This window comes from Hippoglossus hippoglossus, chromosome 2 (assembly GCF_009819705.1).
Source record: "Hippoglossus hippoglossus isolate fHipHip1 chromosome 2, fHipHip1.pri, whole genome shotgun sequence".
Taxonomy (NCBI): Eukaryota; Metazoa; Chordata; class Actinopteri; order Pleuronectiformes; family Pleuronectidae; genus Hippoglossus; species Hippoglossus hippoglossus.
Window position 1 is genome coordinate 1,084,606 of NC_047152.1, and position 121,896 is coordinate 1,206,501.

The 121,896-nt window shown below is 42.4% G+C and overlaps 1 protein-coding gene across 3 annotated transcripts; it reads right to left on the reverse strand.

Annotated features, from left to right (window-relative positions):
- Positions 1–58,338: 58,338 nt before the first annotated feature.
- LOC117777648 (E3 ubiquitin-protein ligase Midline-1-like) lies at positions 58,339–115,437 on the reverse strand. Of its 3 annotated transcripts, none has more exons than XM_034612469.1 (10): positions 115,205–115,437; positions 84,426–85,219; positions 71,542–71,637; positions 67,695–67,802; positions 66,094–66,242; positions 65,195–65,322; positions 64,185–64,328; positions 61,135–61,296; positions 60,678–60,885; positions 58,339–60,584 (listed from the first exon to the last, which is right to left on the reverse strand). In XM_034612469.1, the coding sequence occupies exons 2-10, from the start codon at positions 85,149–85,151 to the stop codon at positions 60,236–60,238; spliced, it is 2,070 nt and encodes a 689-aa protein (XP_034468360.1). In that variant the 5' UTR covers positions 85,152–85,219; positions 115,205–115,437; the 3' UTR covers positions 58,339–60,235. The 3 variants fall into 3 exon arrangements, with proteins under 3 accessions (XP_034468360.1, XP_034468350.1, XP_034468369.1); XM_034612459.1 differs by lacking the exon at positions 115,205–115,437 and adding an exon at positions 97,560–97,813; XM_034612478.1 differs by lacking the exon at positions 115,205–115,437 and adding an exon at positions 85,786–85,795.
- Positions 115,438–121,896: the final 6,459 nt, after the last annotated feature.

The following is a 121,896-nucleotide window of genomic DNA, read 5'->3' on the forward strand; positions in this document are numbered from 1 at the left end:
ATGAATTCATGGAGTACAAACGACCCATACACACCTATATATTTATATATAAAGATTATATAAGGATATCCATCAAGACTCAAATTGCATCTCGATTGCAGCCCTTGCAGTGGTTGCTGCTGGCATTAGCTCCCAGCAAACACTTCATGCATCCTCACAGGCATTCAGCAGAGGAATAATAAAAGTCAGCTCCATAATAAATTGGCTCACTGTACCAGAAACACCAGAGTAAGACTAGAAAAAAATGGTGGGGGGGGCGCTGTGGTAAATATCGAAGGAGAGCTTCGATATTTTTGCTTTTATTATCGGCCTAATTCCTTGTGTGAGGATATTGTGTGTGTGGCATAGATGATTCAAAGTTAAGTGATTCCCTCAAATGTGCACAGGTAGCTTGTGAACCCCGTCACCCCCCCGGCCTGATCCACCTCCTCTCTGAGGCCGGCGGAGAAGTCTTTGTGCTTAAGGGAGAGACGGCGCCACCAGTCCAAATACAGATGCTCCTTTTGCACATGTATTGATTTTATTTTTTCTCTTTGATTGGACGTAGTTTTTCAGTCACAGTCGTATTATGTGTAATAAGAGGTAAACAAAAAAAATAGAATCACATCAATTGTCTGGATAAAGGAGGGCCCCGGCATTTAGGTGTGGGCATGCTGCCTCTCCGTGCACATAAAACAAGCTCCTGCAAATACTACACTCCAGTTCAGTGCACATAATACACACAGAGACACACACACACCCACACTCACACCTCATTCAGATGCTCAGCTGCCTGCCTCCACCACAGTGTTGTTGCTGGGGAGTGGCTTGCTGAAATATCACCTTGAGTCTTGCCATTTCCCAACCTCATTTACTTTATTACAGCAAGTGTCTGCAATGAGCGGGGGGGGGGGGGAAACAAATGGGAGAAATAGAAAACTGGAGATAGAAAAAAACACACGCAGACACACACAACACACATTCTTGTGCGGACGCATGCACACACACAGACCTCTATAATCAGTCTTGAGAGGGAGTTGATGGCAACGCCGAGGAGGGAGAGGGGAGATTAATAGAATGAGAAGGGGAGTGTGTGTCTGTTTGTATGAATGAGGGCGGGTGGAGTGTGTGTTGAGGGTGGGGGGGGGGGGTCTTTTAGCATCAGCAGCACGAGCCAGAAGGAAATGACATCGTCTGGGGTTGCCACGGCAGTGGATGCGAGGCTTTCTCCCCACCCTCAGTCTCTCTCGTCCACTCATCCATCACTCCCCTGCTCGCAGGATCTTCCATCCATCTTTTTCTCCCCCCCCTCTCCTCGCTCTCTATCTTTGCCCCTCCCTCATCTCCATGTGTCTCTTTATCTCCTCGCTCCACTCGGTGCCCTCTCCTTCGCCGTCGTCTGGCAGAGCGCTCCATAAACATGCCAGGGACAGTCCTATTCCAAAGTGTCTGCCTGCGTCTGAAAGAGCCGTGATGATTGCATTCTCACACTTCGTTTAAAAAAAAAAAAAGCCAAAAAGAAAGGGGGGAAGAAAAGAGGAGAGTCGCCTTGTATGCGATGTGGCCCTTTTGTGGACTGTTGTTGGGAATCTGAATTGCCTGTCAAGCGAGGGACAAGCAGGGAGTTTGGAGACAAGACACAATGGAGCTGTTCAGACAGGGGAAGAGCAGAAGGCAATTCTCAACAATGCAGCGTAGTCATTATGATGTCCTGAGTCATCGCTTGGCAGCCTGCGTCATATTGCAACAAGCACACACTCACACTCACACACACAGACACACATGCACGCACACACAGGATGTGGCCCACGTAAATTATAGCTTGATGGTGCAAATCAAATGCAAATTGCATACACAAACAGGAGGCAACAGAATGGATGTTAATGATATGACAGTCAAATGTGTTTTGAAATGTCTTTTTGGCAAATACCAATTAAAGGGCGAAAAGAGACCCAATGAGGAGAGCGTTGCGACAAAATATTTTATTTATTGAAATACATATTATTTGCTCTGGTTTGAACTGTTGCTGTTTTGCAGAGGAGGGTCCCCTTTCACGTGCAGATAACAATGACGTGATGATCTCAGGTTGCGACTGGGATTGTGCGGAGTCAAAAAACAAAGGCCTGTTTGAGCTTGTCTAAGTCATAGATATAGAACTGATTTAATTTTGGATATATTTGATGGTGATGTATTCATTTGTATCAAGGTTAATCAATTGATAAACATGAATGGCTTTAGTTTTCTGAATCTAATTTGACCAAAATAAGGTTGTTTTCCTGTTTAACTCCCAAATTATAATATTTTCACATTAGTATTATATTAACACAACTAGGTAATTTTCAGATGTATTCATGATGTGACATTGGCAGGACAAGTCTCTTTACAGCTCTGAATACCAGCCGTCCCCATTCAGTTGTATTAAATTGACAAGCTTAAAAGAATGAGATTAAAAGCTTAACTTGGATGGTTCCGACTCCTTTTCACTTTCCGCCAACTGCCAATCATTTACCCTTGACTTCAGTGAGCTGGCTGCGAGCGTATTGTCTGAAATTTAGGTGATGTAATTAGTTATATTGTCGTTAAAAACTGCGTGTTACTTCTTTTCAAACTTGAAAATGTTGGCCATCTTTTGTCAGGCATAAACTGGTAGTAACTGAATAATTCTCGAAAAAAGGGATGTTTTTAGGGATAATTTCTCAGCAAGTAGCACAGAGCAACATTAGCATTGCTAAGGCTTAGCTTTTAGCTCCGTTTTGGTATCCACCACCTCCTGATGGAAACGTTTAGTCTTTTAGTGCCACTATCTTCGCCATTTGTTCACTAACTGCAATGTTAACCATATGACTTCATCATTTAAGCCGGCGTGCTCTATTCACTACATGAATTTGTATGTGTTGTGATTATATCATTTCAAATGGCAAGTCAGAGACCGGAATCATCTTATTTCAGAAAGAGAAAGATGTTCAGAAGCAGCACCAGAGGAGGGAGGGTCACACACACTCACACTCACAGCTTGAAGCCAGGAGGCACCGCTGACATTTGGGGGATAAAGGTCTTGATGAAACCTTGCTGTTTCGCACACACACTCGCACGGTTCCAGTTGACAAATGTAAAGCGAGAATGGCGCCAATTCCTCTGTAGCCCAACTGCCGACTTGAAAACATTTGCGTTTGACACACCTCCCTGATCAATAGGACGAGCGTGTGCAAATGCTGAACTTTCCCTTCTCCCGTAATGCTCCCCGCTCGGCTCGCAAAGGGAGCCGCGCTCTGCTTCCACCGTGTCGTTTTCGCTCCACATTATCACGATGCAGTCTTGACTCATCTAGGCCAAGTGGCAGAATAACAAGCAGAGAGGGATATTTGGTGGGACTTTAAGAGAACTGAGACTACATCGCTGTATTAGTGCCACTTTCACTCACTCAGATGAAGAAACACTGCCAGTGATTAAGCTGCTGGTGGATATGTGGGTTTGTGTGTCTGGGTGGGTGTGTGCGCCTTGGCTCCATTGGGAGCCTGTAGCAGAGCCTTAAATTATACATATGTTCTCATTCCATTACCAGTGGCAACTACTAAAGGCTTCCCAGCATTTCCATTACCAAAATGAAGGGATGCACACACTCTCTTATGCACTAACACACACACACACACACACACACACACACACACACACACACACTGACGGAGAAGCACGCGCATGCTTAAGCAGGATGGCGTTGAACTTGAGCTGTTACTCATGCAGATACACAGGACTCTGACGATTCTGACAAATGCTCAGGAAACAGTATTCATTCTAATAGACTCCGCAGCTCCATGTGACCAAACAGTTGCCAGTTCAGATCCTCAGACAGGCTGGTGGAATCTGGATGGAGAGAATGATTAATGCTCTGTCCTCCCTCAACAACTGCCACTGAGACGCCATTGAGGAAAGCATTTAATCCTCTTCTCCAGTGGAGCTGCTCAATGGCCAGCGGCAGAGGGCTGCAGATGCACTGGGTGGGCTGTATATATACTATATATACTGTATATGTGTGTGTGAGTAAAGTAAGTGAAATATTCACTTTGAATATCTTAATATGGAAAAATCTGTGACTGGTTGATCTGCTCTGAAGAAGCAACATTTCATATTTTTGTTTAGGCTTCAGAGTGGAGTGCAACATGAATAATTCACCAACATGGCATGATTGCATTTTCCAAAGTCACACATGATGCTAACATCCATCTATTTATACGGAGGAATGGGAGGGTTGTCATCTAAAAGGGTGTGCTCATGCATTTGCGTGCTGTAGCTGCACGCTTAAGCTAATAACACCACTTAACAGCATTAGCAAATTGTATAGCACAGAGGATGTAAGTGGTTATACATATATATATATATATATATATCTTTAATGCTTGAATAGACATGAGCAAGTTGGGTGTAGGTGCTGTGCATAGCTGATTTCTATTTATTATTTTCAGTTTTTTACAGCAAAGATTCCGACAGTTTGACTGTCCTCCAAACCTTGCTCCACCTCCCTCCGTCCCTCTCCACCCAGCTGGATGCCAGATCTTAAAGCTTCCCCCGGTAAACACCCGCACCTCAGTGTGGCTGCCTCTCATCAGCTTTCAGATCCGATCAGAGCGGAAGGGCTCTGAGGAGATGTGGTGTTATCAGACCGCAGAACGGAGAGGCCCGCTCGGCCGGCGCCGCAGTCGGCTATGAGCTGAGACAACATCAGACAAGGATTAAATCAACAAACCAGGGCTGACCCTGGGTGACCAAGCGGGCTACTTACAACTCTGCTGAGAGAGGAGTATTTAACCCATTGGGGGGAGACAGAGAGGGGGACACCTGGGACGGATGAATGCATGAAGGGAGAAACATGCGTGGAAGCAGCTCTTTGAAATGGTTGAGGAAGCAGCCATTTCCAATATATCTGTGACTCATGCGAGGAATATAAATGAATGAATGAGTAATAAGCATGTTCCGGTAGAAAACTGCCCATGAGCCCTTGATATATATATATATATCTGCTCATCTCTTCATTTGTAATTCCAGGACGTCTCGTCCATCCAAGCTGTCAGACTACGTCCTATATAAACATCCCAAAGTACAGCGTAGTCAATGACCTTTGACCTGCTACTGATGAACATGACTCAGAGTCTTAGATATTACAGTAGAAACAGCCTGACCCAGTTTGAAAATACTGCATAATTTGACTCTGATGCTACAGTTGAAAAGTTGTATACTAAGCTGTGTCACGAGCAGCGTCCTGTGCAATACGGGCTTTTTTCAGGTGCAGTAACTCTCTGCTTGTGTCAGCTGCATTAACCTGAGGAGCGTCAAGTGGAATGGAAACGCTTGTAACCTCAGGAGGGAGGTGGATTTTGCAGACTTATGGTCACAGGCAGGGAACTGGGCTCAGGGCCAACATCATTTGCTAATATCAGGAAGCATATTAGAAGGTTAGGATTACAGAAAAGTTGGGACGCATGACCTCATTTCTCCCTTTTTCGTGATATATGGCGACAGCAGTTTGCCAACTCTGCATTCCGGGCCCTTAAAATTGACCAAGACGACTGTGTGATGAACTCACAACTGTTCGACCTTGTCAGTTCGGTGCCTCTTTTAGTGCCAGAGCAGGAGGGAAATCACAGTTGTGGTGTCAGGGTGTTACACAAATGGACTTTGGCTGTCAAGCGATATGTCCACATCAGACATCTTCTACTGGACTGTGGTGTATTGCACTATATGCAGCAGCCACACATTATAAATGCTGTAACAACTCTCTCTTAGATTATATTCTTGGTTTTGTTGCCAAAAAAAGGAGGATTCAGCCACGCCATCACTTCTAATTCGTAGTCATGACAACGGAATAAGAAATGAAGAAACAATATAGACGACAAAGGTGTGTTTCATTTATCAAGCGTGCTGTGCAGATGAAATTTACCTCAGTCTATTTATCATTCTAAAAAAAAACTTTTAACAATACGCTACTGTGTTGGATCAGTTGTTAATTTGTTGTTTTGCATCACAACAAGAGAATTAATTTGTCTCCCAGGTTTTTTTGTGGCCCCTGTCTCCCCTATAACTAAACTCAAACTGTATAATCTACCTGTTATTCAGCAGTTTGTTATTGAACGTAGATGGACGTTGTGTCTCCACTTCCTCCCCCTATTCAGCAGTGAAGCCAAAATAATCTGGATGCAAACGCGGCCATCTTGTGCAGATGACATCATGAGTCATTCTCACCTGTCCAAAAAGTTTATGAAATGCAATTGAGACGCTTCGGCTGAACTTCTGTGGAGCTGTTATGTCGTCCATCTTAAATACAGTTTATTTTATTGGATATGCGGCCTTTTTCTACAATCGCATCCTAAAAATGAAATAAAATCAAATATATTAATGGAAATAAGTTGTTATTTGCAAGTATGGTGCATTATATTATTCACTCCTCAGATCAGAAAGGCTTTAAAAGCTGTGATTCTAACCTCTAAATAATTGCCAATATTACAAAATAAGAGCTGGAATCGCATTTTGTTCAGTGGTGCTTTTCCTGTTGCTCCGGTACCTCCTGAGCTCTCGAGACCTCACAGCAGGTATTGTTTTCATGTGCTGTTCTCAGCACAGGTTTTGCCCCGAGGGCCAAAATCACTCCAGTCAAGTAGAATAAGCAATCCTTCGGTGGGTTCTGGAGATTAGACTGACTTGAACTTGAGACTCACACGCAGCCGCGCAGATAGGACGTGAAAACGGGTTGTTGGTGGGTCTCATTCAAACACTGATGATTCAGCTCAACTTCTTTATCAGATCCTTCTGTGATGGCAATGTGGTTCAGAGCTGCGGGTGGAATGAAAATAGGTTTCTGTAACAGATTGTTTGTAAACAATCTGAGAATGTACTTGGCTCCATGGAGGAGGAGGAGGAGGAGGAGGAGGAGAGCGAGCGAGCGAGAGGGAAACACAGTTAGCAAAACAGAGACGCTGAAAAGGCATGAGGACAACTGTCAACTCAGTGATAATTATAATCTCAGGGAGAAAATCTGAAATCAACAGATGAAAAAAAAAACTGTGGAGATATGGAATCCTACCCAGGGTGAGGTGTTGACGGTATCTCAGCCTGTTATCCTAATCTGTCACAGAGCCTATTCCTCAATTTGAGTTGTCTGGAGAGCAAGAAGAAGAAGAAGAAGAAAAAAAAAATCTCCCCTGCACTCAATCTCATCCAGTGGCAAAGCCATCACTCACACAGTCATATTTGAATTAGATGTCTAGACATACAGTTTGCCAAAGGACTACTCTGCTTTGTCGTCGAGGGGTTCCGTGCAGCCCTTATCCTCTATCAAAATGATAGAGTCCCAGGAAGGATCCGAGGCTCGAAATGAATGCGGGTGTAAATGGATACTATCTGGAGGGGTTTCCTTAGGAGTGGGTGGCTGATGTGTCGTGTAAAGCCTCTTTCTCAGGAAGTGAAAGGGACAGAATCATCCATAAGATGCGACAGAATCAATATGGTGTGGACTGATATTGTAAGATTTGATCCGGCAGCCAAAAACAATAATGGTACAGTATGAGAGGGGATAAATTACAGGTCATTCCAGTTGAATTCGCCCATTTTTTCCAGGAGTATAAATATGTATGATGCTTATTCCTAACAAAGCTAATGTGTAATGCATATAGTAGCTATGGCCTTTTTAAATAATGGCTAAAAGACATTTATGAATGGAAATTTTCCAACCTGAATTCTGGTCACAACCTGAAATCTCCATCACGACCTTGGCCATGGCACATAATTAGGATTTCAATGGGTCTTTATGCTCTTTTAGGACCACTTTAACTCTACAAAGCAGGAGAAATGGAAGGATGTTGCTTAGGCCTTAATGTATTATTTGCATCTATTATCTGATAAAGAAAAGGGATGTAACGAATAGTAATTTCTATACATTTAATTTAAAGCATTTGAAGCTTCATCCATATTCTACAGGATATGTTAGAGGTGCTGTTCATTCTGGTTTCTGTTTACGTAGGAGTGGAGATTTGTTTCAGCTACAGATCAAAATGCAAACGCAGCACAACAAAAAATAACAACGTTGCAAGAATTCCTATCTAGACGAGGTAAAATACGACTGGAGAAGACTCCCGGTGAGCGATTACAAGAAAATATTGAAGGATGAAAGCAAAAAGGAAGAATGGAAGTCGTAAAAGCAAAGTAAAAATGAAAGCAGGACTTCGAACAGAATGAGTTAAAGGGCCAAATATGTCAAAGAGGAGAATAAAGGACAGGGCTCCTCTTATCAACTGTGAAAAATTGACGAAGCTGTAGAGGTGAAGTAAGAGGATTGCCAGAAATACTAGGATTAAACCTCTGGGGACCAAGAATGCCATTACAAAATTACAACATGCCAGTCTGAACCAAATGGGACTGACGACTCTAGCATTGCTCAAAGAAATAAAGGAAGGTTTTTGCAGGAGACGCCAAGGGTTGAAATAGAAAACGATGTCCATGAACAACAATGTTTATAATAATATTGATAAAAGACCAATAATAGCCTGGCACCCCAAGTAAGCTAATGCATATGCCTTCTGACAATAGAAATTGATGTGATGTTAGTGTTACTAAAAAAAAGTCATTGATATTTATAGATGTATATATTTCATTTTGAAATAATGTGCATATTAAGTTGTGCTAACTGTATTTCTTTACTGTACGAGCATCTGGACGCCATATATCTTCGTTCTGTAATGCTGCCACTCTTCGCTCCTTCCGCAAGGTTTATTTTCGGCTTGTTTGCCGTCACCGCCGCTTGTGTCTGAAACGACCAATAAACCGAGAAACAATGTCACTGACCATTGCACATCGATTGATGCCTGCTGGCTGCTGTTGCTATGTAAAGACCCGGCTTCAGAACCAGATCAAGAGGTGCGGAGGAGGGCTTATTGTCATCTCCGCTCTTGAAAGGAAGTTGCTTTACTGTTAATCCTGGCGTCGGTGATCTGTCGCCCCATCGCGCCCGCCCTCTGCACCTTCGCTTTACGCCGACAGCTCGGCCATGGCTGCTGCATTTTCACACATCTTTTGCCTCAGCGGGGAAAAATTGTGCCTCTCCTACGATTAGCAGGTTCTTATTAATGCGCTCTCACCTTTCTGCCGCCAATGAAATAGGTCAGCTCAAATCTTTCATACAGAGGAGTTTGAGGCTGTTTGCGTGGGTGATTGCTCACAAATGTTAATGTGCAAGCAAATTTGTGAGCATGAATAGGTGCAACCGTGTATGCATTGTGTGTGTGTGTGTGTGTGTGTGTGTGTCAGGGTGGCAGTCAATTAAACAAACAGACAGTGTCCTTGAATAAGCTTTCTGGGTTTCTCAAGCACCATACTTCGATTCAGGGAACACTACAGTTCTGTGTGTTCAATTCCCAGCTGTATTACTGGCTCCATCATACATGCTGCGCACAGAACGAGGGGAAGGAGAGAGAGGGAGAGAGAGGGAGCAGGGGAGGGAGGTAAGAAAAAAAATGGAGAGAGAGCGAAGTGGAGGGGGGGGGAAGTCGAAGAGACAACATGAGATAGAAACAGAGACCTAGAAAAGGGAGGAGAGAAGGATGGAGGGGAGGATGGAGGGGCTTGAATTCACCACACAACAGTGCCATCTAGTGGGCTCCTTATCCATCCCTCCTGTGTTCCCTCCTTCTCCCTTTCCCTCTCGTTGCTTCTTCCTTCCCCCTCCTACAGTTTCCATCTTTTTTCCTGGACGCACAAACTCACACACGCATACATGCACCTCTCCACGTACAGCGACCATTCACACACACACACACACACACAAACACACGCGCGGTGAAAGAGTAGTTTGTCCCTGCCGTCCTCTTACCCTTGTTTACTTCTATTTCTCTGTCCCCTCACATTGCTTCTTTTGACCTCCCTCTTTTCTCTTTCTTTCTCCCCGTCAGCCCCTTTCACACACTCCCCGCACCCCGCTGGCCCTCGCCCACATCTCATCCCTGCCTCTCCGGAGCAAACCACCACCCAGACTGTAAACAGCGGTGATGGATTGCTAATTGTCCTGCTCTAGATGCAGTAAGGTGGAGACAGCTGCGGGTGGGTGGGATGGTGTGTGTGTGTGTGAGAGAGAGAGAGAGGGAGAGAGACAGAGAGAGTGACACAATCAGAATAGATAGCAGGGCTTATAAAAAAAACTCTCTCCCACTCCATATTGCATGTATGTGCTCAGTCACATGCATGCTGCGGCTACAGGAATGATAAGATGCTAGATGACAGGACATTTGACCTTCACACCCACCGTATGTCCTTGATTGAGCATTTGCCGTTTGATACGTCGCCCATTATTTTTGCTTTGATAGTTGTAATTAGGCCCTCGGGGGACCTGCTGCAATCTTCAAGCAATAAACCCCGTCCTGTAACATAAAATAAAGCCGGGCTTTACTGCAAAGGTGTTTTTTTCCCTCAAGTGGAGGTTTTGCTAAGATATGAAAAGGAGTTTAATGAAAGCAAACAAACACAGATTTATGGCCCATTTCTCTTTGATGGACACCGGCGGTGGCGCCGACTTCTCACAGTGGCAATTCCAAAGTCGTGTTCGGGGCAGGCAGTCTGGTGTATTGCCACAGGGCATGGAGATAAAAGCAAACAAACAAAGGCAGGCCAGACTCAATGTAATAATGGACCAAATAAAGGGGGTTAGCTTGGTAACCGGTGGGCAGGGCAACAGTAACGGTAACGCTGGTGGGGTGTGTAGCACCTCACAGCAAAAGGGTTCCTGGTTGAAATCCCTTTTTGTGTAGTGTGTGCATGTTCTTCCTGTGTGTATGTGTGTGGGGGGGTTCTTCCACCAAGACATGCAGATCAGGGTTAATTAGAGACTATTAATAATCGAAGGTGTGTATGCAAGAGTGAATATGTGAATGTCAACTGGGATTGGCTCCAGGATGGGTGAATACAAAACAAAACATAGTCAAACAGAATGACACATGGAATCTTACAACAAACAGCATCGTACAGTACTACTTTAGGCTGGAAGACTTTCCCCTGAAGTGAACTTACACTGCAATTCTCCTTCCAGCAGCTGCAATAGTGGAGAAGTAGGACGTGGGTCAGTGTTCCTCTTGTGTTAACTCTCTCAGAGCCTTCCAAGGAAATGTTCCTGAGCAAATACAGCCCATCCATGATAGCATTACAAAAAAGAATGAATGAAATACATAATACACAATAAGAAAAAACAACAACACTGAAATATCCATTATCTGAATATGCAATCAATCATTTCTTTCAAGGTAGTGTTGTTCAAATCCTCGTCGGGGGAAAAAAAGCTGGTGTCTTTGGCCCTCGCAGGAATGTAATAAACAAGACCATCAATTTTTTCCATGATTACCAACCCTGGCTTCAGAGGAAAACACTTTCTGAAATGAAAAACATGAAGAGGAAGTGTCTGACTTGCTTGTAAACTCGTTTTAGTAAATAGCATTTGAGGTTTGGCCGTGGGATTGAAAAAACATCTTACACTTTGAATCATCATAAAAGCATATGTGGATGAATAGATTACCCATTTTGAATTGTTGGGACTGTGTGTGCTGAAAGAAATAACAATAAGCTAAATTTGGTAGAGTAGCATCAAGCAAATGGCCCCCATTAAGTGAAATGGCCTTAAGATGCCTAATTTTATGAAAACAAATTGTGCATTTTAACTTAACCTTAAACTGTAATTATTTGAGTATCTTAACCTTACCCATGATTAAAACTGCAGTAGTTCCTATCGACTGAGGAACAATCTGTCCCTAAGTTGTTAGCTTAAAGTTTTTGGGGCGATTTTCCCATCTTTATGAGTTGATCTTTAAAATTCCGAAAGCAACACACATTTTATCGCACCAGTTGTGATACAGGGTGTGGTACGGTACCGCTGTAATATCCACAGACAGTAAAGTCTTAATGCCCCACTAAAACCGAGCTTGAGTCAGCACACATCCCCTTATCTACATCTCCACCTTCCGCCTCAGCCTCCCCTCCTGCTGCCTGCTTCCTTCCTTCCTTAATCGCAGTGGTCACATCAACCATCAATTAAGGCCACGCCAGCCAATGGAGATATTATCTGTGTGGCGTTGGCCTGTGCTGGAGGGGAGAAGGGGTTGATTGCCCCAATGAATTATATATGCATTATTGATACGCTAACCCAGGCTTCTATAAATATATATTTATATAACGTGTCACTGTGTCTAATCGTCACCGGCTGGCCCTGTGTCCTCAAAGCTCCTGGCAGGGAGGGCGGTCCAGGAGCTCTGCCAAGTGTGTTTATATGCAGGTTTGTCGCTCGGATTAGTGGGAAGGGACTGTTTCTGCATGCAGACGGAAAATCTGGTCAGTGCACAACTTTACTCTCACTCCAAATGAAAGTTCCCTTGATAAATATTCCCGAGCAAGACGAGACGAAAATGACCCTAATACAAAAAAAAATGGCATTGATACAAGGGTGATTGATTGACCGATTGATTTCGCCTCCTAAGAGCAGCGCGCGTCATATCCTGGCAGTTATCGAGCAGCTCCGCGACTCAGCAAATGTCATTCATAATTAAAATATACAACAAAAAAAAGAAAAAGAAAAGAGGAGTTCAGGCGGCAGTCCAGCAGGGCCAGGTCTTCTTGACTTTCTTTGCAAAAGCCGATGCTGAATAATTCAAACGCAAACTTTGACAGCTTCAACCCATCATTTTAGGGTGGGTGCGGGGGGGAGGGGGGGGGGGGCTGGCTTAGCGGAGCGAGATCGACATTTGATTGTGTTGTTCTAATCTTTGCATCTGAGCACGGGCCTTTGCTCATTACCGCCTCTAGCTGCTGCCACATCAGGACGGATTTACGGGCTCTTTCATCAACAGTTTTGAGTGCAGTCGTAAAGGCACAGTTTTGAAGTACAGTACAGTAAGTGGTGAGATTGTCTCTCTCGGACGAGGTTATATTCTCAATCCACAATGAGATTGAACGCACACTCTCATATTATATTGATATGGAGTGCTTGTTCGTGTGAATCTTTGAAAACAGGATAAAGAGCTCAGTCTACTATATACATCTATATATAGGTATGGAAACACATCTACAAATGTGTTTGGGTAAGGCAGTCGGAGCAGATTAATTTGTGTGTGTGTGTGCACCACTGGTTGCTATAGTAAGGAAGCTAATTTGTGCTACGGCTCATTTACGCCCCAATGTTGAATATGTATACCGAAACAGATGGAGCCCTCTGTCGGTAATCTGCGTTCATTTGTTTCCCGTATTTGTGCACGCCTTCTGAAATGAAGAATTCCAAACATTGGCTTAACGATTTGAGGAGAGACCACCGCTGATTAAACGACGCGTCCTTTGTGAGAGCTGATTATCACAACCGTCAACATCCTTCACATGCATGTTGTTGTCAGAAACCCTCGACTCGATTGGATGTATTTATTTCTGTACATAAATATACGTAAATGGGCCTTTGCATGTAAAAACTAAAAGTAGCATGGCTCCTTTCATTCACATGACAGTCAGCCATTGTGTAGACTCCCTTCGCTTAATGTGCAGCATCTGTCCAAACTGAGACAAAATGATATGTCACCAATAATGTGGTTTTGCGCTTTCATTGGAGCGTCGTCGTGACAAGTCTGTCAGCGACTCTTTTGCAGTCGAGCTCCCTTCGTCTCTCCGTCTTCTGATCTCAGTAATCAAGAGAAAGAGAATCCCAACGCTGTCAATCGCGGTGACATTTCCCTCTGTACATCTGACAGACGGCAAGAGGAGCTCCACATTTGAGTAGCGCCAGAGTACAGTAGGTCTCCTTTGAAGAGGAAGGAATAGCTGTAATTCCCATCATTTCCACACCGAAGCCTCTTTCATTTCCCCAAATGGCGCAAGAAATTTAACGTGACGTTCTGAGATGCATCGAGCCCCCTTTAGACCCTCGGCTTCCATCTGTCTCTCTAGCCCTCTGTCATCATGTGGCCCTGTGCTCCGACGGAAAAAAGACAAAATACTCTGCACATCTCAACTCCAATTTCCGTTTTATTTGTATGGATCACAAGGCACTTTACATAGTGAGGGGTTGAGATCTGACAATATTATGGAGAAACATCACAGTGCCCACAATGAGCAGGCACTTGGCGACTATGGAGGAAAAAACAAAACTACTCCTACTAGGAGGAAGGGAGAAATCAGGCAGACGTGGGTGGAGAGGGAAAGAAAGAGAGAGACCAGGAACAGTAACTGTCATATTATATAGATTTAGTGTCATTTAATTTAGTTCACACCATATTAATACAAAGTACATGGATAATAATGCAGACAAACACATGTAAAATATGTGTGGTAGAAGCCAGTATTTAGCGCGAATATAACATAAAAAATTGCAAAACTACAAAATCCTCAATCCTCCAGAAAAATGTTACATATATTAGTATAACAGAGAAATACACAGAGAGAAAAGAGTATCTGTCAAAGAAATAATTAAATAAAAATGTTAGGATCTAAATGAACGAATTCCCATTACAAATCAAATGCTTAAATTGCAGAGCTGTTGTAATGATCTCTTTTTTTAACATGGACGATGACACTGAGGAATCAAATATGTAAATTTTCATTCCACAAGATAACAAAAGATAATGTGCACTTACAGGCATAATTATGATATTAACAACAACAGCAGCACTAATTGTTGTAGTATATAATATATATATAATAGTAGTATGATAATAATGCTCATATTAAATAATGTGATACCAGTAATAATAATATTGTCATGTCATGATCCTGTCTTTTATCATCATTATTTAAATGTTGTCATATATTTTATTTGTACTTTGAGTTTCCTGTTTTACTTTGAAGTGTCATTCCTTGCGTGTCTCTTACTTGACTTCCTGCACCTGTGCTAATGTTTCACACCTGAGTTGAGTTAATTGCCTCGTTAGGTCACTGTCCTCCATCAGTGACTTGACTCTGTGTTTATTCCTCGTGTGTTTCCCTCATTTATCTTTACTTCACCTTCCCTCTGTGTTTTTGGATACCTCCTCCTGACCGGACCGCTCACCTGTCACCAGACAAACCCGTAAGTGTCGTTTAAAGACGTCTCTCGTCTCCATTCGTCTGTTACTAGTCCTGACATGAGTTAGCAAACATGTTGGTGAAAGAAGCACAGAGCCATGATTGCTCAGGCAAAATGAGTGGATGTACAGAGTTATAGTGCACAATACAGTGGAAGGGGGGGGGCTCAGGAGGTCAAGCGGGTCATCCACTCACTAGAGGGTTGGTGGTTTGATCCCATTGTGCCCCATTCTGCGTGCTGAAGTGTCCTTGTGCAAGAACGTGAACCCCACTGTGTGATTGATGGAGGGAACCATAGATAAATGCATTGTATGAATGTATGTTTAAAAGGTGAATAAAGATGAAATACAGAGCATTTGCATAGCATAGCAACAAGTCAGCCGCTATACAACGCATTGCACCTATAGACTAACTAATTCCTCTACGCTTCGGCCTTTTTTAAGAAGAATTTCGAGTTTTACAAACGAGCTAATATTTTTCCAAAAACTCCAGTTTCTGTGTATCCGTGTAAGACTTTGAGAAACAATGATATCGCAGCTCACTTTGCCCACTGCTGCTTTGAGAAAATCACAGCACCAGGCAGGCGGAGATATTTTGAAATAAATAAATGTCCTGTGGAGTTTTTATATTTAACCGAAGGGAAAATATCCCCCAAAAAAAGGCTTTTGTGGCGTAGGGGTGAATTTTACCAAGAAGGTTTTGAAAAAAAAAACTGTAATTAGATTTTGAGTTTTCAGGCAAGAGGAGAGGGACATGGCTCACCCTCCCAGCTGAATTGCAGAAAGAGGGAGAGATGAGAAAAATGGGATCGCCCCTTTTATTCCTGGATAGAGGACCAGAGTCTCACATGTCGCAGAGAGACAAACAGACATCGACACACACACACCCACACACACACACACACAGCTTCGCCACTTTGGCCGCTATGCCCTGTGGGCCAAGCGATGACTCTGTGCTTTAATCATATTTGCAGGGGATTGATTCCCGGAGGAGTTGTCTCTCTGCCGACTGGGTGAGAACAGCAGAGAGAGAGTGGGTGTGATAGTGACAGAAGTAGAATGCGTAGAGAGAAAGTCTCTGACCGGAAGAAGGGGAAAAACCCATCCGAATCAAAGGTGCGCAGAACAGGAACTCATACGAGGAGTTTATGAAGTGAGGATAATGCTTAGGTGCTTCTTGTTCTTACCTATTGCACAGTCTTTTCTCTCATAATCCAATCATTTAAGGGTTCTCTGGCTTATTTTACTCGTTAGTACGTCTCAATCTCCAAGAAAGAGGAAGAAGAGGGTGGTGGGAGGCGGGAGAATAAGGTTGAAGGGATTTGGAGCTGAGGGGTGGGGGATAGAAATTGAACTTGTGTGGAAAAAAAATCTAATTGCACTTGGGTTTGTGCGTCTGTATATTTTCCTCTTTGATTGTCTTTTTCTCTTTTTAATCTGACAATTTGGCATGAATTAATAGCGGCGCTGTCTTTGAAAGGACTAAAGCCTGTGCACTTAACGCTTCAGTGCCGTTTAATTTCTGACAACACCCTTTTCTAAACGTTGCTGTTACGCACTTGTTATACTTCTTTTCCTAATACGATCTGTTAGATTACCTGTTTAAAGTTTGAACAAGAACGAAGCCTCAATTACTGCTTTTTACACCAATTTAAATTTACTGTACTGAGCCAAAACTGAGAAAGTTCCAGAAATGTGAACACAGTCAAGGGCAGCTCTTTATGCTCAGACAGTATCCATTTCCTTTAGCAATTTAAAAAAAATAAAAAATTGTAATCCAATATTTAGTAGTTTAATTTTCTTATCTTAGACATCTGCTCAAGACGTGTTCGGTGTCCCCAATGGTCAATATATGTGCCATATATTCTATGTGTGTTTGTATATAACAGGTACTATTTCATTTGTAGCCCGAGGTACTTTGCAATCCCTTTCCCTGGATGGACCTTTAAAATACACAAATATCCCTATGACAATATTTTCAGAACAGCACAAATCCTAAACCCTACAAGGGAACAAGACACAAAACAATTGCACAAAACCCAATACCATTACCAATGATCCATTTTGAGTTGTGCGGATACAGAGTGAGCATATTGATTACTGAACAGAAAAAGCAATTTGTCCAGAAAGGGATTTAGGGAATGACTTTGCACATTCTCCAATAGATGCACCCTGTATTGTATTACGCAAACATTGCCTTTCAAGTTGCACAAGCTGAAAAACTCTTGTCAAAATGTCCTTGTTTCTTTCTCCTGCACTTTAATCTGCCCCTTTTATATCCTGACATCAGGCCCCTTGTGGTCAAATACAACCTTGCTTTATCCTGTGGATGTACTTTTGGGGAAGTTTCTCCTCCTCGTCAGAAATGAAGACAAAGTACAGGTTCAGTCGAAAATGGTTCCTGCCAGGAAGAGGCTCCTCGGTGATGTGTAATGATTCTGGGCGAACTCCTTGACATGGTCACCAATTGGAGATGCTGAGAATAACTGTGAACTGCTGATACAAAACTTTGTGGACTTTATAAATCATTACATGACTCATTATTGAATTAATTCATTATGTTTTTCTTATGTTCATAGTTGAAGGCAGTGTTGCCATTGACCTGCTCTAAACGTGTTCAGGAGCTGTGTCCTTAAACTAAGGCGACTGTAGCACATGCCGTGGGTTTAATCCTCCCTTCTGAATGTCTACCTACAGTACATGGAAGCATTTGTAGTTTCAGCTGCTGCCAAACATGGTCTCAGGCTTGGGAGTAGGTAGTGGTGACGGTTGCTTGCCAACAATTTCATCCATCATCGCTATAACAAGACTAGAAATCATAGTACGCCCTCGGAGCAGCACTTTTCCACAGCAGACTACATGCAACAGTGACTCTTTGTCAGAAAGTGAAAGGATGGGCCGGCCTAGCTTAAAGGCCACGCAGCCGCATTTCCCATGTTCACATGTTGTCTAGAAACATCAAAAAATATATAATTAGTAGAAACATTCGCTTTTCTTGTGTATCTTTGGGGGGGGGGGGGAACTCTTCTTGACATGTGTTGCTTTGCAGTTGCATCAAATCCCTCTAACTTATGTTGCTTGAAAGTGTTAAAGGAGAACGATCATATGTGGATAAGTAGAAAATTATGACTTAAATGTGTCATAATTTCAAAAAAGAGGGAGGGATGATTTCTTTCTTGCTCTCGTTCTTCAATCTATTGAATTCACTCCGTGGCAACTTTTCTTTACTCAAGTCTTCTCAAACGTGTACAGTTGAGTTCATGCTTTGACCTTAACAGCAGAAATAAGTGTGGATGACTAAATGGGCCTATAATGTTTCACAGTGTACGGATTCATAAGGTACCTGCTTGTAGTTTCTTTGTTTTGACAGGGACATTTTGTCAAATGATTGGTTTCAAAGTTTTAAAAGAGGGTTGACTCCTCAGACATATGACATTGGACTTTATCTGCATCTCCACATGATCGGCTGCTAAACCTGTGGATCTCACCAAAATATACAAAGCTCCAGCACCAGCTATTGACTAAGTATTTTCCAGGCAAGGAAAATGAATTTGCAGAGTTTATCTTTATCCCTCTGCTCCCACACACTGCTGCGGTTGAATTGGTCCAGGCCACTGCCATTAATACTGTGAGCACCACTCAGAGTGTTCATTCAAGTTCAGGAACAGGCTCAAGGTTCCTCACAAGTACTTTATACCAAGTGTATGTGTGCAAGTATATGGAACGTGACTATTTTTTAACAGAACCTCATGTTTAATTCCCTAATTTCCAAGATATGAGTATTTTTTTTTAAAATCTTTTATTTATTTATTGTTTCATTTTGCAGGAGGTTGCACACCACAGTGGCAGCACTCTGTACAAGGGAGGGTTGTTATTTAAAAAAAAAAAATAATAATCAACCGAGCTGTGCAAGGAAAACAACAAAGGCTACCGAAATGAGCACAAGGCTTTCACAGCACTATTATCAGCCAGTGTGGGGAGATGAGGACCCTCGCACAATTACAAGTCCCCCACTTATCTTGTCTTGGCAGATTCTGCGGAAGGGGAAAGAAGGTTGTGTGTGTGTGTGTGTGTGTGTGTGTGTGTGTGTGTGTGTGTGTGTGTGTGTGTGTGTGTGTGTGAGCACAGCCAGGCCTTTTTCAAAATAAATAAAAAGCTCAATAAATTGACAATCTGTGATGGTCCAATATTCTTTAGAATTCCACAAACTAAGCAGCTGATCCCCATCACGTCATCTGGGCATGTCACCTCCGACTGGGCATGATGCTTATCAGGCCTTGTTAACTATTATAAAGTCCTGAAATGCCATGTAACCATGATGGATTGGGTCATATGACATTCATAATAACTGCAGCATCTGTGTTAAAGGGTGAACACACACTGAATCACGCAGGGCAGGAAACTGCTCCTGGCAGAATGTGGGACATGCCATGTCTGTGGGAAATGACATGTCACGTGGTATATATATTTTCAACTTTCAGCTTTCTCCACTAAAATACTGATTGTTGAAACAACTCCAACATATCCTGTGGGATTTATTTTGTAAAATATTTGTTTATATCTGCAGGACAATGTTAAAATTACAATTTCAAGTACAAACTTCACCTCTAAAATGAAAGAAAAAAATGAGAGTTTTGCTGTAGTAAAACTTTAGCAGAATCCTGCATCCCTGCTCTCTATTGATTCATGTTTTCAAGCGTATTTGCCTTCTGGTTACGCCCCAATACTGGCTCACTGTGGATTTACAAAGAGTGCCACACACAGACACGTTGCTTCATGTGTCCAACTACAGTCCCATGTTGCTTTGTCGATTGCCATGGAAGACTGTGGGGGTTTTCCATTCAAGCCAAACTGTACAGCAGCTGATTGTACCGATAACACTTTCAACCAGAGAGGAGAGAACCAATTAGTGGAATCTGCCTTTGTATATTTGTTTTGGATGAAAAACCTGCATACTGTGGTTCCATGGTGGCGCGCTGAAGAGCAGCGATTCACGTGGAGCAGCGGCCCGGGTTCATTTGTCGGACTCACAGTGTTATATATTAATCTGACTCATCACTCCGTGTCGTTGCCCTTATTTCCCCATTTTCCCCCGTCTCTCTCTGTGGAGCAGTGCAAATTATTGAATAGACCCGAGTGTGGTGACTTACGATTCAAACGAGGAGCCCGTTGTTCTTTATGTCCCCGGCGTGTGTGTTTGCATGATAATCAAGTCAGCCTGAACTTGAGACTTCATATAAAAGTTGATTTGTGTAAGAGGTTTCTGCAAAGAAGGAACAAAAAAAAAAATTCTTAACAAGAATCTACAGCATTATTGAAACAGGAGTCACAGCCTTGCTCAGCCTTTCTTGACCTTCCATTCAAAGGCACACGTATCTGTGTGTTATGCTGCATACAGGACAAAGCTAATCATATAGTTAAATTCAAAGAAAATATGTTTTGTTAAGAAATCAAAGCATTCATAATATCCATGGTATCTGTTAAACTTCTTCTCTTCTTTGATGGTATTTGACACATGCATGTTGTGATGATGTGTGTGAATATGGATCGTGCGTCTGTTTTCTCACACATCTTTTCTCATGCCCGCAGGAAGGATGCCCGCAGGATGTAAGAGACACAGGCAGCGATTCAGAGGTGGAGCTTGAACTTTCTCACTAAGGTAAGCCAGGTTTATTTACGTCTGCGGGTTGTTTTGTTATTTTGTGACTTGATTTGCTGGCTGTGTTTATTTTCTACATATTTTCCCCAAGATGTGATAAGTTTAAGCCTTTGGTGAAATACTTTGACATTCCCCATCTGACAACGCTGCTATATCATATTTTGTCGGATCATTGGGATATAACCAAAATTGGACGTATGAATGAGTAGAGACAAGTAACAAGGCTTTATTGTGTCTTTTCTTAAGAGAAGGTCTGTGCCAACTTTCAAACATGGGTGGTTTGTACTGTGTGTGTATGTTCTTGGGAGTAGTGGTCTTTGTGTTTCATGAAGTTCACTTGGTGTATCTTCGTGAGACTCTCCTCCAGCGTGCTTATGGCTTCAGGGAAAAATCGACTCCAGCGTCGACATGCTGCCCGCGCCATTTCCCCGACAGCGAGGGACTAAACTCTTTCTGTTTTGGGCGGGTTAGATTGCCGCGGCTGCTTTAAGCCTTCCTCCCACGCTGCTTCTTCTAAAGCTTCTGCTCAGGTGGGATTTAGCAACAGTGGCGCAGTGGGCTATGCACACTATCTAATCACAGGCCAGGCGATACCCACGCAAGGCTACGGTGCAAGGAAAAAGTAAAATGTCTATTAAGTATCTGCTTTTATGTGATGACTTCTCCCGCCCTGGCGATGTAGGTTTATAGAGGAACTTGTCGATTGTAGCCTGCCAGGTTATCATCAAAAGGGCCGATCACTTTGTAGCTTCCCAGTGCCAACGTGCAGCTCTTTTGTCTTGTCAGAGGAGACAGATTGTTGTGTGCACACCACGCCTTGTGTCGTTTCAAATCCCCTGCAAGCTGATTCATTACACTTTCACTTCAAGCGTCATCTGCAAACTGTTAAGCTGCAGCTAGTCACCAGTATTATATACGCACAAGGTCACGCTTGCTTCAAACCATGACTACAATGGAAGTGCATGGAGAAAAATACACTGCAGGACAAAGTGGGGGGAAAAGCAGTGTTTTAATGGAGAGATTGAGCCCTCAAGCCAACAAATCACTCCTCTACAGTGACCTCTTACTATGTGTGATTTAGTAATTGACATCCCCCCCTCTTATGTTGATCCTGGCTTCTGGCTGGAGGTTCACCCAGCAGTATTCCCTCCATCCAATTCCTAAAAGATGTATTTGATCACGCTGGCACCCTCTGAAAGGGATGCGGGTAATCTTGTCAAATTTGTGAACATAATCTTTTGTTGATATAGCATTTTGAGGCTCACTATATCTTAGAAACTTTTTTTCCTCCATGGTATCATGCACCCAGCATCCTTGTCTTTTTCTTTTGCAACCAGCAAAAAAAAAAAAAAAAACAAAAAAAAAAAAGCAAAAACAGACTGATGACAACGTTTTTTTTTGCGATAAGCCAAAGAAAAATAATTTAAAAAGAGTCACATGTTTTCTCGGCTGTCGGGCTGTGGAGAGTTTCTTAAACGCAGTGCTCCAAAGCCAATTAATTGCGATGGATGGAAGGGTTCTTCTCTGCAACGCCACAATCAAAAGATCCTTCAGATGTCGAGCGGTTCAGAAGAAGAACGGCGCCACAGTCGATCACTGATCATCACGAAAAACAACTGCAGAGAGTCATTGGAGATTACATTACAGTGATTTATCATTATACTTTGTGTTTGTAGCCTCGAGCAATGAAACAGATATGATATTGATCACTCACACAAGAGAGATTCAAAAACAAAGTCTTTCTTCTGCATATCCATTGATAAAACTTTGAAATGGTTTGTTGTCGAGCAGAAATGTTGGGGAGGGCGGTGCGTCGTTTGGTTGTCACAGTTTTTTATACTGGCGGAGAGGAAATATGGTTGGTGACCGAACACGGAGGCTTACTACTGCCGGTCACAATGAGAAGGCTCACTGTCAAAGCCATTATACGAGCCTCTGAGAAAACACACACACACACAAATCAACCACTCCTGCCATGCCAAGATTCCTGACTCCACACTCAGCCTTTGGGTCGACTTCCCCCCGTCTTTTCATCAGCTTTTCTCTTCTCCCTCTTCCAGCCAGAGTCAGTTAAAAGATCAGGATTTGATATGCCGTCACTCAACCCCAGTCTGGTTTCATGAGCTGCCGGTGGAGTTGATACAAACCGAGCAGGAAGGGAAGTTTTTCGAGGCTTCAGAAGATTCCCCACTGAACAGAAAGGCAATCATTAGGAATTAGAAAGGGGAGGAGGAAGCGGGGAAATAGTTCAGGGGAAAGGGGAATAAATTTAATGGCAAGTCAATAGGTATTGATTTTTATGTAAATTCCTGTGCGGCAGAGGAGCGCCTGTTCAGTCATGGGCTATCAGGATCCCAAATAAGGTTAGAACAGATGAAGGGATATTATCCACTGTTCTCTCTGTCTCGTATTTTTTCACTTTCCCGCATCTCTCTCGGCCCCACTACCTCCCCGGTCACTGACAGTTTCTCATTCACCGACTCTCTTCCTGTCTCCGTCTCATTCTCTCCCCCCCTCGTTCTGCCCCTCCCGTCCCCGTCGCCTTTGTATTACTGCCAAGCAGTCAAATGGATGCTGGCAAATTTGAGAGCCCTGTTGTCCAACACTCTCTCATGCGCAGGCCAAGTCCGTGGCTCAGCAGAGTGCAACTTGGCAGCCGACGAGACAAGCACACTAAAGCAATTAGTGCGGCCACCAACAGTCGATCAGGGAACCGAGCGTCGGTTGTGTTCACGAGTCAAATGGAGAGTATTATTTATATCCAAAGGTCAGCACCCTCGCTGTCAGAGGATTTCAGATCTGTTAATGTGGTGCGTTTACACTGCGGGCGCGGAAAAACAAAAGGAGTGTAAGCGGACTGATGTTAAAAGGGCAGGGCTGGGACAATGCCACCTCTCCCTCACATGTACACGAGCGCAGCAGAGGCAGAAGCTGAGCAGTGTTAAAAGATCATGATTTTGACAACCTCCCTCTCGCACACACACACACACACACACACACACACACACACACACACACACACACACAGCACATAGGAAGGAGGTCGGTCACCGCTGCGTACTGTTAAAGGCAGCGGAGTATGACAACCTCAGAGGGGCTGGCCGCCCTTGCTGTCAGAAAAGATGACCCTCATCTCACAGTCTTTGTTCTGAACAAGAGAGGAAGCAACGCAGACAAAAATGACAGCAGGGGCCTAAGAATAGTATGTGCTGCTGGGATACCTGAGAGTAGCCGGCCTGATGCAACGTGCTTGGCATGAATATACTGTTACAGGTCCGCAGTGCATCAGTTGATGAGTAATACAGGGATTGTGGGAGTCGTGTGAAAATTGATAGCTGAAGCTACGTAGGCTTCCTTTGGAGTCTGTGACGTAAATCCAGACCTTCTGTGTGTGGAAGTTTACGTGGCGTTTTTAGCCTAATGAGTAATAACTTTTGAGTATTGAGTCTATTAAGACTAAAACCACCAATAAGATCAGTCTCTTTCTAGCATGTGTTAAACTCCCAAGTCGTCCACGATCTATTCAGCAAACATCACATCCTCTGATCTTCACTGTTTTAAACATGAGATATTCCTTAATGTCCAATTCAGCTTTTGCTTTTTTACTTTCTTTCATTATTCAGGTGCTGTTCCATATGATAAGACTGAGTTTCTTTTCTATAACCAGCCCTGCTGACAAACTGAGACCACATGCATTCAGAGTGTTGACTTGTCTAACTGCTGACGAATTTGAATTTGACTAGTTATGCCTACGACAGCAGGTAAGGTGTGATCTTGACACCCGCGCAGATCTTTGAGAATTACTCGAGAAGGCATTAAACAAGGGTCATGGCTGCTTCCCTTGATAATATCTATTAATGCTATTTTTTAAAACTGTGGTCAAGTCGGATCTTTCTTCATTACCTGGGATTTTAGATGAGAACATTTTAGGTGTTTGGTATTAAAGCATCCGCAAACAGGTACCAAGGTTTCAGGTCATTGTTGAGATAATAAGTTTCGATTTCGAAGTCTTTGCATCTCCACTTCCTAATACCACCTGTGATTTATGATGACCAATCTTTTTCAGTGAGTAGAGGGCCGCGGCCGGCGGTGTCCGTCAATACCTGCAGCATTGCCTCATTTACAGCAGCTGTCAAAGTGACTTACGCCCATGCACACGCACGCACCCACACGCACCCACCCACACCCACACAAACACACTTCCCCCACTGTCAAAGTAAATTGGGTGCATGTTCCCTAAACCCTATTTATGGGCCTCCCATTGTTTTTCTTGATGCAATGTCTGACACGGGGAGGAAGAGAGGGCGAAATTCATCCACCCGTCATCCGGTGAGAGAGCAGAAGAATATACATGTATTAGAGAGAGAGAGGGAGAGAGAGAGAGAGAGAGAGAGCGAGAGCTGGGCAGGCGGGACGGAGAAGATGGAAAGGTTGAAACAAGCTGGCAGGCATAAGAAAGAGATGGATGGATAGAGAGACTGCGCAGAAGAAGGTGAGACAAACAGATAGACAGACATAGGGATAGACTGCATGCCATGAACTTAGCTGTCATCCCCCCCCACACACACACACACACACACACACACACACACACACACACACACACCTCCCCCCTGCTCGGCTTCCTGTCATTCACAGCTGATGACAGCCCCCATCCTGTCTCTGCCTCCGTCACCTCAATCACACAAGGACCTGATACTGTCATCACTCTCTGAGCGCCATATCAAACTAGTACACCGCTATGTGTGTGTATGTGTTTGTGTGTACCTGATTGGGTATGTGACCCCTTGCTGTGTGTCTGTATGTGTGTGTACGCCTGCGAAGGCCTGATTGTGTGACTGCAATTTGACAAGTGAGCCGTCTCAGGGTCTATCTGACAAGCTCCCATTCTGAGGAAAGCCTATGGATTAGGCCGGGCCAACAAATACACCCGTCGTAAATCTCAGTTCCTTACACCGGGACAGTGAATGCTTCGATCTGAGGGCTGCATTGAATACAGATCACAATCTGCGATGTGGGCTTCCAACTCTCGACTCTCAAGTTGATGTAAAATCCAGGAAACTCGTTTGGATGATTGATTTTGACCCATCAGTCGTTTTTCACTCTCTCTTTTTTCCCCCTCTTATATCATATGTAGCTAGAATATCTTCCCATGGCTAAACCAAAGACATTGATCAATATCTCCCACATTAAATACTTTCATGTATTTTGGATTTAATACAGCTCCATAAAAGAATAATGTTCAAATTTCAGCTTGACAAATAACTATGAGGAAAACGCTGACAAGGCCTACTTGTAATTTGTCTTCTTTAAAATGGTTAATATTCTAATAATGCATATCCTTCAGAGCCCTTACAAAGGGGCTCTGTAGATTCAGGATGGGGTAAAAGTACAAATAGTGGTAAGATGCCCTCTGAGTTTTGCATATCGCTTATTGCCAAGTCTAGAAATGAATTGAGGTCATTTTGGTTCTGACAAACATATGGTAGATGCACGTGATACAGAAAATATCTCTCTCAGTTGTGTCCATCCCTGCTCCTTCCAGCTTCCTTCACCGCTACTCGCTTGCCCTCCTTTTTTTCTTGTGCCCTCGAACCCTTCCAGAGTTACTGCTCTCGCCATATTGATCTATGCACATATTCAGAGAAATGTCCTTTCCTGCCTGAACAGGGAGCCCCATTTTTAAAATTTAACTTATGGATTTATTCATTAACTTTCATTATGTCCACTCAGAGGACACGAGGGGAGACAGGGGAAGCAAGGTGTGTGTGTGTGTGTGTGTGTGTGTGTGTGTGTGTGTGTGTGTGTGTGTGTGTGTGTGTGTGTGTGTGTGTGTGTGTGTGTGTGTGTGTGTGTGTGTGTGTGTGTTTGCCTGCATGTGGACAATGATATGAAAGATTATGTCTAACCTTTAGTTTTGGCCATTTTAAGATGATTAATTTGCCAATGTGTTTTTAGCTGGAGGGCAGATACAAGCAGAGGAAATTTATAATTGCCTCAGTACTCCATACCCTTCTCAATGTCAAGTCTATGATAGAGAGCCTCCTTTAGAAAAAACAAATCCTAGAAGAGATTTAATCAGGAAAAGGATTTAGTTGAGAAAACAAACACTTAGTTTTTCTCTTAACAAAAAAAACCAACACAAAATTTGTCGAAAAATTTGTGTGGTGGACTTATTTAAAAACTCGTAAGGTGGGAGAAGTTTGTTCTTTCTCTTAAAACACAGATGAAATTATAAATCGTCTCTTTTGTCCCAATTGTCCCATTAAGGCTCATTTATCCTTCATCTACGTATGAAAAGAGATTTTTAAAACGATGTAACCGCCACCGCCACATACTTCCATGCTTCCTCTACGTTAACATGGTTAACCCTATATGTGGAGGAGGTTTTGAAAAGTGGCGGGGGTCTCAAATAGTTCAAACAATTCTTCCTCGTGTCCTACGATCGTCTCTTTTGAACCATTGGCTACTCTGCCTCCCCATGATTTCCGGTGGTACTGCTCCATTTTGTCAGTTTAGAAAAGCTTTCAGAAGACAAATACGGACAAAATGAACACAGAGTACGGACAGAAGGCCCAAAAGGATTCTAACGTTACGGACTGTAATACTGCGCTCAGGGGCGTCTCAAGGGACTGAGAGGGCCCCAGGAAAAAAAAGAGATGCCTCCTCTGAGCTCGGGGGCTAATTGGCAATCGCCTGCTTTGCCAACCCTATTGCTACGCCCCTGCACTAAATCGGCAGCTGTGAAAACTAAAAGCCTCCTGTTTTATTTTATCTACATAGTATATTTTATATTTGCTTCCTTTCTCTTTATGATCATTTGTGAAGCTGTTAAAAGTTCCATTGTATAAACAAAGCCATAAAGGAAAACAACTGTCAATAGGCAGAGAGGTGTTTTCCATGACAAGCAAATCGACTCAGCAGTTCTTCTGATGGGAAACTGTATTTTCACTTCCTACTCGCCCTGTTTTATATGTTTCTATCTGAAGCGTTTTTACTAAGCATTCAAACTGCAGCTTAGTAAAACATCAGCCCGTGTCCTTCTGTCTTCTGGACTTCTGTGTTTACAACAACCTCTTTAATTCCCTCTACATTCACATTAGGAGAAATACATTTTAATGCCTCATATCTTAAGTCCTATTAAAATAATACATGTTTCGATCTGCTCCAGCTAGTGTGACGTCTCCACAACAGCTGCAATTAAAACGCCGGAAACCATAAATCATAGCCGCGCTGCACACATTGCATCCGTCCTCGTAGCCATGCTATTTCATCCTCGTCTTGTTGCACGCCTCTTGTGCAATTCCTTGTCCTCATTTGCATTTTAATTCCTGTGCTTGTGCGGCTCGGCGTGGCTAATCCTGTGCTAACCTAAATGAGGCCTGTGTTCTCAGCTAAAGAGTGTGTGTTCCTGTCTCGGCTCGGCCCGCCTCACTCTGAAAACCCCTTTTTTCGTTCCTGTCAGAATTTCCCCCCACACTCGTGGATGTACACTCGCACGCGGGCAGACACTTTGCTGCACACACCCACAGCAGCCCACACACACAAAGCTGGGAATCTTTGTTTCTCTCCCTCTCCAACACATCACGTAACCTTGTGTCTTCTTTTTTCTGCAGCATCATATCTCTGCGAGGAAGACAAGATAGCCAATTAAATCAATCCTCGCCTTTTTGTGTATGTGCTATGCAAATACATCCTGGTGACACTTCCTGTCTCTCAGCTCTTCCCCTCACCCCCCCTTACCTACAGTAAAAAGGTGCTTAGATGAAAAGAGGATTACAGCTTTGCTACCCACCTGAGACGCCTGTCGGGGGCTTTATTGTTTTTGTGCGTGAAAAGCCCTTTTACTAAAGTGCTGACAAGCCAATGCGAAATGCCGAGACAGAGCGAGAGAGAGAGAGAGAGATGCAAATTGTGCTGTTGGTGAGTGCGGCCTGATTGTGTTTAGATAATGCTTAACACAGCAGCTGTTCATTTAGGTGCGGATGCGTGCGCCCCGATAAAGTGTGTGTTGATGCACGCGTGCGGGAGTCGGTGTGTGTGTGCGCGTGCAGCCAGGTTTAAATGCATTGTCTCGAGTGAGGTTTGTTCATACAGTATACGGGCGGTGCAGTTGTCACCAACTTCTTTTAAAGCTCATTGCTGCCATTTTCCATCAATCCCCTGGTCCCAGACTATGCATTTTTATTTTACTTTTAAAGAACATCTTACACATATGTCTCTTTTTTGCCAGCCCATGTCGTTTGACACCAACTTATTTTTGTCACTTGTTGAAGTGCTAAATCTGGATCATTTGGCCGCTGAAGGCCCGGCTCTGCGTGCATCATCCTTGCATTCCCAATGGACACCAGAGGACTGAGGTGTCCCTCAAAAGTAAAAGCAGGGATGTCACATGAATGAGAAAACACCACAAAAGGATCTTGCCGTCCAATCCTGTTCATCCAGAAGCTCACTCGACACAAGTGTGTTTGGACGTCTGTGCCTTCTCAGTGATTTCTCCATGCATGCCAGGTAAGCTGCAGCCGTCTTGTATATCTGACAGAGACCTGATGAAGCCTGTCGACACACCGGCCAGAACATCACGTTTTTTTTTAAACCTTTTTTCCTCTCCTCGGTTTGCCGTTTGATCAAGGTTGCATGCATCCTGCTGTGTCAGCTGCTGTTCTGTTCATTTGCCTTTTAAACTCCGACTCTGGTTCGTATCCAAGTGACGGAAAGAGGATGAGAGTTTCTCTCGTGCAGTTGGCTGTTGTTTGCAACGGCAAATTTATCATTTTGAGAAATGAATGACCGATGCAGTTTATATTCATCACATCCTGTACATAATAAATCATGGTATATGTTTATTTTTTAAAATCAGCAGTTTTTGTTGTTTATGACTTGCTCGTTTTTACCTGCCCTCAACAGGCAAGTAAAACATGCAACTGAGTTATATTATTTCCTTTAGGATCCAGGATTCTGAAGCTTGACCCACAAAAGGGACATAAAGCCAGGATTACTTTATATCATTTTAACAAAAAGCATTCATCTAAGACACTTATATACATTTTTTAAACAGAGAAACAGAGTAAAAACTGTAAGTTCTGAGAAATTAACTGGTAAGAAACCACACAAAAGAAAGATAGTAATTAGTATTTATATTGGGTAATGTGTCTTGGTCATCCCCAAACTTAAGTTATGTTTAATACTGAAACAAAAATGACTAGTGGAATCATAGTGGTTGTATCGGAAATTAATCATATGTTATTTTTTACAGTTTTTTGGCGTTTTATTGCCAAAAAAAACGATGAATCAAGAAAATATTCCACACATTAATTGTTAATGAAAATAACTATTTTGTTGGAGCCCTGCTGTGACGTGGTTGTTTACAGTTCTGGCATCTTGTCTATCATCACTTAATTACAGGTGCCTGGGGCAAGTTGTTTCCTACACACAAACAAAGTTTCTGCTCGCGTTCACACAGACGAGTACATTTTGAAAGATATAGTGTTAACATAATAAAAATAATCCCTTCTTGGATGTATTTAATTGCTAAAGCCAATTTCTAGCGGATCAGACATAAAACTGAGGTCTAAAGTTAATTCTCTTAATAAAATGTCTGCACAGCGAACAAATTAAATGAACAATAAAACAATAATTTTTCTTTATTAAAGCTTTCTGATCTTTGATACAAACATTGTTTTAGAATAATTCTATTGCATGCATACATATTTGATATGGCCATGCAGCTACAGGAGGATTTACAGCAAAGGGAAGTGAGGATTAAAAAACTACTTTTTTTCCCATGTTTCTCTTTTTAGATACAGCACAGTCGGCTTCCTCGCACTCATCATCATTAACATGACTCACAGGAGAGGCCGGGGCAATGCCTCATTTGCCAGCCTCTTTTGTAACCCTATATTCAGCTCACCACCCACCCTCTCACATGCCCCCATCCACTCAGTCTCATTCTCTCACTCGCTGTCTTCCAAACCCCCCCGTTTCCACATCCGCTATTTTACTTTCACCCATGAGCATGAGCACAGGTTGCGCGTCGAAACAGGACGCGGCACTGGCGAGCGTACATGACGGCGCCGTGGCCCATTTAGCATTCAGCTCAGCCTCCACTCTCAGGACAGTGGCCTCTGCAGGGACATCTCAGTGTTCAAGGCCTTTTAACATTCTATAGATGACTCGGGCTACGAGATAGAGAGAGCGAAGGGGAAGACATACAGAGACGGAGAACAAGAGGTAAAAGCAGATGGGATGGTAAAAGAGGAACGGATGGTTATGAGGGCAAGGTAAAGAGGAAAGGGGGGAAGACAAAGAGAGCGAGAGATGGCAGTGTGTGTTTAACATTGCCCAGCAAAGGACTGTGCTCCTGTGTTGATCCTCGTCTCGTTTCCCAGTGCAATTACATTGCATATAGATTTTAGAGGGTGAGAAAAAAAGAGTATTGCGAATGCATGAGTGAACATGAAGAATGTGTTTTTCATTTCTATCCAACCAGTTACATGTCTTGTTTTGAACCTGGTTAGGTGTCTGGAAAGACAGGTAATGCAGATATATGAGACCACATTCAAATGTATTTCAAACAGCGTCTGATGCCCAAATATTAAGTGCACTCACCTCCTGTCTGGATGCACATGGGAGGCGATGAACCTAAACTTTGCAATTGCAGATGGTTACCGAGCTACATCTTATCAATCAATAGCTTTTAGAGCAAATGGGAACCGGGAGAGCTTCTGAGCTAAGCTGGCTGCAGTCTGGAGGCATCGTCCTTGAGAAGACCCTGTACATCCATGTGTCAAGCTGCAAAGCAAAACCTCTTCGAAGAGGCTGCATTTGAAATATCGCAGACGCTACAAGTGAAGAGCAGTCGCACAGAATAACCTCAGCTTTGATGATAATGCCATGATGTAGCATGTATTGCAACTTAAGTGGCTATAAACAGAGCACACAGTCATGATTGAGGTTTCTTATTAACATCTATTTGACCTCTAAACTCATGAATCACTTGAATATACAGGCTCTGTTGGGTTGAGAGGGATTTTTCTGTTTTGATGCACAAATGTGTCTGTTTAAAAGTTAATATTTTATGCATGTACTATAAGTAGCCAAACATATAAATGAGAATAGAATAGAAAACCCTATTGTATTGTACAAAATGCAACACAATTAAGTGTGCTACTCCTGGTCGCTGCCCTAAAAGTTAAATAAAAGTTTGAAAGAACACCTTGCCACAGTTAAAAACAACCTAATATAAATTCATATAAAAATCTATGTAAAGTCCCATCGGAGCAGTTTTAGCAGCAAGTTCAGAGTGCCTGTTTATAACCACCATCACAGCCTCAGGTAGGAAGAGGATATTTACACAATAAATAACTGGACAGTAGATTTAAAGTTTATTTTTTCTGATACCCTGCTTATGACTTGCTAGTTTTGATCTCAAAGGGCCTCTCAACAGGATTTCAAAGTCAAAGTCAAGTCAAACATGCCTCCGAGTTGCATTATTGACTGTAGGATCCAGGGTTTTGAAGCTTGACCCACAGAAGCCAGGATTACTCAGTAGGTTTTTCATAAAAAGCTTTCATCTAAGACACTTGTGTATCCTTTTTAGACAGAATAAATTCTATAAATCCTTATATACAATAATCTGACCTTGAATAATATCAAAGGGCTATAGTGGAGCAGACAAGATGGCAGGTAGAGCAGGATGAATGTAACATCATTGTGAACATTCCCTGTTTAAACAAATCAACAAATCAATCAAAATCTTTGAAATCATGAAATAAAATCACGGCATCATCATCTCCTAACATCAAACTTATGTTTTCTCTCAAATGAATGACTTCATGTGGTCAATGGTAATTTGGAAAGCACAAGTTCACTCGTCTGCATTGAGGTCGATGGTGACAAAGAACGTTTGACTTATCTGATGTGATCCGCTGCCAACGCTTATCTTGTAAGGTGAAGAGAGGAAGTCCTTGACGTCCACTGCTGTGCCTGCGCCCAACCTCTTACCGATCACATGTCACTCAAGCCGTGTGGGTGGAATTATTTCCTCAGCTACCACTTTCGGTTTCCTTTAAGCTTTTTTTACCTGAAACATTAAACACTATGCTTTGTGTTCCCCCATTAGACCGACAAACCTTTATGAAATATAAATGTCTAGGGAATATAACCATACCATGGTGGTCCACAGGCCACCACACACACACACACACACACACACACACACACGTAATAAATCTCCTTTCAGACTTCAGGTTCTATCCCCTTTATGTCCTGCAGACTACATCCTGTAGCTACAGTAGATTTCCATGAGCTGCTGGCCCTGGGAGCAGCAGCAGCCACTGAGAGCAGTATATCAATGTTTCCAATCATATTAAACATCTAAATATAGACTTATCTGCTAGCTAGAGGCTACAATAGCTCAGGCAAAGCCACTGTAAACTGTCCCTTTCCCAGTCCCAACTGGCTGATTAGCATTTCCCCGCGGCTACAGAGTTCAGTACCTGGGCTGGTGCCATAAAGTAAGAGCTGGCTGTGTATTTTCAAAGGTCAGAGATGCACCGGGAACAAAGGAACCCACAGATACTTTCATTACAGGAACCATCAGATATCCTGGGAACACAAGAGGCTTTTCAGCACGAATGAAATACATGCATTTATTTCTTTATCACATTGTAGAAGAATCCTTTGTGTTTTTATGTTTTTTTTATTCTTCAGCAGCGAGTGCGGTATATTTGCTTGTGCTCATTTCCCTCAAATTCCTGAATATCATTTTTACTCAGCCCTCTGCCTTGCCTGTATATCCTGTCATCTCCGTGCTGGAAACAGACATCTCAGGGACACCTCCAGGGATTCCCATACGTTCACTTGGGCAGTCAAGGGTCAAAGGTCAAGATGGCCTCACAAAATGTGTTTGGCCTCTTGTACATGTAATCTTAAGCTGGTCTTTAAATCATTTCCTCAAATTTTGACTCAAAGTTTACCCAATAGTTTTCAGTGGTCACAGGTCAAAGTCATGGTGATTGAAACTGCACTGGGAGGCTGTGGCATACAACTGCAGGGCTATAATTCAAGTTTGGTCCTTCACCAGCGAGTATTTACTTAATCCTCATTCTTACTCAGCCTCTTCCTCCTTGTCTGTATATCCTGTCTTGTTCCCTATGGCACAGCCACAGTTTTCTAAATAAGATCTCTCTTTTCTCCATCTTTCAACGATCCACTGATTTCCCTTCGCCTCCCTCCACCTCTCTCCCCGTGTCTCCCCTCCTCTCCTAAACAAAGTCAGTGTGGGTGTGATTGGGCCTGAATTTGAATTAACAAATCGCACCTTGATGATTCAGCTGTGGGTGGGTGTGTATGTGTCTGTCTCTGTCACGACGGCGCTGTGTCGTCTTCCCTCTGCGGGCGCCCTACTTCCCAGAGCACACTCATTTTTACACATCCCCAAATGTGTTTGACGTATTAATGCTTTTGGAAATATTAGTGCGCTAGCTCCCGCGCCTGCCAAGGATTACTCCATCTGCAACAGCCCCTTCCAACCCTAATGAGAATTCATGTTCCATTTTAAGCAGCTGAGAAGACGCCGCCTGCTCCGCTATCATCTCTCCGCTCCTTTCAGCCGCGTATTCCTATTTGACTCCGAGGTGCCAAATTCAAATTCATTTCAGCGAGAAGAAAGTACATTGTAAAACACCTATGAAGCAAGAGAATACACTTAATCCAGAAAATGCGCGCACCGTGTTAGTTTTGCAGTTTAATGGAGCAACTGTATTATTCAGATAGGCCGGTCTCAGGGTTTGAACAAATGAGAAACGGCAAATGAGCGTGAAGCTCGGGCAAAGTTTCAACGACTTAAAAAGTACACTCGGCTTTTTCAAAGGAGATCCAAGCGAGGCTCTGTTTATGAATATTAGCGTGGGAGTAGTGTGAGTGTGTATTATAAAGAATAATAAATACACTTGGAATCCCGGGGAAGTTGTCCGTATTAATAAGCCAGTGAGACGGGGGCCCAATATGCTTTTGTGTGTCAACATCGGCGTGCACCAGCTGAGCACCTTGAGAGAAACACAAGACACATGGAGGCAGAGCTTCACCTGTGCGCCGCTCTCCACTGGCTGTGTTTGTTTGATTCACTTTTGTTGTTCTCTTTTCAAAGCGTGAACAGTCAGCAGGACACCGGCGTGGAATGATAAGTAGGCGGAGAGGAAATGAAACCAAGAGCTGATGTAAAAGTAAACATGAGATTACTTGATGCTCCTTTTATTTTATTTTTTTCTTACATCACAATTAATGCTTGAAAATATTGTTTTTTTACAATATCAACATTTGGAACTTGCGACACACACTTCTCTTCAATGCTTCCAGAGGGACTGTTCAGCAAGATGTCTGAAATGACACCTAATTCACCTGCTGCATTCTGCATTCTCTCCTCCTGCTGACAGATGTATTGCCTTGTAACATCACCAAAAGCACCACTATCTAATGCATCATATTTTTCTATCTCAGTCTGGTCGAGCAGCTGTGACATGACAGTGCAAACAAAACAAGATGAGCACTACTTTGAACAACCAGAAAACCCTCTCTCGTGGCTTAATTTGAATTCAACACGCTGGGAAATGGCTGAGTTATACGTGTCCTCATCTCTCACTTCAGCTGCAGACTTTCTTTCTGTTTTCTCAAGCCAATTCCCGAAACTCTCCACCAGATATCCTTTAATGCTTCCCACCATCTACATATATATATATATTCATAGCAAAACGTTTATTGAAATATAAACCTGACACACAAGTGGTGCAACTATATAGCAGAGGAGAAGGACAACATTTTTTTGTGGAAGAAATCTCCGACGTACATGACAATGGGTTTAAATACGTGTTTAATACTTTAAATTGCGCTTCACGTTACAGTGTCTGCTTTTGCCGTCTGGAAAAGCTGTTTACCAATATGTTTCTTAGAGTTCTTGCGATTGTACTCGTGACATCAAAAATAAATATTGAGAGATCTGAGTGATTACATTTCCTTTAAAATGTTCCCCCATTTCACTGTAAAATACATCTAGAAGCATGTCTTTTTTCACACTGATCTGCACTTGGCTCCACAGATATACCTCATTCAGTTTCCTTAATGGCCTCACGGCACTATGACCACTAGAAGTAGCTCCTAAGTAAAAGGCACAAGTAACTCACCTCCAACTTGTGGAGCAGCTTCTGACAGAACGTAGTAAACCCTTTTACCGTATTCTGTAGTTGAAGCCTAACCCTTAAATCATGTCAAAGATCTTTTACCTTAAAATAGCAGCTAAAGTGACGTGAACTTAAACTTCAGTAATCTTGCCAGCGACAAACTTCCCACACCACCACGACAGTTACCTCGAGCCCGCGGCAAGGATACGAGTGACTTCAGGAAAACCTTCTGAATGTTCTGCCAAATCCTGGACTTGAACACGACTGAAAATATTTAAAAAAGACCAAGAGATCACAATAAAGTTTAGTTCAATAATTAGACACAGTGTTAAAGTCCCAAAAGTTGACCAAAGCATGTGTTTTTATACTTTTTGGGGAATTTCTCAAGCACTACAGGAGCTCTAAATGCGATTCAATGATAGTTTAACCATTTGCACATCAAACTTATGCCACATATCTGTCCTTGAACACTCCCACAGTAATCTCCATATAAAGCGTCTCCCTGTGTGGCCCCGTGGCTCCAAGGTTGACGAGCTATTGTGGTATTTTCAGCCGAGGTCCAACTTTACTCTGCGGAAATAAATTAATAACAAAAATCCCAGAGGGAGCTTCCTAAAATAAATCAAAAATCTGTCGGAGAAGGAAGAGAAGAGAGACGAGGCTTTCAGCTTCACAAAGCAGAGGCTTTTGACAGCTGAAGATGAGACCAGTCTCCTCTTTTCTTTCACCTCTGCTATTCATTCCCCTTATTGGAGCTCTTTCTTTCTGATCTGTCTCCTTTCGCCATCTCTTTTCTTCCTTCCGCGGGCGCAAATGACCCTAGAGGTTTGGCAGGCTGTGAGCAGAAGCTAGTCAATCAAGGTTTGAGAAGAGGGGGGGAGAAGATCCAAGGCATCACGCTGAATTTCAGACTGCACACGGCTACTGTGTGTGTGTGCTCGTGTGTGTGTGTGAACTCCAGCAGGGGGGTTGTCAGCACAGGTTGGCCTGACACAGGAGTCGGTTTCAGAGGTTGCCTGGGAAATGAGGCGGAAACGATTGCGCTAACTCCGTTCTTAAGACAGACAGGGAAAGTGACTTTGGGGAGTTAACCACTCTCACAAAGGACAGGCTAAGCTTCAGTTTATAAAAAAAAAGATGCTTTATTTATTCATTTAGTTTTTTACTGTTATATGAGACTTTGGAGAAATGACCTAGACATGGGTAGAGAATTTGTAATTACCTCTGGAGCATGACGTTTATCTCATTTCGACACCTTGCCTGTATTATACATCCTGGAGACAAAGCAAATTAAAAATGCATAGTGGTCTGGCACCTACTTACAGTTTAGGACCATGTCACACAAAGCAGATGGTTGGCAGGAAGTGCGGCCTGTGGAGAGCGCTCTTGTTTATAGTTTTTCAAGTGGTTCCAGCTCAGTGACTTGATTTCTCACCTGATGAATTTAGCGCACGCACCGTTGTGTCAGAATCTTCAGGTGAGTCATCGAAATGAAAGGTTGGTTTTACCTGCGAGTCTGAGGAATGTCATCGGAAAACGATGAGCAAACGAACTCATGCAGAAATCCAGGTTTACGCCACAGAAGAGGCTGAAATATAATATGATTAAAAGCTAATTAAACACACCATTAAATCTGCAATGAATGCGGTTGCCTGGGGTGTACAATGAGGTGCATGCATTACGTTGAGCTCTCCAGCTGAGCGTGGGCTGCTTCATTTGTCACCGCCACGTGGCTTCAGCGTTCTGTCAGCATTTATGGAAATAGTTTTCTCTGTTGATGCACAACTCTGATGTCTGCTTTTCTGATTGGTCGAAAAGAAACCAGTCAAATTAATCTTTATTGTCAATTCTGCCATATGTACAGGACGTAGACGGGATTGAAACGTAAAGAAAAAAGTAGACCGAACATATAAGTACACAACATATTAAGTGCTACAGATCACGTAAATGAATTATCTAACATCTCTGTGTGCACTGCAGCATTTCCATGTGTTTGCCAGTAGTCTCCCTTTTGATCAGCTGCTTTAACTGTTTTCCTGCTGGGGAGATTCACATTGAATATCTCTTTATCAGTTTGAATACAACATACACGGTCGTACATTTTCTATAGACAAAAGAACCCTCCCATTTTCAAAGAAACGCCACATGGAGCGGGATATCCATGCGCTCCAGATCTAGGCAGGGTGTGTTGGTAACTATCTCCGTGCAGCACATAGCATGCTGTCCTTTTTAAAAATTAATAAGATACAGTGCACGCTATTGTACAACTCTCCGCTCATGCATGTAATCAGCATCTTTCCTGCATAAACCCACGGGCTACAATAGACAGTTCCTTTGATGGTGTAATAATCAGGCAAAGTTCTATCTTTCATCTTGCTATACGTTTCTATAGAGGACTTAGTGGAACCAAAGAAGGGCGATAAAAAAAGTTATTGACGAAGCAGCACATCAGGCATTCCTTTTATAATCTAATTTTATTTTTAGGATTAATCTAATTTGAATTTGAACCTTAAGTTGATCAACTTTTGTTTTGCATAGGGTTACACAAAAACTACTCTACCGATTTCCGTGAAAGTTTGTGGAGGGGTGGTACAAGAACCCATTATGTTTTGGAGTGGATCAGGCGTAACAGGTAGATCTAGAAAAACACTTTTTTTAAACTTAGCGAGACAGGGGTTAGCCTTGACAGAGGTATTCACTCTCTCAGCACCTTTCGAGTTTTTCTTTTTACCTTTTGTGTCATCATACTTTAGATCCATATGGGAATCATGCAAGGTCTGTGAAAAGTCCAAACCTTTTTCTTTTCCTGGAAACCTTATTGTTTCATCATTGTCAACATGTCAGTGTAGTGGAAAATTCAACTGACCAGTGTCTAAGGTATTGGAAATCCCCCTGACCAGGTGTCTCACTGCTGTGATACTGTCTACCTGACAGGATGGAACCCTTACTTGGTGGTGTCTCACTGCTATGACCTTGATCAACAGGGTGCATGCCCTTATTTGGTGATGTTTTTCTTTTACTTTCAGATCTGCCTTAAACACTGTGGGCAAAGGACAAATAGGATGTGGGCCTCATCAGAAACTGTGATCCAGTCAAAATCACTCCAAAATCTGATTATAGGCCATGTAAACAACAATATCCACTCAGACAGAATGCAGTGGAGGGGATACGTCCTGTTTTTGAATCCTTTTTGCAGGCTGGTGTAATTGTCCCCTGACCTGATTCATCGGTCCGCACTCCACTGTTCCCAGTTAAGAAGATCAGAGACAAAGGTCAACCTACTGAGTGGCGGTTTGTGCAGGATCTGAAGGCTGTGAATGATGCTGTAATTGCTCGATAGCATATTGTTCCTGACCCATACACGCTGCTTTCCCAAATTCCGTCTAATGCAGTGTGGTTTTCGGTTGTAGACTTATCCAATGCTTTTTCCCACATTTCAAGACACTTTCTTATTATCTTCTGTCTTTCCACATTGCGACCTTGATTTATTTATTTATTTTTTCTCTTTTTTTTTTTTTTTTTTTGCTTTTTAATTCTTCCTCTTTCTCGAGGAGTTTCTCTCTTAAAAGTTTAATTTTTTTCGACAATAAATGACCCGTTATGAGGAAAAGCAAAGTCTCTGGACCATATTGGAAGAAAAATGTCACACTTTCCCGTCCTCACTCTTGCAACCATAAAGCCCACCATTTGGACTTTCTGTATGAAATCGTACTCATCCACAATTTCTACATCCTTATCAATTAAGTGTATGAAATCGTACTCATCCACAATTTCCCTTGAACACTCAATTTAAGACGTGGACGTCTCCACGAATCCTTGTTTCTTTCTCTGGCAAAACAGGAAAAATGCCTTCACGAATCCTTGTTTCTTTCTCTGGCAAAACAGGAAAAATGCCTTCACGAATCCTTGTTTCTTTCTCCGGCAAAACAGGAAAAATGCCATCAACAAGGATGATTGCCACAAGGACGAGTCAGATTAACATCATTAATCCACAATAATCCAGAGAGAATGACTAATACACCCGTTCCAAATAAAACCCTTTAAATGTATTATTTCTTATGTTTGATTTTGTATTTGAGAAATCATCTAAACAGTCATGAAAATCAGAATTTCAACATCTCACCAGATATAAGATGACCAAAGAGAGGTCTTTGGATCCCTGTGAAGAAGGTCCGGAACCCAAGTTATTTCGGCCCTCTCTTCTCTTAACTGTTGGAGGTAGAGGCAGAAGATTTTCTCTCCTGGGTGATCAGCCACCGAAGACTTCTCGGGTCAAGACGATCTTTCAAGGGATCCTGTTCGTGACGCCAAGTTTGTGATGGAATTTCATTATTTCAAATCTCAAGATGAATTTCCATCACATCAGTTTTCAGTATCCAAAGAACAGCCTCGTTCTTCTAATTATTCAATGGGTTTCAAATGGTTTAATTGATGTACAGAAATAAAACATTTCCATTCACTTACATCAAATTGAAATGCAAAAAAATATTAACTTTTGGAAATCCACTTTTAATGGTTTGGTTGAACTGACCTTTTAAATATGTCCCCTCTTGTTACATTTTCTATGGCTGCAGTCTTCAGAGCTGTTATAATTACTGCATGAAATACATAACTGTAAATGTTCTTTGATTCTTTAATCAACTCCACCAGTTCATGCTTGGAGCTTCTAACCTTTACAAACTCCTATAAAGTGTCTGTCTATGTACAGGAAGAACCATCTGCGCAGCACTCTGTTGAAAGGCAAGACTTGTCTTTTATGCCGCCAGACAAAGCAGCAAATGGTAGACTGAGAAATATTCCCTAGGTTTTTTGTCTGCCTCAAAACTCATGTCCTGTAAAAGATCAAGAGGGACGGATAAACCATTTTTTTCCACTAAACTTACAAATGTGTGCACTAAATTGCTCGTTGCCGTTCTCAGTATTCTAATTTGTTCCCTCGCTTAGCTCGGTGCTTTCAAAGTAATTCCCGTGTTCCCTCGACAGCCATGTGCCGCTTAGAATTTAGATTGTTTTGATCTTAGAATAAAATACACGACATGTGTATACTTACACTTAGTAAGGTGTTGTGTTGACACCCCTTGAGCAACAGAACTCACCAAACTGTAACAATTGATATCACTGCGCTTTTCATCTATAGTCATCAGAATGCAGCCTTCTGCACGGGGCTCTTGAGCATTTGACTGTAACAGCAAAGAAAATAGGAAGACTTAAACAATTTTAGGATTTAAAGTCCCACTCCAGCAGCTTATTACAGCCCCTAAAACTCCTCTTTATTCTTCAAAAGGACATATTAAATAGGTTTGTCATGAACAAAATCCCCTCATGGCCTGAAGATGGCTTAAATGCAACTGAGCTCCTTCCTCTCTATACCTGAATATGCTAGGGTGACCCCGTCTCCCCACCATCACAGCGCCACCTGCAGCTGAGGAGCCTTTCAACTCACAATATGACAGGATTGGTTTCTTAGATCTGTGACATCACAAACCCGGGGCTGTCTGAATCCATGTTTTTTCTCAGCCTGGCGTTTATTTTCTGTAGTGATAAGGTGGGAATACTCAGCCAAGGTATTGCTTATTTAGCTCAAAATGTATTTCATCATATAAAAGGACAATAAGGACATTTAAACATTTTTGAAAACTTCGATTTTTACAGGAGGGGGACTTGAAGTCAAATGTTTGAGATACAAAAAAATGTTCATTATAATCCCCATTGATCAAACAAATACAAAAAATGAAGGGTTGAATTTGGCTAAATCTCTGCAGCACTTACACTCTTTTGATTTTGATTAATTTACACCCAACAATTCACTCAAGTCTGTACCAACTGACCCTGCCACCCCCATAGCCATGTTTAAAAATATAAAAAAATTACACTGGTCTGTCTCAGCTTTTCAACACAACACTGGCAATGCTATGCTGTTTAAATCAAATTCAAAGCTGGCCATCCAGGACTGCAACCACATTGCTGCCTATCAGTCACTGCTGATCTTGTCTGGTGTGACGGAGGACCTGTGCAACAAGACGACTTGGCATGAAGGGAGATAAGATACAGCTCTATTCATCTGCTGCTCTATACACAGCAACACCTCCTGACTGCTTAGTTGAGCCAAAAAACTAATATCCAACTTCATCACTTTGCACACATGTGGATTTAATAGGCCCTGCAGCCTTCACACAATGCTCTAACTATATGCAATTAGAACAATCTTCTGAAGTCGTGCACTTGGTCTCTGTGACTCTTTACTTTTGTGTGAAAGAGTTACGGCGATCTCTCAACTCATTAGTGCGCTGGAACATGCTTCGGTACACATGGCGTCCAGTTACTGTGCCCTGTCATTTTGGGTAGTCCCCCATGGGGGAAAAAAAAGTTCACACATATCATAATTTCAAAGGAAGAGCGCACACATACACACAAGCGTGTATAATTACCCCTTGAACCACTGTTCCATATTTGGAGGCATATTTTTTGAATCACCATCTATTCTTTTGTTCTTTATTGGAGAAGATACATAATGTATAAGGCCAACAAAAGCCAATTAACTGTTAGGATGGCCTTTAATAGAATGTATGAATAGAATCAATATGCAAAAATCTCTACTTACATATTCTACACATATGCATTGTAATCAGCCTGTACTTTTATTTGTGTGTGTGTGTGTGTGTGTGTGTGTGTGTGTGTGTGTGTGTGTGTGTGTGTGTGTGTGTGTGTGTGTGTGTGTGTGTGTGTGTGTGTGTGTGTGTGTGTGTGTGTGTGTGTGTATTTTTATGGCTTAGAGGGATGTTTTAGTTCATCACTGAATAACAAGTACTCAAGTTTCTGAGGTCATGAAAGGAGACGGAGGAGGTGGTGGTAGAGGAGGGGAGGAAATACTGCAAATCAACAAAGAGCTGTTTAGCTCCTCAAACAAATAATGTTGGCGTCAGCACGATGCCCGAAACACTTCCTAAATCTTTCCCAAAAGATAATGACCTGGTCACACCCCTCTGTCAAGCAAAATAAAAGTACTGCTTCATCAGCCGGTTCTTTTTATTATCTGTTTCTGGCATCCAGGCGTGTTTACAAGACAGCTGCTTATTGTATTTCCCGATCTTATCCTTTGCCCCCTTTCATTTCCGTCTGGCGCCTTTCATTTAGACGCCACCGCGCAGCACCTCTCTTTGCCAAGTCTCGTCAAAGCCCAGTGCTAAATATGCAGCCGCCTCAAAGGTGCCCCTTTGCTCCCTCCTCCCATCTCTCCATCGCTACCTCTCTCTTTTGCACTCACTCCTTTCTCCCTATCTTTCCTTTTCCCGTCGCCGTTTCCCTCAAAGCTTGAGAGCAACCGGTGCTCTCCGAGGAAATACAGGCACGGCCAAAGAATTCATTGAATTTGTTGTACAATTGATCCCTTGGAGGCAAGCTGGGGTTGAGAGTGGGATGAGAGGGATGGAGAGCTGGAGGTATGGAAGAGGTCAGGAGAAGAGTGAAGGCCTGGCAACTGCATTAGGGGAGTCTGATTGAAAATAACACTGCAAAGTCTCAATTGGAACAGATCCTGTTTGAATTTACTCCCCTTGTGCCAATCGCCAAATGCTGTGAAGTGGGAACAACAGAAGCAGCTGTTTTAGTTTGATTTTCTTCACTCATTTCTTACAAGAACAAAAATCTGATCCTCCACAATGACTGAGATAACAAATAATAAACACAAATATGAAAAATACAGGTATTTTTGTTTGTGGGTGATGATTCCCACCTGGAGTGACCATAATAATGGATTTGTTATGGTGGAGTAGTGGTTCGTACTGTTGACTGTTGACTCGCAATAGTGTGTAAATGTGAGTGTGAAAGCTTGTCAGATGTCAGCTCTGCAATTCGCTGGCGACCTCTTAGTATCCTGCCGTTTGTGTCTGGCTCCGCGACCCTTAAGGCTGATTCAAGCTTCTACATAGACGCTACGGCGTCGGTGCCCACGTAGCCTTCACAGGGGGGTCAAGCATTCATAGTTGTGCGTAGGTGTGTGTGAGATGCGCTGCGAACCGCCAAAAAGCTAGTGGCTGTAGATTTTACATGCTGGTGTTGAGTGGCTTCTGGTCTTCCTGGCATCTCTGTTTACTTCAGAACAATGGCGAGGGTTTACTAAGTCGATCGTGTTGGAGCTGATAGATGTTGAAGAGTGATTACTTTTTTCATAAAGAACTGCACCGAAGAAAAGAAAGACGTCATCCGTGTTCGTTCCTTCAACTCAATTCAAAAATGGTGGCAAGTCTGCCCGGAGATGCATCAACCTCGTAAGATTTTTGGAGAGGTGCATGTCAGGGGAGGCGTAGGGTACACGTCTATGTTTAGGATATGGTGTAGCTTCGATACAGAAGCATGAATTGGGCTTAAAAGGATAAGGACTATGGATAATGGATGGATGCCACCTGTGAAAATGAAGAGAATCTAGTAACAGACACTTGAAAGTAGCTCAAGTGGCTCAACTTGTTCGTGTAAGAACTTAAATGCTGGCACACATAATTAGAATATTAATATGATTTGCATTTATTTAGATGTGTCCCAAATGTTTGTGAGTGCAGATTTGTCTCGACAACTTATGCATGAAACTCTCGCGTTCCCACTCGGTGTTCAGAATCTACGAGCACACAGAGGAGCACCAGCAATAGATTTCCATTCATTACTGGAATAGTAACGGCTACAACCTTCATGTATCTCATACCTGTTAGCGCACCAGTTAGTTAAATACTGTACAGTTGTGTAAATATAAGACAGTACAGGAAGATACAACCCGTCATTAATCCACCCACACACATACACACACGCACACACAGATCCAGTGTCGTTACAGTGCTCAACAAATCTAACCACAGTAATTGAAATCATTATATTCTGGTGGCCCTGACAGGGGTTTTGATGGAGCTCCAGCAGAATAGCTGGCTAATGGCTTCCACATAGATTTGATCATTAGAGAGAATGAACGCTGGCTTTCAGAGGACGTCGGTGATTATCCACCTGCTCCATTTTGAGCCGAGGAGAAATTGGACGTCCAATTTGAATCTGCATGGCTTGTGTTCGTTTTAAGGTCCGCGGTGGCATCAAAGGGTGTGGAGTGGTGCTTGTTCCCCAGTGATGAGACACAAGAATCATTTTACTACACACAAAGTGTAACTATGGCAGCTGATGAGCAATTTTTACAAACACAGGTTTTTCAATACGGCACCTATCTTTGGCATCAAATCATTTGCAATTTAAAATTTATATTGGTTTGATATAATGCTGCCCCCATATGAAATGATATTCATGCAGTTCAATCTTTGTGATTGTACAACGGAAAAAAAGCCTTGAAATAACGTCTTACAATTTTATAGGCTTAAAATTGTACTTCTTTTTTGTCCTTCTGTACAATGAGTATTGGGGCCATATTGGGGAAAAAACAACTCGGAGATTTTGAAAATAAAGTTGTAAAACTTTCAAGAATAAAGTAATTATATTACAACAATAAATTCGTAATTCAGTGACAAAAATATGTGTTATTTTGAGAACAAGAAAAAAACGTGTAAGAAATAAGCAGCAACTAATTGTGGATCCAAAATCTGAATCGTGTCTTAAAATTATGACTTTATTCTAGTTTTATTATGACTTTCTTTTAAAAATCTCAAATTTTCCCCCTTTTTTCCTCCCGGATGCTCCATCGTACCTCAGGGGGTACATTTTTTTTTCCAGTTTTTCAAGTCAAGTTTTAAAGGGTAAAAAAAGCAAATATATCAGCGGAGATATAGAAAGCAGGGTAAGTGATCTACCCCAGTATGGAGTGAATTCCAAAACTTAAGTTCTAAGGCTTCCAAACTCAGCAGTGTGTGTTTTGAGAGAAACCGAGAGCAGAGGCTAGCTGCCTCTCATCAAAGCCACTGAAGCAAGAGGGGAGTTAGTGAATAAACCCAAATGTAGGCCATGGTGTAGGCATGAAAGCTGCTCTTTTTATTTCTCTTGATTTGTCATATTCTCTGCTTATGAGTGTTCAGCAGGTCAAACACTCTGGAAGGTTTCACCAGCCGTGAGGTATCCACGAGTGGCTGAAATCCCTCTGTCTTTTTGGCACTGCAGAGTGGAACACACCGGCTCTGCCTCTCCATCCACCGGGCTGATTGGAGTCGAGGAGCTGATTCCCCCCCTGTTTCACTCTCAGCCTGACGAGTTCTCAGAGCTCTTTGAAGTGTCTCACCCAGAGCTCCAGCAATCTGCAGGAGACAGATCTCCATACATGCTGACAGAGCAGGAGACGGGGCACACGTTTGGCACGCGCACACACATTCACATGCAGGCCGGGCACTCGTGCAAACACGTCTCGCCCCGCTCGTCTGTATGAACTTTACACTTCCTTTAACCTATATCCTGCATAAACATATTTACTCCGCAGAGGAGGTTATGTTTTCGACCGCGTCCTTCCGTTTGTGGTTTGGTTGTTTGTCAGCAGGATTACGCAAAAACTACCAAACAGATTTCAACAAAAGTTGGTGGGAGGAATCGGGCATATGGGCTAAAAAAGAACCCATTCAATATTAGATTTTGATTTCCCAGGGAATAATTCATGCATCTTGATAATTAAATACTGCATATTTTAGAGGACTTATATGTGTGTGTGTGTGTGTGTGTGTGCAATTTGGAGCAGATCCAGATGTAAATTTGGATGTAGTGGATTTAAATGTGGTTCCGTTGGGTTGTAGGATTTATTTCAGCCGCTGTACGGTAACCAATAGATGTAGAAACCTGAGATCATGTGGATTCAGTGGAGAATGAACAGTTTATGTGTCTTCAACAGTTTTAGAATCCAACATGAGGGATTTGGTGCAGACTTGAAGTGGACTGTTGGGCCTTGGTGGAGGTGTGCACTCTACGGAGGAGCCATTTTAGTCCGAAATGTGGAAGAAAATCATAGTTCATCACGATGATAACCATGAAAACAATTAGATGTCGCAAATTATATTTAACTCATTTAAGAAGCACCTGTGAAATAAACCACCGGCTAATTTTAAAGTAAAGTTCCCAGATTGCCTGGAATTACATCTGTTTGACTACCATGTGCTGCTTCGCTTCAAAATCCACACGGATTCACCGACTTGACTTTCACTTCCAGTCTGTCCCGCTGCAATTTAGCCTCCCCCCACCGCCCCCACCCCACCCCCCAGTAATAATATTACCATCATTACACAGATGACTATTCCCTTCACTGCTCAGCCTCAAATGCTCTTAAAATCCCCAAATCTCTACCTTGAAATGCACTTCCACAGCGCTGCGAGCTATACGCCCCGAGCTACAATCCGTCCGGGCAATAATTCCATTGCCATACAGAGCAAGGCATATAAGGGCATCGCTTCTGCTTCAAAACACAATGACTCACCAGACTGAAATGTGCCTTCAGTCGGCATTACTTCCAAAGCGCTCGTCCCGTAGTAGAAATCTCTGAGGCTTGGCAGACGTGCACACTGTACACAGAGGAAACTCTGTCTGAGTTTAGCATTTTAATTTCCTGCAGACAGGTAAAATAGGGAATGAGCTGCAGTTCACATTCAGGGTAGATGGTCATGACCCTGCTAATAGAGGTAGGAGCACTGTGATTCATCCATGGGATCATTTGATGTTGATTGCATGGTAGTTTAGTTCTGTCCACAGGAATTGTTGTTGACAGAGTTGTTTGCAAAACGCAGCTACACCAAATATTTCTTTGAGCCCGAGATCTGAACTGGATCACGAGAAAAATAAACGTGATTACAAACGGCTACCTTTTCTTTACCTTTACACAAACGTAAGGGCTGAGAATCCAATTATTTTTTCAGTTTAAGGCACAAGAAAAGAACATATTTAAGTTTCATAAACACCATCAACTGATACATTGAGAACGGTGCACGTCCATTTAAAGAAATATCTATAAATATTTATATCCATTCATTGCTGTAAAGACCAGCAGGCATTGCAGTAATCGTGGTAAACATCACAGTAAACATGGCAGTAAACATGGTCGTGTTTGAGCATTTATATTATTGCTATTGCATTATAGCAGGGACACTCTTATATCTGTTAACCGTGACTATTTAAAGATGTGTAAGTGTATGTGTAGGAGTTATGTTGTTGAAAGAGCATATTTAAAACCGCTTTCCGTAAGTAGTGGAGATAACATTCAGACACTGTGGGCGTATTGGGCGGCAGTCGTGCCTTAAAGCTGTATGCTTTTTTTAATGCTCATATACGATAAGTGCAACATGTTGCTAAGAAATTGTACAATAAATGCCTGGGTCAAAATTCTGCCGTGTCATGTGCAGTGCAATGATACAGCAAATCTAATAGCGGATGTAAGCGATCGTTTGAACTCACCAATTACCAGAGGATTTCTTATCCTGTTCATCTTGCCACGAGTTCTGCTGAGCTCTTTCACTTCCAAACACGATGTGGACAGATGCAGCCACATATACATGAACACAAACTGTTTAAAGGATGCCCGGGGAGCATTGCTATTCAAGGTGTTGCCAGAATGTTTACGCCCTCCCTCTGGTGGGTAGTTGACCCATAAAATTACTAAACCAAACGGATGTTTGACTCAAGCGACTCCCTGGGGATGGTAATGCTGCGCTGCAGAGAACGCCGTCAGCTTCAAATCAACCTGGAGTAATGGCAGAGCTTTCCTAAGACCAATATTTGCTCTCCCGCCAGCACTCGCCTCGCTCAAACATGTTATAGAGCTGAGATATAGAGGTGTTTTTTTTCAATGTGTGATGATTTGGTTAGAAAGATGGTTGGAAAAGGGATCTGCACGATTACATAAATCCACACCTTAGGCGATGTCTTATGTTGGAGCAAGAAAGGGGGCGGGTGGAGAGAAGCTGTTTCACTTAGGGACAGGGAAATGATCCCAGGCTTCTTGTTTGCATTGTCTCGCGTGGCCATTGTCTGCGAATGTCAGGCAGCAGCTTCCAGCTCTCAGTGCGCTGGAGAGGGTTGAAGCTTAGTACTATGACACACACACACACACGGTGAAACACACACACACACTCTTGGTTTCAGCCCCTCCATGGTGTTCCAGAGGGTAGGAGGGTAGTTTACAGCTTTTCCCCCTAAGCTGCAGTCTGGCAACGGCACATTATAGTGTCTTTATCGCTCTCTGCTGGCAGACCAACTGAACTGCACCCACACCGCTCCACCAACTGACCCATATTGTCCTCTTTTATCTTTGCATACATATTTTTTTTCTTCTCACAACTGACAATCGCTGCTGTTTCCGTGACTTCTTTTTGAACCATGAGTTCAAACACTTGGCTTGGATTCTTAAAAGAGCTGCTCGGTGGCACGGATTAAAAAGTTAATCCTTGGGTCATAGTGTCAACACTCAATGTTGCATAGTCCGAAAACTCAAATTACTTTCCATCACCTGCAACATACGACTCTTGTGTCCTGCTGTGCACTAGAGAAATGATTGATTCTCTTTGGATCAATCAGAGTTCCATAGGTCCCTGGCAAATAAGGTATTTAAAGAATTGATGAGAAATATTGAGGAATAGAGATGTTCATAATTCTAATATTCTCAGGGAAAGACGTTGGCGTAAACGGAAATGCATGTTTGCAATAATTCTCAAAATTCAAAAAAGTTACAAGTTTCACATACAACATAATCAAAGGCCAAACTGCAGCTGCAGCCACAGTGTGATTCTGTGTCGGTAAAAAAATACAAGGAGCACTGACTTCTGAGGCGATCCCTGTCACCCCTCATCTACTGCAGGCCCACCAGGGTTCAGCACATTCTGTGTCTACAGAGGTATGTAATTGAATGTTACCGATGGCTTTCACTGAGCATTGGTTCCTAGCGAGACTAAAACTCTATCCGATACCTAGAATAGCCTGCTCAGGTCGAAAGGCATCCATCAGTATGAAGCCAGAGCGCTGTCCGCTGCGTCCTTATCAGCTTTGATTTCATGGTTTCATCTTTAATAACAGGGTATAACATGTGAGGAGATAATACGTACAGCTTGTATTGGATTTCCTCTTCTGTAGCAACACGAGAGTAGATTTGTTTTCACGTGACTTTGGCTGCAAAACAGGATCAAGAGCACATATGCGAGGCTGACCGATGCTTTGAGTTGTTTTTGAGTGATGCGTCAATTTTGTAATGGTGTTTTACAATAATTTTATATCCCCCATGAAGGTATTTCTGCCCTGGCTTTTATGTGACAAGAATAACATTTGCTGCAGAGCATTTATCACCCTCCATTTGTTACAGTATCCTCCTCCTTTCTCTCTGACTTTTAATGGTTACTAGTGGGCCAGGAAAGCCTTGAATTCCTCTTCAAGGTACATTCGAGTAAATGAGGGGCGGCGTTTAATACAGCCTCACTGAAGAATTACACATTGTCATCCACTCCCCCATCTCACCTTGCAGTTCAGGGACATTTATTTTAAGTCTAGTCAATTATGAGGAAGGTTCTTGAGGACGTATTTCACTATCAAATCAATAAATGTTAGCGAAGAAGGACCTCCACTTTCCACTTTGATACCGAGTTTGAATGTTAATTTTGTCAAGACTGCCAACATGTTGCGTGAATCAGGAGGATGACCTCTACAATATGCATCAAAAAACATCCCAAGGAGCAATTGTTGATCGTGTTAACTGTTTAAAATATAAATTTGCAACATCAAAATTACCAATCACAGTAGCACAATTTTTTTTTCTCATGCTGTTGTGTTTTCTAGGAATTTCGATTTTTATGTTTAAGATGTTTTTTTGTTTGTTTGCTTGTTGTTTGTTTTTGAACATACATGATAGCTGTGAGCCCAGAGAAGGTGCTCGGTCAAAAAGTCCTTGGAGTGATATGCTAATATCCATACCTTGAGTTGCATTTTAATTGAACCTTAATGAGATTGCATCATAAAGAATTAATTGTGCGCCCTTGGCTAAAATTAATGGATTAAAGCAGAAATGGCCTAAAGGGGATAAGTTGCCTAAAGAAAGAGTTTGTCTGTGGTTTTCTGGGACCTTTGACAACAGTTCTGAAATATCACAGGCAACTTTGAAGCTTCCTGCCCAGGTTTTTTGACCCTGAATGATTCAAGGGTCATCCGCCATGATGCATCAGACCTTAAGGGGTTTGGGGTTAAAAACCTACTGCATAATGCAAACTGGTCTGGGCGAGAAAATGGGCGTGTCAGTGGAGAATGTAGTACACAATGCACCTGGATGTCAACACAATCCGCATCAAACTGTAATAAGATTGCAGTGCGTAACTGCGTGTGCGTGTGCCTGTGCCTGTCAGACTACCTTTGGGGTTGCATCACTTTTGATTGTGTCACTCAAAGGAGGTCACTCTCCAGGAAATGAATGTGAGTCTACATCACGTAACCATACGCGACCTGTGACAACCTCCGGGTGTGTGCTTGTGTGTGTCTGTGTGTCTGTGTGTGATGAATAGTCGTGACGTCTTTGGAATTACTTATGTGTGAGTCAGAAAGATGAAAGAGACAACGTATCCCCTTGGATCTGCAAAACAGACACACAAAAGCAGACACACACACACAAACACAAACGGGGATGATTACGAGGACACACACACACACACATCTAGCAAAACAAAATCAAACTCTTGCTCAGACCGGATATGAACATGATTCAAGGAGTCACCTGGGAGTGTCATTTCTAAGTATCTCCAGTGGGACTTGCTTTAGGTAATCCATAAGCAATTATTCTGGGGAGACAACAGACAGGCCTGTCATATCCGCTCTCCTCTGCAAATGCACGCAGGCAAGAACAAACACTGCCATGAGCATGCACAGACACACACTTTTGTAAACGTGCATCTCCCTCTCACCTTTTCTCCCTCCTCCTCTCTCCTTCACACACACACACATCCGAGATTTCCCTCTTCTCACATCATCCTTCTCATCCTCACCTTCTCTCCTTCATGCACACTCGCAGAGGAATTTCATTTCAGTTCCTGCGAGGTCTGTCCACTGGCCGCTTCCATTCCTTCTTCATACACTCAAATGGCAAAATGTCCTCTCTGGCTCAGAGGGGGAGTCTCTAAAGTTATCCTATAATAATGACGTCATCATAAATTCAATGGGAAGCTAACTTGTTGCAACATGGGATATGCAGGATTCAATGTTTTTCAAATGAGCCCTATAGATATCTCACTTAAAAGTTGAATATTCTTTATGTGGTCGAATTTGAACCAAACCTTGACTTCTAGTAGAGACATTCTGCTCATATTCAGGTTCGTCATTTTGATTTGGGTTATTAGTTGATAAGGTTTCCATGCTCTAATGTTCACTTTCCTCACACTGTCCATTGCATCAGCTCCTCTTTTCAGCGTCTGTCTGAAACGCTCCAGCCCCAAGCACCGGCTGCCCTGATTGGCCAGTTGACACACTCCTGTTGAGATTAAACAGTTTGTGTGGTAAATATGAGCCTTCACTATCCCTTTAGCTGGCTTTGTTAGGGGGCATGTCAGAACAGCCACTTGGCGGGCGTTATGCAATTGTATCTTAATCTATTCTTAATGCTAGTTAAGTGTTACTTGAAATATTAATCCTACACCGAGGACCGAACTAAATCTTCTCACGTCTCAGAAATGATGTGACTCCAAATATTTGAAACTCATTTCTTCTTTCTGACAAGTACAAATGTGCAAGAACACAAATCCACACAAGGAAATGCAGCTTTGTTAGTTTTCCCACCTTCCCGGGTCAGAGACCCTCTGTAGTACTTTCCTCACAAAAATGAAAGGCGATGTGTTGCTGATACAATCAACACTACCTTGAATTTAAAAAAACAGAGATGAAACACACCCGAGTCCTTAGACAACCTGAGTTGAATGCCTTCAGATAAAAATGTCAGACCCTTACTTTGGACTTAGTCAAGAGAGAAATGAGCAGAAATGGCTCAAACACCTAGCTAACACCCTGTCCGGGTCTTCTACCCTTTAATTCATACCTTTATCGTTTCTCGTCGCTTGGTTGCTCCTCTCTCTTGTCTCCCTTATATATATTTTTTCCAATTACTTGAGTCCACAAAAGCCCTCGCCCATTTGGAGTGCAATAAATTATCATCTCTTAATTAGGCGGCGAGGCAGTAAAAGCATGTCTGTCCAAGTTTGTTTCAACCTGACTGAAGATTGTATGATTGAGAGGTGCAAACTAATTGGATTCTTGACTGGCTGTCTGGATAAAATTGCTAGACTATCAGGGAGGGATTGAGTGAGTGATTGAGAAGGTGGGAACGAATGCAGTGTGTGAGTGCGTTTTAGGAGGAGAAACCCAGAAAGGACTGCTGAGAGAGATTATCACAAAAGAAAGAAGATGAAGGGACACAGGAAGTAAGAAAGACACAGATTACACATAGAGATTAAATACAGTTAGAGAGACTAAGGTCAGTTGAGTTTACTTGTTTTTTTTAATGATACATTTTGAGGATCAAGGACTGGGAGTTTAACTTTCTACTTTCTTACAAAGGTCCCCCCCCCCCTTTAAAAAAAACCTTTCATTAGCAAAGGGATTGTTCCATCCTGCGGCCTTAATTGGTCCACAGGCCTCGTCTGATCAATAAGTGAAATTGTTCATCACAAAGGCCTTTGGTGCCTTGTCTGAATGCAAGGCTGGAGCATACTTTATAAGTCTCTGATTAAGATCAAATGCAACAAAGAAGAAATAAGGCGCTCAAATATCAAAAAGAGTCGAAATAGGTTTTGGCAAGCAGGGGTACGTCTGAGCTTTATTCCAGAGGTAGCAAGAGGTAAATGGAGTCCAGATAAGGCTGACTCATTAACGGCCATAGATCAGTCTGCACTCCTTTCAGGGGATGGTGCACTTGGGAATGAGACTCAAGCTGTAGTGAGTGGGGAGTAAGCCACAGAGTTGGTACTGTAGCTACTAAGTCATTAGTCTCATGCTTGAAAGGGAAAGAGGAATCTGTTGTCCGAGTTGCGTTAATTGGTAACAAGGCCTAGTGGTGCTGAAAGCCAGGATGAACAGGCAGCACTGGAATACCTGCTACCTCCAAATCCCCAAGCCGCTGGCCTGCAATTAGCACGGACTGTAAAAAGGCTGATTGCAGGCTAAAGAAGTGGGCTATCCTCTTTAGCTGTTTAAAATCTAGAGCATGAAGCCAGGCAACACGCTCTGGGCCTTCTTGGAGGATTTTCCAGAGGTCTTCAGTAGGTATGCTCAGCTCAGTCGGCTTTGGGGCCCCTGAGGTTCTCAACCTGCTCGCAGGTTAGTCCTAGCTACCCTTGCACTCTCCTCCCAGACAAATTTGAACCAATCGAAGAAGGCCATACTAAACCCCGAGCAGCCAGGACTAGTGCCAACAGCGAAGCCTTCGCGGACATCGGCCAGGTTCTTGCTGGCAGCAAACTCCGCCATCGTGGTGGTTGTCAAGAAGCTTGAGCGGTTGGAACTGTTTGGCCACAGCGTATCAAGGGGGATGGTTGACTGTCTTCAGTGGCAGGGATGCTGTCAGGCAGTCAGAGATGGGGTTGCATAAAATCACATGTATACAGGCCACATCTGGAGTTTTGTTTGGATCCGCCCCATATTACACACATTCAAATAGTTTATCAGTCCTGTAAATTTGTGAATGGGAATCCATTGATTAGGTTTCACGTAATCCGGCTGACAAACAAATAAACTAACATAAAATGGAAAAAAACTCCTTGATGAAGAGAAGTGCTTTGCCAACAGGGGGTGCTGCAGCCCATTTAGCACGCCTACTTCCAGCGTCCTTTCTCAGAACACATCATCTTTCATTCACTGTTCTAGAAACAATTGAAGCCCCATGGAGAGGTCTGTTCTGTAGCTACCTGTCCCTCTGCTGCGAATGAGCGACCTGAAACCTGTTACTCAGAATAGCTAATAATAATAATGTTAATTTCGCAATCACTGTGCAATTAATTTGTTGGTTATGAGTTTTCCCAAATAGTGGCTATTTAATATGTAATGATTAATGGTAATTAAAGGGTCCCCCTAGGATTAATGGCACAAACCACAGAGCAGCATCTCCGCAGGTGGTCTGAATTCTGTAGAGCAGTACCTGTATTGCGTGAGTCACATTATTTTGCCTTTCTTACTGTCTGTTTTGTGTTTTTTTAGTTTCTGAAGGACAGTCCTCATGTTGCTGGTAAAATATAACACAATAAGGGAGAGAGACCTTGTTAGACCTGAGTGTGATGAAGTTCTCCACTTTTCAGAGACAGTTATGATGATAGCGATGACTCAGCCACATACTTGCTATTTGCACTGGACACATTTTCTGTGTTCTGAGAATATCACAAAGAAAAAGGAAGAGAGTTAAGGATGAGACCTGAAAACATATTTGCAAATGGTGACATTTGTCAAAAAGAAAAGGAAAGAAAAAGCACTTCATGACTTTGTACAGATGTGCTTTGTTGACATCCACCTGGCTCTTTCTATGGGAGCTGTCATATTTGCTTTATTCTCCAGGTATGAGGCAGGCATTTTGTTTACAGCCTCCTTGTGTCCTTGACCTGTTCCAGCAACAACAACAAAAAGCACTGACCCCAAAGACATGCTGCTCTGTTTTTGTATCCCTGAGAGTTTTTGACTCTTTCACAATAAGATTCATCTTCTGATAAGACCTTATTCCTGCCGACCCAATGTTGAGGTAAACACCCACGCCTGAAATTCAGTCTGGTAGCTGATCCCCCTTCAGGAATACACAAAATGATCAACATACCCCTGATTACATATCGATCTGATCTCTGCAAAACACATGGAATATCATGACTCCAGTTGAGCCTCATGACTTTTTCTAGCCATTTTCTCACAACTATGGATTCTAATAGTGTAATGATTGTGAATGACAGAGGATTTAACAGATAATGGAAGCACTCAGGGGAGCTTTGCAGAGATACATGAGTTACTGACACCACTGTACACAAACTACCTACATTGCATTCATGTAGTTTTGCTTGGAAATAAATAAAGTCATGTGAGACGATGAGATCTGACATGTGATAAATGGACTAAGCTGGACATGAGACATGGGGCTTGCATGTTGATTTTCTTGAATCTTAACAGTGACATCTCCTGGACATTTGCAGGACTGAATTCCCCCCTGCATGGGCAGCACAGAGAAAAAAGCTTGTGCATAGCCAATCACAAATATGCAGTATGAAAATCAACAGCTAAAATGTAATGTATTCGCCTAAATACATTTTGTGCAAATAAGAAATCTGATCTTGCTCTACATCCTTATGCTTCCCATTTGTTTCTTACGACACAGAGGAGGAGTGGGTGTTCTACATGTACAAAGCTTATTTAGATCCAGTAACACAACGGCTCAGCTTTACAGTTTCATCTCTGCTGTTACTCTGCTTCTGTACCAGATTCTGTCCTATTTTTCCAGATCTCACTCCTGGGGGAGTTGCTATTGTTGCTTCTCTGCTCATGCCCGAGCGCTGCCATTGTCTGTTTGCTTGAAATGTCAAATTTCCACCAGCAAGTAGATACATGCGGTTGCTGACCACACACACACACACACACACACACACACACACACACACACACACACACATCATACAGGAGGATGCTCTGAGCCTATAGTGTAAATGCACAGTTCCCTCAGGAGAGCTCAGTCTCTCTCTCTCTCTCTCTCTCTCTCTCTCTCTCTCTCTCTCTCTCTCTCTCGCTCTCTGTGCTGTGCCTCGGCTGTAAACATCCTCTTGGGACTGCAGAGCCTCAAGTCTGCCCGTGCAGATGCAGTGGCTGGAGCAAAAACAGCAACACACTGACACCAACTCTGGCCTGATGATCTGCACAAAAGTGGGACAGTGTTCGCCTAAAGCAGAGTGAAGTGGTCGTGTGAAGGGAGGTCAGTGGTACAAATCCCAAAGGGGGAAAAGCTGAATGGCTAACAGTTTTTGACTCTTAATATATTCGAGGTGCCCTTGAGGCGAAAAAGGCCTGAGCTGTTTAATTTGCCCGACTTTTTCACACCACTTCTCGAGTGTGAATGGGGCTTTACGTCACCGCATGTGCAGAAAAACAACACACGAGCTCAGCAAATCCTTCATTTGATAAAGGTTAATAAAATAGTTTGCTCCTCAACCTCTGTGCCACATTTCAGCTGCAGCCAAACCCCAAGACACATAAAAGTTACTGTATTGATTGTTTGAAATGCCACACAAAGTCTTGTATGAGAACACAAGAGGGTCAGTAAGCACATTTATCTGCTGAACTTGGCTCAAATTGCATTAAGTCGGAGGAGAAAGGTCAGAATTTCTGGCCAACTAGATTTGATTTCTTAAAAAATCGAACGCAGTAGCTTCAGAATTGGTTTCTGAAAAAAATCTCACGGCAAAATACGAACAAGGAATGAATCATTTCAGGGTCTGGTAAAAACAATGATATGCAGAATAGTCTCAGAGGCAGGTTTTAATAAGATAATCACTCGCTATGGACACCCACATATCAATGAATGACACAATGTATGCACAGAGTCAGATTTCAAGCTTTGTGACAGTTTGCTTGAGAGCAGGTGGTGAGGAGAAATATCTACCTCTGCAAGGGAAGTTATATTTCAGCATCTCTATGTTTGCTTATTGGTTGGTTGGTTGCAGGATTACGGAAAAACTTCTGAAAGGATTTGTACGCAACTTTGCAGAGGGATGGGACATGGGCTGAGGAAGAGCCCATTCAAGTTTTGGGCCGATCCATGAATTTTAGTTTGACTTCATTAACGTTGCAACATTTTGACATTTCACCGATTATCCAGAGAATAATTTCATGGACCCTGGTGAAAAAATCTGGCATATTGAAGGGCCTGATATCTATGTGTTTGCAGTTTTGTAGTTCACTTACTTTAGGTGAAAGTTGAGTGAAAGTAGCACTTGACCACAACAGAGAGGAGTCGAGCCAATCTTCAACACTTCCTCTGTATTACTGGACAAACGAGCATATCGCCGTTATTTGCAGACGACGACCTGTAAATTGTCTTTGTGCCCTTTTTATTGTTTGGTCACTGGAGCGCTGGGTAAACTCATTTTTGTCGGCTCACAACAGCGAAGCGTGTGAACGACACACACACAAAGCTCCGGCTGATGCTACAGTCAGCCGCTCACCCCCGCTGAAACCTGGCGTCACAGAACAATTGCTCCTGGAATAACCAGGAAGAGCCCCTGATGTCTGCAGGAAGTCCACATGATAAACTCAAGACTTGTGCTCTACTTGCTAATATTGAAATGTTTGCTATGACAGGGGCTGACCTGACTTTGGCTTTTATAACTGTGAGTGCATGAGAAGAAGAACATACACGACCCATACCTACTATTTGTAAGACTACCCTAAAGGGCAGCAGTGAATTCACGCAGATCGAAATGCCATAGTCTAAACTTTCCTAAAACATGGCACTTCACTGCATCCTACTGTATGAAAACAGCTCTTGACAGTGTCACATCACCACATTACTTCACTGGGAGAAAATAAAGACAGACTGTGAAAAGGAACGTTTATTTTTGACCTTCTCAGACTTACAGTATGTCAGACGACAGTGATGCAAGCACTTATATCCTGTTTTCCACAGAGATGTCCACAGAGACGGAACATATAACACCATGGTCATAATGGAAACATTAAATTAAGCACTATATATGCATACCAGATACAAGGAAACGTACAGTTGAATTTATTGCCAAGGAAACACAGAATTAAAGAATGAGATTTGTCCTCCATATTATTACTCATCACTCAGCAACATTGGGAAATACAACCAAATAATTGTATTTACACTGAGGAGCTTCATTTCTCTATAATCAAACATTTTAATATATAGAACAAAACATAGTTATATTATTTAAAATAGACAATATCCCTTTGGGGGTTTTGTTGTAAGGATCTTGGTCGAAAGATCATCAGTGGCTGAATCTGATGTCGTCCATTTTTGAATGGCAGGGAATTCAGGACAGTACAAGAAAGATTCAGCCAATGATTCAAAATAAAGAGTGAGTGCATCTTCCTCCTATTACCATTCTGCATAACGTCAAAGGAGAGCTCCAAGTGTTGTTTTGATAAAGTGAACAAGTTGTGTTTTATAGAGTATCTGAACTTTTAATACCTTTAAACAATGTGCTGCATGTGGATTTGATGATGTAAGACCTCAGTGTGACAATGACACGTAAGATGTATTATTTAAAATGAAATGGGAAGACACTCTTTATTAAAAGCAAAGTCCTGGTTCTGGAGTGTTGGCAAAAGTGAAATTGTACATTTTACCCCTTATCTCCAGCAATAACCTGGGACTTTACAACTGTAAACTCACATACTATGCATCACATAAAACCATGATGCCTGAAAACAAAATAGACATTTACACAATAAATCAAACAGAACACAACATTTTCCCAATATGAACGCATGTAAATTGCACCCAATTTGAATGAAGCCATGAATAAAGTATGAACAATGTGCAAAAACAAGGTCTACATTTAAAGGAATCATCTGTTTCAATATTAGCATAATACTATTTCCTCTCTGTAACATTTCTAAAAATAATTCAGCATTTATTAAGAGTAGAATTCTCTGTAAAGACACCTGCACAGACAGCAACGGCTGCTTTGGTTCTTTTTTTTGAATGGGAAGGGGGAGATAAGGGGGGAAGTCTATGCGTTTTACAAAATATACACTATTCTGCTCTTTTTAGCAACCATGATGGAATAAAGAAGGAATGTGATTGCATTAATCTGTGCATGTTTCTAGTGTGAATACTTTAAGGGATTTTCAAAGTGCTATATCTGATAAAAGGGTGTAAAACAACAAAAAAGCAAAATTAGAAATTGATTTGTGGCTTTTTTTCCCTCGTTGCCATGGTACAAATACGCCCATCGCAGCCCAAAAGTGCCATAGAGTACTATCAAGGTCCATTTGTCCTGTTTCCTGTGGACTGACTCCAGCTTATTGCCATCAAGTCTTTTTGAGTCAATACAACATGAACCAGCATCTTATTCTGTTAGAAATCATAGTAAACAATTGAAAACCACTTTTGAGGGGGTTAGGTGAAATAACGCCTCGAGAGTTTCGTCTTCTTCTTCTTGTCTTTGCACTGTAAAGCTGCACTAGTTAACTTTACACCAACAGTAGCAAGTGTTGGGATTATTTCTTATTGAGACTGTCGTCATTATCTGACTCATGTACTTTTGTCACCGCCTCCGGGTGCCAAACCGCACACGAGTGGGATTTAATTTGCTCAAATGCAGCAGATCCTAGTGAATTGAAGCGGAATGGACACTTCTGTTCTCAATGGGAGCACGAGTAATTCTACAAATCTTGCCCAGTGCAGCTTTAGGATAATGAGGCCAGTTTATGCTGATTTATTTCCATCTGTCCATCTAAAGCCTTCAGTTGTTGGGATCCACTCCCTCCAGGTGGTCGGGGATGGGTAGACCGGTGAGAATGGTCAGACACTTATTCCACACGTTGAACACGGGACACACGGGCTGGACGAAGGTGACGTGAAACGTGTGCAGGTGCTGGGAGCCCACGGCATCGTAGAAGGTGACGTATCCGGCGTCGTAGTCCAGCAGGACGCCGACGCGTCGCAGGTGGGGCGAGGGCTCGATGGCCAGCTCCTTGCTGTTGTGGCGCACCACCCAGGAGTTGTTGCAGCGGCAGAGCACCCAGGAGGAGGAGTTTTTGCCGATCCACTCGTGCTTGGGGGCGGATTTGTAGGCTATGCCCACCGCGTACCTGAGGAGGAGTGGGAGATACCGTTATCCGTCGAGATGCTGCAACGAACACCATTTTTAAACCTTTAATTAGACACTAGATTATGATTCTCACCATGTGCTCCCTCCAATTAGAGCCTCCCAATAGTGGCGCCCGCTGTCAATATAGACGTTCCCCACCACGCCATAGCTGCTCTGGCTGGAGAAGCGATCCTGGCTGTGGCCCTTCTTGGACGTGGTTTCGTCCCGCTCCACCGTCAGGTTATCGTGGGACACCTTCAGCTTCTTGTGAGCAGACTTGGGGTCCAGCTTGAAAGGCTGGCCTGGGAGAGGAGAGGGAGGAAAATGAAATATTGATTTTGAAGTGGCAGTGCATCGAGATCTATAACGGGCAACGTTCCTTACGGAGCAGCCAATTTATTTTCAGTTAATTAAATTTCATATATACTGATGGATCTATTTCCAGTGGAGCAAGCAACATAAGAAACCCAATTGGGGTTGCGTGAATGTTTACTTATGGATTTTCCTTATAAAGCTTGATCCTGTATGAAGTGTCATCATCAGCCGCTTACTGTTGGTCTTCAGAGTCCCTGGTTCACTGCTTCTGCTTCCCGCCTGGTTAATGGCCTTGACAACAAAGATGTACTTGGTGCCGCTCTGCAGGCCGTGCACCGTGTAGTGGTTCTGCTTGATGTTGGGAACAATCATCCAGCTCTCCAGGGAGTTGCAGAGACCTGGGAGGGAGGGGGGGAAGAGGGTGAGACGAGCAGAGAGACACGCAGAAGTGAGGGATTGAAGATAAATGAAATGATCAGCTCAGGTTTTGTGCAAGAAAATAACATGTAAAAAGTAGAAAAACAGGTTTTTGATAGAGAGGAGTGAGGGAGGTGGAGCTGTGTGACTGGACAGTGAATCAAATGGCTGGTTGTGTGTGAGCCGGAGGCAACGAGAACAGGCGTGAAAAGGCCACACGAGGAAACCATTCACACATCGTGCCCTCTCAGCTCTGAATGTGTGTATCTTTCTGTGTGTGTTTTATCCCGTGGCACTGAAAGATACACTTCATTCCTGTACTTGAACGGTAAATAATGAAACTAATCAGATTTGACAAGATCAGCTAAAAAGAAGGCATTTTGTTGATGGATGCATCGTCCATCTTCTTGTATTACGGACAGATTATCGAAAAGCTGAGCAGTTTCAAACGTTTTTTGGGGTTATGATCGATACAAACGATTTTATTATGTGATGAAGGCAATATGACCTTTATATGAACCTGAAAACTTTTAACCATGTTTCTGTACTTATTCCCCTCTCTACCTCTCCTTTCTTTGGAATCAGAGCTTATCCCAGAGCTACCCTAGAGCTTCATATCATTAAACTCTAGTAGGTCAAAAGGTTATATAAGTTAATAAACTATAATGGATGTTGTAGCTCTGGTACTTTTTTTATTTTAGATTTATTTAAACAGGGCCATGCCAACAACAGTCTCCTTCAGCCAGTCAGGGGCCGCCTGTGGGATGTCCATTTTTAGACGCTTAAAATAAACACATTAATTAAAATTAACCTTTTTTTATGCAGCTTGTAGTTCCAGACGTATATCAAACAAAAATAGCAGATAAGGAAGCAAGTTGGTTGCTATCGTCTTGACACACGTTTCCCTCAGGAAATCCAGCTCTACACTGAACAATTCTGCACTAGAGTTAATAATGTTGCAGTGTTGCTGTTGTTATTACATTAACATTACAGGACTGTTTCCTTGATTCATCTTAAGTGGGCCTTGGGGGGGGATGTTTTTTGGCACATGACGCAGACGCCGACAGCGACACCTCTGACATTATCGGATGTGAAAACAGCAGGGAAGGAAAATCACAGCATTCTCGGTGAACAGAAGGAGACGGGGGAAACGGCAGACAGTGTATAAGCAAGAGGGGAAAGAAAGGGGGGGGGGGGAAATAAAGTGTCACATTAGTTTAATAGCTGTCGCCTCCGAGCGTGCTTTGAACTGTAAAGTAATGAAAAGGCAGTGACAAAAGGTGAAGGAATCCCGTGGCAGATTGAGTTGAAAAAAGGGGAAAGAAAGGAAGGAAAAAAGAAAGAGAGAAAGGAAGGAGGATTTTTTGCTGTGGGGTATATCTATTTGAAGCGGAAAAAAAGAAGAGATGAAAGACAGAGAAATAGCAGTTTGATTGAAAGAGAGCAGGGGAGCTCGTCTTTAGATGTCCTGACCCCATTTTCTTTCTTGTAGTTGCTGCTCACTCGAGTGTGCTCAACGGTTTTCTGGGTCTTGTGTGCGTGTGTGTGTGTGTGTGTGTGTCAGCCTATACGGCATGTCTATCGCTGTCGAACTAGACATTGTGGCGCTAAGTGTGTGTCTGCGATGCTGATTCATCCTCGGCTGTCATCTCCTGCTACGACGTCTCACTTTGTCGGTGCCACTGAAACCTTAAACGTCTCGCATGTACAGGCATCTGTACATCCTCTGAACGTCTCATCTTTTTTGCTGAGTGCTCTGCGTTGATTCTCCGCTCCACTATTGTCAAATCTCTGCGTTCATTCTTCACAAGCTACAGTCATTTGAAGACAACATCTGAGGGCTGATAGTAGCATAAATGTGGCAGGGTTCACTTCAGGAGGTTCCACTTCCACTGCTGTATCGCAGCTTTTTAGATAAGCGCTTCAGACTCTGAGCTGCCGAAGGGGAACTAGTGGGCACCAGTGAGGCAGCGGGATTGCATAGTGCAGATGTCAGGGCTGTAAAACAGTCGGTAACTGTGTGTTACAAATGCACTGGAGGTGTTTATATGCATCTTGTGGGACAATGGCCGGGGCCAGAGCTAAGATTCTATTTTATAAAGTTTAAGTTCATGGGGTTCGCAACAGTGAAGAAGCAAACAGGCCTCTTGTATTCAATTAATTTGCATTATTTAATCCTGTATTTATTTACATTTACTTTATAGTTGCAAATAAAATTTGCTGCACCTTCCTGTTTAAATGTACATGGACAACTACAGCAACAAAAAGTTCCAATCACCACCTAGTGGCTGCCTGCAGTACACGTTGTACAACCTGCTTCCTCCATGTTAGTGGATGGGACATGCTATTGTTAAGTGTGGTCTTACTTACATATTTGATATTATAGAAACGGGGTGAAGTGTCATGATGAACAGGTGAGACTGATGATTGGTCGAGTGTACTTAGGGTTATGGCTTAGGGAAGAAGAATCAGCATACTAGTTCTGCAGCTCTACGTTTCTGTATGATTTCAGAGCAGAGTTATGATGATGATGATGATGTCCCATTGAAGTATTTTAAGTAAACCCATCAAATCTTATTGATATTTAATATAACCATCATGTCCCTGTGTTCAGATTTTAATTAGGGTTATTTGGTCAATTGTTGAATGCTGCCCCCAAAAAACAGGCCTCGGGTGCTGGTGTACTTTGAAAAGTCCCTGAATCAAAGCGACCCACCATCAGTAAGTTTTTAATTGTAGATTATAAATTGCCCACAAATTCCCAGCATGATATGACCCCATTAGCTTTATTGTCGCTCAAGCCCTGAAGATGGCTTTTAGCACTACTGCGATGTTGATTGCTGAATTCCTCGTCTGCCTCATTACTTACTGGCGATGTTGGACTGTCCCGTGAAGATGGCATACTGGAGCTCATAGGACACCACTGTGAATTCATCATCAGACGTCCAGTGGACGGTGATGGTGTCGTAGGAAGCCGTGCACAACTCCTCTCGTATGCACGGAGCATTCGGAGCTGCGTGTGGGGAAAAAAGAAAATCCAATCATCCAACACCATCTCAGGCTCTAATGTTATATGTTGTGTTTGTACACAGCTTGCATATTACATTAGTGACATTCTAAAATGACACCATGCTCCAAGTTTGTCAGTTGCTTTAACAAACAGTAGCCCCACTTAACCTCACGTGTTCACTGGGCTGAATCCTTGTGGGTAAAGGCTTCATTACACACAGGATTGAAGATGTTCTTTTCACTAGAGTGGTAGGTTGAGCATTAAAAGTAATGCAGAAAGGAAATAATAAAGTATAGTTCAAGTGCATGGACGAATAAATATCACAATCCTTTTAGCAGAAACTAATGTGGGGTCTTACGTAAGCAGAGATCCTGAGTTGGCTCTCTTACACTTGTTTATTGATTCATGAGCAGTTCTTTATTCTATGGAAAGATAAATAAAATAAATCCCTTTAGTATTCAAGCCGCGGAGCCTCTTGTAGAATGAGAATGGAAAGAGGTAACAAAACAAAGATACAAAGGCACAGCTTAAATTGATTTTAAAGCCACTTCCTCCCTCGTTCTGTGTCTGTCACTCGCTCCTTCTCCTGAGCCTTCTGTCAAGAGTGGCTGCACAGAGTGGAGTGATTCAGTCTGATTCACTTTGTGAAAAGGCCCTCCAGCAAAGCCCTCATGCATCGCACAGAGTAAATACGAGCCAACCATTTTCGCAGACCCTCAAGTCCACCACGCGTGATGCCTTGGTTTTTGTCCCCAGCGTGATTCATACAGTGATGTTTTGATAATGTGACGTCGAAAAGTATCCTAGAGGCTAATTTTGACGTTAGAGTTGAGTGTCTCATAGAACGGGAAGATTTATTTTTTCTTTACCCGTGAGGTAATCCAGACTCTCCAGAAGCTTCTTCTCTCTGGTGAAGTCAAGGGCGACGGTGTCGAATGTGTCCGTTAGGTGTATCTCAGGGATCAGCACTTGGGTTGACGCAGTTGCCATGGAAACCCTAGATCGTTATCAAGCAAAATTGAACAGGAGTTAAACATGTTGGTCTATTAAGCATATATTCATAAATTGAATTTGGATTATTACTGTTTCTGTCTGAACGGCTTGGTCTTAGCTCTTGTCTCTTTAAGTACCTCCTCCGAATAAAGCCCAGTCTGCTCTGATTGGCCAGCCGGACCACTCTATTGTGATTGTCTACCACTTCAAGCGTGTGTACGAAATGTCGGCCTCTGCTCTCGCTTTACCTGGCTTTGTTAGGGGGTGTGCCAGACTAGCCACTAGGGGTGCATTATGCAAATTTGGCATTGAAACTTTAGGTTTTGTAACTTTGCAGAACTTTTACATAAACTAAAAATCTATGTTACACACTAGAGGACTGAAAAACTGCACAGCAGCATCATAGGTGTTTGTTGTTTTCTATAAAAGAAGAACTGGGTTTCAAATCTGAATAGAGTCAGCCTTTAATTAGTGCTTCTCTGCAGACTAAATTCTGATTGAAACCCTTTTTTGTTTAAGAGACTAAAGGATTTGCTTTTATCAGTCTTTGTTTCTCCTGAGAATGAACATATGGACACTGGGTTTTGTTGGAAATTGCCAAATCAATTAGTCAGCCAGCTTAAACAGAGAGTGAAATAATTATAAGCTCAGTAAAAGATGAAGTCCCTCCCTACTTGTCTTTGCTGTTGAAAATCATAAAATTGTGTGCATTTTCTTTACCTCCTGCTCAAATTCGACCGTAGCTAAACAACTCAAAAGCATGAATGTGTCTGACCTCTCGTTGATGCTCTTGGCAGTCTGCAGGAAGCGAGCGTGGTCGGTCTCCTTCAGCGTCTGGTCGGCCTGCGTGATCAGCGCCGAGGACCTCTCGATGCACTGCTTGCAGTTTGAGATCTGCTGGGCGAGCTTCCGAAGCCTCTGTGTCTGGAGAGAATGGCAAAAGCGAAGAGAAGCCTGAGAACAGCGCCGCTGTAGGCCAGATAAAATCATCAAACCGAGAGGGCGTGAAAATGCCCTCATCCGGGTTAAGGTGCTGCAGATCATTAAGGACGAGAACATAATCGGAGCTGACGAAAGAGAATGACCCAAAAATATGAGGTTTCACGTGGACAGGGAGATGAATGTTAACATTTCTAAGTCACTTATACACGAAAAGGTCAGGTTTGGAGTTGATTGATGCTGGTGGTCATGTATTTCTTCATGTTCTCTTAATTGCTATGAACATCCGAGAAATTAAATTGTAGCAAAAGGGCATGAACACGTCCATCATGCTTAGCTCAAGTTACAGGGGCTTAAAGCTGATTTGTTTTGGCCTCCGTGCTTGTTTCTGGTTCTCTTGTAACTGAAGCTGCAGTAAATGAACTGGAAAAGTTCAAGGTTTACTGATTTATACAGTTGAGCTTCAGGAGAAAGTTGATTTCTAATCAACGAGAAACATGAAAAACGACATGAATTAAGCTTCTCCCATGTCCACTACTTTTTTTTCCCAGGCCAGTGTCGATTATAGTTGCACACAATTTCTTTGTTTTTTTCCATTTCCCTTTTGTTCACCACTCAGTTTCCCTCCCACTCCCTTGAGCAGAGATTTTACCAGACAGATTGAGGCCAGCGCCTGGATTGAGGTCAAAGGACATTTCATCATCAGTTTGGCTTGTAAAGAACCAAAACACTGTAATCTCACTTTAAATCCATTGAAACACACAGTCAGCACCACATTTTAAAAAAGGCACATAAGGCAGACTAAGCAGGGAAACCTGGTCTCTGGAAAAAAAATAAAGGCATTTTAATTGTGTTTGATAATAATCTAGCACTTCCCTAAAAAAAGCAATTAGTATAAATCTGTTGGCTAAAACATAAATATGTGTTCATCCTTGCACAGTCCTAAAAAAAAACCTTTTGTGTGTTCCAAGTCTCAATAGGCACGTTTAAAAAAAAAAATCATCTGGGTTTAAAGAACAAGTAAACACATCCCGTCCATATGCTCTGGGATCTACTCTTGGCCAGTCTGTCTGTTTTCACCGTCTGTTTGGAACGTGTTGAAAGGTTTGCTTTTGAGGCAGCCGAGCCGTGGCTGTGATGAAGCACCGACAGAGATCGAGGTCTGGTGTTAGCTTGAAGAGTGTTTACAAAGGAATGAAAGGTGAGACCATTAGCAGTCAATCAACTGTAGGAGTCCAAACCTTTGGATTATTGGTTTGTACCAACTTTGGTTGCATTTACTAGGAATAGAGATGTTGACCTGCTTTTTATTTCTAGGCAGATGACTGAATATTATGAGGCTGAAATGGATGAAACCATAGTTTTTAGGGGCGACTGTTTTCCAAGAATTAGGCAAGAAAACACAAGAGTATGTGACTTGTGTAACTATCACCTCACCTTCCCCTCCTTGATCTTGCTCCCAATGATCTGCCTCCTCTGCTGAATGATGTCAATCAGGAGGTCGCACTCCTCCATGAGCTTGCCCTCCTGGCGCGAAGCGTTCACCTGAGAACCAATTCACCAAACAGTATTAGATAAATGAAGATGGAGGGGTACATGCTCACCGGCTCCTCATCACGCTGACCCAGGGGGAAAGGGTGTCATTTTCCGCCATCAGCCCTCCCTCTCGTCTGGGAGCAAAACACTTGAGCAAGATGAGGCATATTTAGCCATTTTTCCTCCTGCTGGCTTGATTGCTGAGTGACAAGTAAAATAAGCAAGAGGCTGTGTGATTGTCAGGGGCAGACGCGGCATGCCAGACACAAGAGCTGTGTCTGAAATCAGACCTTTTCTGCTACATTGTGCATTATATCTGTCTCTGGAGTGTGTGATGTACAGTATGTAGTATGCAGTGCCTTTAGAACATCTCACACTTCCCAGTCCCCACAATTGAATGAAAGTAGTTGAAATTTACAGTTGGGAAATGGCCGTGAAACTAAGTTTCCATCTAGATTGACCTGAAAATTAAAGCTTTACAGTTAAACACGACTACATCTATGTGGACATAGGTCAAACTGTGGCCTTTACAGACTCCAAGAACACAAAGGCGAGGGCTTGTCCTAACTTTACATGTTTCCTTTCTGTGGCTGTGCTGTCCCAAGTCGTGTCTGGCTTATGAAAAATGATTTAATTTAGCTGCAAGGTGTTTGGGAAACTGCGGTTGATGTCGTTGATTACACTCAGGGTCTTTAGGAGAGAAATGGCATCCGGCTCCACTCGTTGAGTTATTAGATTCACTTTGCTGTTGGATCCTTTACAGTCTCAGCAGGCCATAAAAGTTGTTCAAGTCCAATTATAAGACTGTAGGTTCGGACATAATGTGCAATTTCTCATTGTGGTCATTTCCTCGCGGTCCTTTCAGCACCTTATAAAGTGTTTTCTTGCAGCGGCAAAGCGATAGCATGGGGAGCAATGAAAAGGGAAGTCTGCTGCGAGTGTTGCCAAGCCAACAAGACGGCGCAGTTAATCACACGCGGGCACAGAAAACACGCACACACACGCTGACAGGTGTGTTAATAATGACATCATGTGGAGTCATTTGCCTTTCCGCCACAGAGCCAAACAAGGCTGAAGAGGACTTCCTCAGTATCCTCAAGGTCCCTGCCTCAACAGCATTTATGTGATTTTCTTTCTGGCACGGCGTTGCCAACAGAAACAATTTGCCACCTGGATCACATCTCGGTGCTGATGTGAGACGTGCTAAGCTCAAAATGTGAGCGGAGCTGCGCAGGGTGGCTGCATGTGCATCTGTCTCCTCAACACCGCTAATTGGTTTGTTCTTCATCGCTGTGGCAGCTACGGGGAAAACTTTACTTTTTTCTCTGTGAAAAGTGTGTATACTGTATATGTATGTGTATTATCTCGCCAATTCCTTTACATATACAAATGTAAAAATATTGGCTGTGGTGTTTATTGTGTTTCCGACAACTCCAGTTAAATCCAAATGGACCTGTATTGCATACTTAGTGCTTTTCTTAGTTTTTTAGTTTCCATCAAAGCTCTACATGCACTTTCTCTAACATCTGATGACTGTTAACCTCGAGAACTCCATGTGACGAAAGGCGACACGCTCCGATATTGTTCATCTGTGTGGAACCGCCACCCACAAGGCAACAGAGACTCACACATATTGTCATATACACACACATGCACGCTAAGGTTAATCCTCGTCAAATTCAAGCATAACCGGGACAGAATATAATCAAATATTGAAATGAAGACATTTTGTAACCCAAAATATAACAGTAGTTTCGACTAGACAGTGTCTAAGACACACACACACACACACACACACACACCACAGTACATCATGTGCCGTGTAAATATTTGGAGCATCTAGTGACTGTGGGCAGAGCCTTCTGGAGCATATGATCAGTGTGACAGATTGCGCCCTGACTGGGACATCCGGTGAATCACACGCGCACACGCACGTCGACGAAACTTTCTGCAGGGAAGGTGAGTTCAAACTTAAGAGGCCTCATGTATTCCCCATCACTCCAACACGACATTAGTGCAGCATAAGCTTTTAGGCAATGCAGTGCGGGATCATTGCATTGAACTAGATGTGGTGCCACTGATGAAGAATGTGGTCTCTGCAATTTTAAAATAAAATAACTTTTTCAATTTCAATAATACTCGTATCACACATCTCACATAGAGTCTCAAAGATATCAGGGAATCTCAGCAGCCATCTCCAGAGAGGCTTTGGAAGAGATCAGTGTGATTTGAAATATTCAGAAAGCTGCATCAACAGCACGCCAAGCTGCCTGTGCAGTGCTTTTCCTGAGTGACCCTTATTTATTTAGCTCTGTATTTTAGCCTTGTCACATCCTTATTTTTGGCTCAGTTCAAAGACTTCCATCATCTCCTTGTGCAATATGACTTTTTCTCACCTATAGACAACGTGCTATCACGGTTCTTACTTGGTGTAAGGTTTTAGAGTGTGTTGTGAAACCGTACTGTACGTGTAGCCATAGAAATAGGTCATGCTTTTTTCTTTTTTTTTTCACTCCTTACGTGCATCATTTATTCACCTCTGATTTTTAGAGGAGAGTGTCTGCAATTTCTTTCCTTTGTGATAATCGAGAGAAAATGTCTGCATCGTTACAATTTGCCCTCCCGCTGTAGCTCACAGAAAAACAACAGAAATGTTTGCATAAAAAATGCACTTTGCCCCCCACTAAATCGCAATCCTCTTTTCCTTGCAGCTTGTGTAGAGAGCAGGTCCTCCATTATTTCTGAACAAAGACGTCAGTGCCTTTTAACCCTGTGGCGTTGCTTTATTTAAAGCTTCTTAGTGGGCTAGTGTAACATGAACAGGCAGGATCAGCACAGATTTGCCTTATGTAGCCGACAGAATACACAGACATGTACAAACTTTATCATCCTGAGTTATCACAAAAACAACTCAAATGCTGTTCATGCAATAATGAAACTGAGGAAAAGAAGTTAACCTTAATTTGTGCACATTTCAGAATATACAGTATAATGCAAAGTCATTATCAACTGATGCCAAAATGCACATTCTCACATTAATCTATAAAAATCTATATAAATATAACGCTTAATCATGATAAAATGTTTGGCATGAAAATAGGATTTGAGGGAAATAATTATTTTAAGCATTTATAGAATATGTTATGTAATAGTTTTATAATAGTCTATAGTTTTTTTTTTATCGAAGGAAATGGTAAAGTGACATCTATAAATCATGAGCTTTTTTAACCACAAATTGAAAAGCAAATTTTTACCATACATGAATAATATTGTATATTAAAAATAATAATTAAAAAAACATAAGAATGCAAGGAGCAAATTTAAATATGTTATATTTACTTAATAAATCACAAATGATTATTGATATATTATTGCAAACTAATCAGGTGTAAAATACAATATGTTTTTAAACAGTGTTCTCATACTATACAGCCCCATTTAGCTGCTAAACTATAGCAACATGCTAAGCTAAAGAACACTGATCTCAATCTCTGAGTCATGCTACACGTGATATCGCGGATGAGTCTGTGGTTGTCATTAGCGAATGTGAAATTGATAACTCTTAACTCATCAAATACCAAATAACACATTCACAAACACAGCAAATATAAAAAAACTAAGAAACAGTGGTTGTTTTTACTTATTTAGCAGCATTTCAAACTTCCCAGAGAACCGATTACATCACTATATAAAATGTAAGGATCTGGAATAATGTGTGTTGTGACCTAAGAGGACCACTGGGACTCACCTCGACATGTTGACATGTCTGGATCAGTTTCCCCATAAGTGACTCCAGCTCGTTGTTCCTCTTGATCAAATTACTCAGGTTGGAATCCAGCGCTTGCTGCAGCACGAAAAAAAGCACAAAGACAACAAAGTGAATAAATGAAACGGATAAACGTCAGAGACATAAATGCAAAGAAACGGAAATGGATCGCAGAACCGGTAAATCGAAGGTGAAGAGAAAAATCCAACAGATCTTTCCCCTCAGGTTTATCTTCTAACACGAGGCAAAGACAGGTGCTACATCAGAAAACACAAAAAGTTGTAAAGCAAGTGGAACAACTACACTTTTAAAAAAGGCAAAAGAAACCGAGAGAGAACATGTTTGCTATTCTTAGGTCAAACTGCACTGATGAATCAAAGAGAAGCAGTGTTTTCCCTCAGCTCCTCTTCTGCAACATCCCCCAAATAGTTGCACGTTATTCCCCCCCCCCCGCTCTCGGAAGGGGTGCGTTTAGGGTCCACATACCTCTGAGCGCGGGTGATACCCCTCATCCCTGTACTGCCTCCTCATCCTGCCCTGTCCGAGCCTCCGACGGAGAGAAGCCTACACTAGGAGAGGATGTGACTGGGAGAGCCACTCCACTGAGCACCAAGCCATGCGCAAACCCGGCCAAGCGGCAAATTAGGCATCAAAAGCTTTTCCCTACAAGAGCATGCAGCAGCGCTCTTGGCTAACGAACCGGCAAACAGGTGACAGCACGTCAGCTCTGTCCCATAACGCTCCTCCCTGTCTTCCTTTTCCTTCCCTCCCCTTTTTCCCCCCTTTTTTCCCCCCTCATCCGCTCGGGCACAAGCTGTCTCTTTTATTTCTAAGACCATCATATTATTGCCAAACCGAGCGTGCTTAAGCCGCTCTGATGGCACGACGTCTCCACTGTCCCGCTCAAAACCGTATTCCAGATGAAATTTAAGCTCAGACTTGCTGAACGCTGATATTTGTCTCAAAAATGGTGGAGCGGCGGGGCCGGGGCGTCACGATGTCAAAGATAGTTTGCCTGGGACACAGGTATACGAATTGGTTTTGCATTTGGATTAATCCTTTTAAAATGCAATTTCAAGCTGCTTCACTTAAAATTAAGAAAGCCAACTATCGAGATAAGCTAACTGTACTTAACCTGCAACCACTTTTTAGCAGCGGCAGGGTAAACAAAACCATGTTTGTTTGTTGTGCTGCAGATTAACAAGGAGTCACCCCAGAAGGAATATTGAATATCCAACAACAGTAAACAGAGATAGAGATGGTGGGATTTGTTTGCCTGTGTGTGTGTGGTGGCACTGGGGGGCTTAATGGATGGCCTTAATACGGCAACGACACACAAAAGCAGCATAAAGGTCTGCTCGGAGTGAGAGGAATATGACGCTGTCATCGTATTATCATCCGCGGAGATAAAAATAAACTAAACCTCTTACAGGATGATGATGAGGACAAGAATCACAACAGCAAGTCAGCATCACGTGCAGGCCGGTGTGTGCAGCACGATGCATGCATTCGTGAATGACAAGAGAACACAACATTTGCAATTATATCTGCATACCAACATACAAACTTTACATGTCTACATGCTCATAAATACACTGCGACAAGTACACAACGGAGCATCAGGTCAGGGGTTTAAACAAATGAAACCTGCTGTCAGTCTCTCTGTGTGTGTGTGTTTGTGTGTGTGGGGGGGGGGGTATGGTTAACCCATATCTACTGAGCCCATGTTGCCAGCTAGTATCACTGGTTGGGATCTCAGCTGCTGTCAGATTGATCACCTGTCCATCCTACTTGTTTTTATCTGCTCTCTCTCTCTCTCTCTCTCTCTCTCTCTCTCTCTCTCTCTCTCTCTCTCTCCCCCCCTCCTCTCTATCTCTCTTTCCTGATGCCAGCCCCAGGCTTGATTTTCTAACAGTGTGTATGTTTAGAATTAATCTCTGCTTTGGACCAACTGAGCTGAGCCATTTTGATTTGATGAGTCTTTAGATATACAGTCAGCCACTGGATTCAGATGGTGTCGAGCTGTATGGATGCAAACATTATTTAGAACAATACATTGGACTTACATGCTACATAAGCAATTTCTTGTATTTTTACTTCTCTACCTTTATTGGCAATTTATCCTGTGGGTTAGGATTTTACATATCTAACTTTTCATTGTGATTGGCTCCCCATGATCCCCCTCCATAAAGTCGCAGGACACAAAGAAGACAAATAAGAAATGCGGGAAAAGAGAAAAATAGAAATGTGTTCATAACAGCAAAATATTATGTGACAACCCAACAAGAGAAAGAAGACTTTATATCATATTACATATTAATTAACAGGCCCCAATGTTATGTTATATTTGAATTGCCCTCTTACAGTATTGAGTGTGATGTTTTCTTACTTAATTATTTTCAAACTTTGGTTACCACTGTAGAAATCAGGATAGTTTCAAATCCCCTCCAATTGAATTCAACTTTAGAAAGTTGCGCCATTCCAAGACAGCGTAACTTCATAAAAGCACCATCATCATCCTGTTATGATGGTAGGTTATAATAAGTAAGTTATTTAAAAAATGCACCAATGTGTACACTGCTGTATAGTGTACGCATTGTTTCAAAGGGCAAAGGTCACTTCAGCCTTGTCCATATATTGCATGAGAGGCCGTAACCTGAGTTTAGCTGGATCAAGCCCCCCCGTGAACCAACATAAAATAAAGAAGATAAAATTAGCTCCAGTTGAAAATGTTAAGTCATTAAATAAAGTAATAAGATGTACAGCGTATAAAACATAAAGCCTTCAACCTAAAGACAGGATGAGTCATCAGCTTCTTATCTGAAGGATGTTAAGGTTGAGAGCAGCAGAGTAATTTGGAGACTGACGTTAAAGAGTCTTTAGAGATATAAAATCTTAAAATGTATCATAAATAAAATGGGGAAGCGAGCGAAGCAGGGCTGAAATAGGAGTCATGCGGTGTCTTGTCTTTGTTTTAGTTAAGTTTGGGAGCTGCATTCTCTTCAAATGTCCAAAAAAGGGAATTAAACCTACACAGAGAAAACTCTCCTCAGAGAGGAGCCGTGTTGTGAGGCCACTTGAAATGTAAATACACTTCTAAAAATAAGATTTGTTTTGTAAAGTGTGATTAGCTCACGGAGTCAAAGCCAGTTTTTGACTCTGTGTTTGTGTGCGTGTGTTTTTCTTTTCAAAGGAAAGATGGCTCCCTCCACAGCATCTGCTCTTAATCAGTGGGAGGCTGTTGTGCTGCAGCAGACTCAGATCCTCGCACAGCTTCTCCTTAGATCACCCAACAAGAATCCGCTCTTTGAAACCCAACTTTGCATAATGTTTCATCGGCTAACGCTGTCTTTTTCGGCTTAAAAATAAAAGTTGCGTGGCTCCATATTCCACACTACAAAATCATGTTCACCCCCCCCACCCTTGTTGATATTTTCCACCTTATTGTACATATTAGACTGGATAAAATCACCTCGAAGCAGTGCTAATAAGCTAGGGGATCTCACACACATACACACACACACACAAACTCACACACACATAGGTACAAGTAGGCAGCTGAACTTCAGATGAGCTGCTTCTTTTCAAGATATGCTGTGACACTAAGCAGGATTGTGCTCACAGGAATTGTCGCTCAACCGACAGCATTGCACTCCGTTCTTTACCTCGTTGCCTATATATACACAAGTGTGAGTGTGTGTCTGTGAGAGTGAAACCTTAGTCACACAGCTGAAGTCAGAATCTTGTGTGAGAGAACAAAGGTGCACAGCCGAGCAGCAAGATATAAATTAAAGCAGCAAGAGTGAGACGGACAAAGAGAGGATTCATCATTTATTTGTTTACTGTGCTTTACAGTGTGTCCAAATTCATCCGCACTGTTGTGTCTATGTCTCAATGCTGAGTCATCGTTGCGTCGGGCAGTGTGTATTTGATGGACGGCGCCGGTGTCTTTGCTCAACACAGAGTTTTTCCCCTCTGTAAATTGGAAACGATGTTTGTGTGTGTCTGAAAAACACAATCAGACGACCGCTGCAGAAACAAGGAGTCAGAAGCAAAGCACAGCGGAGGGAAAGAGAAACGATAACACAACAGGGGAGGGACACTGCACCGGGGGGGAGGGAATTGGGAGAGGATGGAGTGCGTGTGATTGTGTTTGAGAGACAATGGAGGCCTCAAGCAAAGGGAACGCTCAGTACAGACTGCAAGAAAGTAGACACTGCTGCAAAGTACACTGTAAATTCTAAAGTAATGGCTTTCATTTAAAGAGAGAGAGAGTTTTCTTTTGAGACGGGCTTGGTTGTTTTCTTTTCAGAGGACTATAGAAGGTGGTTTAGCTTCAGAGAAACCAAGACTGACAGTGCATTCAGGGGATCCTCATCAGCTTGTAAAAAAACAATATATCCAGAAAGTGATGGTTCACCTCAGTTCATATTGTAAAGTTAAAGACATAACTTCCAGTTTGTTTTTTGTAATGGTTTGTGGCTGCGTATATAGGAGCACAGCGAGACTCCAGAAATGTGGAGTCGAGGAATTAGGATTTTTAAAGCTGCCAACAATAGAATCAATATTTTTACGTCGAAAATCTTTAGAACAACTCCAAAAACCTTTTGTACGTGACTTGACTGGCCCCCAAACATCTGAATCTGATTTGATGAGGAAAGTGGAGCTTTTTGAACTAAATTCTATTGCTCACTTTTAAGTTCTTAAATGGCTTTATTCTTAAAATACCTTTCAGACTTATTGACCTGGTGCGTTTGCTTCTCGACCACAGTTATTTGGTCACCAGTAAACCGGTACATTTATATTTTCTATAGATTTTTTCTATATTTCTATATACTTCTTTATATTCCTTCACCCATGTACTGCATTCTACCTATTTGATGTATTTTTGCTGCTGTTCATCAAGCATGTCAGCTACCAATGAGAGGGATCTGTGTCAACGAGAGGCTCTGGGATCGGCTAAGAGAGGAAATGAACGTTGAGTTATTGTTTTGCTTGTGTTTTACTGTTTTGGCCTAGGCTCTGACCCAGAGTAGTACAAAGACAATATATAATATTAATTCATATAAATTATTTAGTTAATAAACTAGTAATTAAATAAATACATTTTACAGTATACTTTTGCATTCATAGTCATTAACTCTCAATATGTTGTTATGAAAATATTTGTGAAATTGAAAAGTCAAATACCGGTTCAGGAGAAGATATTTCAGAACTATCTGTAACAGTAGCTGTGTATAAAATATTCTAATATAAGAAGTAAATCTCTTAGAGCCTTGCCTGTTACAGTCTTTGATGAAAAGGAAGGTCAGTACATGGATTATTATTATTATTTATATTTGTGTATTTAACAGTGAGAAAACAATTAACAAGACTTTGTTTCTGACCGATGTAGTTATAGGCCTATTTGTGTCTGACTTTACGAACCTCAATTTAACCACTTGTCAATGTAAACATCACTGAACCACAATTAGTAGCTTAAACAAAATCTCTCATACAGTTAAGTCAACATAAAAAAAACTTGAATCTGTCAATATCAACATTGAAGGTACCGTTCCGAAAACTACTCCCCCACCAAAATGAACTTGTGTTGAGGTGTATAGATGACAGAGTGATGCATGTGCTTATAGGCTCATAAATGAAGCCATAACACTTAATAACAATTTGAATGCTGATGCAGGTGATTCTCACATGAGCAAACACTGCTGCAAAAGAACACAGCAGAATTTCAGTCCAAGTTGAATTATTTATTTTGTTTGCGGATTCCGGAGAAGAATCTGTTGGGATTCTGTCCTTTCAGGTGCTTCATGAGTGAGGAGACAAACAATTGCTCGAGCTTTGTATCCCTCAGAATCATGCAGAACAGAACATGGTCTGCAGAGCCCATTTTCTGACACAGTTGCTTGTACAGTGCCTTAAAGACCCTTTTACATTTTTTGCGGGGGATGTCTATGTGTCTGAGTTCAGCCCATGTCATTTCAAACAAATGCTGAATGATGGACACTGAGCGCACATGCGGCACAATGGATGCGTTTCTCATAAGCTCAAAGGCGAGATCCATCACGTCTGACCGGACAGAAGATTTTTTCTTTTCCTCTGCCTGCTGTGCTCCGCCATCTTCATTTAACTCCCTGTAGTATTTGTCCACATCTTCCTCCACCTTGCGAGTGTGGATTTTAGACTGTGTCTTCAGCCACCATCCCATCAGTGCCTGGAAAGTAGTCACTCCGCTCCATGTGTCAAAAGTCAAGTATGCACGTGACTGAGACGTTGTCAACTCTCTGATTAGTTCTTGACGACCACTCTCTTTCTTAAGAGGAGCCTCCTTTTGCAGCAGGTTGTACTCAAACTCTGGCACATTGTCCAAGAGGGGCGTTGTGAGTTGACTCCACGCCCGTCCAGTTAATCTCTGGACACTAGTGACACTGGTGCTATCTTCTACTGTAGTCTGGCTTCTCTTCTGCTGAGGTTTGCAAAAAAGTGTCCTCTCAGGCGCGAAAGATGTCAACATTTCACAGACGAGGGTAACCATCTTGTTGAGTTCAGCCGGGGGAGTGACGTATTGCAGTAAGAGATTCGGAAGCCACTTTCCAGTGTTGGGGATAGAGTTGAAACTGTTTGCAATCTCTTTCCCAATCATGTCTTTGAGTTTTTTGGAGTTGGCACACCTCGCTTGGTTCTTAACGGCCAGAACCTGCCCAAAGCTCTGTGTGAGTAGGTCGCCCAAAGCGTGCTGGACAACCCTCTCAGGCAGGAAAGCACGTTGGTCCGGAGACTTTGAGAAGACTTTTGTGATGGCTGTTGTTAAATCTAAAACCAGCACCGCAGACAGCACTTTAGTGCCATAATCAGGTGCACTTGTTTTTAACAGCTCCCACTGCTGTTCCGTCAATCTTACTAAGATGGGTTCAATCACGGGTCGAATGGTTTCCAAGTTGATCACTGGAATCTGAGAATCCATAGTATTTGGCTTGGTTTTGTTTTCATCCATGGCGAACTCTTCCTCTTCTCCTTCTTGTTTGTCTGGTTTACTGGTGGGTGGCATCTTAGATCACTGGGCACTGGGCAGGGTGACCTTTGATCTTGAGTCCTTGGATATTGATCTAGGGCTTTGATGTTTTCAAAGTCTGAGGAGTTTGACTTTAAAGTTTTGACCAATTACAATTATGTAAATATATATTAATATTATATAGATAATCAAATATGTTTCGATAGAAAATAGAGTAGACCTGTGGTTGTCTTCTTCCCCTGGTTGGTGATACAGCCTCTTATATGTATATACTGTACATGCATAATGTATATTATTATTATAACTATATGTAATAGTATGTAAATATGAGGTTTTCACATTCATGTAGCATTGACAGCACGTTTCTGCCTGGCTTTCATTTTCTCTACTGATGTTCCATTGTTTTACTCTCATTGTTTGTTCATTGAACAGTGACACTGTTCACAAAACATTGCTCCATATGTGCTGGATCTATTTATAAATGGCTGTTTACCATTGTGCCTTATTACCTTCAAGACAACAATATGTTAGATTCGTGTCTACAGCTCTAAGTGTCCAGAACATCTATGGAGAGCCTCTGATTAGCATTGATGGATGTGATGTCACAGTGTATTCAACCAACCGAAGTCTGAGTCAACTTGTTCGTCACTACTTGAGTTTGGAAAAACTATATATTTAGTTGGTGTTGCACTTTAATTATTCACTTTAAGTTAAGATTGACATAGTCAAGGATCAAATCTTTAACGGCATGGCCAATATTGATGGAGGAAGTGAGGGAATAAGTGTATTCATAATATAAGTGATGAATGAGGCTGCTGGAGGACATAAAAGGTAAATATTGTGCTTATCTGCGAGGCTGTGAATCAAACCATTGTTGGTGTCTGGTCATGTTTTATCGCACACGTTGGTACTTAACAACCCAAAAGTATGATGTTTCAACACCAAAGGACAGTTGATTAAAGCAAATGGATTATTGCATAAACATGACAAACCCTGTGGATGAAACCCTGTGGCTGACACACACACACACATACACTCACTCGGTGGCTCCCATCCTTTATCCTCAAGGTTCTTTCTCCTCAGACCCAGAGCCAAGGACTTTAAAAGCCATTTCCAACCGCCTTCTCCGTCAATTTCCTGTGACGGGGGTAATTTTATCTCTGAAAAAGGATGGGTGTTCCCACAATAACCTCCATGGCTCTTATCAGACTCACCACCACTGCCACTGAAAAAAGGAAACTATTCCAATCATCTGATATTCTTCTTCTTTTCTGTTTTTTCCCCCTCCTGGGCCAAGTGGGGATATCTCAAATTCCAGCAGACCAAAGCAAAAAAAAGTGAGATGCATGAAATGATGTGGGAAATATGACCAATACAGTGTCAACCATCAAATCTGAGTGAAAGAGGAAACCTTGTAATATGTTAAGTATTTCAAATTCAACCCTAGTTTTACCTGACACTGAGGCTTCCGTGCCTTTGCAGCTCCTCCTCTGTTAAGTTCCCTTAAAGTTTTCTGTCTTCATGAATAAAAAATTATAATGTGTTGTTGTGCATGAATACTGCATGGCAGTAGGGTTCTTTCCTGTGGTAATTAGCTCAGATCGCGACCTCAATTTATCTCCTTCCCTGTTTCTATAACAAGTCAAAAAATGTCACAAAATCCTGCATCTTAGATCTTAATTAAAAAAAAAAGTTACATTATGTACAATTATTTAAGATGGTGGATTATTTCAATTAAAACTGACACATTTGTTCTTTGTCCAACGGCTATAAAAGTACATTAATTGTTAACATGGGGCTTGTGTTGCATAATCATAATTAAACATGACTGTTGTCAAGAGTTGTTTGCAGCGTGTGTTTTTACTGCGTGCCCTTACTTAATGTGTGGCACGAAGCAGATTAAAAAAAGGAAAATGTGTTTCCTGAAATGAATTAAAATGGAGCGAACTGACATGTACAGAACTCGGCTAACTCAGAAACAGAATTCAGCCCGAGGCAGAGAACTGTTAAAGACTCACTGTAACTGAAGATACAGAAAAGAGCGAATATTTAATGGAGTTAGGTGAAATCTTATAGATGTTTAATGTATAATTTAAAGTCAGTTTTTCATCCTGAAAATTAATTCATATTCATGAAACAGCTCTGTGGTCCTTTGAGAAGAGAAATTGGCTTAACAAATACAGTCAAATATATTGATAATTAATCTAATTTTCTTAAGTTTATATGAAAATTAACAAAAAAACTTGTATCTGTAAGTATTGATCACACATTTAATATAAACTTAGGCATTAGGAAACTAATAGACATTCTTAGACATTTTATTTTAACATATGGACTACTTAATCAATCAATTAATCTACGAGGAAAGTAATTTTTACTAACTGTGAATTAATTGTATCATATATTTACTATTCATCACAAGTCGAACAAATAGACCAGTTTTTTTCCCCTGGGAATCCAACTGTGAATTATATCCATAATTTTTAGTTTGATATCTGTTCTGTGCAGTAACTAATAGGAAACCACTCTTTTATTTTACAGTGTTGGTTCTGGGTTGTGTCAATTTCTTTAATACATTTGCAACGATTTCAGAAGAAGCACCTCTAAAATTGTTGTACTGCTTTCTCATGTGTAATGACAATGCAGGTTTTGTATTCTATTTTATTCTATTCTGTTCTAGTCTTTTTCTCTAAGTCCTACATTTACAGATATCATTTGGATTCTTGATTGCAAATATCTGAAACAAATGCTAGGCTGACATTACTGTGCCAAATCCTTAAAATAGCACCGTATGTAGTCTTGACATTTCCCTTTTAAATATCAAAAAGTCACATGCTGCATATGTTCCTTTCCCGTATAGTGCTGTACTGTGGGTCTGTGAGGGTCATCGGGGCTAGTGGGGTATGAACCCGCAGTTTATATCTAACTCATGTCATGTGTCAGCCGGCTGGCGAATGTGGTGGAACAGGTGGTCAAATCCCCTCTACCATTTGTGTTTTCTGTGTGTGAGACAGGAGGTTCTGTGTGTCCGTCCTCAGATTAGTGTATGGATAGAGCCCATGTATGTGTGTGTGTGTGGTAGAAAGGTTAATGAAGCAGTCATATGAGCTTTGTTTACCCATCTGCTCGAAACACCCTCAGAGTATTGTGACTTAGGTCAAAGAGCAGCACATGGTTCATTCATTCTGGCTCCTGTTGTTTTTCCCCGAGCATCTTCTGACCCTGAAGACATAGGGTTTTTCAGTTTTTCTTATTCACATACGACGATAACAATATCAACACGCCTGATAGCTTGCTGTGAATTTTGACATTTTCCTGCAGTGTTAGTCAGTCAAGGTTAAAAGAAACCAAAGTTGCCAGAGGGGAGGAAAGGTGTTATTTACTTTGCATCCTCTGAGTGCTCTTAATGCATCTCTAATCATTTTGAGTATTGCAGAATAATCACATATTTTCTTCCAGCTTCTTTATGTTCAGCTGCGTGTACACAAAATCCCCAGGCACTTAATTACAACTCAAACATATAGAGTTTAACGAAGTGTAAAGCACACGCTACCCGCACCTGGGCTTCGCATGTTCAGCCTCTCATGCGACCCTCAAGGACGTTTCTTGGGGTAGGAACACATGTGCTGCACGAGTAATGCACAAACAAGGATTTCTAGTTTGTGCAGTCAAAAGAGCGTCTCACATATTTTGTGCAGACACATCAGGTAATATGTGGCAACCTGTGAGCATGACACACCAGGAATAAATCTGCCCCTGCTTAGTTATTTCTATAATTAGCCTGTATGATAAATGCTGACTCGCGCTATCCTGCGTTGTCTCTGCGGATGAATGGAGGGAGAGGGAGGGCAGGAGATAAGCACGATAATTAGAAACAGAGACGTGATAATTAGACGATGCGCCGACCTGTAACTTTCCTTGCTAATTATTCTTCTCTGCTTAAATGTGCTGAAACACGCAAGGTGAGACGGTTTAAAGACACGAAGCAACTGGGAAGACGAAGGACGTCAAGACCCATCAATCTAAAGCCGGAAAAATAAACGTTGCCAACCAGCAGAGGGCATGTAGTAATAGATGGGACAGTGCATTAGTGTCTAGATTTAGATTTAAGATGACCCCAGGGGAATAATGACCAATGTGTGAGAAGGTGTTTTTTAAATTCTTTGGAGAAAGAAAGAAAACCGTGGCAATTGAGGATTATAATAACACATTTTGGCTCAGTTGAATGTTAAATAAAACCAATAATTACTGGAGTAGAATATGATACAGCTGCTAGTTCCATATTGAGCACTTATGTTCCAGTAACAACAGAAACAGGACCTTTTTTACTTTCCGTATCCGTACCTGTGAGTCAGTTTCTTCCATTATATCCCTCTTCTCTGAGGACGTATTACAAACTCCTTCGCATTTGAACATGTGTTTCGAACATTCGTTTCTCATAGGAGTCGCGCCGTGGCATTTCATTTAACAAGGTGCAAGCGCACTCTCAGTGAGTTCGTTATTGCTGGAAATGTTCCCTAAGTAAACAACACATCATGCTCCGTGAGAAGTTCTGTAACGTGAAACTCATGTGTGAGACAATTTTTTTACCCAAATGGTCGAGTTGCACCTCAATAAATCTGCTGGACAAATATTGTTTTGTGCAACCGACAGTCCAAAAGATATTTTCCATTTACAGGGAGAATAGCAGAAAATCCACACTATTGAGAAGCTAGAATAAAATTGAAGATAAACACCGTATTTTTGTTTGAAAATTGTTCAAACAATTAATTGATAATCAAATAAATGTAAGATACATTTTCTATCACTATTATTACTATTATTTAAAACATTGAAAATGTTATCCATTACAATCAATTTACTTGTCACTGGGATTAATCCTCCTACTGAAACTGTTTATGATAAGATAAGATAATATAATACTTTATTAGTCCCACAATAAAAATAGACATTGATAATAGTAACTTTGCAATGTAAACATATGAATTGAATATGAATAATATCTATATATAATAAATATGAGGAAGTTATTGGTATTAGTATATCTTTAAAAAAATGTATTTTAAAAAATGCAATTTTAAATATAATATTTTATATTTTTTACTATGAAGATCAAAGTGTTATATCACAATATTTGTTAAATACACTCTGTTTATTTAGCTTTAAATATCTCACAAGTTTCCCCAACTTTACTATAAGATATATAAGTCAGAGTTGTTATGAAAAAGGGCTGATTATTAGATTGTTAGCAGCATCCTGTGGACATTTCAGGTATTATTTTCATCCCCTCACGCTCTGGGGTAACATACACATACGCCACACACACACAGACACACACACACACACACATGCACACATTTACTGCCTCTACAGCCATTACCAGCATATTCTAATAGCCACGCTCAATTAAGCCCACCTACACCCAGCAGGCAATTGTCTCTCGTTAACCTTCAACCTCATTGAAGACGCCATGCCTCGTCACTAATGACACTCCCCATATTCACCGTGAGCACATGCCTCCGAATACCCTCCCGGCACACGGGCACGGCGTAGTGATTAGGCTAATTGCTTAATTATTCAGGAGAGATAATAAGTCAGCGTGAGATGATAAAAATCTCACTTGATAATTGAGTTAGATACCTGGGTGAGGATAATAGGAAATATCACACTGCGGAGCGGAACAAAATTAAAGTTTAAAATTCATTATTCTGCGTGTGTAAGATAAAGAATGGGTTGAATCCCGGAACCTTATCTGGCCTCAAAATTAATCGGACTCGGTTTTAATGGGAGAAAGTGGGTGTGTTTACAGAATTCAAGGCCAAATGATGAAATTATAAAAGGAAACTTATGCGCTTACCTTGAGTTTTTCATAGCGGTCACTTAGTGCTGCCACCTGGTGGTCCCTGTGCCGTCCGACCAGTTTGCACAGCGAGCAGATGAGCTGATCGTCAGTGACACAGTACATGTTCACCTTCTCCTCATCGTGCTCCAGACACTGGAGCCCCCTGAGGTGGGTGTCCGGCATGGGCTCAATGAGCCGGTGGCCCGTGAACGGCTTCTTGTTGGGGTGCGTCGCTCGAAGGCATTCCTCGCAGTACGACACCTCGCACGTCACGCACGTCTTGACGGCGTCCTGCGGGGGGTCCTGCTCGCAGAACTGGCACTGGACCGGTTCAGGAGGCGTGCCTGGGCTGGACATGGCGGCGCTGATGGGGACCAGTGCCAACCGGTTGCTTCCCTCCTCGGTGGGAGAGTTGGGCCCGCTGTGGGGCGCGGGCAGTGGCAGCGGTAGAGGCAGCCCGGCTGAGGATGAAGCCCGCTGAACTCGATCAATAATGTTCTGCAGGGTTACGTTTCTCTTAAGGCCTTCTAATCCACGCTCAGGACTCAGAGAAATAACATATCTACAGGTAGGGCACTGAAAGGCGCCGATGCTCTGAACAGATTCGTTGGTGGCGCAGTGGGAGACTAAGATGCGGTGGGCGCAGCCGAAGCAAAGGCTGTGGGCGCAGGGGAGCAGAAGTGGGTCTTCAAAAAGCTCCAGACAGATTGGACAGGTCAGCTCTGACTCCAGAGTGTCCATCCTGCTCAGAGGAGGCCAGGCGGGACCAGACGCAGTGTCAGCGAAATCCAGAAGAGCTGCTCAGCTGTCTGCAGGCCAGACACAGAGAGATAGGCGAAAGGAAAAGAGGAGAAAGAGAGGGGGAAAAGGAAAAAGAAAGCACAGGGATTTGTGATTAAATGGTGTGAAACGGCTTACTTCTCACTGCTTTCTTGGGAGGGCTTATATCTTAATGGAGCAGACCACTGGGTGGACTTAAAGACTGGCAGTGTTAAGTGCTGGATTTTCTACGTCTGCATGAAAACTGAAAATGGGAGAAATTGATATTTTCAAAGACGAGTCAAACAGAATACTTAAAGTTCAGCATGTTTTATCATAAGACATTAAGACCTTTAACAACAACTGACAAGACACTGTCCCGACCTGCATGTGGCTTTTAAATTGTCTGCACACAAAGCTGAATATGGAACAGCAGTGAGAATGTGACACACAGAAGTAACTTTTGTTATTGGCCTTGTCAAAACAACACAGCAGGACGAAGACGAGAAAATCGATGCAGATCTTCAGTGAAATGATGAAATAATAAATAGGTAGACGTCAGAGAACAACCGCCCAGGACTCCCACACAATGCATAGTGCCAAACTTGATATTAACATTCAAGAGCCACAAAATATGAAGGGCCTATTTTCTGTGACCGAAAACACACATCGACATCATCATCATCAGTCCATCTGCCTATTCATTCAGTGATTAAAACATTATCAGAATAAGGCAACACTGCAGCTGTGTCATGGTGGATACAATTGCAATCGTTTGAATACAACTGAGACTTTGTTTAAATCCCCGAGCGCTCGTGTGGCGTCGACAGCTGCCGCCACAGCTGTGGTCAGTCGGTGTAAGGTGCACGTGTCCATTTACTGCTGCTGACTCTCGGTTTCCATCTGACCTTGTGTGTTGTTAGTGTGTCGCCGAGTTAAAAACGGGGCAGTCACCTGCGTGGAGTGGTGGATTAAGTTTAAATTGTGTTCGGCTTTTTACAAATAGCCCACTGACTTTTGTCGTAGATACTCTTCAGGGCCTTTTCAATAAGGACAGAGCTTTTGAGAAAAGTAACTTTACACTTTCATACATGACCTCAATCTACTTGTGTCGTCATCCTATATTTAGCAGCTTCTAAAAAAAAAAGATTGTTGTTATACTCAAATAAATATCCTAGAGAAAAGTATGGTTTAGAGTGATTAGACTCGCTGGAAAAAAATATGGTGTTCAAATCTAAGTTTGTTCAAAAGTTAACTTTTAATCTCTAACACTTAGTTTGTGGCTGTGAATTTGGATTTCTTTCTTTGAAGATTAGATGAAACCTAAACAAACGCTTTAAAGAAATGCAATCGTTTTAAGATGAAGAAAATGGCTAAGCAAAGAAAAAAATGTAGATAAGATGAGCACAAAGCTGTTCAAGATAATACAACACACAAATCAAGTTTTTGGAATTTTGTATGAATTGATGGCAAAGCGACAAAGAAAGTACAGATGTGTTTTTTTCTCTCTCAAGCTATTTGAACATTATCAGCTAGACATGGAAATCAATACTACAAATAATCCTCCAATTAATTCAGTTTCAGAAAAGGTCAAAGAGGAAAAGAAATGCTTATATCCGAGGCAGTAGAGACAGAGCAGTGTTTTCAGCAGATGTCACTGTTTACTGCGCTTTAAGGCTCGGCTGCATCAGAGTGAACCGCGAACAGAAAATCCCTCCCACTCATTCTCTAACCGTCTTTATGCATGGCTTCCTTTCATCGCTGGATTAAAAATAAGAAAACTGCTGCAGATAAACTGTCCCCGCTTGAGCTCCCTGCAGCCCGAGCCCTTTTTATCGCCTGTGATATTTCAAGGCAGATAACATTGATTTGCAGCGCAGAGGAGTTTTTGATGACATAAATAAAAATGATGTGAGTTAAATATTATCTATTATTTCAGTATAAGAGAGGGAAATGAAACACACGCGAGGATAAACTGTAGAGAGAGTGAGAGGATAAATACTGAATGAGATGGAGGTGATTCAGCAGCTTCAAATGAAATCACATGGGTGTGTGTGTGTGTGTGTGTGTTAGAGAGCGGCTGTAAACACAACAAATCCTCAGAGAGACACACACACACATTCACACTGCATTCCCAGAGACATAGTCACCACAGAGCCTCCCTCAGGTGCTTGTATTTCCAAAGATATTTAGCCGGTGAAGACTGATGCTTGTTGACAGTCCAGTAAAACCTGGGAGAGGTGTCAGGGGAACAGGATGTCGTGTTACTTTTGGCCTGTCGGTCAGGACGATGTGTCCCCAGATGAGCACGTGTTGTGTGAACGAAGAGCAGAGCAACGATAGCAGCTCCGCAGTGAAATCATCACGTTTCAAAAGTTTGTGCAAGAGAGGGAAAGAACAGAAAGTAGGGAGATTGCCATATGTCTGTGTGTGTGTGTTAGCATCATAATCCATCATATGTCTATAAATGATCCTTTAATCCACAAATATTTGACTGCATGCGCTGTAACCTCAAGGCAAATGCTTGTTTTGCATTGGTCAACATGTCGGATAATAATGATATAGAGACGCAGAAGAACCACCAACACAGTATTTAAAGCAGAAAAGATGAATAATCAAAGCTAAAGTCATTTAAAAAGCTGCACAAATCTGTTTTTTGCATAATCAAGGGTCAAATTATAAGACATAATGTTAAAATCGGAGTAGTGGCAGAACAATCCTTTTTTCTGCTCACAGATTTACCATAATCAGAAGCTTTAACTTTGATTAAGCATAACTAAAACACTTAAAGATAACTTGCAGTGTTTCTTTCTAACATTAGTACTTTGGATTTTGGAGGCCCAACAACAAAAAATGCACCAGAAGACTCAGAAGTCATTAAAGACCAGCGTTGTTCTCCAGTATTAAGCGAGGGACATCTCAAAATTTGAAAAATTCGAATCAGAGTATGGTGGATTTGTTACAGCAGCAGTTATTCTGGTTCAGGAAGCCTGGGATCATGGGTAATATCCACCATTCAGTTTCAGGGCCTTGTGTTTTCTCCGCGAGAAATCCGCTTAATCACTCGGAGCGCAACATAATTAATCACGTGGGGCTGCAGAGTGCGCTGTCGCTCAGTAAAAGCTACACAGTGATGCTTTAATGTGCAACCTTGTTTTCCTCTGCAGTCCATTCCTGTACACAACTGTCAGCCGAATAATACAAACAGCAGACGGCATTTTACCCAAGCTGAGAAAGTAGAGAAAAATAAAGTTGCTGACGATGCTGGGGGAGTTTGACGGTGATGGAGCTGTGACAGGTTCCTGCCTGACAGGAGAGGAGGGAAAACCTGAAGGCCCCTAAACAATAAAGAGAATAACTCCACACACATCCAGGAGAAGACAAACACACGGACCTAAACCCGTGCTCCTGCGTACACGTGGTCACACAAATCCAGATTGGCAGGTTAGACTAGGTGAAATGCCTGTCAGCACACCATAGGTGACACTATTGAACCATGCACCGAGGTGACAGAGGTGTCACTGAGGGGAGGAAGGAGAGAGGACAGCTGCAGAGTGGGGGAGAACACTGGGGGAGGGGATTGATAAAAATCCAAGCGAAGTTGTTTATTTTCCCACCATCGCTCTGAGCATCATGACTGTCGGAGCTGCCACCGTGTGCGAGAGGCTCATCTCCTGCGTCAGTACCGATGTTCTTCAGCGGGGGGCAACACAAAGCTGAGTGACTAGGGGAGGAATCCAGCACTGTGTTCTTCCTCCTCCTTTTTCCATGCAACTGCTGCATGTGAGCGAAACGTTACGTTTCTTTTTTTGGTGTTTACCATAAAATAGAACAAAAAAATAGATTTCTGCTGCCATCGTTTACTGTAAACTAAAAAAATGTCCGTTTCACATCACTTAAAACTGTGAAATGGCTTGAAACATGGCTGCAAGCTTCTCAAAACCAACCTGTAATAAAAAGGAACATATTTTCAATGACTGCACACTGTACACCCCCCCTACACATTAATGCTCTGTGCCTTGTCTCCTCCTCCTCCCCCCTGGGCCTACACCTTCACCTCTCTGCTCCCACAATCCTGAACACATTTTACCCATTTTCTCACACTCAATTTAGAAATTCATTTTTGAAGAGAGAGAGGTTTGGAAGAGGAAGAAGAGGATGAGTTTTCTGAACATGTGCATCACATTTCTGTCAATTCAAGAGTGTGACAGGCAGTTTGAAGAGGAGGATGAGATCGACCATCAGTCAGCTCCACAAAAAAGCTGCCAGCCACAGGCTCAGCCCCGCAGCAGCCAGCATGTGGAGAAATATGTCAAATAACCCTGAAACTGAATGGTCCTTTTGCCCAAGGAATGTCCAGCCTGCAAGGCTGCCAATCTGATAGGAGGCAACCATGTTTGAACTTTTCATCCCGGACCCTAATTTGGAGGGGCAGCATGTTTTTGGAGAGAGGTTGAAGGAGATGGACCAAACCCATTTACGTGCATACTTTGGGGTTCTTATCCTTGCTGGAGTTTTCAGATCCAAAGGGGAATCCACAGAATCCCTGTGGGATGCAACAATATCTCTGGAACACGTCCAGATTACTGCCAGGTTTATCTGCTTTGATAACAGTGACGACAGACCAGTTCGGCAGCAGAAAGACAAGCCAGCTGAATTTCCACCATTCTAGGTTGCGGCCAGTAGCAACAAAAAGAAACGCTGACATGTGTGTGGACCTTAGATGGACAGGAAGACAGAGTACACATGCATCAAGTGCAAGAACACTTCACATGTGACTGAAATCTATAAAAAAGTGATTTAGAAAAAGACATAATGGTTAAAGCCCCACCAATTTATCTGCTGACCAATAAAATCGTCCGATACGAGCGTTTGACATTGGTACCAGCATGTATTCCGATATGAACAAAATTATTTTACGTTTTATGGTTAAACTGTAAAATATTGAACCTCAGGTATGTTTTTTTTTTGGCACAAGGGTTTGTTAAGTACCATATTTTAAAAAAAAACATAAGAATATATCGGTATCAGCAATGTGTTATCCCCCATCGGCATCAGAGGTTGACAGAAAATAAAACAACAACTCCGTCTTGCAGCTTGTAACCCTCTTAACGCTGCGTCATGGAGTCACTGTGACATTCCCCACACAGACAGCAATATATTCAGGTGTGTGTACATCCCCTCATCCCTTCAGACAAATCCATCCCTCCCTCTCTTTCTGTCCCTGGCTGTTCTTATTTCTCTGCCTCTGACTGTAACAGGGGTCAAATGCTGCGTCTCTATTTTGATGGTTACAAATGTCATTGCCCTGATGTTGCTCTCGGATGCCTGGTGGTTTTTGTTTGGAAAGAAAACTTCCCGGATGGTCTCTGATCCGTAAATGTCAACAAAATAACCTTTTCAACTGAACCTTTTTTTAAGAGCTGCGTCAGCACAAACTCCAACGTCACTTTTGATGATTTGAAGGATGTGCAATGGCTCCTAAGTCCATGAGAACGACTAACGAATGACATTATCCCCGTCTGACTTTTGATCTGTCTTCCTGTTTGTATTAGGGGCGACTCCCCCTCCCCCATTAGTCTGTCGCTCCACTTCTAAATCTTTTATTAACGTCGGGTCCAAGGAGGTTGTTGCTTTTTTCCACTCACAGTTTAAGCTGTTAAAATTTTCATGGGAGCTCTTTCCATCCATTTTCTATAACTCATTCAACAAGAGCACCAAAAAAAATATCATGTTATTCTTTTTATGAAATGGGGAATAAAATGTGAGTCCTGCAAAATCCACAGAGCTGCACTTTATGCTGCTGTTCTGTGGATAATTGTGGGTCTACTCAGTTTCATATTCTAATGATTTTGACAGTGAAAGCTCTGGACTATGTCCTCTTCAAATTTTGCTTCGGGGGGGAATTTTTATTTCATTTCCGTTTCGTCGAAATTAATATTTCAGCGACGCTATCGCTCAACAAATTGAGCTGAAAAAGTTGTGCTTCTCTGACGGGAGCCATTGGCTTTCCAGATCCCCTCCCAGTAAATGACATGACATGAAGTCACTCAACAATAATTCTAGTAAGCAGGAAAAAAAAAGAAAAGCTATTTAACCCCCCAACCACTCTCCACTGCCAAAAAAAAGAGAAAAAACACATTTGTGTGGGTGATGTGAGCGGCTGTGGCAGTCCACGGAGTAGAACTGAGAAGTAGGTCATCCCTATTGACCTGGCTCACATAATCATCATCATCTGTGTCTGTGTGTCTGTGTGTGTGTGTGTGTGTGTGTGTGTGTGTCACTGTATGATTGTGCTGTTCCAATTCTCGCTTAACTCACAGGAGCTGAAAGAAAGCAACTGCAGCTGAGGGTAAATACGACAACGTCTGCCTGTCAGCCTTTCATGATGACACGTTTTGTCGGAGAAAAAAACGGCACTGGTGCAAAATTCGTAATCAAAACCGTGTCTGAAATATGACGACAGCTCCAGCAGATCTAACATCACAGGTAATTCTTCGCAGTAGCTTGCCAAGTTAAATTTGTACATTTTACTGCTTCAATTTGCAGCTCTTTGCAGTTACATCAGACATCTTTAGTATCACATGATTAAACCTGCTCACAAACATCTCCGACTTTCACAATAGGGACATGCAGAGTAAGACCCGGTGCTCAATTATTCACATTTTTATGAAAAAAACGAAATAAATTATTGACATTTATTTATGAATTATGGAACCCACTCTCTACCGGTGTGTGTATGTGTGTAATATTTTTTTTAACTCCCCTGTTTCTTCAACATCAAAACCTCCTGACACCATGTTTACTCAAATCTGTCACAGAATTTTAAAGATCAACTCCACTGCTTATGAGATTTGCCATTCACAAAAATCATAATCTGCTTTCGCAGCAGCAGCAGCGGATAGCGCACGATGACAGATTAACCCTCGACCTCGCGGAGTCGGCGAGAACAAGTCGTCTTTTCAGGGTCGCGCTTTCCGTGCCGAGGCCGCCGCACATTTCCCCTGTAAATTGATTTTTACAGAAAGAATATGTTCACCCTGCTGCACAGTATGTGAAGATGCAGCCATGCTTAAGGAGTGCTGACATTTCCCCTCGGCAAAATATTATACGACAGCATTACAGCACTTCCAGGCAAAATATTTGTCTTGGCCACTGCTTGCAGGAAGCACATGATAAATCTTGCAGTGCTTGTGCTGGAGGACATTCATCTCATATAGTCCACAATATGCTGGAGTGCAGGTGCAGGAGCTGTGCGTCCAATTAGGACAGAAAACGATTCTTGGGTGGAGATGCTGATGCCCAAACCTAGAGCTGAGTGATAAAACAGCTGAGAGCTTTAGATGTCAAATTCAAAGGAGAATTAGGTTTCAAAATCTCTCATCTTTTCACATCCCTCCCTCCTCCTCCTCTTCTTCTTCTTGTTTCCTCTCCCCTACCAACTCCCCATCTTCCTCCTCCTCACCCTGTCCAGTGTGAAGCTGCACTCTCTGGGTCGTTAATAAGTTAACAACACTAACTGTTGACACACACACACCCCCACACACACACATACTGCCTTTGTCTGATTCCAGACACCCTGCCATGTTGATCCCTAATCCGCTTCCTACCACACTGGCCGTGACCAATCACAGCCTTTCATGTTCAGAAAGCGGTCAGTCACACCTAACAGGATTGGCTGGTTGTAGTCCGGGATGCCGAGGCTATTAGTGATAATGATAAAGGGTGACATTTGCGATTGCGGGTAGTCGTCGGCCGTGTGTGTGTGTGTGTGTGTGTGTGTGTGTGTGTGTGTGTGTGTGTGTGTGTGTGTGTGTGTGTGTGTGTGTGTGTGTGTGTGTGTGTGTGTGTGTGTGTGTGTGTGTGTGGTGGGCTCTGTCTGGGATCTTGCTTGTGTGACCCAGATCAGGCACATTGCCGCATTTGAATTAGATGTGATGTTTAGGGGCTGGAGTTTATAGGGCATAAAAACAACAAGTCCGGTGTCGTCAAGGACATATTGCGACGGGGTGAATGCTCTTCACACCACCACACACACACACTGACACACAGAGCAACACACTCAACACACAGTGACGTCAAGGTCAAGTGGAGAAAAAAAAAAAGAAATTATCGAGCTGGTTAGCGGTGCAGGAGCAAAACAAGGGGGAAAACCCTCCTTAGGGTTATTAACATTTCATTTTCCACTCTTCAGTTAGAAAACAAATACAGCATTGTCCCAATAACATATCAAAATAATAAGTGCTACAACTTATTTCAATGTGGAACTCAAGTTGAGGTTCACTATATAAGTAGAAATATACACTTGTAGATATATACTTTTATATATATATATATACATTTAATGAATCAAGGGCCAACTTTAAGTTATTCTTTGATGTATTAAACATATTGCCAAGGAAAGCTTACAGTAAAATATAAAGTAAGGATGTGGAAGGAAAGAAACTCAAAACCAAAAGTTAGACTACCCTACCTTTCCTGAAAAAATATCCTCCCCCTTTTCCAAACTTCTGTTTCTCCCTTTTAATTAGTATCCTGTCCCTTAATGCTTGCTGTAGATTGATTAACTCACCGCACTGATTGAATTCACTGTCCTGCAACAGATACTCAAAGTAACGTGATGCACTTCACTTTTCTGGCTTTTCTTCACAGTGAAATCCCACTTGTGGTCCATCACTCACCAGAATGTCTCCAGTTAATCTCAGTCGGTAGCATCACATCGGCGGTGGACAATGACTGTGGACTATAGTGGCATCCGATCTTGATGGTGGATCATGATCTTGCTGGCTGCTGACCATAGACTATGATTGCAGCAGGACTGCTTGATATATAGTATTTCTCCTCAGATACTCGACCATTACTGACAATAATCCATCAATTCATTGACCTTCAGTTATGCTTCAAAATGTTTACCCTTATCAATGCTGCAAATACCCTTATCTTGATGATGTTCTCCTTTACACTTGACATCTATTGCACTTCTGTCCGTCCTGGGAGACGGATCCCTCACATGTGGCTCTCTCTGAGGTTTCTACCTTCTTTTTTCCCTGTTAAAAGGGTTTTTTTTTAGTAGTTTTTCCTTACTCTTGTTGAGGGTTAAGGGCAGAGGATGTCACACCCTGTTAAAGCCCTATGAGACAAATTGTGATTTGTGAATATGGGCTATACAAATAAAATTTGATTGATTGATTGATCATTAGGATGATGGAGCATTCATGTGGAGCTCTATTCACTTTCAACGCCCCACAAATTTAGATAACGCCACGTTGCATCATCAGCGATTCCAAATCGCATTAATGTTTCCTGCAAATTATGAGCTTCGCGATCAAAGAGTGGTTTTCCTCCAAAGTGCTTGACTATCATCGCATCTATGATTTGATGTTTTCAACTTGCAAGTGGCCTCAGAGAGCTGGTGGAGCGGAGGTGTGTGAAGTTATGCGACTGCACCCTGTCGAGAAACCTGTTTCTACTTCTTTTACTATGTGACCACAGTTTAACCCGAACATGCCTGATATGACCCCGCTACCCGACATCACAGAGGATATTGTATGTCATAATGCGTAACACATGGACAGCATGGGAATGTGTTTACACTTCCACGGGATCTCGCACATTCTGAGTAGGGACGGTGACATTACAGGGCAAAGTGAGGCCTCACGTGATCTGTGTTTACACGAGAGGGGAGGGTATGGAACCTACTGCTGAACTTTCGAGAGACTCCAGAATGAAGTGACCCGACTTTACATCCGTCGGCCTGCAGCAGATTAACAAAAAGCCCTGGATGCATATCGAATGACCGCGGCATTTCTTCAGACTAACAATCTGAGACAGGAAAGTAACTCAGACTAAGCAGTGGCTGACACCTGCGAGGGCAGCACTCTCAAAGAACCGCTGCGACTGTAATAGGTGATATTTTATCAAGCTTTCAAAGGGAGGGAGCTTTAGCTTTGTGACTTTTATTGATGGTTTTATTCGCACGTCCCTGCAGAGCAAAATGTGATTTCAGCAAGTGGTCAGTGAGAAAGCCCCAGTGCATGAAATATGACGCACAAAGCAAACTCTTTACCGTCGCTCTTTTGCATTCAAATGAAACATTTGGAAACTTCTGCTGCAAATTGTGCAAGAAGTCAGTGTTATATTTATAGCTCAAATGTAAAAACTCTTGGGTAATACCTCACTCAAGATTTTGTAAAGTAATCTCGACGCTTCTGACAACTTTAAAAGAAAAAGGGAAAAGTTTGAGGAACCACTTATCCTCTCAACAGGCCTGCACAGGCTGCCAAGTCTCGCTGAGCCCACTGTGCTCATTGTCACAATTTCTGAAGTTCCCATGGCAACATCACACTCTCATCTTCTTCGCTTGGTGATTAAAGAATGCACTGGGCTGAATAAAATGAACTGAAGTGGAGTGGAAATAAGGGGTGTACGTAACTGAAAAGGAAAAGAAAAATCTGGTCCGTCCTTTTGGAGGATGTTTAGACAGCAATTAGTAGTTTGCCCCCGAAGCCTCTGAAGTGGGCGGATGCTGACGCTTTGAAGATCAAATTAACCAATTAGAGAGAGATAAGAGCCTCATGTGTTATACCTCCCCATTCTGTGCTATCAGCAACAGGCTGCAAAGTTTTCCTGAAATCATCCCCTTGTGATTAAAAGCATCAGCACTCACACTGCTCTGATTCTTTATAAAATCAAGAGAGCACCTTTTTTTTTAACCTCCTACTGCCAAGATTGCACAAACTGACAGGAAAGGAAAAAAGACAATGCTGCCTTCACAACATTTGTCTGCAAGGTTCCCACAGTCGATCTTCAGGTTAGAGGGGGGGTGGGGACATGCTTTTCTCAAGGCCCTGACAAGCGTGTGTGGGGGGGACAGGAAACGAGACGGCGACAATACTATTGTTGCTATATCGGTCGACACCGTGACAACCGATCAGACAAAGCCTTTTTGTACTTCCTCGTCTGCACATGTCAAAACAAATGCGGGATAAAGCAAACTGCAAGTGTACAACTGAGCAAAAAGATAAATAAATATAGATGCATTTTGAGGAGTAAAATCTAAAGAATACTTCTATTAAATTCAAAGTTACACACTCATTCATTAAACTCACACTGTAATGTGCAGTTACAGTGACCTCCCTCCCTCCACTTCCCCATTGTTTCGTAGATCAAACGCTGAACCTGGGTTTCCTTCATCCCTGTGACCCAGAGCAGGTGAGAGGGATCAGCAGTGTAGCGCTGAGCCTGTGGCAGCCAGCTGTCACACACACACACACATACACACACGCCTCAGCACACACGCCTCAGCACACTTGCACACGCATGCAACGAGGCGTCCTGGACGTGCCCGGCACACAGGAGATGCTGTGAAATTTGATTTACCCTCTGACCTCCGGAAGGCTTTTAAAACCAGACACTGACAAAAGATGTAGGGGTTGCATTGGATGTGTAACTATTACAAACAGAAAATGTTGTAAAAAAGTGGCATGTGGCAAAATGTGTCCCCCCCCCCCCTAGCTGTTTAACTAAGGCTGTCAAACGTCCTTCCTCCTAAGTGCAAAAAAGACCAAACATCCGAGACCTTTAAAACCACTCACGCTCGCTCCTAGCACTCAACTGCACATTCACACGCACGCACACACACACACACACACACACACACACACATTTTAAGCATCCCTCAAGGCACCGTCTCCTGTCTTTATGTGTCTTGGGCTTCAAGCAACCACAAAAACGCACAAACACACACACACACACACACACACAGTGGCTTTTGGAAATTGGGTCACACAAAACAGACTTTCACACGCAGCACAGTCATAGCCACCCACTAACACATAAACACACACACACACACACAATTCCATGTGCTTTTTTTAGGTAAATCATGTCATAATAAACACTGAATCCATCTCTCCTTTAAATTCTGCTTCAGTCAAAGTCAACCACACGTTTTTAGGAGACCAAAGCAAAAAAGAACAAAGTTTCTGTTGATCAAAAGTTGCTCAGAGCTCAAATAATGACATATTTAAACCAGCCAGAATTAGACAACTCATTCATCATCATATAGAGCAAATGGTAAAAGCTGAAACCCCTGTTCTAAATGTGAATTCAGCAACTGCTCCTGCAGAAGTTCCCCCTCAACCATCATACACATGGCTCCACAACACTTATTGGCTGAGTCCCGAAAGCCACTGCTCTATCATTATCATTCCTGTAATGCTGGCACTCAACTCTAACGCTCCTCGTTTCCCCACTGTGAATAATTTCTGAGTTGAGATGGAGGGTGGAGGCAGACGGGAATCCCCCAGAGAGACGCTCGCAGACTTTAGGTAAACTGCAAAGAAAGAGGAAGAGAAAAAAACACATCCCCTCCTCATCCTCCCCTCTTACCTTCCACATGATTAAAATCCCATCATCCACAAACAAAGTGAAAAAGAGAGGAAGAGTGAGAGAGAGGTGGGGGGACGGACGGAGGCTATCTTTGGCTCCCTCTCTCCTCTGTGGGACGCAGCAGCGGCGGCGGTGAGCAGCGAAGTTGGGAGTCAGCGAGGATGTGGATACACGTCTCTATGGCTGTGTCATCACCTCATGACATGTTTCCTCCCCTGCCTGTGTAAGCCTTTCCACCCTGACCCGGCAGAGAGAGAGAGAGAGAGAGAGGGGACGAACTAGTGCACCGCCCCCTCTCTCTCTCTCTCTCTCTCTCTCTCTCTCTCTCTCTCTCTCTCTCTCTCTCTCCATCTCCCCGCCTCTCCTCCCCCTCCTCTCTGTCCATCCCTCCCCTTCTGTTTCCCTGTATTCAAATCTGCCAGTGGCCTGCCCTGCCTCTAAGTAGGCCAATCACTGAACCAGTGCGGGTGGAGTCTGGGCCGCCTGTGTGCAAGTGTGAGCTGGCAGTCACATTGTGTAAGTGTGTGTGTGTGTGTGTGTGTGTACTTGTCCTTGCTTGCATGCATGTGTACTGGGTGCATGGACACAATCTGCCAGCCGGAAGCCAACTTACTGTACGCGTGAAATGACCTCACTGTGATCTTCGCCCCTTTTAACTTTTTTATTATTCCCCAATGTCTGGGCTAATAACGGCCGATGTCTCTCGTGCCTATTCACACCGTCTCCTATTCACTTCAACTGAAGCTTGCACCAAGCATGCATCGCTTCTGTCCGTGTAGCTTGCTAAACTTTGCCCGGGCAAAATGTGCACAATCGACTGATAGAAATACTGATATCTGGAGATGGAAAAGGCAAAGTTCACGTGCGATACGTGCAAAAATCTTGCTTTCACACACTGCAAATCTGAACAAAACCCAGGGGGGTTCTGACAAAAGCAAGCAAGTGGAAAAAATACAAGATGCAAATCTTGTAAGACGGCTTTGGAATGCACATTTCTAATGACCGGGAGTCACATTTCTGTACTTTTTATTCAAGCATCAAGGACACTCCTCTGACCGAGACCTTGTATCAGTCTTCCCTCAAACTCCTGGTCTGGCAACAAATAAGCCTGCAATCATTTTGCCGAAGTGACACACTATTATTGGGAATGGCAGAGTTTCGGCATCACTGCACATTGTTTACAGTTTGTGATCTCTTTGCCCGCTGTTTATTCACCATCATTTCACAACTGTGACTTCACAGCCTTGTTTGCAGGGGCTGAATGTTAGAGGCACAACACAAATGAGTAACATCCACTGATGCGAGTGTGCACGCCGTAATATCTCACATGGATTGTTCATTACAAGGCACAGTTCTACATCACTTATTTTATCAAGGCTACAGCAACGTCATGTAGTGCTCACCACTCTCAGGTTCTCTTTTGAAAGCCTTTAAATGCAGGGAAGGCTCCTTTTAGCTGCTGGAAGGATTCTAATTTGAAACATCTGTTCAGATCATTGACAGAAGCTTGTTCTGTGTTCACATCATATCATCGTTATTGTCGTAATACGTTTGCGATAACTTCTAAGTCATAATTATAATAAATAGTTAAAGGTTCAGTGTGTAAGATTCAGGTGAAAGGGATCTAATGGAAGAAATTGACTATAAAATAATCTTAGTGATGTTTTCACCAGTGTGTGATCACCAAAACTGTATGAATTGTTGTTTTCTTTACCCTAGAATGGCTCCTTTTATATTTAAATACTTTATATTTACATTAGGAGTGGGTCCTCTCTAAGGAGGCCGCCATGTTTTTTACAGTAGCCCAGACTGGACAAACTAAAGACCTTTTGACTTTTTATGACAACTGAAGGCTGCCACAGGTTCTCTTTCATGTTTGGAAGGGAAGGATATTCGGCTGCAACATGCAACTTCACCACTAGATGTCACTTAATCCTACACACTGAACCTTTAACTCAAAAGTGACACTCAATAGTTTGAAAACGAAAACCAAACAAACATGATGTATATGATGTTACACTGCCAATACGCATTAGTGTACTTCAGTATCATATAACACGAAACCTGCCATTAAAGATACAGAAGGGAACATTCCCGAAAACATTTTTTTTGTCATATTTGTTAAAAACTGTCACTACAGTCAAAATAAATAATTATGTGACTGCTATCATGTTTGGGATAGTATAAAAGGGCTCTGTATGCAATTAACTCATGAAAGATAAGAGACACAATCCATCTATTTCCACTTTGGCACCCGTGATACATCGTCAGTGGCCGCCAACCGCCTGCTGTCTCCCCCCCTCTCCCTCCACCTTAAAACTTCCATTTGTTTTGGCCACTACCCATAAAAACAACCCCCCCCCCCTTTTTTTTTTAACTGCAGCCCTCAAGCAAAGCAGCTTAAATTAATCTCCAAGATGCAAGTCAGTCATTTACCCTCCCACTGGAGACACGCCGCTCTGCAGACAGACAATCTTTGATCAACATGCCTAAATTCATCAGCCGATGTCTCGTTGGGAAACAACACCTTCCCGTCATGTCTGATACGCTGTCCACGCTGCTCTAGAGCCACAAATGGGAAACTTATTGTCCCAAACCTTGAGTTAAATCTTAACAGTCCATGTGATGAGGAAGCTTTGAAAGCCAGCTGCTATTGGTAGCTTGATTCCAAATAATCCCTAACATTTGCCCTAGGGGAGTGAGTCATGCAGTGTCGAAAAGGATTCTTACTCTGCAAAGAATTGTTGGTTCAATTCCATCCTCCGCCCTGGCTGTGCAGTCAGGACTTTTTATTTTTATTTATCTGCTTTATGCATCGATTGACAGTGTTGATATATTCCAGAAAGCTTGAAATGCCAAGAACTGACAGATTTATATTAAAGTGATTGTTAACTCCCATACGGTCACTTAATATGAGCTTTTACAGTCGGGGGCCCAAAGATCTTTCAGAGTATTCAGTGAAAAGTTTCAACACAAGTTTCAGCTTATGAGAAACATGCTACTTGTTTATTAGCGCAGATGTAACAGCGATGGCATTTTTCATGAAACAGCTTGTGCCTTCAATATGTTTGTGTATAATATTTAGACATTTGTGTATTTGTGTAGGGGTGTGTGTGTGGACGCTGGTGGGATTCTGGCCGTGTGTTTCTAGGAACTGGAGTGGGATCATTTGAGGTGAAGTGGCTGCTAAAGAATGTTTTTCTGGAAAAGGACGAGGGAAGAGTTTCCACCTTGGGTCAGTTCTCAGCAACGAGCGAGACAGCTAACGTTGTAAATCCTCTCTACCGGTCAGTCAGAATGTTAAATATTATAAAGGCGCACACACAGTTTGTAGTAAAACAGAGACTGGAGGTCAAAGGTCGGTCACTTTCTTTCAAAGTGATCCTTTCAGAATCAGCCAGACTATTTTCAAACATTGCTTGTGATTGCTAAAAGGATGGTTTTAGTAGGTTATGGTGCTATATGTTGTGTAATGGTGGCTTTTTCAATTTTAGTCTCAGTTATTAGACTTTCATTAGATTTTGAGCATATATATTAATATATGCTCAACTTGTTAGCCTGTGGTTATGACTCCTGATTCCTGTTTTTGTTGGAGAGACTTGCTGCTGCTGCTGTTTGGTTCATTTACATACCTTCTCATGCCTGTCAGTGTTCAGAATTGTTTTGCATTCTTATCTCAATTGTTAATCTAATACTGTCATGTAGCTCCTGCCAAGAGTAGGTTAAGTCTTGTGCAGCACCAACATACTTAAACAGTAAGTTCAGTTAAACTCTTATTGATTTTTCATAAGCTTCCAGCGTTTTGCAGCCTGCTACTTAACATTTCGGGAGGATATTTAAGCAAAGAGTTAGTAGTGTCATCTCCACTTGAAACAGTATAACACAAGACGTCCAGATCCTATATGTTCTCTGGCACAATAACTTTTGTACCTCCAGGAACTAGACATGGGTGCAGACTTAATATAATAATAACACTTAATCCATCCTAATCCTTATTGCTCGACTCTTAACATATCGTCACGTACATAAATAGCTGCTCTATTGTTACTGCCTTACTACTTTGTAATGTTATCCCATTATCCTATTATCCTTTTGAGCTGTCTGTGTCTACTTCTGTCTCACTCTTGTCTGTCATATATTTTAACCAGTGCAAAAGAATTGGAAGGAAAAATATGTAAATCATTTTTATCTTTTAAAATGTGGGCAAGTATATAGTAAGACACGTGCTGCAGATTCAGGAAACATAAACACAATGAATAAACATGCAACAAGAACAGACAGCACAACAAAATGAAAAAATGCTGTGAACAATGTTTTAGTCGATCCCAGTCTGACTGCAGCTTTTTCCAGGCGTCCTCTGCCACCATGCCGCAAAGTCGTGTGGCTGTTTTTCACCTTGAACTATATGTTCCCATCTTGCCCTGGGTGATATTCCAATGAGCTAATGACATTGTGCAAATACAGACAGAGGGTATTGAGTTCAGAATGATAATGACTTCATTTCCCAGGCACAATGGACACATTGGATGTGTGAGGAGACGATGACTCGCATTCAGCACAAGTTACTACTAAAATAAAAGAAACAGCAAATTTATCGAATGTGCAAAGTGTAGGGAATCTTGAAACTTCTTAATAATGCTCAGTAAAGTCAAAATATATCTCAATTCCAGGGCAGATGAAAAAGGAAAAGCTTAATTTCCCTTTGTGCTGATGTTACATAAAAAAAACATTTTTGAGCAGTTTTGTTCTAATCTTCATGGCTTTGGTTTTGTGCTTTTCAAGAAACTCCCATTTGAATTATGCAATTCATCCAGCTTTCGTGATTTTGTCAAAGCTTTACTGAGAAATCAAGCACGGAGGAAATGACGATTAAAGCTTTGCTATTAAAAGACAAAATCGCCGTTTGAACCTTTTTTTTTGCTGCTGCATTTTCTGTCGAATAAAGAAGGCAAGAAGCAAACTTTTGACTCCACTTCCAACTCTCCCATGACCGCTCTGTAAATTTAGGAAAGCTGGCCTCTACTTTTCACTTTAGAGAGGTCTTATTTTTAACAACCAAGAATGAGCGGAATGCGCTGAAGTCTGCCTCTACTCTCATGGTGAGACCATTACGGGGATAAAGCACGACAGGGTTATGACCGAGACCTTTCGCAGAGGGCACAGACGCCGTGGGTAGCCTGGGGTTTTTTGTGGGATTCGTACCACACATGTGCACTTAAGACACGTGACCGCCAACACTTTGATATCTTGAACGGCTCTCAGTCAACCTCCCAGGTGAAATAAACCCAAAAGTACATGCCCTGTAGCCTGTCCAACAATGCAAAGTCAGCATTCTCCCACACACACATTAAGATATACACACATGAGCTTCATCAGCATATTATCTCCCAGAGGCATCTTTATGACTGAGATATATAGTACCTTAAAACCCCCCCGGTCACTGATCACTGTCTTGGACAGTACATTAGATATGCATTCATATTGCATGACTCATGGGACGCTGGGAGATATCCTGCAGAGCCGTCCGTACATTTACTAAGTGCGATCAAGCCTCGCTGCCCCGGAAAAATTGTGTGTGTGACCTTTTTTAAAGCACCTTCATGGCCAGAGCGAAGAGTTTTTTTTCCTTTCTTTTTGGGAAATGTCAAACACATTTCCCCTCACACTGACCTCTGGCCTTCAAAAGCGACTTCACGTGCAGGCTTTAAAGGTCTGCTTCCAATTAGCGCCGAGGAGATGTACAGCCGGTACCGGCCGAGCGGAGACACGTCAGCTGCTTTGAAGCCGCAGTTTGTCGGGATTAGGTGTCGGTATCTCAGAGCGTGTTGTGCGAGTGTATTCCACCGTAGCGTCTGTGAGTTATCCGTCTCCGTCAGGTGACCCCGGTGAATGAGCTGATCTAATCAGGGAGAAATGAATACCCAGAGATGGCCTGAAAACAGATTTTTTTTTTTTTAAGAGAGGACGAGAGGGAGGAAGACAGACGGACAGATTAAGAGATTTGGAGCAGGGAGGAGTCGGGAGCGGAGGAGATAAAGAAGTCTAAGTGATGAGCGTTAAAATGTGGCTGGACTCTTTCTGGTATCCAGAGTCGTCGTAAATCGAGAGAGAGAGAGAGAGAGAGAGAGAGAGAGAGAGAGGAAAAGTGAAGTAATCTGAATAGCTATAGATGCAACAGGGGTAACTTTTTTCTTGTACTGCTTCAAGAGCGCGGTCTTTCATATCGAGAGCATTATAACTTAATAACATGTTCAGATTCGGTAATGCTTTCCCTAAAATCCTTGCTCTCCCGTACAAAACTGTTGCCACACAAGCGTCCATGTGCTTTATTTTGACTCCTTCTCTCAGATTTCTGCTATTGCTCGTGGATTTTCCTGAAATCACCCTGTCATATTGACGGCCTTTACTGTTGGCACGTTCACTTTACCTCTTGCAGCGGCCGTGGGTTAAGTTCCTGCACTGTCCTTCATTGCTAAGCTTCCCCCTTTTCCCCTCCCCATTTCACACTTGAACCGTCCATGTCACTAAAGGTGAAATAGGAAAACAATATCTCTAAAAAAAAAAAAGGATTGTGTTTAATTCTAGCAGTGTTACCTTCTTCAGATTTAATTGGTATATTCGTATTTGCTGCCCGGGAGTACATCCATGATAATGTGCTTGGTGTTACTTAAGCTTAGTTATGTGAACACCGTTGCCAGGCAACAAATAACACAATGGATGTTGACGTGCTTCTATCATGTCTGAGTTTTCAATGGGAAAAGCACCAACAGACGAAGAAACTCGGCTTCTCAAGAAGCAAATGTAGAGAACACAGAATGTATATAAACGAAAACATGTCCCCACTTCCTCCCATTGTTCAAAAATGAAGCCATCTTGTGCTTTTAAAGTAACATGGAGCCACAGACTGTTCAGTGGTGATTGTGGTGGTGAGGCGCATAGGACGTTTTGGCAGCAACAGTATATCTGAGTGTCAACACAAAGTTTTGAGCAGGAACAGAGTGGATTCGTGGTTTACCAGGGGCTATTTGAGAGCCAGGGCAAAGGTCGCGATGGAGAGCGTTTGTAAAAATCTATGTGTAGAGAAGAAGTAATGCTCTCATACATTGTCACTGCATGAATCAGCAAAGCTAAAAAACGTGTGTGTGTCCATGCGATCATGTCTATCCGTATGCGAACTGACAAACATTCCCTCAAGTGCCAGCCTTGAGCCTCTCTGAACGAACAGGACAGAAAACATGGCTCCCAGTCACCGTGAGTCAGGGAATCAAACAGAGGTCGGCGGATCAGCTGAAATATTTTCTAATGACTGCTGTTGCGAATATCTGCCGCGAAGCACGAGGCAGCCGAGGTCACAGCGAGTTATAATAAACTCCAAATATCTGCAGTCGTGAGCGTCTTCACCCTGTCGCCTCCTTTCAAGCGTGGCATCAAAGTGGATGTGATAGAAACATCATCATCCAGAACAATGACTGTGCTCTTGTTTGTCAGATTCCAGGGTTTGCATGAAGATAAGTGCATCCAGTAGTGCATTAGTAAATTATGCATGCACACCACACAAACACACACACACACACACACACATACGCATCTAGATCCATTGCCTGAATCTGACACATTCACCAGCAGCAACAGCTCAAGGTCATCCTCTGTCGCGCTGAAGAAATCCTCTGCAACATTATCCAGGCTAATGCAAATATGCCCGTGCACAGAAAAGCGTGCACACTCACAAAATCCTCCAGGACCTACACACACACACACACACACACGCACACATATACTCGCATGCACAAATAATCGCACGCGTACAGTATATATGGGTGTCAGTCGGCATCATCATTTGCTGTCACCAGGCCCAATGTGTCCCCAAACTGTCACAAAGGGAGTCACGTCCCAGCTTCTACGCCTCGACCCAAACCATCAGCAGCTGTCACAGCATGACCACAACACAATCTCACTGTAATCACACTCACAATCGCACAATCAATCACAAACGGCATTAAAGTAAAAGTCAAATCAAGTACAATTATCAAGAGAGAGCTTCACTGAAATGAATGTGTTAATACAGCTTCAAGTGAATGGAAGTGGAAATTCTTCATGCAAAAGTCTGAAAAGGAGAAGAGCCATATTTTATTGACTTGTGTACTTACATTATTCCAACAATGTTCAAACCAGGAGAAATTTAAAAAAATGTTCAAGGGAGCAGGACGTTTTGGTTTGGTCGGCATTTTATATGTGTCACATCAGCTTTACCAGCAAAAGACACATGAGGAAGGAAAAACACAGTCAGTTAACCAGTCCGCTGAATTATCCTTCCATTGTTTGTACTGGTCATTCGTCTTTGGACATGATTTGCACCTGAGTTGCCTCAGGTACATTTCTATCTATGCAATGGGGGGTGAAGACAACAACATGATCCCACACTGTTTCATGACAGCATTAAAATAGGTCTTTAGTGTGTTTGTTTTGAGACAAATATGTTGTTCATAAATTTACTTTCTTCAAAATAATGTATTATAAAAATCACTTGGGGTAAGGTGTCAAAAATAAAGCACTGGTGCTAAATGTCAAGTTTGAATTTCTTTATTTGTATCCTCGCCAGTGTCAAATATCATTATGAAGACCAACATGGGTTGTATTTACAATATAACATACTACAGTATAATAGGTCACAGAATGTCATGCACCACTTGGTAATTATCCCCTCACTCTCTGGAGATTACTGTCACACAGTTGTTCTTTAAGCAAATATGCTACTTCAGGCGTCACTGCATTATCTATTAAAATTCCCCCACAGAGAAGGAGCCGAGTGTATCTGCAGTATTTCTGGCGTTGAGTGGAATAAGGGTTTGATGAGGCATGAAGAATTCTCTTCACTCCTCTTCCTTTGAGCCCAGGGTACGAGCAAATCCAATTTAAAATATATTCAGAGCTCGTGGCGAGAGGGGGGGATCATTACGTTGTCCTCATGTGAAGTGCGGACATGAGAAATCAAAATGAGATCCTTAATTATGTCCAATGTATAACCCTCCAGTTAGTGCATCAACATACAGCACCTCCCGCCTCATTGTTTGCTGGTGGAGGTCTGCTACAAAAGCTAAAGTGACTGAGAGCAAACATCAGCCTCACAGCTCTAATATGTCAAATGTGAATAGATACGATGGAGAGAATAAAATCTGATCATGTGCACAAGAAATAAGACTGAGAGTGACATCATGTTGCATTCCCTTGTGACCTTTTCAGGATGGATGTCTCCAACCCAGCACCAGTGATTCAATCAGCCGAAACCTGACGCTGCTCCGGCAGGGACAGCGGTGCCTGCTGTGGGCCGGGGGAGTGCGCTGCCGGTGCCGAGCTGCAGTTTGGGTAAGTGGAACTCTGTCATTCGCAGCCCCCGAAGGAGGTAATAGGACATCGCATGTGAGGATGTTGGAGGAGCAAGTTGTTATTTTAAAGTCGTACGCCCCTGCTTGAGATGAGCCGTCCCACTGTGAAAAAAAATTGACTTTTTCCCAGGTGTGCTGAATGACGGCGTGAAGCATGAATAAGTTATAAGTGAAAGTCAGGCTCTCCGACCTCCCCCTGCTCTCGTCCCCGCGGTGTAGCGCACCTCGGCGTGTGCATGCATGTGTGTGTGAGTGGTGGGTAATGTAATGCAATGCTTTATGGACTATAGTGCACCTGGCAGTGAGAAAATATTCTGATTTATGGTCCTGCCATCAGCTGTGACAGCGAGTGCACACGCGCAATACACACACGTACACACACACACATAAAGCAGAAAGTGGGAGCATCTCACTTAGTTCAGAGTGAATATAAAAGTTTATGTATCTTCTATGGCCACAGAGAGAATGAGGGATGCAGATAACGATGGAGTGCAGGTACAAAGTCAGTGGAAGCCGGGACATTAATCAAAGGTGATGCATTTTGAATGAAGGTGAGGTGGGGGCTTGGTACACTGCGGTGGCAGTGGGCCGACACTATAAGACAGCGATGAATTATGAATGGAATAAATGATGGTCTCAGGTGGATCATTAGCGGTTTGAATTATTTACAAATTCTATTGGGCTCAGGTTTGATTTTAATAATCGTAAATCTTCAGGTTAAGTTTGTGTACGGCTTTTCAAGGTGCAAACCGTGATTCAAACTGTAAACAACAGGATTTGACTCACCTTTAAAAGTCTGGAAGAAACTTATCCGTAACTTTTACTCTTCAAGTTGTGTATGTTTGTGAATCTATTGGCCCACAAGGAGTAAATATCAAAAGCAGACACTTTTAAAAATGGTGTTATCTGAGCTTCTGAATGACGGAAGTAGGACATATAGCAGTCGTTACATCATAAATAACCATATTAATATGTGTATATACAGTATAACCATGTCTAAACGCTGCTAATTCGCTGTTGCCATTTATATTTTGAGGTGAAACTTAAATGCAGCTGGGATAATGTCCCTTTGCAAATTTGTTGGACGTGTTACATTAATTTATCATGCAAAGTGTAAAGCTTGGATGCACATCCCATGTCCCGCAGGTGGTTAAGTACTTTGTAAGGTAGGGGGAATGTCATGTTCCAATATCAAACAACTGCTGAGGAGTAACTCAACATTTTGCAGATGCTCACATGGAAATATTACTAAAGTTGTTTTATCTTAATAGAAAATAGTATTAATTGTATTTGGATTTGCAAGTTGGTCCAGGAGGTTGAGCGGGTGGTCCACTAACCAGAAGTTCAGCAGTTTGATCTCTGTCTCCTCCTCTCTGGGTTCCGAACCCCAGATTCTTCCTAAAAGCTGTTCTGACCGTTTCAAAGGTGTGTGACAGAAAGAACAATGTGTATAAGTGCTGTATGAATGTGTGTGTGAATGGGTGATTGCAAATTGTCCTGTAAAACATTTTGAGAGGTAAATAAGCGCAATATAAATAGTCCATTTACTATATAGATTCAAAATAAATTTATTTTTTATGTGTTTTATGTGCAAAATACAACCACTATATTCCAAATTTTAAAACTCCTGCCCGCTAGCATGTGTTTGTAAATGAACATAAGATGTCATCCATCCATTGTCTAGTCCAGCTCATCCTGTGCTGGGTCATTGGAGGCTGGGGTTTATCCTGCTCAGACTGGATTTTAGGCATTATGCACCCAGAACAGGTCGCCATGACTGCCTATGTGCAAATTTAAGGACAGTGGGATGGAACCAGAGCTCTGAAAAGAGATGATGCAGATCCAAGTAGAATATGAAGTGGTACTCTGGAGCTTTTTTGCTTCAAAGCAACAGCACTCACCGCTGATCCACACTGGATTCTTAACAGTTCAAAAATTCGTCGGAAAAACACCTCGACCCATCTTCACAGGCCGTGGCAAATCCGGCTTCTTGAGAGAATCAGTTGCTTGCAAATGGAATAAAAAGATGGAGGAGGTTCAAGAGGCAGAACAAATATCTAAGTATCTTCTAATGCAGTATTTAGACAGACAGATAAGAAAGCAGGCAGACAGACAGGCAGCTTTGCTGGCACACAGAGGTGCGTCCCAGGGGACGGAGCTTCTTAACGCCAATGACATTTGCTTCCAACATGGTTACTTTCCCCCTCTACGTGTCTTCTTTCTCTATCGAGCTCGAGCTGTCCCCTCAGGCCGAGCCAACACCTCGTCTCTCGTCTTCTAACATCAGCACGGATAAATACTGCCAGCCGCTGACACACAGGGCCACACACACACACACACACACACACACACACACACACACACACACACACACACACACACACACACACACACACACACATAGTGACCTCAGAGGTTTAATCAATAAACCACCCACAGCACTTTTCCAAAGTGTGGAGACATTGACTGTTTCTCTCCCCCTGACTCTCTATGTGCTTGCGTGTGTGTCTTTGTGTGTTGTGCTACTGCTCTGAAAAACAAACAAAACAATCCATAAGAACCATTAGGGTTATTGGAATGTACAGCTTTGTACGTCTCAGTACGCATTATCCGTTTGAGCCAATTGTCAGAGAAGAGTCGAGTATTGTCTTCTTCCTTGGAAAGTGCGTCACCTCTTGTGTAAAACAAATCAGTCACATTTTCTTTTCCATCAACAGTTTTTAATATAACTAGAGACCATTATGTGATGGGATCACACCAGTTACGTTTCCCAGCAACACATTGATATTGTTGATGGGGGTCGGACCACACCCATCTTTGAACTGGTGAACTGTCATGTCTGTTTCTTGCATGGTTGATGGTTGGCGGCGGGCCCATGAGGTGCAGAGGGTCGTCCATTAACCGGACGGTCGCTGGTTCGATATCAGGATCTTGTAGTTTGGCTGTGCTGCCAGTGTGTGAATGGTATGTGATAGTAAAAGTATGGAAGCACCGTATGCCTGTGTTCGTAAAGGTGTCTTACACTGTTTTGAGTGGAGGATTTAAAAACAGTACATTTACTCTTTGTGACGCTGTAGCAGTGACAAAATCTGCTCACAGACATAGTAACACCTGGAAAAGTACTCGATACGGCCTCTGTGGTAATCCCTGCCACAGTAGGTGAGTCCAGGACTGCATTTTGCATCGATGACGCACACACAAAGACTCTCAAGGCGAAAAAAACAATGACATACATATTAATCAAATTTCCTGGTTTGGCCGACTCAGCGTGATAAGAGAAGTCTTGACGGTGCAGCTTGGTGTCTAAATCATCCTTTCAGATATAGAAATGAACTTTCCCTCTTTCCCCTGCACAGCTTTCTACGATCTGAATGAGTTTACCAGACACATTCCTTCTGTGGTTTCGCTCTCAAGACTAACGTGAACCAACAGTTTGAGTAAACATCCAACAGACAGTTCTGCTTTGTTCAGGCGACATGCAAATCCAGTTGTTTGAAGCAGATCATCAGTGCTGACTTCTTTTCGTCACTTAAAAGCCTCCACAAGGGACGAATGTCATCACCTTCATATTGGTTGTTGTAGCAACAGGATTATATAGGATTATGTTTTCTGACTATAAAAGGCAAGGTGCACCACACTGTTTGGACTTTTGGGGATTTATCTGTGAGCATTAAACAGTTGCTGGCACTTCGTCAGATCAGCCTTTTTTTTTTTTTCTCTTTTTGAACCCAACATGTTGGAGCAAAGCTTGGATCTTTGTTCTTATCCCCGCAAAATACAGTTTCAATGGTGCAATGCTTTGAGGTTCTGCCTACTAATCACAACACAGCACCTGGAAAAACCTGCTCCCCATAATTAGAAAGCATCGTTTCCTGCAAGGCTGATGTCAAAATCAGGATACAGAGATAAAATTACACACTCACAGCCACCTTTGTCGAACTAGACTTCTCTCTCTGGGGCCAGCACTGCTTTCCCACTTTATGAATTCTCCACAAGGACACAATGATTCGATCCACTTGTGCTCACAGGCCAGACATCGACTCCCAGCTTCAGTCAATCAAAGAGCTAATTAATGCAGGCAGCAGTGTGCAGTGTTCATCAATGTCATACAAAGCTGCTCAAAGACTTTGCGCCGTGTCAACTATTGGCTTGTTGAGAATGATCTCGCTTCTGTTAGGGTTTAGTTCTCTGTTAATATTCACAGATCAGGGTCCAGTGATTCTAACTGTGAAAAAGACCAGAATGTCAGATCAGTGGCAGTTTTCCAGACTCCACCGATTGCAAGGGCAGCGGGAGTTGCGTGGCCAAGAAATTAGCATTTGCAAATGAGGAGAGTTTTTCCAACTGAAATGTACAAGAGCCACATTTGCACACATCTCATGCACTCCATTCTTGAACTATAATAAGTTTCACTCTCTTGTTTCCAGTATGGGCATAAAGAACTGATTATTCAAATAAGTGCTTTTGAGCAGATGAGTCGTAAGTTTACTCAGCGTGAAGGCTTGCTATTAAGATAAGGGATAAAAACTCAGCTTGAGTTCAATTGCTGCCTTAAAAACACGAGTTAACTTCAGTTACTTCAAAAGCCAATTGTTCGGAACGTTTTTAGTTAACATAATAAGAAAATGTGAGTTGAAATTGTGCAGAATTGTATGTTTATTTGACAAGAGAGAGCAAGTCTTATTTTTTCAAATGAGGGTAGGCCAGCAAAAAAAAAAAAGCCAATAGACTCCCTTCCGATTACAGTAGGAGTTTGCCTTCCTGTTTTCATGAATGTTTGAGAAACTAAGAAGCTCTCTCAACTCGCTGTCGTACCAGGGTTGCATTTTGTGCAATACAAAGAAAAATCATTAATCTGCCAATCATCTAGACTGCCAAATTAAAGAAATATACGTGTTCATCCAGTTGCCATGTATAGATATAGCATTGAAGCATCTGATACTCTCAAGGTAGCATCGTGTCCACTGTGAGGCTGCGCATGTAAGCATCAGTCTGAATTAGTTCCTGTGCATCTCCAGTCGAGATAATTATCCCTCTGAGCGAGAGTTCTCACAGAGGTTGCCCTGTCTGAACGAGGTTCCCAGCACATTTAATCACAGCAGGACTCCACTTTTTTATCCTGTAGAGGCTGGCACAAATACACGGTGTACTGAGAAACGTTAGATCGCTGACAGGGTCAAATGGGCAGCTGTGCCAGCGCTGTATGTTCCCGCAGGAGACTGAACAGAAGGGGACACTCGACTATAGTTCACAGTCCACCGCAGCACCAAGTGTCTCTCCAGCTTTGTCATTATGCAGATAAACATTGGAGTGCCATGTTTGGTCACCCGGAGAACAAACCAGCTCATTCACACAGTCAAATATCCCCAGGGTGGATGAAAGGGGGCCATTGCAAATCAAATACCTCCTACCTCCATTTACACCCCACCCTCTTGTGTCCGAACTTACCCCCCCCCCCACCTCCCGCCTTGTCTTTTCTCTCAATTCAAACTCATTTTCTTTAGCTGGGGTATAAACAAGGAGGTGGCGAGGAGCGAAGCCAGATTTCTGCTGTCGGGGAGCTCAGATTTTCAATGCCAAGCTCATGAGTCCTCTGCAGAGAGATGGGATTTTATAGAAAGTGTGTGGGTGTGTATGTTGTGTGTGTGTGTGTGTGTGTGTGTGTGTGTGTGTGTGTGTGTGTGTGTGTGTGTGTGTGTGTGTGTGTGTGTGTGTGTGTGTGTGTGTGTGTGTGTGTGTGTGTGTGTGTGTGTGTGTGTGTGTGAGGAGGGGGTACTTGGCTATGCATGAAAAGGATTGGACACACTGGCAGCCGCTGATGCCAAGGCCTCCAAGCTTGAGATATTGCAAAGAGGGTGTTGAGACTGAAAATGATTTGAGCGTAATGCAGAGACAGCAGTGGAGTGGGATTTTTGAACCACAATGAAGCAATATTACGACACATGAGTTAACAAATGTCCCTTTGCATGATAGAAAGCAAAAGAGGAGTGTTACCTTCAGAAACTTAAATATCTTTTAATTCACTATCTCTCTGTCCTTTGCTTTCTCTGCACGGGGACTACCCAGGTACACAGATGTCCGCCCCGGCGTAGTGTCATGTATTTAAACTCTTCCTCTGCACACCGCTTCACTTCATTTTTAGCTCAGCGCCAGTTACTCCAGGTATGCCGCTGTCACACCCTGACGCATTCACCGACACCTTCCTCTCCACATGTCAGTGCTGATAAGGGAATCGAGTGTGTGGAATTCATAGCGGAGAATGGAGGGACCTGGGATGTTATAAATTGCATGGTCGCAGCAGTAATAGGAACTTAAAGGGTTTCTATCGGGAGTGACTGATGAAACGTTTCATTCGTATTCAAGGAAAAGGTCAATGCACCAATGAGATTCCTAAAAAGCTCATCAACAGACGATAAGCATCATTTAAAGGATCTTGAGCCTTAAGAAAAAAGTTAATAATCCCTTTAAAAAGTTAGTGTTGCTGTTGTTGTTGGAAAAACTCCTTAAACTTGGAGTATTCTTTTAAAACATTCTCCCATTTTCAGCTCAAAAGTCATTTCAGATTTGGACGAATTTAAACTGAGTTTACGAGTTCAGGGAGAACTCTTTAGTTGTTGTTTCATTTATCTTTGCACTTGTAAGCTGTGGAGTCATTGACATGTTTCCCACTGCATCAGCAGCTAAATGCTTTTAACATCATTATTCAATATTTACAGCTGTGCTTGTTTGTATTGTGGCGTTTAAGGAACCAAACACTTTGCAGAGAGCATCATTACTCGGCCAATGAGTCTACGGTGACATATGAAGCAGCCAATCACAAATATCCCCACCTAAAGATGAGAGGAGGTAAACACGTGTTCAGCGTAGATGTCCATGTTCGGCATTCAGCTTAGCAAAGTTGTGTATAATTGATAACTTGGTATATACACAAGTTGTATTATTCATCGGTTATGTCAGTACGGATTCTCTTCAGACATATTGCGTTGCAGTGGAGCATGGGAGGATGTTTAATGCTGGAACCTCACAGAATTCCATTTGACATTTGAAGTACTCATCATGTGAAGTTGAGCTGATATATTTTGTGTGCATATTGGCCATATTTGCATGCATTAAAACCAAAGGTGTAATAGAGTCTTTGGTCTGGAGGCACAAATTAAAGTATACCAAAAATCATCATTGTAGAAACATACCCCGAAGTTGTTGCCTTTTTATAGAATTTAATAACAAAGTTGCATTAGCAGGATGTTGACAGCGAATAGAAGAAGCTAGCAGACGCATTTGGTTTGTATCTAAAGTGGCAAAATTATGTTTTTTCCAGCGATAAGACTTCAATTTAAGTGTATGTACATGTTTTGACTGAAACAGGAGATAAATCCTGATAATACAAATATTCTCTATACAAACCAGGTTTATTATTCCACTGACTATCACAAGATTTAGCTCCATGATATATCAGTTCAAATGTGGAACATTTCCTTCCATAATAATGAAGAAAAGTCCAAATAAGCAATTTGTTCACTGGCTCGTGTGCATATGGAAAACAAAAATAAATCGGATGATATTTTGGTATAAATAAACAAAGGCCTTCCGGGTACTTGCAGCGTACCACTAACAAGCATGCAAAAAAAAAAACATATCATAATAATACACTGTTTAAGCTGAGGTATATTTCATACAGGTATAAAATGGTCAAGCACATAGGACTGACAAACCATCACTTTAATTGGCACAAATATAAAAGCCTTTCCATTTAAAATATTTATAAATTTTTACTTAACATTGTGTATAACCACCAATGAGTTATAGTAAGAAGCCACTAAAGTCCCAAACTTAAAGCTTTTTCTGTCTTATCTAAACAACAGTTATGCTTCTTGTGTTTACACATGAAAAATAATACTTCTGTGTTTTACTCCTGCTGTTCACTTCATGAATTTAGTGCCCCGAGGATCTTATTGACCTATAATCAAGCATTTGGACTTCAACAAACGCGATCCCCCGCAAATCCAACCTAAAGTCAACAAACAACACATGCAGAAACTCCAGTAGGATACACGTGCATTCAGCTCCCACGCTGGGACCACATGGAGCAATCAAGCCCCCAAAACACCCCCCCACCACAACCGAGCCCAGCCCACTCCACCCCTGCGATGTATGACATCTCATTGTGCATGTGCTGTAAGAAGGAAAAAAAAGCAAAAACCCCACCGGCTCTCAGGGAATGGTCCCAATGAAAGTGAATTAAACAACAAAGGAGGCACTTACATTCAAAGAGCGTCACATGGTCCTCCGACAGAAAAGAAGAGGAGCGTGCAATGATTCCAGCGTGGATAAACAATAGTGAGTAACCTTGAAGAGTAGAGAGAGAGAGAGAGAGAGAGAGAGAGGGAAAGTGAGAGCGAGAGAGTGAGTTAGAGAGATGGAGAAGAAAGGTGAGAGAGTGAGAGAGAGAGAGGACGCAGATTCATGCATCCACACACCCAGCGTACAAGCAAATCAAAACACTTAGGTTATTTTTCGTGCATCTCCTCCCCCTCCCCCTCCCCCTCCACCTCATCCTCCTCCTCCTCCTCCTGTGCAGCCACCCCCCCCCACCCACGGTGCCTTCGGGTTTTACTTGTCATGTGTTCAGGCTCAGGCGAGCGTGAAGCGGACTGAGGAAGCCAGCACTCCAAGTGCTTTGTCCAGCGGTTGGGAAACGCATGCTTCCATTACGTGGAACATTGAGCTTCTTGGCCCCTTCTGTGCGTCTGATCCAGAGCAGATGGATGAAGAGGCAGAGGACGACATCCAGCACCTTGGCTCATCCATCACACCTTCCTTGGATATCATGCTAATAGTCAAAAAAAAGAAATTCGATTGTATCCAGTGGAAAATGTAGTGTCCAGCTTCTAACTGCATATCTCAGCGGAGTCGGATAATCCCACAACATCCTCTGAGTGCAGACACAAACTCACATTACCTCAATTAAATTAAATGGAAAGCTCTTGCTGTGCAGCCATTTGCTGATTACACAAGATACTGTGCCGCATATTTTTTTTTCTAAGTCATACTCCAAGAGCTGATGCAAACTGTTTCAATTTTTAGTAATGTTTTCTTCTCCCAGCTTTGAGTTGCTTTTAACTTTTAGTGGTTGTCACCCCAGGGAACAGAAGCACAGAGCAGCAGATATTTTTACATTCAAGCTCATACTCCACAGTTTAGGTTTGAGCGCTCTGGGCTGAAACTTTTTAAAAGACTAACAGGGTATGTGTTTGATTTGTAAATAGCTGGCATTTAGACTGTATTCTTGTGCTGGAAAGTACAACATTGTTATTTTATGATATTAAATTTGGTCTCGGTGGGAAGGGAAATTCTTGCAATTAGCATGTAGACTTGTGCAACACTGATTGCTTTTCATGAAACTGCTGCTTATGCTCCTGATCTGGTATTTTTTACTTGTTCCAATTTAGGAATGCAGTTTCTAACAATTAGTCTTTTCAATTTTTGATGATATGCCACCTGTTTCTTGGGCAGTACATGTAGTGAGCTTTAGTTGGATAAGTGCAAAATGTGACCTGCCGGTGGCTGGATAGATTTCATCCTCTGAGAATCATAAATGTTTGTAGTAGTCGTTGAGATATTTAAGTTTTGGCAAACGGTGGTCAACCATCGGACTTACCAACGTTGATATCCATCGCCATGCCTCTAGCATGAGAAACAAAGATGGGAAGATGAGTTCCAATAGAAGATGCTTTGCAGCTCGCTGTGTCTTAATCAAGAGCATTTGGGATTCCTGACTTTGACCCAATCGATGTTGTTACTGGTTTCGGTGTCACAGTGTCTTTGTGGTATTTATCCCAGCTCCTTTCTTTAGTCCACAACGTTTTACCCCAGTAGTGTTGCTTCACAATTGTTGCACATGATGGCACACACCAGTCCAGTCCACCTTAAGATCCTGGGTGGATTTTAAGGTGGTAACAACCATGAGTGAATGTCAAGCCACTGCAAATGTGTTAAATCATGCCTCTAATCATAATGATGAAATTATTACTCCAAAAATTAAAGGACTAGTGCCTATTCACTTCTTGTGACATGGTAATAGAACAGTAATCGTTAGGAAAAGGTCTGCAGGCATGTTGGTGTGATTGACAGGTCTCTCACACTATCACCCTCAGCCAGGGTTTGGATTATTTCTGTAACATTTCTCAGCAGTCGCACTTCCACACGTTCGGCCCTCCCTCTTATGTATCTGATGCCAACAACTGCAGATCAGATTCACGCACACAAACCAGGCCAATGGCATAAAATGCAACACTAATGCAAGAAGGATAATGCTTACCTCATGGTTAGCATCATTTTTACAGTCATTTTACAGCCGGCACAAACATATCCGGGGAGGAATTCACAGGACTGAATCATACTGATTAACCCATTTGCGCACATTCCGCTTCAAGCAATTTGTACCCCCTGCTGCCCGGGGTTTGGAATTGAATGACCTAAGCTTTTCCAACCCATCTAACAACGTGATCAGGAGCTAAGTCGGGGCTCCACTGGGGAGCATAAGACTTGCTGATGAGGCCAGACATGCCCGATCATCTGCCTCACTGCGGGAGAGAACAGATTAAAGGGAATATTGGATATGCCGTGCTTTTGAGTGATGACTGTTACTCCATAAAGATTACAGATGATGTAGAGTTTATTTTCCTGTTGGTATCTTCTCTCGCTTATGCCGACGTACAAATAGGGAGATAATCTTGAGGTGTCGGCTTGCCAGGGAAGTGGTAGGATAATCTTACAAGCCACTCAGGACAAGGCCGTCCGTTTTTTGTACTTTAACTGAATGGTAACCTACGGAGCGGTTCTCTCGCTGCACATTGCTTCGATAAGGGGCTGCTGTTCTAAACAATGTTACAAGTCCGTGCGTGATCGTTGGGTAGGGGGGGAGTAGACGGCCTCGCTCCCATGACAGATTCAAAGACATTTCAAAGCTGCAGTGCTTATGTGTTTGTGCAGGTTGCAGCTGTTCCAATATCTCCCCAAAGGCTCAAAGATCAGTGCTAATATGTTCCACGCCAACCTCTGGCACTTTTTATTGCTTTCATCCTTTCTTTGCTGCAGTGGAACATATTATGAATGACCTGTTGTGTCTTAAATTACTTCAACAACGAGGGGAGTGGGACTTCTCAGTGTATCACCAGTTTTCCAGCTGTGGCATGCTGTTGCAGTTTAAACTTTTGTTACAAATCCAAATCTAAGTAAAGTAAAAACTTATTTTAAGTCCATCAATAAAAAGTCCGACAGTAAAAATCACTTGATTGCAAAATGCCGTAGTAAGGTTAAGTTAAGGGTAATATTGTGAAGAGAAGGTGGGAAACAAATCTGAAGGTGTAAGATGCAAGGTGAAGAAATTGATTAAAGAGTGATACATCTGTATCCTCTATACTGAGTTCATGTCCTTAAGAGGGTTACATTAGACAATTACAAAATATAGTGTGTATTTTATGGTCTGATTCCAATTTTTAGGCGTATATATTTGGAGCTTAATAAAACTTTTATTACTTGCCCTGCGAACAGGATTTAAGTTGTTGCAAATCATCTAAGGACCAAGCTCGAATCTCATCAACTAATTTCTTGGCAATCCATCTAAAAGTCATTCAGATATTTCTATACAAAACGGAAATTAGAATTCGAAAAAAGCAGAATTTGAATTTGTCAATAGAGGAATGAAAACGAAATCTCTGTTTTTTCTAATAAAATACGCAGCGATGAACTTTGACCACATTAATTCCATGAGCCACAAATGTAAAACTTGAAAGGAGAACACAATGAAACACGTGTGATCTTAAGTGACTGCTGGGTAGTGAGGTTCCACAGTTTATTACCTCGCTGCCTCGTAAAGCAGGGGTCTGGTTTAAAACCATCAGAGTGCATCAAAGGGGATAATTAATGGGGTCAATATGTTCCAAAGTGGGATGTCGGGTTTATTTCTGGCATACAGTGCACGTGTACTGTATACAGTTTGAAAGTGAAACAAACAGGTCAAGGCTGCTTTTGAGTGGGCATCAGCAGCTTTCTCCTCTGCTGCATCTCCACAGGCAGGAGGTCAACTCTGCACCAGGAGGGAATCACTGTCTCCCATCCACCGTCTGTCGACCCATTTAGCTGCACAACACTGGTATTTGGAGGGAATGCAGACAGGCCCTACAGGTTACAGTTATCAACACAACACATGGCCTAGTTCCTACTTCCTGAAACTGGCTTTTTGGACATCATGAAAATCAATACGCCAATCTAGAATGTGCTAAAATGTAGATCAAATGCCAATAATACAGTAGAGACAGAATGTGAACGTTTATGTTAGATATTTTGGCAGCCATGTCGTGTCACTACAAAATCTGGATTTTGAGGATAATTCAAAATATCATTGTTTATACTATTAAACAGCAAAAGAAAAAAAAAATATGTTCCTCTTTCTTTCTTCAAAGAATGAAGAAAATAAATACCAGGCTCTTATTGTCATAAACATTAACAGTGAAAATATGCCCGGGATACAATATGAGTCGTTACATACATGTTTCACATAATGTATCAGTTGAGCCAATAACAACAAATGCAACAAGGCTGAAAGTCAGCGAAGCATCACGACCTGAGGGAATGGGGGGGTGGGGGGTGGCTGTTGCAGCTCAACAACAAAGAGAGTCACACTGGAAATGGAATATTTGCTCATGATTTTTCTGAAGAACAATAGGAACAAAAGATGGGTATTTTTTTATGCAATATGTTGTAGGAAATTAGACGGACCGTGATCAGTGACTTGAACAACCCCTCCCCCCTCTTTCCCCTCATGGCTTCTCCCTGTAAGTCAAAGGAATCAGCAGGAGTCGCTCAAGGATGACGCAGAGCTAAGAAGTCATAATGTCCTCAGGGATTTGTCTGCGTACGTGTATTGTTATAGACAAATGAGTCAAATTCAAGGATTTTAAGTTGGCTCTGTTGCCTTTGAAGGCAATGACACAATATGCTGCAATAAAACAACAGCCCAGACGTTTTCACAGAAGAATCTTTTGACATGTTTGACCTATGATTTACCTCCTTGACCTTAAACAAAAGGGCAGGATCGCAAAACAGTGTTGGAGCAGTGTGAAACACACGAGTGGTCAGGTTTTAAATAAACTCCGAGGTGAGCACGCCAGAGAACAATTGCCTCTCCTGGTCGCTGAGCCTCACCTGGTGCAGGGAGGCATGTTCGTGCGGGTGCGTAAAACTGACATTCAAATGAAGGCCAACATTACAAAAGCCGAAAATTGAGTTGTCTTACACCAAAGTTATCCCTGAGCGCCATAACACACATCATTGTACATCCCCAACACCACAAAATGGAAATAATATAGACGTGTTTCGCATCATTTTATTTTAATAAATTACTGTTCTTTTGGTATTGTTGTTGCAAATGGATGATTAAATTGAACCTTGAAATTCAACTTGAAATAATTGGTATATTTGGACATTTGTAAACCTCCTGTGCAATTTCTGAATCCTATCTCCTCCATATTTGTGAATTAGACCAAACTAAAAAGTCAAAGTACAGGTCAAATTTGACTCAGACTGTCATTTTAGGTAGTTCGAGGTTTGTTTTTAAGTTTTAATCAATTATTTAATGCTATAAGATGGGGTAACATGTCATGATTGAGACTGAGCCTACTTCTCCTTGCAGGATATTTTGCTTGATTTCTGAATAGTGGGAGGAAGTGGAGACGTGTCATTCCTCTTTGGTTTGAACAATATGTGGCTGCGCAGCACGAGTCTTCCTAGATGCCATCATAGAGCAGGCTGTGTGCACCGCTTGTTCAGACGGGGGATCGTGTCGTGTCTTGACCTCGGCCCATTTGTCTTGCCTGTAATGCAACACCACAACAGGAGCTGGCCTTTGCACTCCACCTCTCCATGCCCAGTCTTACCACTTGCCATATTCCACATTATGCATCTGCCTCTCCCCACAGCCTTGATCACCTCCGGGCAATGCCTCCGGGCTTTGGAACATATGTAGGGGGAAGGGCACGCATGTCATGACCGCTTACTCTCCTGCACAACTCCCTCTACCCTCTGCCCGCCTTTAATTATACTATATGTGCGAGCAGTCGGCAGCGAGACTCAGCTGTGAGGAGCAAAAATGCGAGCTGACCTGGAAAAAATAATTCCTATACTCCTCAGGGCCCTCAGGGTTTTAAGGGCACTGTGCAGGACAGCGGCTGGCAGGGATGAAGGTATTGGCGATATCGCTGCCATCAACGCCGGCTGCGTTTGTTCACCATCAGCTGCTGTTTTGCAGAAAAGGGGATTCTAGCCTGCACATGTTAGACAGTTGCTGTGCTGCGGTGTTGCTGTTTTCCAAAGACTTTTGCTTTTCTCTTTCATAATCCAGATATTATATCACTAAGTGAGGGACTCAGAGGACACTTAAAGACCTTTGAGCGTCCCCGTGGCTCTCATGCTCATTAGAGGAGGGATTGAACGTCCGCGGGCCTCTGCTTTACATTCTTATTTCCTGCTGTTTTCTCCTCTGTGCGTGCGTGGTAATTTAATTAAGTCTGCTGACTTCTCTAAAGGGCAACCGCTAGAACCAACACAATTAATAAAATGGGTGACTCTTCTGCTCTTTGTTCCCCTCACTCCTCATTTGAGTAGCTCAGCACAATCGCCCCACGGCCCCTGACTGGATTTAAATTTTTAAAAGTCAAATCTGGCCTCTCCCCTGTAATTATTCATTAACTTTAGGTACAAAGTAAATAGCACTTGAAGAATTCAGCAAGTGGAGTTTGGACCAAAATTGTCTTTTAGGAGGAAAATCTTTTTTTATGTTCTCTCTCCTGCAATCGCTCGGCTCTGCAGCACAATTTGAAATGTTCTGGCTCAGCAACAAGTGATGGTGCAAATGCTGGTGTGTCAGATCCATGGTCCTCAGGGAGTCTCGCGAA

Excerpts from the sequence above, each read along its gene's own strand:
- LOC117777648 (XM_034612469.1), bottom strand. The coding sequence starts at position 85,151 with ATGGACACTCTGGAGTCAGAGCTGACCTGTCCAATCTGTCTGGAGCTT. Across the intron at positions 67,803-71,541 it reads AGACATGTCAACATGTCGAG|GTGAACGCTTCGCGCCAGGA; the intron begins GTGAGTCCCAGT and ends ATTGGTTCTCAG. Across the intron at positions 64,329-65,194 it reads GAGTCTGGATTACCTCACGG|CTCCGAATGCTCCGTGCATA; the intron begins GTAAAGAAAAAA and ends CCCCACACGCAG.